This window comes from Euleptes europaea, chromosome 8 (genome assembly GCF_029931775.1).
Source record: "Euleptes europaea isolate rEulEur1 chromosome 8, rEulEur1.hap1, whole genome shotgun sequence".
NCBI classification, from domain to species: Eukaryota; Metazoa; Chordata; class Lepidosauria; order Squamata; family Sphaerodactylidae; genus Euleptes; species Euleptes europaea.
The window spans coordinates 42,679,190-42,794,159 of NC_079319.1; the positions used below are offsets into that span (position 1 = coordinate 42,679,190).

The 114,970-nt window shown below is 40.4% G+C and overlaps 3 protein-coding genes across 7 annotated transcripts; 2 read left to right on the forward strand and 1 right to left on the reverse strand.

The window, feature by feature from the left end:
- The first annotated feature begins 25,569 nt into the window (after positions 1-25,569).
- On the forward strand, positions 25,570-51,378 carry LOC130481571 (epidermal retinol dehydrogenase 2-like). The gene is made up of 6 exons (XM_056854289.1): positions 25,570-25,902; positions 27,051-27,182; positions 31,125-31,224; positions 33,167-33,311; positions 49,986-50,111; positions 51,285-51,378. Exons 1-6 carry the CDS (start codon positions 25,582-25,584, stop codon positions 51,376-51,378), a joined length of 918 nt encoding a protein of 305 aa, XP_056710267.1. The 5' UTR covers positions 25,570-25,581.
- Positions 51,379-62,217: 10,839 nt separating this feature from the next.
- CHCHD7 (coiled-coil-helix-coiled-coil-helix domain containing 7) lies at positions 62,218-66,322 on the reverse strand. The gene is made up of 3 exons (XM_056854293.1): positions 66,228-66,322; positions 64,699-64,797; positions 62,218-62,398 (listed from the first exon to the last, which is right to left on the reverse strand). The coding sequence occupies exons 1-3, from the start codon at positions 66,279-66,281 to the stop codon at positions 62,294-62,296; spliced, it is 258 nt and encodes an 85-aa protein (XP_056710271.1). The 5' UTR covers positions 66,282-66,322; the 3' UTR covers positions 62,218-62,293.
- Positions 66,323-70,580: 4,258 nt separating this feature from the next.
- Positions 70,581-105,029, forward strand: PLAG1 (PLAG1 zinc finger). 5 transcript variants are annotated; one of them, XM_056854282.1, is made up of 4 exons: positions 70,581-70,782; positions 96,833-96,995; positions 102,530-102,888; positions 103,405-105,029. In XM_056854282.1, the coding sequence occupies exons 3-4, from the start codon at positions 102,647-102,649 to the stop codon at positions 104,666-104,668; spliced, it is 1,506 nt and encodes a 501-aa protein (XP_056710260.1). In that variant the 5' UTR covers positions 70,581-70,782; positions 96,833-96,995; positions 102,530-102,646; the 3' UTR covers positions 104,669-105,029. The 5 variants fall into 5 exon arrangements, with proteins under 5 accessions (XP_056710260.1, XP_056710262.1, XP_056710263.1 ...); XM_056854284.1 differs by having other exon boundaries at positions 96,833-96,936; XM_056854285.1 differs by lacking the exon at positions 102,530-102,888.
- The last annotated feature ends 9,941 nt before the right edge of the window (positions 105,030-114,970 follow it).

Consider the following 114,970-nt stretch of genomic DNA (forward strand, 5'->3'; position numbering starts at 1 on the left):
GTCCTTCCTATTCATATAAAAATCACAATCATAATATCAATCATAAATATAACAAAATTAAGCAATAAATATCCCAATAAATATTTCAATAAAAGTTACTTACAAAAAGGCATCTTGCATCAGTTTTCTACATAGTTTTTAAATTGTAGGTTACATTATATATCCCACCAGGGGTAAAATTCCAATGTCAGTCCCACGTAGGGTAAGGAAGCTAAGTGTGGAGATATCATTGGGAGGATTTACTAGTTGCTAAATAGCTAACCGGTGTGAGGCAAACAAGTCAGCTGTATACATCAGGTGCTTGAGAGATGACCTCATATTTCTGTTCACTGCTGATATTAATTTCCCAGAATTTTTGTCGTGGCTTAATGCATGTTCAAGTATTAAGTTCACAGGACAAGCACACTCTCAACAGATACCATTTCTAGACACTTTGGTATACCACACTCAGAATGACCAATCGGCTGTAAGAATGTATAGAAAGTCTACTGACAGAAATGCACTTCTGCATTTCAATTCATTTCATCCCAAACACCTAAGACATAACTTGCCTTATGGGCAATTTGTAAGAATGAAACAAAACACCACATTACAGCGAGACTTTGAAGTAGCCGCGTCTTCTCTATCGACTACCTTAACCCATAGGGGCTATCCTCCTAAAGTAATAATGCAAGCTAGAAATAGGATCCAACATGTTGACAGACAGGATTTATTGTACAAGAATATAGACAAACCGTTGAAGGAACAAACACTTACCTTTGCCTTGCAGCACACACACCTATCTGGGCAAATTAGCTATGTCATCAAAAAACACTGGCATTTACTTAATGATATTCCAGGTTGCCAAAACCTTCCCAAGATAGGCTATAGGAAAACCTCTTCAATTAAAGATAGGCTTGTACATTCTGACATATTTGTTGAGTCCAACAGTGACAAGATTCGGGGACATTTTAAATGCCATAAATGTCTTGCTTGCAACTTTTGCTTGGAGGTCAAAGAATTTAAAAGAACCGACTCAGATTTTTCTTTTCAACTTCGGTCTTTTACCAATTGTGACACAAAATATTGTGTATATTGTCTTTTGTGCCCCTGTGGGGAGATTTACACCGGATCTAGTATTAGATCAATTAAAACCCGCATCCTTGAGCATAGATCCAGGATACGTGCACGCATAACATCAGCCCCGGTAGTAGAACATTTCATGCGTTTTGGGCACAGCGAGAACGACCTGCGCTATTTTGTGATTTGGCAATTAAAAGCTAGGAGATTTGACAAACAAGATAGAGAAAAATTACTTAGGCACAAGGAAGCTTATTTCATTCATTTATTGAACTCCATGGCCCCCTTTGGATTGAATTTGGAAAACGATCTATCATGCTTTCTTTGAATATAGGCTAGGTCCCTTTAAGAGAGAACGAAAGTTCATCTCTCAAGCACCTGATGTATACAGCTGACTTGTTTGCCTCACACCGGTTAGCTATTTAGCAACTAGTAAATCCTCCCAATGATATCTCTACACTTAGCTTCCTTACCCTACGTGGGACTGACATTGGAATTTTACCCCTGGTGGAATATATAATGTAACCTACAATTTAAAAACTATGTAGAAAACTGATGCAAGATGCCTTTTTGTAAGTAACTTTTATTGAAATATTTATTGGGATATTTATTGCTTAATTTTGTTATATTTATGATTGATATTATGATTGTGATTTTTATATGAATAGGAAGGACTGAAGAAGAATTATTAATTAGTCAAGAATTTGAAACGGCCGTATCCTCCATTGCTAGTGGCATCCACCTTACTACATGATTATTATCTACATAAGAAGATTTTTTGTATTCAGCCTTGGGACAATTGAGAATATATATATTTGTAAATTATTGTTGTAGGTCTTTTTGTATATATTGTCCTACATTGTATGTCATTGCACGTAGCTTGTTATAACGTTTTGCACGTTGTTTAATAGTAATTTCGCTCCTGTACTAATTTCCAAATCTTTTGATATATGTACAGTGGTGTCTAATTTTCTCCCCCAGTACCTGGAGGCTGGCAACCCTAACTATACCATACCATTCCACATCCCTTCTTTCAACACTACACTTGGCAATGCTGCAACTATCTGTTGTAACATAATTTGTTGTGCATTTAGTTATATGCTATGTAATTCCTCATTCAATGTATAAGTACACAGCTATTAGGCCAACAGTCAACCCAGCAATGTATCCTGTTAACTCAGTTGGAAGTCAGTACTATCTGTTCTACCAGCCAAGACTAATGATTATTATATCTCAAGGGGAAAACTGGGGCATTGGCATAAAACTGATGGGGGGGGGCTTCCTTGTGTTCCTACCTGTTGTGGTCACCGGTAACCCAAGTCAGGACAAAGCAGAGGCAGTCTAAGCCACTGAGTCTGTCTCATGCAGCTGCAAAGCTCGTGGATATCACTCCCCAGGACGTTTCAGTGTGGGTTCAGCCCCCATCCCCAAGTTTACTCTCATGGTTGCTGAAGCAATATGAGGAAAATCCATAGGGAAGTCATTCTTGTACATGCAGCATACTCATACCTCACCATCAAGGTCAACAGTGTTAACAGTTTTAGAACAGGCACAGAGTACGAGTTGTACTGTACAAGGTCATGACAGGAAAATTGTTATTGTCCTCAGATATGGGTCTGTATACCCCTGCAAAATAGCTGCAAATGAAAGGAATGGACCTTGACCACAATGCACTTTGACCATATGAACCGTATATAGCAATGACGAGGTGGAGTTACATAGGTGCATTTATCAAAAACAATGGAAATGATTCTGCACACTTTAAGAGTGATTTTACACTGTTCATTCTGACTATCGCTGCATTTACTTCACTGAATCAAGATAATGAGAAATAATATCCAAGAAGCCTGCTAGTATTATTTGCTGAAAGAAGGAGGACTGTCTGAAGGGTGCTCAGAAATAGTGCGTACAAATGCTTTAGTAACATGATGTATTCAGGCATTCACATAGTATTTCTTTATGTATACGGTAAGTACCATTTTGTATGCACAATGCCACTGTGTCTGGCAGAGCATGCATTTCTGGCAGAGCACGCATTTCTAGCTGAACACTGCAAAAGAATGGCAGGCACTGTTAACACAAAGAAGCCTGGACATCATGAAAATACTACAGCCTTTTTACACTGGCAGGAAAATGTAGTAAGACATGTCCATGTGTTACAAAACCAGGGCAATATATTCAAAGAAACGTCTAAAAATCTGCTGATCAGTGTATGAATGACAAGAGAAAACAGGAAATAACCAAAATGTATCAGGACAAATCACCTATAGTATGAAGAGTTTGTTTTTTAAAAAAAAAATGTATAGTAACCAATAACATCAGCTTGTGATCTACAATGAAAATGTTGAAACTAAGGATGTGGAAAACCAGTTCCAGAGCAAAAAGAGCACCTGTATGCAAATGAGCATTTAGGTGTAACTTGATTATAACTTTCGGTGTATCTTCAAAGTGCTGTTTAGTAGTAAATTACAGATAGAGTATACATGAACACATGAAGCTGCCTTATTCCGAATCAGACCCTTGGTCCATCAAAGTCAGTATTGTCTACTCAGATCGGCAGTGGCTCTCCAGGGTCTCAGCCAAAGGTCTTTCACATCACCTACTTGCCTATTTCCTTTAACTGGAGATGCCGGGGATTGAACCTGGGACCTTCTGCACGCCAAGCAGATGTTCTGCCACTGAGCCACAGCCCTCCCCGCCGCCTTATCATTACCAGACAGCAGATAGATTAAGTGGTAGTCATGAGAAGAAAAAGCAGTGTCCAACAAAATTAAACCTGGGGTTGGTGCTATTGTCAATTTTTTTCACACCAAAGGTGGCAAATATATTCCAGGGGCTATTCAGGTTTTTAACCTGAAAATTACCCCAATTATCCTCTTTGGTGTTGCCATCTGGATTACAGTCATCAATGAATCTATAGATCGTCCACTGCTTCAGTTCTTACGAAAACTCCTAAATGCCTCTCGATGTGTTGCTGGCGTTACTCTTCGTTCCGAGTTTGGCCAAATGTCACTTGAAGCTAGGGCGTGGTTGGCCACCTTTAAACTCCACCTTAAACTGTGCTTTAGCACTGAGGGGTTCCTAGCTTCTCTGAAGCATGACCCTTTCAAATCATCATGGCAAAAAACCTTAGATGAGAAACTGGCGCTGCTGGGCTTCTCGCAGGATATGTTATCAGATCTTGGGAAAACTGAAGCTTTTGCCAAAATTAAAAAGCGCATTAAAGAGCTCGATTATAACAGCACTACTTTCCGTGCTCGTCGCGTCTGTTCATCCCAGTTCTTCGGAATACCCCCTCCACGTGGTCTGCCTGCCTATACATATTATCTGACAACTCCTCGTCTCTGTAGAGCTTTTTGCTTGGCTAGATTGAATGCTAATCCTTCTATGGTAATGCAGGGCAGAATTCTGAATATACCATACTCAGACAGGATCTTCCCTTGCTCTTCTGGCTCTATTGACACATTAGCCCATGCCCTTTTGGAATGCCGCTTTTACGAGGAACTTCGATCGCACTATATTTCCCCCCTTTTAATATACAAATCCAATGCCTCTGTGACTGACACAATGCCTTTTTTACTAAGCGACAGGAGCCCCCAAGGCTACATTGTCAGTGGCAAGATTTGTTTCAGTCCTTATATCCCTCCAACACTAGATATATGCTGCTCAAGATCAATTGATCAAGGAGCTTCTAAGGGATAAAAGGATAAAAGGAAAGGTAGTCATGAGAACATACAGGATAGTGTAAAATCATTGGAGTAATCAAAGAAGATCTTATAGAAGTATATAAACCACAACTGAATAAAAAAATGGATAAGTGTTTTTGTCTTTGCCTTTCCACACAGGCAGACTCTCTGTTCAACTGGGGTTTTCAAAAATCTGCCAGTTAATTCATTGAGGCGTAAGGCATATTGTCTGGCCAAGAAGAAAAGTCTTCAAATAATTGGAATTGTTAAGAATTCAAGATAATCTGGGAGTTCTGGAAAAGATGGTGCGCTCTGTCCCTAGAAGGAGGGAGTGCATTTCCTTCTGGCATCACCACATAGTTCAAGATGGCCCCTTCGTTCTAAGTCCATGAGTGTCTTATTCATTACTAAAGGGAGGTCTGAGGGAAAACTTGTATAGGAAATCTATCAACTTGAAAGTCTTTCTTCTACTATCTTTGTCCAAGAGGACACAAAAGGGTCAAGCTCAGTCCATTTTAAAACATCAGGAAGAAAATCCTGATCTCATGGGAAAAAATCTAAATTTCACTACAGCTTTCCATGCTAAGAGGGAAATGGAGCCAAGGCCAGCCTCTAAGTATAAGTTTGAGTTTGAAATACAATTATTGCTGGAAAACCAGTGGCAAGACTATAAGTGTGAACCTGCATTCAAAGATACTGGACCCAAAGACAGACTATGAATTGTTGCGACTATAGCTGATTGCAAAGTGTAGCTCAGGTGTATATTTGAAGAATGCCTTTGGTAATTATGAGCTTATTGTGGCTCCATGCTGTCTCGTCACAGCTGTATGCTTACCTAAAAAAAGAGTGACCTTCTTGCTGTACAAAAGACGGGCCTAGCACTTGTTGATACCGGTGACACACAAAATGCAGTTGCAATATTTTATGGAATGGCATTGTTGCCTCTGTTTGTTCAAGTCTATTAGGGTTGCCAACCTCCAAGTACTAGCTGGAGATCTCCTGCTAGTACAACTGATCTCCAGCCAATAGAGATCAGTTCACCTGGAGAAAAGGGCTTGGACTCTATGACAATTGGACTCTATGGCATTGAAGTCCCTCACCTTCCCAAGTCCTGCCTTCCTCAGGCTCTGCCCCAAAAACCTCCCACCAGTGATGAAGAGGGACCTGGCAACCCTAACATCTATAAAGACCCACATCTCTGTAGCCATGCCCCTCCCACCAGAGAACAGCAGGTTGCTAGTCTCTTATTTGGCCACTGGGAAACTTTCCCCCCCTGTGCTGAGCTTTGGAAGGGGCAAGCCAGAGCCAGCATCAGCAGCTATACCTAGTAAGAAGGAAACCTGGAGGGGGAGGCAACCTGAGCCAGGGGGCAGCATCTAGTTCAATATATAAGAAGGTCTAGAAACTTCAAGGTTCTAAATAGGACTGGTCTGTAGCCCTTACTGGAAATTTTACACACAGTAGAATTGGAGAGAGTTATTTATCTATCCTCAGTATCAATACGGGGAATTAAAAAACGTACTCGTATATGCTCTGGATCTCCCTCTCAGTTAAAATCTGCCAAATAAATTAAGACAAAATTTATTCCTTAAAGGAGGACACTAGAGACTCAGTGGCTACATCTATAAATAACACACAGGGCTGGCTCAGAAGACCACAGGACCTTTAGGTAAGGCATGGAGGAGGGGGCAAGGCAAAACCACCCCTTGATACTATCTGAGAAATAATGAAAGGTGGAGGGTGCAGTAACCTGATTTGTGGAGAAGGGTTATATAATTTGTGCTTGTGGAGAAGGGTTATATAATTTGTGTTGGTGGTGTGTTTGCGGAGAAGGGTTATATAATTTGTTATTTCCCAATTGAACTGCGTGGTTCCAGATTAATTGCCCAAGGAAGATTACAGAGGTGGCTTTTTTAATAGAGTACAACTCTTGGTCAAAGATAGGACATTTTGGAGGACTTTAATTCATAAGGTCACCATGAGTCAGAAATGACTTGACAGCACTTAACCCACACACACACACACAACTCTTGGATCGCCTGATAACACATCCTATAAAGATCTCTTTGACTGATTACAATCCTTTTATGAATTCTGCAAGGGAATATGAGTTGTGTCGAGTAGGTACAACATCCCAATGTCACTGAAAAATGAAGCTTGTACTGAACTATCCGCAGGTGGTGTGGCAGTTGCCTACCATATTAAAGATAGCACTAGGATCAGGAGAGTACCTTTCTGAAAAGATTTCTGTCATGCATTCAGAAAAAAGCAGAGAGAATTGCCTATTTAGCACACAAGATTCTTGAAACATTTGGCAAACAACAGCAGCAAGTGTTGTGGCAAGAAGGATGACCGGCAACCACTAATGATTCAGTGCTCTACTTAGAAAGCACTTAATATTTATTTGTTTGTTCAATTTATAGCCTGCCCTTCCTGGCCGAAACCAGGCTCAGGGCAGGTAACAACCATAAAACCAACATATATTCAATATAAATATATCAACAAAATAATTAAAATAATAAAACCTGGTACAGCAATCTTCAGTTATTAAAACCGAAGATGGTGCATAATATCATAAAACACACACTGAGAGGCTGTAAGCAGACACACTGGAAACACACTGGAAAAGTGGTCGGATGTGAACAGGATGCAATTCAACAAGGATAAGTGCCGAATTTTACATCTGGGTATCAGAAATGAGGGACATGCATACTGGATGGGGGATACACCTTTGGGCAGCAGTGTGTGTGAACAAGGCGTTTGGGTACGGGTGGACCATAAGTTAAATATGAACAGCCAGTGTGGTGCAGTGACAAAAAAAAGTTAATGTGAACTTGGGGTGCATCAACAGAGGCATAACATCCAAATCGCAAGATGTCATAGTTCCGCTGTACACTGCATTGGTCAGGCCATACCACTGGAGGCCTCACTTCAAAAAGGATGTGGACAGAATTGAGCGGGTGCTGAGGAGAGCAATGAGAATGATCAGGGGCCTGGAGACCAAGCCCTATGAGGAAAGGTTGAGGGAGCTGGGCATATTTAGTCTGGAGAAGAGGAGGTTGAGTGGGGACATGATTGATCTCTTTAAGTATTTGTAGGGCTGTCACTTATAGGAGGGCAGGGAGCTGTTCCTGTTGGCAGCAGAGGATAGGACTCGCAATAATGGGTTTAAATTGCGGGTGGAAAGGTACCAGCTGAATATTAGGGGGAAATTTTTTACAGTAAGAGTTGTTCGACAGTAGAATCAGCTACCTAAGGAAATGGTGAGCTCCTCCTCACTGGCAGTCTTTAAGCAGAGGCTGGACAAACACTTGTCAGGGATGCTCTAGGCTGATCCTGCATTAAGCAGGGGGTTGGATTAGATGGCCTGTATGGCCCCTTCCAATTCTATTATTCTATTCTATGATTCTATAGCCCTCTATTCTGCATGTGCAGAATCAATGATGAAAAGAGGGAGGGGTAAGGAGCCTAGCACGGATAACACCTGCAGCTGCCCTCAGTTGTAGGTATGGTGGAAAAACTGTCTTACAGGCCAGGTGGAACTCTTTTAAGGCCCTGCAGGGCCCTGATGTTACCAGGCAGAACATTCCACCAGAGCTGAAAAAGCCCTGACTCTCGTCGAGGACAGCCACACACTCCTAGGGCCAGGGACCACCAACAAATTATTATCCGCTGAACGTATCATTCTTCAGGGGGGTGTACCAGGAAGCAGTCACCAAAGCAGTCACTTAAGAAGCAGTCACCAAAATGATTCTTCATGCTGTTGATTCATCTTCAGGAGGTTCTGTGCCAATTCACATTCACTCACCACATACTCACTTGACTTATCACTGCCGCTGGTCATAAGACAAACCAGATTCATCTTCGACCTGTTTATGATGATTTGGGGCTTTGATGGGTAGTTGCGCTAGAAGGTTTTCATGCCACTGGTGTTTTTCTTGATAAAACTTTCTTGTTGGAATGCTTTCCAGTAATTAGGTGGGAAAAAAGTATAAAAGCTTTTTCTAAATTTGCATGGACGAAACACTGTCAGATGCCACAACTGCTGCATTAGAACATTGTAAATTGTTCTTGCCCAGCTCTACAAAAACTAATGCTGGGGATGTCCAATAGGATTTGTTCCAGACAAAACTGGGAACTATAATGTTTAAATCAGCAATAATATGTAAATACATGACTGTTTGTAACATTTAAAAAAAATTATTAATGTAATTCTGGGTGTTGTGGGTTATATATTTTGTATGGTTTTAATATAAATATTGTTAAGGTCTGTGACTAGAACAATAAAATTGATTGATTGAGTCAGAGAAGATGCCTCCAACACAGCCAGCTTGTTGGCTTGTCATACTACAGGTGCATGTAGCTTTTACTATTATGTGCATGTTAAGTGCTGTCAAGTCACTTTCGACTTATGGCAACACTATGACTTAATAACCTCTAAAACATCCTATCATTAACAGCCTTGCTCAGGTCTTGCAAACTTTAAGGTGGTGGTTATGACCTTTAAAGCCTTACATGTTCTGGGACCTTGTATCTACAGGAATGCCTCTACAGGTATGTCCCCAGAGAATGTTAAGATCTTCAAACACTAATTTACGAGTGGTCCCCAGCCCAAGTGTCTGGCTGGCCTCAACCAGGGCCAGGGCTTTTTCTGCCCGGGCCCCTGTCTGGTGGAATAGTCTCTCTAATGAGACCAGGGCCCTGTGGGACCTTATGGAGTTCAGCAGGGCCTGCAAGACAGAACTATTCTGCCAGGCTTACAGTTGGGGCCAGCTACGGTTTCTGTATTAATGCCGGCCTCCCTACCCCACTCCACCCTGCCTGGAAAGCTTCCTCTCCATCTGCAGGCTCTGCATTTTATTTGAACTTAGAATAATAGAATCATAGAGTTGTAAGGGACCACCAGGGTCATCTAGTCCAACCTCCTGCACAATGCAGGAAATTCACAACTACCTCCCGCACACACACTCAGTGACTAGGGCTGCCAACTGCCAGGTAGTTGTGGAAAGTATAGTACGCACTCAATTGCTAATAATGTCTAAGAAAACAATAGTGAAACAATGTCAAGGTACAAAAATTCTTATTGTGCATCTATTTTAAACAAGACAAACATACATGTGAGTGCTAACAATATATACAGTGAACAAAGAAGCCTCAAAAACAGAGGACAAATTTAACAGGAATCAAATGTAACATGTACATAGGCAACAAGCTCTAAAGTTTCAAAAACGAGAGATAAACAAAGCTCCAAAGCGAGGAGCGCAGGGCAGCGTTGAAAGGCTGGAGTAGGCGTAGCTCCAAGCAAGAAAGGCGCAAGGCACGGAGCTGGAGTAGGCGAAGCGCCAAAAACAAGAGGAGTGGGGCATGGAAATGCCTTCCGGATAGTGGGCGTTTTCGCCCAAAGGTTTTGGCTTCTTCAGCCGGACTTCACCTAACAAGCAATCATTTGTGCTATTTTAGAACGATTTTATAACATGTATACAATATTTTACCGGCATTCAAACAATGTTTGTATAATATTTTAACTGTTAAAAAGTGGCAACATGAATTTTAAATTACCTTTGTAGTGAAACACTTTAAACTCAATGAGTTACAATCCAAGCATTCTCAATCTTTCTGGCGTCAATATCGACTGCTCATGCTGTTTCTCTAAGCAGAGGTGCTGGCCTATGACTAAAGCTGAGTTAAATCTACAAGCCAGCGAAATGTAGGGCAGGTGGAACAATCAAGCCCTTAAAGAGATAGTCTCAAATATAACATGAAAACTCAGATTCAGTGTTCAAGCCATTAGGGGTGAGGGAGTTGAACAGGTGTATAAACATTAATTATTTTTTGAGTAAGGTTTTTTGTATGTCATCAGTATTATAAGGGTGGCTGTTGTATACCCATATGACAAAAAAGATCATTCTCAGAATGCTTTTTTTTTTTTTTTTTTTTTTTGATGAAGTGGCTGACCAATGGTGCATCCAATGTTTTGGACCTGGCTTGTCCTCTTATCCCATGACTATGAAGTTTGCTTAGCATGCATTGGTGGGGGACTTTGTCAAAAGCCTTTTGGAATTCCAAATACACAATGTCCACAGGCTAATTCCTGTCCACATGCTTATTGACACTTTCAAAAAACTCTGAAAGGTTAGTGAGACAGGACCTACCTTTACAGAAGACATGTTGGGTTTTACCCTGCTATATGCTTGACAATTCTGTCTTTAATAATGCTTTCCATTAACCTGGAAGAGATGTTAAGCTAACTAGCCTGTAATATTGTCGAAGGCTTTCACGGTCAGAGTTCATTGGTTCTTGTAGGTTATCCGGGCTGTGTAACCGTGGTCTTGGAATTTTCTTTCCTGACGTTTCGCCAGCAACTGTGGCAGGCATCTTCAGAGTAGTAACACTGAAGGACAGTGAAGGAACATTTTTTTTATAAATGGGTGTATATTTATATGTTAGGAGTTCAGCAATTTGTCATTTGACTTCTTGAAGATCTCTAGCATGAATACCGTCTGGTCCCTGTGACTTGTTAGTTTGCAGTTTGTCTAGACATTCTAGGACTTCCTGCCTTGTTACCATTATTTCCCCCAGTTCTTCATTCTCCCCTCCCCAAAACCTCTGTTCAGGAGAAGGAATCTGCCCTATATCTTCAACAATGAAGAAGGATGCGAAGACAGATAAGAAGGGCCAACAGGAGACCAGAACATGCATGACAGCTGGCAGACAGCTGGCTGGCAGTCAGGAGCTGGCACCTAGGGAGGGTGAAGCCCACAGGATGAGCAGCCAAGACACCCCAGGCAGGAGATACGGAGGGCCCAATCTCCTTGCCTGAAGCAGTGGTGGCGGCAGCAACAGCCATAGGGAAGATCCTCCCAGGCAGAGGAAGGGTGGGGAGAGCAAGGGAGCAAGCTGGCAGGCTTTGGAAGGATCGAACCAGGGAAAGGGGAAGATAAAAGGAGGAAGTTGCCGAATGGCCGGAGAGGAAAGTGGCTGCAAGAGTCAGAGGTGTGCTGCCAGACTCTGCAGCCCAGGGAAAAGCAAGTCCCTCTGTTGGAGGAGACTAGCCCCATTCTGAGGCCAGGCAACCAACCCCGGACATGGCAGAGGGAAGGGGAACCGCTTGGGGCCAGGGGCTCCACCACATCCTGCTTTGGCACTTTCTGCTTTAACCTTTTTAAAAAATATTTTTTATTTAATAATTTTTTAAAAACATACAAACATAGCATCCTCAATCATCCACACATATACAGTGTAAACAATCTTTCAGGGAGTTGTTTTGAATTAATTATTCATGTCATACTGGACATTTGTTTAATCAATAATCTATCGAAATCCTTTATCCATGTTTCCACTACTTTTCAAGCTATCAATCGGAACAATACTAATGCTTGATACTTAATACAATTCATATTTCCCATTCTATACTTTATTTTTATTCTTCGTCAGCTGCTCTAAACTTGACTATTTCATACACACAATAAATCTAGTGCCTTTATATTGCTATTCTTTTATTTATTAATATGTTTAGATTGTATTTTGGCACTATGAATGCTCTGGTATTTTTCTTCAGCTTTATCTTGATTTTCAATATTAACAATTCATGATCTGTACCGAAGTCGGCTCCTGGTCTTGTTTTGGCCGAGAGAATAGAGCTTCTCCATCTTCTGCTTCCAATTATGTAATCTATTTGATTTCTATACTGGCCGTTTGGTGATGTCCATGTATACAATTGTCTATTTGGTTGCCTGAAACATGTGTTTGCAATGAACAAATTGTTGTCTTCACAGAATTCTATGAGTCATTCTCCTGCTTCATTCTGTGCTACTAGCCCAAATCTGCCAACAACTGGTAGTTTGACTGGTAGTTCCTTGAAATAACAGAAGTATTGCTCACGTACATATTTTTCTAAAAAACTTAATTTTCCATTCAATTGAACTCCTATTATCATTTTCTTCTCTGCCTCTTTTCTTGAGCAATGGTGCGTTAACCTTCATCAGTCATCATCTCAAGTCTTCTCTATTGCCTGCCAGTAATAAGATGTCATCTGCATATCTCAAATTGTTAATATTTGTTCCACCAATTTTCACTCCACCTTCATTTAAATCTAATTCAGCTTTCCTTATAATATGTTCTGCATATAAAGAGACAGGACGATAAAACACATCCCTGTCTGACACATTTGCCAGCTGAAAACCAGGCTGCACATCAAAACAATCATATGTTGTGGCACACTCATTTCTTTTGAAACCAACCATAACTTTTCATGATACACACAGAGCCAAAAGAGTTGCTGTAATCTATGAAACACAAGCTGATCTTCTGAAATTCTCTTGTATTCTCCAGTAACCACCGTAAAGTTGCAACATTTGCAATAAATTTGCCTGTTACTTTTCTGAATCCAGTTTGAACCTCTGGCCTTTCTTGTTCTATATATGGTAACAGTCTTTGTTGTAAAATGTTTAGCATCACTTTACTCACATGAGAAATTAATGTTATGGTCCAATAGTTGCTGCAGTCTTTTGGTTTTGGATTTTGCTATGGGCCAACATGGCTATCTGCTTTTTTTGCCTACATTGAAATCAGAGAATGAACAAGTCTGTTGATAGGTCTGTTAGCCTGTAGCAGCGGGGGGGGGGGGGGAAGTGTCACGGCACTTTAACAATAATCCCTTTTTCAGAAAGCCGCAGTACAATTTTGTTACCCTTTAAGTTTCCACAAGGCTCGAGTTTATTGTAGAAAAGAAGGGAGAGGAGAACTAGCTCGCTCAAACCCCTTAGGGGTGACAGAATGCTTGAGGGAGAGATTAGGAATGGTCAAAATCTTTCCCAGCTCCAAATCTCCAGTTTGTCTGCTCCTAAAGAGGCCAGACGCTGTCTTTTGGGCTTGTTGGATATTCACATTAGTTCACAGTGGGTGGCCGTGTTAGTCTGTCTGCAGTAGCAGAAAAGAGCAGTAGTAGAAAAGAGCAAGAGTCCAGTAGCACCTTAAAGACTAACAAAAATTTGTTAGTGTTTAAGGTGCTACTGGACTCTTGCTCTTTTCTACTACTTTTCTACTACTTTTCTACTTTTCTTTTCTATTAGAGTCTGGGTCAGGGCTTCTTAAACCTTTTCTACTTGCGTCCCCTTTTCGCCCAAGAAATGTTTACGCGACCCCGGGTATATAGGTCTATAACACAGGTATACAAATCAAACACTGAGTGAGAATAAATCATAAAGAAATTTTGTCGAAGGCTTTCAAGGTCAGAGTTCATTGGTTCTTGTAGGTTATCCGGGCTGTGTGACCGTGGCCTTGGTTTTTTCTTTCCTGACGTTTCGCCAGCAGCTGCTGGCGAAACGTCAGGAAAGAAAAGACCAAGGCCACGGTCACACAGCCCGGATAACCTACAAGAACCAATGAATAACCTACAGGAACCAATAAATACAAGAACCAAGAACCTACAACAAATACAAGAACCAATAAATACAAGAACCAACAATGGATCACCTACAAGAACCAATAAAGGAATTTATTTATTTTAAAACAATCCTTTGGCATACACCTCATTTTCTCGTGACCCCCACACTCAGTGACGCGGCCCACAGTTGAAGAAGCTTCGGTCTAGGTCACATCGCAAATCTATCAGGCCAGGCCAGTTCACCCCCCACCCCACCCACGGGGAATCAAGCAGCTGCTCGGGAAGAAAGCGAAGAGGACGGCACGCAGGAGGCGGCGCTGGCCGCGTCGTAGCCCCGTGCCATGTTGCCACGCTGGTGCCAACGCTGCACCCAGCGAAAAGGTCCTGGGAGGAGGCATGCACCCTCCCGCATTGGCGCCACTGCCGCCGGCTTCAAAGCCGTCTGCCTCCCTCGCGCTCAGGATCAGCCGGCTGCCCAGCCGCGCGCCCCGCGCCATCCCCCCGCCGGCTACGTTCTTTCAGGAACTGTTTGCTGCCTGTTTTCGCGAGCGCGCGCAGGGCGGGGCAGAGGCCGGCGCTGGGGGCGGCGCCTTTCCCGGCCACGTCCTCGGAGGAGCCGCGGCCCGGGCGGGCCCTTCCCGTGTCCGCGGCGGCTTGGGGGATCTTGCCTTTGCTGAGCTCCGGCCGCCTGCCGTCAGCGTGGAGCGGTCAGTGTAGGACAACAAGGGGGGGGGGGAATCCCCCCGGGGGGTGGATTTTAGGGTCGAGTGGAAATGGGGACCGCCGTTCAGCAAAGTGGGATGTCCTGTCGATGATGTACGGTCTGTAAAACTGTAGTTTGTGTTGTTGGGTTTTTTTTTGAGTTAGGGGGGTTCTGTTCTGAGCAACGGTGAAAGGGGGGGGAGCAAAAAAGGTGGAGGACCCCTGGTCTAGGAAGCGCGGACGCCCGGTGGGCGGGCGGAGAGGGCCGGCGTTGGCTGTTTCGCCTGGGGGGAAAGGACAGGCGCGGGCGAGCGGTGGCGATTTTCCGACAGCGGGCAGGTTTGGTCCCTGGAGCGCCGTCTCCAGCCCGCAGGCGCCGGTGGGGAATACAGCGCCGCTCCTGTTTGCTTGGCGTCGTCTCCCGAGACATGGGCGAAAACGCGCGCTCGCTTGAGCCGCCTTTCTTCCCTGTTCCAGCCGGGATCGAACGCGCGGACGTTCTTCCCTGTTCCAGCCAGGATCGAACGCACGAACGTTCTTGGATCGAACGCACGAACGTTCTTCCCTGTTCCAGCCAGGATCGAACGCACGAACGTTCTTGGATCGAACGCACGAACGTTCTTCCCTGTTCCAGCCAGGATTCAGCCAGGATCGAACGCACGTGCGTTCGATCCTGGCTGAATCCTGGCTGGAACAGGGAAGAACGTCCGTGCGTTCGGTCCTGGCTGAATCCTGGCTGGAACAGGGAAGAAAGGAGGCTCAGGCGACCGTGCGTTTTCACCCTTGCACGGCAAGTCCCTCGTGGGCTGCTGCGCTGTAAGTTTGGGGCTTCCAGTGGCTTTTCGCGAGCAGGCTTTGGGGCGGGTTTCAAACGAGCCGTGAGCCGCCTGGGAGGCCAGGCTGGGTCGGAGACCGGCGGAGGATTAATGCCAGATAAGCGCTCGAAGGAGCGGGGCGGTGCCGCCGTGGAGACCGCGGCGCGGAAGAAACTGGCCGGCGTCCAAAATAGCACTGGAAAATAATAGCGGTTGAAAATGGCTACTGACTCCTACGCGCGTCTTGGGGCAGCTGTTCCGATCGAGCGACGGGCGGATCCAGATGCTTTTAAGGAATTGTCTGAATTGAAAATGCAAAGTGTGACTAGGAGATAAATGTTATTGGAATCACTGGGGTTTACTTTTCAGGAAACGTGCCTGGGATCATACTTTTGAACTTCTCATCATACCTGGGAAGGGACGAAGTATTTAATTACTTTTTAAAGATCTTTATACTCCTTGGTTCTTGTAGGTTATCCGGGCTGTGTGACCGTGGTCTTGGTTTTTTCTTTCCTGACGTTTCGCCAGCAGCTGCTGGCGAAACGTCAGGAAAGAAAATACCAAGACCACGGTCACACAGCCCGGATAACCTACAAGAACCAATGAACTCTGACCGTGAAAGCCTTCGACAATATCTTTATACTCCGTTTTTGGACCCTGTGGGGACTTAAAGCAGCTTACAAAGTTTTATCCTCCCAACAACCCTGTAAGGTAGTTGGGCCTAGAGTTTTTGTTTGGCCCTGGGTGACGGGTGGAGCCATATGCCCCTTAACTGGGGTAATCTATAAATCTGGGGCAGGGCATTCAGAACTTGAGGAGGAAATGGAAGCCATTTGGCATTTTAGACAGCTCCTTCTCATCACCTGTGTATTTATTCTATTCATTTTGGTAAAATGTATATGCCTAATGTCAACTCAGATCACTGTCCCTAGCACTTCAACAACCAAACACGCTCAAGCAGGAGATTCTTCAGCATGCTAGTTTATTAAAGCAAAAAGACAGTTTTTCCAGAAATCGACTGCCCGAGGGCAAAGGAAGGGATCTAATGTAGCTAGGGTAGGTGTGATTCAATTGAAATAGTATTCTAGGCAACAAGCAAGAATCCAGCAAGAGACAGTGCAGCCGTGGCAATGTCCAGATAAGATGTTTCTCACAGACTTCAGACATAATACCAAAACAGCGTACACAGGGAAAGTAACCTTGAATAGTTGCCAAGCTTGCCCCTGGCCTGCAGTTACCAGACTTCAACTCAAACGTAGCAAAAGGCCTCACATAGCTGCAAGGGCCAGAGTTCATTGCACAGAACCTGTCATGGGAGCAAAGGCCTGGCACAGCCAGGCCTAGTTGAGTCATGCAAGTCAGGTGGTATCATCATCATCAAAATTTATTTCGATATAAGCTTAGCGCCAAAAAAATTAACAAATGGTTAAAATAAAAATAAAAGTAAATATAACAGAGCTTTCATATCCCACATGCCCACAGACAAAATTTAGCAATTTTGTAAGTTATCTCCTGGGAAGAGTCAGCAAGAAAAAAGGAGGCATAAAATTGTTCAGATATTTCCGGTATGGTTAACAAAGCTGGAGCTATATAGTGATGCCAAATACCATTATAAAATGGGCAGTACAGCAGAACATGTTCAATGGACTCTACTTCCCCAGTTTTACATGGACAGTCATTGAGAAAGCGGGACACAATGGTATCTGCCTTCCAGAAGGGCTGAGGGTAAAGCATTAAAATGCACCAGTGTAAAAATTCTCTGATATATGGGGATATCAGGGGACCTGAGATAATCAGCTGGTTGAAAATATTTGGTACACTACAGAATAACTGGATATTTCTGTATCTTTGCCCTGTAAAGCATGATCCCAAAGTTGCTATTTAATCATTTGGGGCCCAAAGCACAATTGAACTTGGTGGGAAAGGCCATGCTGCTGGAGTTTCCCTTCAACTGCTGTTAGCCAGGTTGAGCGGTATCTGGGCCCTCCTCTTAGCTTTTACTCACAGAAACTGAAGTCGGGAATGCTGTGGTTGCCTAGCAACAACCACTGAGGGAATCAACTTGTTAAAGCTACAGATGCTCCCTTTATCATTTTCAGGTTTTTAACCCCCCCCTTTTTTTTCTTTCACATTTTCTGTAAACCTGGGGTCCTTTTGAGGTTTGTAGAAAGATCTGTCTTGCCCATTCACAGCTCCAATCACCAGAATTAAGTATCCAAAGATTTTTGTCGACTTTGCTATTAGAATATAAGACAAATGGGGAACTGTGATACTCACAGGGGGGAATCCTTCCCCCCCCACTGCTGATTCCCCATACCCATTCCCCTCCTTACTGCTCAGTGGGGGAGGGGCTGGAGACTTAGGGGAGAGTCCCATATTCCCCCCACCCCATTGCCAAGCCTGGCACAGCTCCAGGCCCACTACCTACTATTAAGCCGAGCAGTTGGTGGCTACCGATGTCCTCCTCCACCACCACAGCTGGGCCTGGAGCAGCTCCATTCTGTTCTGATAAGTGCATTACCCAATACACAAAGGTATTGGGGGATTTAACCCTCCCCTATATATTTTATTGTTGATTTCAGAATTTTGCAAACATGGGGAGTCTCCCAAGTTAGAAGAAAAATCTGTTCAGCATTACTGTGGCCCTGATTCGTGGATTTAGGTTCCTGCAGATCTGGGGGGTGGGTCACACATCACTATTAGATATATAGATACCTAACAGTAAGGAACTGGCTGATGGCTATCTCCTTGAATCAATATCCACAATCTTTGCCTTGTATGCATGCACCACAGGTATATCTGTACAAATAATTTTGCCTTTTCTGGAGTGCAATTTTTATGTCCTAATTTGTGTAGCTAGTGGGGCATTTGGTGACAGTGCTGAGTGTGTGTATTCATGGACTAGATCTACGCGGCCCATCAGAAATCACTTTGAGTATATTAGCTTCACTGCTTATCCATAGCCAGGTCTGGAGAGCCAAATCACTTTCTGTGCATATTAACTGTAATTGGATTAAATTGGAAAGAATTAAACCATGTAACAATTAAGCACTGTTTTGGTCTCAGTGACTTATGCAAAAGAATCAAACATGCATCATGGCAGGGATATCAGTGAGAGTTAAGCTGCGAGCCTAAAATGCTTAAGATTGCTCTCTTAAATTGCTTATCTAGATGCCTTCTGCCCATTCTTTTAAAAATGAGAACTGACATAGTGTCTCTTCCAGTTCCACAGCAATTAAAGAATGTTAAGTAGGCAGTCTAAAAAAAATTTTTTGTTTGTACAAGGGAATGCTTTTTCTGAAAAGAAAGTGAGCTGCTGCTGGAAGTTGATGTATCTTGGCGTTGGTATGAATCATTTTCTCAATCACTAATAATATTCCACAGCAATGCAAGGATTAAGAAAAATTGAATAAAGGCTGGCACCTATTCAGTACTTCATTTAATTAGTAATTTAGGAAACATTATGAATATGAAGTTGAGCAATGCTGATGAAATACTGATCTGAGTTCGAATCCAAGTCACGGCTTCAAGGAATGAAAAAACAGTTTTATTGCAGTTGTGGCTCAGCCCACATTAACAAGCACAAAGACTGAGCCCCAATTGTACTGGGGCAACAACTTTTATTCCAGTTCTGAGTTAAGACGTGGCACATCAACATTCGGTGCCTGTATAGCTTATCTGGCAGTTTCACAGAGTCAGGAGCACAGGCTTCACCCAGTTCCCTTATTAAGTTCCCCTACTGTCTCAACACATGAAGCTGTCATATACTGAACCAGACCTTTTCCCTGCTGTCTCACAATATAAGACATGAATACATTTCCATAGTGACACGACATATTCAGTACTTCACAGTGGTTCTGGAGTTCCTGCAACTGCAATTCTGTGGTCAATATTTTCAGCTTTCATGCTGTTCAGCTGTCAGCAAAAGTACTTTACATTTCTGATGGTAAAGTGATTTTTTTTAAGTGATAGGGGGGCAGAGCCAGGGCTGGTGCTACAATTAGGCGAACTAAGCGGTCGCCTAGGGCACAGACCTCAGGGGGCGCAGAACTGGCCTGAGGGGCACTGTTTTAAACAGATTAGTGTCTTGCAAAAAAATGCAACTGAAAATTTATATTTTTACTTTAAGTACCACAACAGTGCTATGGAATATAATTAATTATAGCTTCTTATAAAAGGTTTTGTGCTTTTATTTTTTCTACAAGACATCTGTTTTTGAAAATTGGTTAGCAATTGGGGGGGGGGCACAAGTAGTTAGCCTTGCCTAGGGCGCCAAAATGACTGGCCCTGGATAGAGCCAGCATGGTGTAGTGGTCAGAGTCTCCGACTAAGATCTGGGAGCCTCAGGCTTGAATTTACATTCTGCCTTGGAAGTTTGCAGCGTGCCAATGGGCAATTTGGGCAATTTCTATACTTCACACAGGGTGGTTGTCACGATAAAATGGAGGAAAGGAGAATGATATTGTAAGTTGCTTTGGGTCCACAGCGGGAGAAAGGCAGGGTATGCATATTGAAATAAATTAACTGAGCTTCAACTAGGGAACAAGGAGTCTAATAGGGCCATACTGGACATGATGCCAGGAGGCCTGTGAGTGGATCTTCTGTTATTTTCAGATTTAACATGAGGGGTTGAGGAGGTAATACAGTTCAGGTCCAGGTGGAGAAAGCATGGTCAACTTTCCCTTCCATGCAGCTTTCCTGACCTAAAATGTGCATATGCATCCCTGGAAGTTTTCCCCAGATACAGACACCGTATGTGGCATGGGCTGGGCTGGGCTGGGGGTGGGGAGAGAGAGAGAGAGAGCTTGGAGTTAAAAGACATAGCCCAATCCAACCAGCTATGCACATTTAAGTCTCTAATGTCAAGAGTGATTCTTGAGTAGCTGCAGGTGCGGTGTTCCTCAAAAATTGCATGGACACCTGAGTAAATACATTCTTGGTGAGGTGCAGGAAAACAAAATAATGCAGAAGTCCAGTGGCACCTTAAAGACTAACAAAATTTATTCCAGCATGAGCTTTCATGAGTCAGAGCTCACTTCTTCAGATGCTTATGGGAAGGAATTTTTTTTGGACATTTTGTATAGAAAAAGAACATAAGGGGTGAGGAGAAAGAGGAAGAGAGTTGAAGCACAGAGAGGCTTGATGTGAATTAATCTTTCAGGGGTGGTTCCCAGTATAAGGGACTGAAGCAGATTTATTTATTATACATAATGGATGATGCGAGAAGCCAGAGGTTCCAAGGTATGGATAAACAGTGTGCAATGAACTAGCATAAATACGATGAATCAAGGAAGAAGCAATCTGAAGCGTAAGGAAAATTAGCTAGTGTTAGTCAAGGGTTACAAGGGTGGTTAAAACAAAGCCTCTAAAAAGTGGGCCCAGTTGGGCTATTAGCAATTATAGTGAGTAAGGAAATCCAAGTCTGTTTTGGCCAGGCTGAAAGATAGTGTTTAATTTCTTGATGCGTTCTAATTCAGCAAGTCTCTGTCCTGTGTATGATTTCTGTCTGCCATAAGGGGGGGGGGGTGCTTAACGCCTAACCCTAATTACTTTATATCCCAATCACAGCATGCTTTCCCTGTTATATGCTGCTTAAGCAGTTAAGGGAAGTTGTGTGTGTTATGTGCCATCAAGTTGCTTCCAACGTATGGTTACCCTTTGAATTAATTACTCCAAATAGTCCAGTAATTAACAGCCTTACTCAGGTTTTGCAATCAGAAAGCCATGGTTTCCTTTATTGAGTACCAAAATCCATCTCCTGTTGGGTCTTCCTCTTTTCCTGCTGCGTTCAACTTTTCCTAGCATTGTTGCCTTTTCCAGCGAGTCTTGCATTCTCATGATGTGACCAAAGTATAAATAGCCTCAGTTTAACCATGTTAGCTTCTAGGGAAAATTCAGGCTTGATGTGATCTAGAACTGACTTTTTGGCAGTCCCAAACTTTCCTCCAACACCACATTTCAAAGTAATCAAATTTCTTCCTGTCTGTTTTCTTCATTGTCCAACTTTCATACTCATACGTCATAACTGGGGAATACCATGTTATGAATTATCTTGATCTAGGTCTCCTGCAACACTTAAGAATCTTTTCTAGTTCCTTCATGGCTGTCCTTCCCAGTCTCAGTCTCCTTCTGATTTCTTGGTTTCAGTCTTCCTTGCGATCCCATGGGCAAAAGGCTCCTCGGGGAAAAGGTAAACCAGTAAAACACAGACAATTATTTCTTTGGGAAAACAAATGGCCACAGCTTTATTGATTACAACAGATGGAGAATTGGCGGAGCATAGGGACGGATCCAAGGATTAGGTGACCACCCTGTCATCAAGCTGGGCACTATTAAGTACTCCATCTCAAGACCCCTTATGGGGGTTCCCAATACAAGGAAAGCAGGCACGGAGGCACAACTTCCCCAATTTGGATCAGTCCCAATGCGAAAACCGCCTAAGCTGTGACAAAAAGAAGAAAATAACAAGCTGTAACAAAGGGAGGGTGTGTGGGATTCACTGCCGCCAGGCCACAAACAGGCTGGTGCCTGGGTGGCGTACCCATAAATAGGTGAGGGAAGGGGTGGGGGAGCGCATGCACTGTCGCCCCTGACACCCCATTCCTGTGCCAGCCCGGCTTGGTGATAGGCTGTGGGGCGGGGCAGAAGAAAGGAGGGCAAACCCCCAACACGTGGAGAGGCGAGAGCAGCGCTGCTCGCCCCACCCCACAGTGAGTCCTCCTTTCCCCCCCCCCCGGAACTGGGCCCAGGAGGATCGCAAGGCGCGACTAAGGTAAGTCTTAGTCGCTTTAATTTCGGTTGATGATTGAGCCAAGGAATAGAAAATTTTATCAATTTCAGTTTCTTGATCGTCAACCTCAATTGACAACCTTGATCGTCAACCTGAGGAATTGTGTAATTCCTGAGTAGTCATTACTTTTGTCTTCTTGATGTTCACCTGTAATCCTGTTTTAGCACTTTCTCCTTTAACCTTCATCAGTAAGGGAGGCACCAAGATGATTTCAGGCAAAGACATCTTTGCCTTTTTGACAGAGTTCTCTGGGCTGTGTTATCCCTGTGTCATGCTCACACTCCTTAATTAAGTTTGTTAGATCAAAGGAAGAGGCGGGATGGGGGAAAAAGAAGAGAGAACCTGTTGTAAGCATAAGGGAACTAGAGTGGGAATAAATTGCAACTCATTTAGAATTAATGAGACGCATTCTTGAGTATGTGTATCTTCAGTGGTTGGAAGTGGTGAATGGATTGACAATGTAAGTGTACTAGAGAAATATTAGCAAAGATTTGGCTGATTCTTTCAAAGTGATATATTAATTTCACTTTTTTCTCACTTTGTATTCTGGCTGGTGGTTAGGGTTGCCAGGTCCTCCCTCTCCTCTGGCGGGAAGTTTTTGGGGCAGAGGTAGGAAAAGATCATGTGGACGCGCCAACGCGATCTCATCACTTCCAGTTTACAACCGGAAGTGCTGCATCGCAAAGGGGCCTTTGCAATGCAGCACTTCTGGGTGTAAACGCATCGCAAGGGGCTGTTTACCACTCAAACTGGGAGTGGTTACCACTCAAACTGGCGCGGTGGGCAGGCGCGCGTGCCTGTGCTGCCCGTCGACCCTCAGCTGGTCCGTGGGCAGCCAAGTTGATTGGCAGGGGTTTGCCCACCACCACCTGGCACTTGGCAACCCTACTGGCAGTGCCTCTTGAATCAGTCCATTCTCCCTGTTTTTCTTCCATTCAGAACATGCCCCTTCCCTCTTCCTCTCTTCTGGGTCATGCTGCTGCAGCCTGCCACCCTTCTTTCCCTTGGCCAGCAGTTGTCTGAGGACCTTGTCTGCTTTTTTGTTCATTTTGTTTTGCCTTAACTTTTCTGTCTGCCTTATTCTCCAAGGGCTGAGCAATTCTACCAATGACAAGCATCAGGCCTTAGGAGCAGAGCAGGTCTACCAAGAAGAACCAGAATATTGACTCCTCATGTCTACCAAGGAGAACCAGAATATTGACTCCTCATGTTCTCTGTGACAGGCAAAAAGTCAAGATAAGCAATTCCAAAAGCTTTACAACATACAGTCTCATAGTGCATTACGGCATTTAAAACACCTCCGTTAAAATTGCTTGTATGTTAAGTTATTCAAACGTAGCTGTTTTACACAGTGGAAGCCCAAAACAACCCAGTGGTATGTAGCTTCTGCTCCTTAAATCTTATGTGAATTTGTTTCTACATTTCACATTATTGGCACTCATTTCCTTGGTTCCCTTCCTTCTCTTCCTGAGGCTTGCATTTTCTCCAAATACCTCGGTCTTGTGCTTAACTTGACCTTCTATGGCTCCTAGGACCTCTTCTTATTCAACCTGCCTGTCTTGCTGATGCAACCTCTTCCATCCCTAAAGTCACCGATTAGATGAGAGCATTGGTCCACAGTGATAATCCAAAATCAGCAGCTGTGTAATATCTTGTATCTAGACCAACCAAAATATTGCAAAGCATTTTACAAGGATTAAGAATGGGCCCATGGCATGCTGAGCAGCTGCATGCCAGACAATTTTGCACTACATACTGAGCAAGTTCTCTGCTTAAGGGACTGAGGTGAGCTTCTCCTGGGGTTCAGCTTGCTCCCAGCATGTCTGGACAAGTATCCCTCCACTTTCTTTGTTAGCACATCATTATCTTCATAAGTAGACACTGTTATTTTGGGGTACTTGGGCCCAGAAAGGTTACCCAGCCCTGATTTTAGAACATTTATGACATTCTAAAACATCATATTGGTTCAGGCACTTGGATCAAAAGCTACAGCCAAAACATTCTTAGCATATGTCAAGGAAGAGCTGTCTCTGAGTAAAATTACACCCACAATATTTTCTCTCTCTTTGCTCTCAGCTTAGAGAAACAGATGTCAATAGCTGATGGGAAACTCCCCACCACAGACGTCACCATCCAAAGGTACATGATAATTAGCTCAGTGGTTTCAGCTGGAATATAGATGGGAGGGAAGATTCACTCATCTTCCAGAAGGCTCTCACGTGTGGGGATTAGTTGAAAGAGGTCAGAAGATCAGTGGCCTAAGTTTTTTATAAATGTATTCTAATCTGCTTGGCCTCATCCCTCCCATTCCCTTATCCCTTATTTTCACTTGCTGTGCTGTGTTACATCTATCTGGATCATCCTGCTTGCTTTTGGACTGAATTTGCTAAAGCCTTAAGAACTTAAGATCTGTGCCGCAAGAACCATCTTCAGTAAGTGAACTCAGGAAGTCAGCTTTATTATTTTTGTGTGTTTGAACCCTTCACTGGAAGTATATTGTTTTTAAGTCCTTTGCTTTTATTTACTTCACAATAAACCCTATTTTAGGGTTATTGTGGCATTACTGTGAGTTCACTGGTACGAAAGCTTGGTTATGTTATCAACAGAGGGGCTTGTTCCGGGCTCTGAGGTTTGAGACGGGAACAGTTCTCTCAAGACAAGGCTGGGAAGCCTTGACAGCATATTATATAGATCAAAGCTTCTTAAATTGTCATGACCCCATATGGGGTCGCATAACAATGTGGGGGGTCACAAAAAATTAGGCAACAGTAAATGGTAAAATAATATGTATACCAAAGAATTGTTTTAAAATAAATTTCTTTATGATTTATTATCAGTAAACATTTGATTTGTATACCTATTTTATATACCTATATATCCGGGGTCGCGTAAAAATTTCTAGGGCGAAAAGGAGTCGCGAGTGGAAAAAGTTTAAGAAGCCCTGGTATAGATAAGATGATATGAGTTGCACAGTATTGCTTATCTTATACTGGTTTTTGTTAGCCAGTAGTGTATCAGGTTTGTATTTTAATTCACTTGGCTCTTTTAAGCCCTAAGTCTTTAAGCTTTATATTCATTGTTGCTATTTGATAATAACTCTCTTTGTCACTCTTTTCACAGCTGTTTGGAAAAATCGTTTGTAAGATGAACTTCTTCCTGGAAACCCTCCTTTTGATTGGGAAGCTACTGTATCTGACTCTGGAGTCTTTGTTTTTATTGTTTATCCCGGTGCGGAAGAAGAATGTTGCTGGTGAAATAGTGCTTATAACTGGATCTGGAAGTGGAATTGGGAGGCTTTTGGCTTTAAAATTTGCCAAGCTTGGAGCCACTTTGGTTCTGTGGGATATTAATCAAGAAGGAAACAAAGAGACAGCCAGATTGGTGAGAGAAAATGGAGGTGTGAGGGTGCATGACTACACGTGTGACTGCAGCAAGAAGCAGGAGATCTATAGAGTGGCAGATCAGGTAATTCTTGATTATAGGTGGTCTCTCATATTGCTCATCTAACTTGCCTAGTTTATTATCACTTTCAGGTATTCTACTACAGCATGTTCATAACTCTGGGGGTGAAAATGTAATAAGTACTGTTTCTACAAAGTTGTGCTTTGCTCAGTTGTAAGAAACCACCAGGTCAGTACAATGCTATCAGCCTTTTACTGATATCAGACATGAAAAAAATCAGTCTCTTGCATGACATGACTTAATGGTGCGATACTTCCTATAGCTTCTGGCTTGTTACCATTTGTCTGTTTTGGGCAGCGTCTCACGTGCGGTTGCCTCCCTAAAATTCACCAAACTGGCATGTAAATACCGAAAGCAAAGACATTACAAATACAGATGCAACTACAGCTGCCTTCAGGGCTGTGCTCAGGTGACTTTTTTGGATAGGGAATGGGCTTGACCATTTGATATCATCCATGCTTTTGCACTTGGATTTTTTTTAGCCATCCGTGTGATAATGGTCTGAAATAGCATTTCATTGTTTTTTTTTAATAGAAAGCTCACACTAAGCCCTCCCATGATAAGTGATCCCTCTGTAATGAGCTGTACAAAACTATTAGTCATGTTGATTGCTATGACCGTCAGGAATTTCTATGTCCTTGCCAGAAACATAGGTTGTGTATGTGGAGATGCACAGTGTAATGGTGTTTACAGGTCAAGAATGGGATAGCGTGTAGAAGAGCATTGTTTGGGGAAGTTGTGGTAAGCATAACTTATTCTGGCCTTATTTACTCAAATTGTTGTAGTCCTTCCTGTCACATGCAGTTTTACATTAAGCACCTTACCAGTTCTGAACATAATCCGTATGGAAAACATGCTAATAGCAAAGCAACACGCCAGAGATCCTGCAAAATGACATTATTCAGTACATCTCAATAAAATATCCTCACTTTGTCCTGTATGAGGTACCAATTCAAATTTTGTTTTATCCACAGTGTGTGCAAATGTGTGTATTAAAAAGAGCTATTTCCCCCCTTGGCTGTATGCTATCAAATTCAGTGACAAACTGATTATGGAGATAATGGCTGCACTTCTGAACTGTATAATTCTGCTAATAATAATTCTGTCACAGACCAGGATGTACTGACTCTGCTTATTTGTTTTTGAAACAGGTTAAAAAGGAAGTTGGTGATGTTGGTATCCTAATTAACAATGCTGGAATTGTAACTGGGAAGAGATTCCTTGACTGTCCGGACTCGCTGATAGAGAAAACTATGGAAGTTAACGCAATGGCAAACATCTGGGTAAAAGACATATGATAACCTTTGAATCTGAGTTGGTTTTTGAGTAGTAGAGCACCATAGTACTTGTCTATTAGTAAGGTTAATTTCATCTTTATTTATTTGTTCTAGTATTTTATATGTGCCATACCGCTATCAGGCAATTCAGTTCAAAGGTCTTCCAGGAGAGAAATGTCTTTTATTTGTCTGTAAAGTTTATAAAGATAGTACCCAAGGGGAGGGGTTTTTCCACAGTTTGGGGGCAACAATTGATCTCTAAACTCAGACAGATTGACACTAGGGAGGCATGAAGACTCACTGGTGTTTAGCTCACAATCTGTTTGATTAATCAGATCCTCCATCATCTGAGATTTAGCTTCTGATCTTCTGAGGAAGCATTGCTGTGTCCCTGTGTTGCTGCAACACAGGGCCATTGGGGGTGGGAATCAAGGGATCAACTTGGGGGCGGCTTCTAATCCACCACTGCCACCCTATTCCTATGTCTTAGTCTGGCTGGAATACCATGAAGTTTGAGATCACAAGCATCTGATCTCTAACTTCTTGGTGTTTTAAGCCTTGCACAGATACAATGATTGGGGGGGGGTAGATTGGAAGCCCCCCCCCAGCTGAGGTCAGACTTCTGATCCACACCCCTCCACCAATCCTATGTCTGTGCAAGGCAGAAACACAGTGAAGCTAGAGATCAGAAGCTTGTGATCTCGGACTTCACTGTCTCTTATTTGCCTAGGCATAGCTATTTGTCCAAGGGATGTGTATAGATCAGAAGCCCACTTTCAGCTATTATTTCCCCATTCCTGCCTGAGCTGAGAGGAGCTTCTGATCCATGCAGAAAAATAGTTGTGTCTAGGCAAGGTTGAGAGACAGTGAAGTTAGACTTCAGAAACCTCTGATGTCTAACTTCCCTGTGTCCCAGCCAGCTCGAGTCACAGCAATGTGGGGGAGGGGATCAGAAGCCCACTACTAGCTGATCCCCAGATCTGTTAAAGTCACCCCCCCACACACACCAACAGCAAATTTCCAGGGCTGAGAGATCAGGAGCCGATTCTCGCCGATCCGAACGTATGTCATCTAGCAAGGCTGGGACAGAGCAAAGTTTCCACGAGGGGGGGGGATCAGAAGTTAGCCTCCAGCTTATCACTGATTCTTCTGAGAGTCTGCTTCTGAATAGTCCTGTTCAGCAGCAGTTCACTTTGTTCTGCCGGAACTAAACAAAACTATGTTCAGGTCACTGTCTGATCACGAGCATCAAATATGGTATGTTGTTAAACAGCCGTTGAACAGGATGACTGCAAAGTTCACATGCTAGATTTTACAATGGCTGTCTCCCAGCATCCTTAACAAATCATCAGGGCTAGGTAACTTTCAGAGAGAGTTCTCAAAGAATAGAAATGTGAAATTACTGGAAAAAAACAAATATATTCATGATCAAGTTAACTCATGCCATAGTATTCCCCATTACTATGTATGGGTGTGAAAATTGGACAATGAAGAAAGCTGACAGGAAGCTAATTCCTTTGAAATGTGGTGTTGAAGGAGAGTTTTACGGATACTTGGACACCCAAAAAGACAAATCAATGGGATCTCGATCAAATCAAGCCTGAACTTTCCCTAGAAGTTAAAATGACTAAACGGAGGCTATTTCATTGTGGGCAGATTATGAAAAGACAAGAGTCATTGGAAAAGACATTAATGAGAGGAAAAGTTGAAGGCAGGAGGAAAAGAGGAAGACCCAGCATGAGATGGGTCAACTCAGTAAAGGAAGCCCTCAGTCGACGAGACCTGAGCAAGGCTGTTGATAGGACATTTTGGAGGATATTAATTCATAGGGTCATCGTAAGTCAGAAGCGACTTGACAGCACAACACACACATATTCAACATCATTGAAAACTCCTTTCCTTTCCAGAAAATGTTTTGGGGGCGGAGCCTGAGGAAGGCAGGGTTTGGGGAGGGACTTCAATGCCATAGAGTCCAATTGCCAACACGGCCATTTTCTCCAGGTGAACTGATCTATCGGCTGGAGATCAGTTGTAATAGCAAGATGTCTCCAGCTAGTACCTGGAGGTTGGCAACCCTAGCTGAGGGCCTTACACTTAAAAGGTTTACTAGGAATTGCTGAGTAAGTTTCCAGTGGAGAAATGATGAAGTGAGAGATGTGTGATAATCGGGCATGCTGTACTTCATAAGACTACTTTAAAAGTGCTTGTTTTTGTAAGAGCAAAAGATTGTTGTTAAAAATGTTTTTGTTAGTTTCTACCACTCAGAAGTAGAAAGTGGACTCTAGGTGAGTACTATTTGTAAAGGATGATAGAAAAGTTCTCAGAAGAATTATTTCTTTTAAGAACTTCAGGGCACTGTCGCTGGTGCTGGTTTTGCAGTAAAAAATGAAATCCTTGATTAGAGTCTGCAGCAGAGGTCTGGAAATGGACAAGAGCTCATGCCTGCAGTTTTTTGTGATGGTGCCCTCCAGTGGACATTTATAATATTAAAGAAAAGCTAGAAAATAGAGAGGTGGAGTACGCCTCTTCAAAAACATGTACTTACTGTGTATGTGCTTCAGAAAATAAGGATGGGGAATAAAAAAATACTATGGTGAATCATAGTAACAAATGTTTGCAATCTTTCTCAATAATCCTATACCAGAGCATCCGTATCGCTTCCGGGTAAACCCAAAAGTGATGCGCGCGCAGCAGGTGAACACATTGCCTCCCGGCCCTCAGCTGGTCGGCGGGCAGCCCGGTGGATGGGCGGGATTTTACCCGCCACCACTGGGCACTTGGCAACCCTACACATGACCAATAGTGTTGATCGGACCAACTAACACTTGCCAAGTAGCTAGCACTATCCCCTGAGATCATGTAAACATAAATCACTTCTGTTTATAACCTTTTTTTTTTATTATTTCTTGTGAAAATGTTTTTCTAATGGCTGCTAGTTCACTTGCATTCCAGTGTTATTAGACTCTAACAAAACAGTTCCTGGGCTGGAGTTGGCCTTTCCAGGACTAATCGTACATGAACTTGATGATTCGGAATGATTTCCTGTTGCCCAATCAGATGCTTGTCCTCCCACAGTGGCAGTAAAGAAGTCACTGGTGAGGCTGCAGTCGCTCTAGCCTCCCCAGCCCCATAGATTGTTGGCCTGCTGCTGTTGTCATTAACACATATGAACAGTGGTTCTAATGAGAGAGAAAATATGTCACTTTGTAATATAGTAATACTTTGGGGAAATTATATGTAACCATTTCATATAAAAATACTTCACCTCAGGGTGAATTTGATTTAAATCAGTAAGACTAGATTTAAATCATGGTTTTCCACTTAAAGATTTGTGGAGTATTCTGTTCAAATGATTTCACTTTCATTTTACTGCTTGCCCCTCCCTCCTCACACTTAGCTCTTTGTGCAGATTTATTCCACTCCAAACAATCTTCTATTCATTATACTTACTGAAATTTAGCACTTAAGAGGTAAGGGGTTGATTTTGTGTATATAGATTTGCAAAGGAACAATGAGATTAAGCTCTTTTTCTCAGTTGTATAGGTTTATTTTATAACATTTTTGCTGTGAAAAAGAAGCATGCTATCTCTGCAGACAAATTCACAGTTTTGAGAACTCGTTTTGGACTATAATGTATCTTAAATAGAAAACTATCTTTAGATAGATTTTCCCTCAGAACTCATTTAAAAAAAAAAAAAAAGATTTTTATCCACCCTGCTTCACCCACATTACTTTGTCAAATCATTACAAATTCTGTATAAGTGGTATTAGCAGAGTTTGAGAGAAAGTGGTTAACTTATGGCCTGGTGCATTCATAGCTGATGTGTGATTTTGCAGGGGGCTTTATAGCTTTCGTCTTAATTGTCTTGACCATTACAGTAGTGTGCATCCTCTCACATGTTTATTTGTAACCATGTGCTTGCTTGCTTCTGTGTTTTTTCTTCATAGACTTGCAAAGCATTTCTTCCAGCAATGATGGCAGCTAATCATGGGCACTTAGTAACTATTGCTAGTGCAGCTGGTATGTTTGGAATCCCTGGATTGACAGGTTAGTACACAGAAGATGTGTCTTTAGGTTGCTCGTAAGCACTTCTGAAAAAGCCTAGTAATGCTGGAAACTGTTACAGTTCTAAGATGGGGCTAAATGTGATAGTAATAGACTTCCTAGTTAATATTTCTTGGGGAATCCTGCATGATTATAACAATAACCTGTTAAATAATTATCTAATGGCATGGTTAGGTGCCAGGCAAGAACTAGAAGTTTCCCCCTGCTTTATGGAAGCATGTAAAACAATTAGGGAAAACATAATAAATTAAACTAATAGATAGATTTTAAATGGACAGACTGAAATGGAGGATACCAGGGTATTGGTGCAAATGGTTTCACTATACTATCCCTGCAAACTCTAGTATGTTACAAGCACACACTGAAAGAGCAGTTTGAAGGCGATTCGTTTCGGCATTGTACTCTGTCATCTTGCTTTGGCAAAAATTGAAAATTGAAGATTAAGGAGGTGAAAGTTTAATCTGACTACAGAAAACTTAAAGGCTGTGGGCCAGTCTCCTATTGACAAGACGGACAGCGTAATTCCTGAGTGGAATGGCTGCGCTGGTTATAGGAGGCGGTGCGGCTGTGCTGCCTCCAAAGGAGGTTCCCCCCCACCACCACCACTGGGACCGAAACCTCCTCCCGGCAGGAAAAATCTGTGCAACCCTTCATAGGGTTGCATGGGAGATACGCCACCTAAAAGGTGCTAAGGTTATTTTGGCGTATCTCGCCCAAATAAAAAAGGGGCGTTCCTGGTGAGAAAGGGCTTTGGAGGCCACCTAAAGGCGGCTCCTCCCCTAGCCAAGCACTGGAATGCCCTCCCGGGGACAATGCATGGAAGTGCACTGTCTGGACACCCAGGGAGGATGACTTCCGGACCTCCCCGGCAGCGTCCAGGCCGCTTTGCGCGGTGCAGGCCCCTTTTTCACTTCCTGAGCTCTTTTGGAGAAAGAAGATGTTGTTGGCATCTTTTGCTCTGAGCTCTTTTGGGGAAAGAGCTCAGGAATGTGCTGTGAATCCAACTATTCAGGGATTTATCTGTAGACTAATGAGAATTAGCAATTTTGTTTTCGAGAAAATAAGTTAAATCGAGAAAATCAAGTTAAAAGTGGCTTCATATACTACAAATAAGCATTGCCAAATGTGTGTGAAATCGCTTGTACAGTTGCCAGGTGAGCAATGCCCAAAGAGGGTCTTGTATAAGAAAGTCTACCAGGATGACGACAACATCTTCAGCTTTCATTTCTGACTTCATCTCCTGGTCAAAGGAATTCCATAACTGGGGGCAGCATCTGAAAAGGCCCTGTCACCAGTCCCTGCCAACCCTAACTTAGACTAGGCAGGTTTCTGTAGGAAGGTCTTATTCACTGTTCCCATGGCTTGGGCAGAAGAAAAAGGTTCTTCAGTACTGGATATTACATACAAGCATTGCCAACTTAATTGCACACATAGCTGGCAGCGCTTAGTTGTTACATCTGAAGCTATTCTCAGTTAATGGAAGCGGCTTCTTTAGCTGTTGTTCTGATAGGCTGCCCTCCTGTGGCATAGTGGGTTGGGAGTGTCTTGCATTTACAGTACTTCCACACAGAGCTTTCTTTTAGAGGAAAGTCTGCACCTGTTTTATTTCAGTGTGGTCCTGTTTTAAAGTCTTTTTTTCTATTTAGCAGGCAGTAAAACATTGTCTAGGGCTTGGGCCAAGAAGGCCTCTGTTGAGCCACAAATTTTATTGGGTGGGCTTGGGACAAGTCGCACTCCATATTACTTTCCAGTGTGTAAAAAGCTCTGATCGCACAGCACTGTTGAAAAGATTAAACAAACAAGGATGGTTATGGCACTGTGGGCATGCTTACAAGCAGACAATAATGAACTTGACATCCAGTCTCTAATATCCTGCTGTATACAAGTTATTATGCTACTAAAATGCTTCCTTCTCATTTTACAGATTACTGTGCAAGTAAATTTGCAGCTGTTGGCTTCCTTGAGTCTTTAGGAGCGGAGATAAGCTACTTGGGGAAGACTGGTGTTAAAGCCACAGTTGTCTGCCCGTTTTACATTTCCACAGGGATGTTTGAAGGCTGTAAAACAAAGTGAGTTAACTGTGACCTGTTTCTGTATATATAAGAGAACTAAATAATTTTAAGCATATCATTGAGGAAACTATTAAAAAGAAGATCTCTCTTTAAAAGGAGAAAGATAAAGGTAGCCCCTGTGCAAGCACCGGGTCATTACTGATCCATGGAGTGACGTCACATCACGGCATTTACTAGGCAGACTTTGTTTATGGGGTGGTTTGCCATTGTTATTTTGTAATCCTGCCTCCTGTGCCTCAGTCATATTTACAAATAAATCATCATGCCTCTCAATAACAAACTCACATTTGTATCGCTATTAAAATAAAGACTGGGTCATGTTTGTTTAAAACACATTGAGTGGGATGTCTGTCAATGGATAACCCCAAGGATTGCAGTGAGGTCACCGAAAACCCTTTTTTTTGGGGGGGGGGATAATCAAAAATAATTTGGGGGGCATATTGCTAAAACATTAAGACAGACGATAAAAATGTTGTTAAATACATTAGTAGACTGAAACCAATCAAGGAAATGGTCGACTGATAAACAAGCAAAGAGGAGAAAGAATTACTAAAGGAGGATAGGGAGATGGTGGTTCCTTGCATTCAGCTTCACCTCCAAATATGTGTCAGGTTCCACTGGGGTCAGGTCTGAGTCCAGGGCTGTCTCATCCTCCAACTCCAGGGCTGTTAGGCAAGTGTCCCAGGATAGAGCCTCAGGATAGAGCAAGAGGAGGGAGTTTCTTTTCACCCAATTTCCACGCTCTGCCAATTACCTATTCCCACCTGCTATGGAATGGGTCTGGCTCTTCCAGGCTGTTCCTGGGCACGCCGTTTAAATGCTTCCCCAAGGGAGGGCCAACCCTGGGCTCAGCCAGTCCTACTGTCGCGGTTCGGGCCGTTAAGTGCCTACACTCTTAGAATGTTCCATTTACTGAGAAATGGAGTTATCTTATTCAGCGAGACACCACTAGACCGGAATCAACTGTTCCTAGAAACTTGTTATTGCTTCTAGGACATCTCTTGAATACGCCAGTAAATTTATAATAATGGACAAGAGTAGAAGTATATATAAAAAACACATTTATTTACATTATACAATATATGCTTTTCGGTTGCAAAGCCTTAAAATATCATATAAGGATAGACATTATTAGTCTTAAACATGTTTATGTAGCAAGTAATCATTCACATTCTCTATGCCTCCATAAAGGAGTATTTTAGTCAGAATATACTCATAAAGTATCCTTAGTGCAATGCACCTTCATTCAGAATATAAGGTTACAGAAATCCTGTCAAAATATGGTTAATTCTTTGGAGAAAGATTTGGTTAGAAACATCCTAACTTAAATCATTCAAAACATCATAACATTTCTGTACAGAAGACACACTATACCTTGCTGTGCCATCTGTGTATGTGCATTGTGCATATCTCACAGAGTACAGAGAATCTCCTTTCCCTTCTCTGGTCTCTTGCTCTGAGGAGGTTCAGAAGTCCCTCTGTTAAGTAGAGGACGTTCTGACACAATCCCAGAGGTCTAGCTATTATCCCTGTATTCAGGATGCTTCTTAGCATTGGTAAGCCAAATAGGCTTAGTTTGTAAGAATCCATAAATCTGATGGACTCTCAGAGTTCCAATACCTGGAAAGATCACTGCACTTAGATTCCCATTCAAAGAATAGGAACTCTAAGGGTCTCTATCCTCTTCTAGGAATAGAGCAGTCTCACAAGAAGACTGTAAGTAAGATATGTTGAAATATCCAGATCTTGATATTTCAAGATATCTGAGAACTTCTGTCCACGCAAGGATCAGAGTTTCAATGTTTTACATCTCAAGCCTTTTGAGATGGAGGTGCTATGCCAGACAGCTGCAGTCTGCCAGCCATAGAACTCTAAAATGCAAGCTGGACTGTGGCTGGTATTTATACTATTTCTAGACCCATTAAGAGTGAAGATTATTTCTTTCCCCTCAGGAACTTTTCTTCCTTAGCCCTTGAAAGGATAATTTTATTCCCTTTCGTATCCAAAACCAGGAGCTTTGGTGGTTTCTTTTCCTGTCTTCTGATATCTTATTGCCCAAATATGGACATCCTTTCCTTTCAGTCCTCTGTGCCTAAAGTATAAATCCTTATTTCTGAGTTTCATGATCAAGTTACATATTTAATTTCTATACCATCCTCTTCGTTAGGACTATACGCATTAAATGAGACTACTTAGAAACCTGTAGCACAACGTTTAACTATATAACTCATGAAACACAATTATAGCTGACATTGTCACTTTACAAACTGTTTTGTTTACATTAGTTTAGCAGGTTTATATTCTGCTGCCTTCTCTGCTGCATTCTCTGCTGCAAGATTACAGTAGAGCAAGGAAGCATATTATCCTTATGTTGAGAGAATTATTTTTAAGCACACTTCCAACTATTAATGCACTCTTAGTAGATTAAGATTCTGACATCTGGCAGCTAAGGCTTTTACGCTGCCCCTTCAAGGGCAAGCCAGAGTAACTTTAGTAGTTAGCTTTGATTAGAGCTAACCTTGAACTAGCCTGTCAGCATGACACAGAGTTGCCTGTCAGCATGATACAGACTTTCAGTATACAGTACACAAACCTCTGTATTTGTATGATGTGTTTAAGCTCTATATGGAATTAATTCTGCACATGTTCATAAAATACCATGATCATGTCAGAGACTGCTACACCCTCTCCTATGAACATTTGCAGCATTTATTCCCGCAAAATATTCAACATGTCACAGAAATACAAAAACACAACTTAGGTACATTCATTAAGTTGTAGAGTCTTTCAATTTTCTTGGATCTGTCATTCCAATTTTTTTGAATCCTCCATTTCTTATCTGTTCTCACCCTTAGTTAAAGGGTCCAAGACAGTAAAAGAACTTAATTTTGTATAAAGCTTCTCTGCATATTCTAGAGAAGTACTGAAACCAAGTATTGAATACAGCAGTATTCTACCTCATTTTATACATTTAAGAATATGAGATGGGAATCCATGAGCATAGCATGCCTCATGAATCCCCCCCATGCTCATGGAATACCATAGAATCAATCACCAAAATTAAGTAGTAGTGAGAAACAGTATCACCATTACATAACAATACAAATCAAACTGTTATACAGCAGAGCCATTACATGTAGGCTATTACAAAATAACAATGAAGTACAATGAAGGAGATGCCTTTACATAAGTCTTCATGCCATAATATAATGTCTTCTTGAATCAGTTGTCTTCAAACATTTGCATACGTAAATCCATAGTTCTTCCTACCTCAGTGGAGGAAAGTATTTAAAAACAATCTGTTAATCATAATTCCAAAGCATTTAACAGTAGCTTTATTTTTCAAACCAGTGTTAAAGCTTAACTAAGCTCATAACTGCAACTGCAATCATATAGTCCTTTAGTGTCACTTCTCTGAAAACACCAAGACCAGGGTCATATAGCCCATATAATTTACAAGAACTTTGACCATGAAAATCCTCGACAATATATAGTTTAAGCATTCTATGCTTGATACATACAAATTGTGGCATATATGCATTCCTTTTAGCAATGGTTATAATTGCATTGGAAACCTCAGTTTCATAAAAGCTTATTCAGTGAACGAGAGAGAGTAGAGAGTTACATATATCTTATCTGGAGCTGTTGGCTCTGAGCCCAGACACAGCTCTCTTCATTTTTTCTAAAGTCAAGCCTCGGCACAGGAAAAAAGTGGTCGTTTTAAAATGTACTGTAAATGATAGAACGCTCGTTCATTCTCAAAAAAGGTTAATCTCATGTAGATCGAGATGAGCCCTCAAGTTATGTATGATTTTGTAGGGTTGTATTAAACCCATTCCAGAATTGGTCTTTTTGGCTTTTGGATTAAAAGCATGGCCAAACGTTTGTCTCAAACAAATTGGAGTTGCAAGGTTAACATTGCAACATCTACAAAAATATGTTCTGGGTTCTTCCCTTCAGATTGACATCCAAAGTGCCAGAAACTATGTTTTCTGGTCATCTCATTGTGAGAACCCACAATTAAATTGGAGCAGAATGTTGGACTGCTATGTGGGCCCATATCTTTCAACATGAGTATTAATGCAGAATTAGCTAATTCTAAGAGATCATTAAAATCATTTAACACAAACTCTTACATGTCACTGTCACTGTGTGTCAGTTGTGTCATTATGTAATCTTGCATTCTATGACACAAGTAAACATGACATCCTTACAGTTATAGTTCAATTCTGTATAATACTAATACATTCTGAATTGTAGCAAACATGAATAATATATTTATAATATACTCACACACCCATAAATCTTAAGACCTGCTCACTGCGGAGACCAGAAACTTGTGTCTCCCTTAGTGGGCAGCACTCATTATGGGTGAACAATTTATGTTTGTAAAATGTAAATGTGAGAAGCGTTCACATTCTTAATATACAAGTATAGGCAATACCTCACATTACATTGTATATTTATTACATTTAATTAGGCATATAGTCAATTATGCCATACATTCCCTGTGGGAAACATATCATTTTTACCTCCAATTACCTGGTGCCATGAAATACTCTAGGAAATATCCTTGTTTACACCCTTGGCGTAATCTTTTTGTATTCAGCTTTCAAAACTCTAGACCATATTATTTCCATCTCTGGATACATATCTTTACTTGCTTGTAGTCATATTTTGCTGAACTTTGAGCTTTTCTCAGCTATGTTAGCCAGCATATGAACATTAGTATATAGAAATCTATACAGTCTTGTGTGACTATTTCTTCTTATCACCAAAGCTTCTTTGGAGCATAAACCTACAACTTTGTTGTGGTTTTCTATGATCTTCCACTTTAAGTTTATCTTCAAGATTACAGTTTCTTTTTTTCTGTATCATTTTGTAAAAAATATTATTTTCATTCTGGTCATCATAATACAATTCTTCTTGTTGTGCTGTTTAGTCTTGGATAATCATCCGCAATGAACTCTTTTGTGGGCCATTCACGAAGTTTTCTCCAAGAGGAATAACACAAAAAAGAGTCTCAATGTCCCGTTTACATAGCTACATATCTTGGACTTCCCAAACTGAAGTCCCTCTCCTTAGGATAGAATGAGGTTAAAGCTTCCAGCTTCTCTTGTATATGGAGCTTCCATAATACAGACTCACTGATCTTTAATTCTTTTTCCAATGGCATTGGAATATACTGTAATATACTGAAGCATAATTATTTCTTGCTTCTTTATCATAAAGCAGTTATGCTAGTCTTGCATTTTCTTCTTGGATGCAAAGTATATAAAAAAGTTCACTGTACCTTTATCAAGGCTGTCTTCAATCCTTTGTTGAATGACAAATATGGTTGATATGGTTGTTTCTTCCATATTTCTTCTGACATGAATATTGATTCATCACATTTATGGTATCATCAGTTCCTCCAGCCCATATAAGTTTGCATTTTAGACAGTCTCTGAGGAGTTTGCCTCAAACTCATAAAGGTCTATTATGAGAGTCCTTATCTCAAAAGGTCCTCTATGCAGGGGTTTTGACTTGCTGCAATCCGATGTACACCTACTGGGTGGTATCCCAAAACATCAATTGCTCACAAGCTTAGAAGTATTCTTGCTTCTGAGTATATAAATGGGTTGGATGGATAAACAGTTGTTTTCACGCATAACATATATCACATCATTTTTCAGACATCAATACCTGCTTCTGATGGTTAGTATGGATAACCAGTATCAAGTCACCAAGCAGGGGTAGGTTCCAGATCAGAGTTAGTCACTTATTCTGGGGGGTGACTTTTCCTGCCAACTCAATCAGAGACTCATCAGGTTAGTCTCTGTATATTCTCTTTTTCAGCTGCACATCTCATGTAGCAGATGGATTCCAGTGCAGTTCAGATACAGTAGGCCTTAGACATCTGTCCGTTGTTTATAGCTGTGGAGTAAATACAGTTTTTACTTACTTCTTTAACAATGATCCCTTTGGGCTGTGTTCCATCATATTATGTTCCACTATGTGGTTTTCATAACTCTTCAAAATATTCTCTTCAGATCATTGTTCAATTATTTTCTTCAAACATATATGGTCCATTATTTTCAGATGACCTCAGGGTGGTGATGGCATTTCACCAAATTCTTCTTTCACATCTGCTGGAAAGTAAGATCTAGAACACTTGTACTTTCTGAAAAGTATAACATATACTTATATAAAATATCTTCATGTTTCTGAACATTATCATTGGTCTGAGTAACATCAGCTGAACCTTATCCAAATTCCTAGACACCAAGATTCCTTTTACTCTATTTGGAGATAAAAACGAAATATTTTTACAATGAATCATTGTATATTTTCTTTCAATCATATTTATAATGCATGATATTTACTTAGTAATTACACATTGGGGAACAAATAGGAGTTCAATCATACTACATGTCATTCTGTCCTTTTTTCGCTCCACTTACCCACTACTTAGGGTGTGACAAACGCTCCTGTATTTATGATCATAATTGCCCAGGTTTCAGTTTGTCTATCCAGCAGACAACTGTTTGTCCTTAGTACAATAATCTCATAATAGCATAATGAGGAACAGAAAAGTGAGTAGCAGACATCCCTTCAACCACCTGAACACTCGTGGGTTTAAGAACCAAGTAAAGAAACATACATTCCATTTCATTAATATTCATTTGTATTCATCATGTCTTACATTCTCTTATATAAGTACATGTTGCAGAAATTCCAGATATTTTCTAATCTGGCATATAGCATTGTATGTGTACCTTAGTACTTCAATTCAACATATCAATACATTTAAAACCTTATGTACCTTAGTACAATCATCAATACATCTTAATGTATCTTAATATATCTGACTACATATCATACAGTTATCACATAGAGTTGCTTACTTGCTCAGCCACCTGTAGGCTGTTATTGAAAAGGCTAGTACATTATAGTAGCCTTCATTTCTCTATAAGTACTTAGAGAAATGCCCATTGGTTTAGTTGTGCCCTGGCTCAATGTACAGTATACAAAGGGCAGTAGATTGCAAAGTAATGTTACCTTTACCTTCACCTTATGAAGTCAGTCAATTCCTGACTGTGGTATTGTCATTGTAGTCACTTCTATAAGCTTTGCAAATATATAGAGCCAAAATCTCCTAAGCCGTGCTTTAGGATCCTGCAGGAATAAATACCAATGGTTTAAATTGTGTGCTTGCAAAACACTCTGAATTCGAACCCACGTCTGGATTCAAACCCTTTGCTCTGTCCTGCCGCGGTCGCCAACTGTCGCGGTTCGGGCCGTTAAGTGCCTACACTCTTAGAATGTTCCATTTACTGAGAAATGGAGTTATCTTATTCAGCGAGACACCACTAGACCGGAATCAACTGTTCCTAGAAACTTGTTATTGCTTCTAGGACATCTCTTGAATACGCCAGTAAATTTATAATAATGGACAAGAGTAGAAGTATATATAAAAAACACATTTATTTACATTATACAATATATGCTTTTCGGTTGCAAAGCCTTAAAATATCATATAAGGATAGACATTATTAGTCTTAAACATGTTTATGTAGCAAGTAATCATTCACATTCTCTATGCCTCCATAAAGGAGTATTTTAGTCAGAATATACTCATAAAGTATCCTTAGTGCAATGCACCTTCATTCAGAATATAAGGTTACAGAAATCCTGTCAAAATATGGTTAATTCTTTGGAGAAAGATTTGGTTAGAAACATCCTAACTTAAATCATTCAAAACATCATAACATTTCTGTACAGAAGACACACTATACCTTGCTGTGCCATCTGTGTATGTGCATTGTGCATATCTCACAGAGTACAGAGAATCTCCTTTCCCTTCTCTGGTCTCTTGCTCTGAGGAGGTTCAGAAGTCCCTCTGTTAAGTAGAGGACGTTCTGACACAATCCCAGAGGTCTAGCTATTATCCCTGTATTCAGGATGCTTCTTAGCATTGGTAAGCCAAATAGGCTTAGTTTGTAAGAATCCATAAATCTGATGGACTCTCAGAGTTCCAATACCTGGAAAGATCACTGCACTTAGATTCCCATTCAAAGAATAGGAACTCTAAGGGTCTCTATCCTCTTCTAGGAATAGAGCAGTCTCACAAGAAGACTGTAAGTAAGATATGTTGAAATATCCAGATCTTGATATTTCAAGATATCTGAGAACTTCTGTCCACGCAAGGATCAGAGTTTCAATGTTTTACATCTCAAGCCTTTTGAGATGGAGGTGCTATGCCAGACAGCTGCAGTCTGCCAGCCATAGAACTCTAAAATGCAAGCTGGACTGTGGCTGGTATTTATACTATTTCTAGACCCATTAAGAGTGAAGATTATTTCTTTCCCCTCAGGAACTTTTCTTCCTTAGCCCTTGAAAGGATAATTTTATTCCCTTTCGTATCCAAAACTAGGAGCTTTGGTGGTTTCTTTTCCTGTCTTCTGATATCTTATTGCCCAAATATGGACATCCTTTCCTTTCAGTCCTCTGTGCCTAAAGTATAAATCCTTATTTCTGAGTTTCATGATCAAGTTACATATTTAATTTCTATACCATCCTCTTCGTTAGGACTATACGCATTAAATGAGACTACTTAGAAACCTGTAGCACAACGTTTAACTATATAACTCATGAAACACAATTATAGCTGACATTGTCACTTTACAAACTGTTTTGTTTACATTAGTTTAGCAGGTTTATATTCTGCTGCCTTCTCTGCTGCATTCTCTGCTGCAAGATTACAGTAGAGCAAGGAAGCATATTATCCTTATGTTGAGAGAATTATTTTTAAGCACACTTCCAACTATTAATGCACTCTTAGTAGATTAAGATTCTGACATCTGGCAGCTAAGGCTTTTACGCTGCCCCTTCAAGGGCAAGCCAGAGTAACTTTAGTAGTTAGCTTTGATTAGAGCTAACCTTGAACTAGCCTGTCAGCATGACACAGAGTTGCCTGTCAGCATGACACAGACTTTCAGTATACAGTACACAAACCTCTGTATTTGTATGATGTGTTTAAGCTCTATATGGAATTAATTCTGCACATGTTCATAAAATACCATGATCATGTCAGAGACTGCTACACTCCCTCCTCAATCTAACCCTAAGGAGTGACAGGGCCCCAGGGGCCATGTATACTTGCCTTAGATTGGTGAGGTCACTGGCCCTTCCCCCTAGAAGCCAGAGTGGTGTAGTCATTAAGAGCGGTGATTTGGAGCAGTGGACTCTGATCTGGAGAACCGGGTTTAATTCCCCACTCCTTCTTTAAAGAGCTGGCTGCCCCACCCAGCCTCCTCTAAGAAAGTCAGTGCTGCCTGTTCTCCCTGCCCCTTTGTCAGAGCTCCCCTGAGTCTCAGAGACAGGGTCATCTCTGGTAGGAACTTGGTGGGTTGGCTTCTAGTGTGGAGCATGTCACTGAGAGCTAGCTGGGCTCCTTCAAGTTGGCTGACTCCTGTGTAGACTCTGTCAAGGCCATGCCCTGCTTCAACCTGGTAGGTAATTTCCCCAGCCTTGGGACTTGCTGGCTCAGCATGCCTTTGGTGAGGCTTGCAGTCCCCTTGGGTAAGTGCAGGGGCGGAGGCACTGACCCAGGACAATATGCATGAAAGATGGCGAGACTTCCGGTGGTGCCGTTGGAGAGAGCACTCCATTTCCCCAGGTTGTCCTGGGAGAAATCCAAGTTTGCGTTGTTTTTGGGGGTACATAGATACCCCAATCCGACCCTTGCAAGTGGGTTGGAAAGCAGGAACTCCCTGCAGCCCGCAAACGCGGTTCGACCTCCTAGGTACTCTGAGGGGGCTTTTTTAAGCCCCTCGGAGTCCTAGACGCCGGTCCTGCGAGGGCACTAGGGAAGGACATCGCCAAAACGCAACTTTGGCAGCAAGCTCTACCCTCCACCGCCTTAATACCAACATAAGGACTACATAAAGAAAAGAACCTCACCTCTTGACACCCAAGTGAGTACAAAAGAACTCTTCGTCTACTTACTAGAAATTTGAACAGACGGGAGGCTGATAAGAATATTTCTGGGACCCCCACCCCTCCATAATCCGAACTGAAAAAGTTTGATCTGAGTTAGTCATCGGGATTAGCGACAGGAGCCTTATCGGATCGATCAGCCTAAACCATAACAAAGAGTCGGAAGGATACCTTTTAGACTGACAAGAATTATCACCAATGAGAGGTCCGAAGGAAGGGGAGGGTGATTTCTCTTCCTGATTTTCCGGCGAATTCCTGCCACGTTTGCAGTAAGGGAGTGCCTGGAACGGAAGACTCTCTATAACACCCTCTCTATCATTGGAACTAAAACAACAGGAAGTAGCCGCGGGACTGAATATCCGTCGCACTCGAGTTACTTTCAAATCATTCCTGAAGGAATAACCATCGAGAAGAGGCGATAGAAGGTCTGCAGCACTAGTAACTTCCTGTTTACTTCCTGATTAATCCGATCTAGAGCGACCGAAAAAACTCACTGGTATTTTAAAACTTTAAAATGCAATTTTAAAGCCAATTTCGACTCTTTTCAACCCGAAAAAATTACTAGGCTGATCTTTGAACTATCATCCTTTAACCAGCACCTTAAAGGCCCTGTCGGTGGACATGTATTTTACCAGCTTTTTTTGAATGTAAATGTCTCGACCCCGCTCTGGCTCACTACATAGCCCTGCCTATACTAAATTAAGGGACTCTTTACAAACCTCGACCATGGAAAAAAAGTTACAGGATATGCTAACTAAACAAACTGAGGCAACAAATAAACAGTTTGAACAGATGTCTGCACAGATGGCACAGTTGACTTCTATGATGACAAATCTTGGTCAAGCATCCCAAGCTATTAATCAGAAGTTGGATGTGGTCACTGGAGACTTGAAAGAAGTAAAAACTCAAATGACTGTTATGAAGACAGATATGCAAGCGATGGATGTATCAATTAAGAAAGTGATGGATGAGCACAAGGACACAAAGAAAAAATTAACAAGCCAAGAAAAACAGATTGAAACAATACAAGCGGATCAGATGGCGGCAAAAAATCAAATGGCAATGATGGAGATGAGAGTGAAAGAGACCAACCTTCGTATACGCAATTTTCCAGATATGATGGGAGATAATAAAGAATCTGCAATACCAAATTTGGCCTACTTATTTCAGATAGATGAACAAGAATTAAAACAAGCCATTAATAGAATATACAGGATACCACTACCTGCTAGAATGAGAAGATCTAAGCCAAGAGATTTGATGATAGTGTTCTATGACACCAGAGTTAAAGACAAGATTATGAAGATTCATTATGAAAATCCAGTATCAGCAGGAGACTCCTCTCTTATACTATTGAAGGATATTCCAAGGCATCTACTTTCACAGAGGAATAACTACAAAGATTTTGTGTCTATACTGAAAGCTAATGGCATCAAATATCGTTGGATTATGCCACAAGGTTTGGCTTTCACCTATAAGGAAGTGAAAACGACAATTCTATCCCAAGCAGATGTGGGGAAATTTTTGAGAAAATATAAAATGGACCTTAAAGAATTACCTGGAGAGAAGGAGGAAGAAGAAGAGGAAGAAGAAGAAGTACAGGGTGCAGAAGGTGGTACTAAACTATAGACTTTTTATTTTGCTAAAAAATACTACATTATGGCAAAAGCAATTTCTTGGAATGTAAATGGACTGAATGAGAAAACTAAAAGGGCCAGAATCTTCAAATATCTACAGAAATATAAATACTCCCTAATTTGCCTACAAGAAACCCATATAGCTTCAAAGCATAAAAAATACTTGGAGAAACAGATGCTTGGACAAGCATTTATTGCTTCTGCTAAAACTAAAACAAAGGGAGTGGTAATCTATGCCCACCCCAGTCTCTGTCCAGAACTAGTATATAAAGACAATGAAGGAAGAATTGTAATTATCAGAACTAAAATATTGGGACAAAGGACAATAGTGGTTGGAATCTATGCACCCAATGAAGGGAAAAAATCCTTCTATGAAAAATTACATGACCTGATAACCCAGTACGCACAAGACCAAATTTTACTGATGGGCGACTTCAATGGAATTATTCTCCCATCTCTGGACAAAAAATCAAAAGCAAAAGATATCAATGATGGATGCTTGCCTAAAACTTTCTTTGCCATGGCTTCAGAATTAGAATTACAAGACATTTGGAGAACAATGAATACAACAGCTAAAGAATACACCTTTTATTCAGCAAGACATGATTCACACTCCAGAATCGATATGATATGGGCCAGTAAATCAATTTTCACGCAACTACGTAAAATTCATATTTTACCTAGAACTTTTTCTGATCACAATCCTGTTACCTTTGATTGGAACAATAAACAAGCATTTAGATGGCGAATGAACGATAAACTTTTAAAAGACAATAAGATACAAAAGGAATTACAGGTTTTAATGAAAGACTTTTTTGAAATTAACCTTAATGGGGAAACTTCTTTAAATACAGTTTGGGACGCATTCAAAGCTGTTCTGAGAGGTTTTATGATACAGAAACACTCGGCCTGGAAGAAGACTCAATTGCAATTTACAAACAACATACTCTGGAATTTACAAAATTTGGAGCAGAAATTGGTAATGGTAACACAGGAAGAGGAGAGAAGAGAAATTCAAATACAGATTTCTGCATCTAAACACCAATTAAATTTGGTAATAATGGAGGAAATGAATAAAAATCTGAAACTTGCTAAACAAAAGTATTTTGAATATGCAAATAAACCAGGAAAATTTTTAGCAACACAACTGAAGGACTCATTTCAAAAGAAGATTATAACAAAAATCCAAACTGCTAAAGGACCAGTTTATTCAACTTCAGAAATTCAGAAAGAATTTGTTTCATTTTACTCTAAGTTATATCAGAAAGAAAATACTCCAAAACAGAAAATAGACAAATTTCTAAACTCAATACAGATGAAAGCTTTGTCAATGACCCAGAGAGAATGTATTGAAGCTCCAGTAACAAGGGAAGAAATACAAGAAGCAATACTGAGACAGAAAACGGATAAAACACCTGGACCAGATGGAATTACTGCACTATTTTATAGAACTTTTAGTGACAATTTAGTTGGATTTTTTGGTTCACTTTACAATGCAATTTTGGACGAGGGAACATCCCCGGAGACTTGGTCACACGCATTTATATCACTGATACCCAAAGAAGGAAGAGATCCAGAAAAAACATCTAATTACAGACCTATATCGCTCTTAAATGTGGATTACAAAATTTTTGCTTCGGTTTTGGCATGTAGGATAAAGCAATTTATTAAGGATCTTATACATGAGGACCAAGCAGGTTTTATACCAGGAAGGCAAATAAAAGACAATGTAAGAATTTTACTAGATTCACTGGAATATTATGACCATAATATTCAACAAACTGCGGCTTTTGTATTTTTGGATGCAGAAAAAGCCTTTGATATGGTCTCTTGGAACTTTTTGAAACGGATTTTGGATAAATTGAATTTTGGAGATCGTTTTCAGAAAGGTATATCGGCTATTTATACCTCCCAACAAGCTAAAATTTTGGTTAATGAATCAATGTCAGATAACTTCCAAATCACGAAAGGGACTAGACAGGGATGTCCCTTGTCTCCACTTTTATTTTTGTTGGTGTTGGAACCGCTATGTGTGAAACTAAGAAGTATGGAGGACATCCGCGGGCTAAGAATTAAAAAACATGAATTTAAGTTGAGAGCATTCGCGGATGACCTACTGCTAATTTTGGAAAACCCAACACAGTCAATGAATATACTTCAGGAGACATTGGATGATTTTGGAAAAGTATCAGGCTTTAAAGTGAATCAAGAAAAAACAAAGATAATATTTAAAAATTTATCGGAAATACAACAACAGGAATTTATATCATATACTGGCTGGGAGAAAGCTAACAAAGTTAAATACCTGGGAATTTGGATCACTGCAAAGAATAAAGATCTGTTAACCAACAATTACCTCAAGTTATGGGGTAAGATTAAAACTGATATGATTATATGGTCAAACAAAAAATTGTCATTAATGGGACGTATCTCAACGATCCAAATGAATGTCTTACCGAGGATGCTCTTCTTATTCCAAAATTTACCAATAATATCACAAACAAAATATTTTGAAACTTGGAGGAAAGACATTTCAAACTTCATCTGGCAAGGAAAAAAACCAAGGACTGCTTATAAATACTTGGTGGATCTAAAAACTAGAGGAGGTTTAGCACTGCCTAACTTTCAACTCTATGCTGAAGCGGTAGCTTTAGTATGGCTAAAAGACTGGATGAATTTGTCAAATGTACGTTTGCTAGACTTGGAAGGTTATAATAACTTAAGTGGATGGCATGGTTATTTGTGGTATGATAAAATTAAATTACAAGCAACATTCCGTAATCATATAATCAGGTCCTCTCTACTTCGTATTTGGATGAGATATAAACACATTTTGGAACCAGAAACACCGATGTGGATATCGCCCCAAGAAATGCTAACTTTGCGCCCACTTAGACCAGACAAATTTATTACTTATCAAGATCTAACTAATTGGGAAGGAAAGAAATGCTCACTAAAAGACTTTCAACTGCTTAAGGATGATTTACAATGGCTTCAATATTACCAAATCAAATCAGTTTTTGTACAAGACGCAAAAAAAGGTTTCTCTAAAGAAAAATCTCCTTTTCAAAGGATTCTACTAGACAATAATACAAAGCTGATTTCTAAAATGTATAATCTCCTTTTAACAATATATTGTGAGCAGGACACGATTAAACCAACTATGATCGATTGGGCTCAAAATGTGGGACATGATATTGTTTTAAATAAATGGGAAAGATTATGGTCTAAAGATTTAAAAGGAATAAAAGCACAGTCAGTGCGAGAAAACATCTATAAAATGATGTATAGATGGTATTTAACACCCAAGAAAATTGCAAAGATTTATAAAACGATGTCCCCTACTTGTTGGAAATGTAACAAAGAAATTGGTTCCTTTTATCACATGTGGTGGACCTGTGACAAAGCCAAAGACTTCTGGGACATGATTTATAATGAATTGAGATTAATACTACAAAAGAATATATCCAAAACACCAGAAATGATGTTATTGAGTATGATTCCAGACGACTTAGCAACACAAAGAACCTTTTTGATATATGCCACAACAGCTGCGAGACTGCTTTATGCAGCGAAATGGAAAGGGCTAGAAACTCCAGAGAAAAAAGACTGGATTGTTAAAATGTTTGAAGTGGCAGAAATGGCAAAACTCACAGCTATTCTAAATGAAGAAAATGACGTTCGGTTTTTGGGGGAATGGGGGGCGTGGATGCATTATTGTGAATATGAGTTAAAATTGGGAAGAATGGAAGAATATTTTCTAATCTGATCCAGAGGATTATTTTTGATTTTTTTTATATTGAATAAGCATAATTATATTTACTAACAGATTATGGTTTTTTATATATGGTATTGATATTTTATCAAGATTAGATTACCTATGACGGGAGGAACTTTTTATTAAGAGGCAGATAGAGGTGATGGGGAAGTCAAAAAATTTTCCATTTCTTTTTTTTCTTTTTTCTTTTCTCTTATTATATGATATGGAATTATAACAACTTTAGGTTAGAATTGAAATTCGATATTGTTATAGATGTTGTTTAATGCAATGGAAAATTTCTATCATAAAACCCAATAAAATTTATATTAAAAAAAAAAAAATATGCATGAAAGATGGCTACAGTACACACACGGTCTGGACAGCCCTCACACAAGAGTTGTTAAAGAACTTACCATATTTTTCCGTTTATAAGATGCCCCCATGTATAAGACAACCCCTATTTTTTTAACCAAAATTTTGGGGGAAAAGGGGTCATCTTATACAGGGGGGCATCTTGGAAAAATACGGGCAGAGAAGAGAGCGGGGACCTGGGGAGGCCGGTCGCCAGCCAGCCAGGGCAACCGGGCTCTTCCTTCCACTCTTTTCCCCGACTGCCAGCTGACAGGCAGGGGAAAAGGTGGGGGGAAGCACCGGGTTGCCCTGGCCTGCCTCCGCTCTTTCCCCCGACTGACAGTCGAGAGAAATAGCGGAGGCCAGCTTGGGCGACCGGGCTCTTCCCGCCAGCTTCAGCTCTTTCCCGACTGCCAGCTCACAGGCAGGGGGAAGTGGGGGGGGAAAGAGCCCTGTCACCCTGGCCGCTACTATTTTGGTTACTGAACCCAGCTTTGCAGGGGAGGACGGGATATAAGTTTAATAAAATAAATGCGTAAGAGTCCAAGGATCTCCAGTGGCAGACTGGTAAAACCCTTTCTCTGCCTGAAACACCAGAGGTCCATGGGCAGTCAATTGACATTACTCAGCTAAGTGGGGTAATGATCTGACTTGGTGTAAGACGGTTCACACAGCTTACTTCTGCTAGTGAGGATCTCTGGATCATGGATATGGCATGGGGGTAGTTGAGGGAGAGTTGGGGATGGGGGTGAAATGAATACGTAAGCAATTGACAGCATTGCTAATTTGGGAACAGTACAAGGATGGTAATGCTGGTATTTTTGCCTGTGTTTTTTCTGGCATGTCTAACAAGTCCTTGCCATGGTGCTCTTCTTGAGAGGAAGGGGTTCAGTCTTCCAGTTTCTACTTATTGTTCCATTATTCTTGGTTATCTTTTTCCAGGTTGCCACACTTGTTGCCTATTATAAAGCCAGAATATGCAGTGGAGAAAATTGTGACTGGTGTCCTGCAAGAGGAATTCTGTGTTATCTTTCCACGAGCCGTATCCTTTTCACTTCTACTGAAATAGTAAGACCAACTTTCTCTTCTTTACATTCATTTCCTGTGCTGCTGTCTTGCTTCAAGCCTACGCTAAGAGGCCTAATGGCACAACCAAACCCAGCAATATTTTAATGTCACCTATGAGTCAGAATATAATCAAGAGATGAAGCCTAAGATTTTCTGTGACATTGCAAAGGCATGAACCTCTTGCTGCAAAACGTTGCGCTATATCATGTAGCAAAGGGATTTGAGTAGGATCTGCTAAATTGTAGACTAATTACTACTTTGCACAAACCTTTTTCTGCATACAACTTTTCCGCAAGACAAAGCTTTGAGAGACTAAAGCAGTACATTATTCTTATCCCTCCCATTGCCTAAGAAACTCTGTTGACAGTCACACTACTCTCTCCCCCCCCCCCAGTCCATTTTCTTCACAACAGTCCTGAGAGGCAGAACAGACTGAGAATGACTGGCCCAAGGTTAGTTTGTAGTCCTCAGAGATTTGGACCTGAATATCCTCAGCTTGACATCCCAGCACTACAGCATGCTGGCTTTGAAGTTTAAAGGAAACCTATGTACAGTTCTGACCCTAGAAGCTAAAATGACTAAACTGAGGCTATCATATTTTGGTCACATTATGAGAAGACAAGAGTCACTAGAAAAGACAGTCATGCTAGGAAAAATTGAGGGCAGCAGGAAAAGAGGAAGACCTAACAAGAGATGGATTGACTCAATAAAGGAAGCCACAGCCCTCAATTTGCAAGATCTGAGCAAGGCTGTCAAAGATAGGATATTTTGGAGGACATTGATTCATAGGTTCGCCATGAGTCGGAAGCAACTTGACAGCACTTAACACACATGCAGTTCTGAGGGGAAACTAGCTCATAAATATGATTTCTTGCCCTATTGCATGTGATGGGTGTTAGGTCCTCAGTAAACTTGGTATGATCATCTTCCTGGCATGGCTCTGCCCACAGATCACAGAGAAGGGCAGGTACAACTTAAGGTGCAGAAAAACCTCGAATGAGTCAAGGTTGTTTTGGATCCGCAGAAGACAAGAAAGTGGCCAAAACTGTGAAGGTTTGAGAAGCGGGATAGTGCAGAGAGATGAAGAATATCGCAATGCAACTTTTGGAAATCCTAGGTTGTGTGCTGACTTTCATGGAACTAACATCTTCTCTTTTCCATTCCTCTTTCTAGTCTGCTGCCTATAAAAATGAGTGTTGTCATCGCAGGCTATACTGGAGTGTTCAGTATTATGGATACTTTCGTAGGCCGGGGAAAGAAGAAGTAAATACCATAAATTTCTGAAATCTGCACCGAAAAAAAATCTAATTTTTTCTTCAGGAATATGTATCTGTGTTTCAGTACCTGTATGGAACTCCATATTGCCAGATTTTTTTTTCCTTAGTAAACCTGTATGCATAATGAATTCAGGGATAAGTTGGATCATGTTTAGTCTTACACTGGTGGAGGTGTATGACTGACCTTCATTACAAGTGTCTTCAGAATATCTTGACATTTAGCTTGTATAAATTATGTATGCATATATTTTGCGTGTATGTATACATATACACACACACTTCATTGCACTAAAATCACTGAAGAAGAGTTGGTTTTTATATGCTGACTTTCTCTACCACTTAAGGGAGACTCAAACTGGCTTACAATCACCTTCCCCTCCCAACAACAGGACACCCTATGAGGTAGGTGGGGCTGAGAGAGTGGGACTTGCCCAAGGTCACCCAGCTGGCTTCATGTATAGGAGTGGGGAAACAAATCCAGTTCACCAGATTAGCCTCTGCCGCTCATGTGGAGGAGTGGGGAATCAAACCCGGTTCTCCAGATCACAGTCCACTGCTCCAAACCACCACTCTTAACCACTACACCACACTGGCTCTCAACGTTTTTGAGAACACACTCATGAGAACAAATGTCTTTTATATGTTTGTAGGCTTTTCTGTGTGTATCTTTTTTACATATACATTAAACAGTGAATCTTTTTTTAAAAAATACATATGACTTCAGGCAACAGCTAACACATGACAGAGATGATAGTGTTAACCACTGCCACCTAGAGAGTGTTATGGCATAACAAGATTTTGTCCTAATATATGAATAAACGATGTAAAGCCGGGAACCCCAATCCTGTTAAGCCCATGGGCGCTTCTGAAATTGTGAGAGCTGGGAGTCGGTGCCGCCACAAAACGGCTACAGTCACAGAATGTTGAGTAGTCACAAGCCAAGCATTCTCCTGTGATGGAGGTGACTGCTTCTGAATAGTTGATCCCTGAGTTCTTCTGAAACACCAGCAAAGTGGAGGAAGGCCAGGAGGATGCTTTGTTGAAGAAGCACCAAAAAACTGATTGGCAAGCACCATAGTTCCCCTAGTTGCTATACTGGAGACCACTGAATGTAAACTAATAGTAAAATGCCATTCTTTCAAAACCGTTTTGAAACAGTAAGACTCTAAATAAATAAAGCATTTCAGTAACGCTTATTAAATGTATTGTACTTGTGTTGATGGTATTCCCAGAGAGGTCTGGTAAACAGACTTACATCTAAGTAAAACCTAGGCCAAATGTACTGTTTACTACTACTTCTGCAACATGTATTGTTACTTAATGTTCATAATAATGTTTGGCCTATGGCTAAGGTAGACCTGACTGTATAAAACCTGCATTTTGTCTTGCTTTTCCCAGTGTGATGTTACAGAATGAAACAGTGACCCCATAGATGTAGCCAGTTAGGTATGCCTCAAAGCTGGCTGAAGCTATTTTATGGGATGAAAAATATATTACTTAATTTGCCAGCAACTAACACTCTTGAAATGTGGAGTGACAGTTCAGACCCTGCATAGCTGAGATGTACTGGACATAAAACTGGATTTTGTATCTTGCTGTTTCTGCTTGAATCAGGCATTCTGTGGTGGCTAATATTTTTTACAACACTCTCTTTTGGTGAACTGCAAGGGTGTAATTCTGTGTGCACTTACCTAGGAGAAAGGCTCACCAAATACAATGGACATTGTTTCTAAATAAATACGCACAGGCACAAGCTTTTAAAAGTATGTCCCCCTTTAAACTGCAGAGCTTGCTTCTGAAATGCTTGGTGCTATCACCTTCTTTCTAAGAAAATTTAGCATATTCTAACACAGTATCAGCTGTTCATATTACTGGAGTGATCTATGAGTCAGGTAATTTACTCTAGCCTATTATGAACATCTTCTGCTTTCTGTTCTGGAGCATAAAGAAAAATATGCAGATCCACTTATGGCTTAGACGTGGAGATTGTACCCCTTCTCATAGTCATCACCTGAGATGTTTCCGCATATCCTTTTCATTTGGAGATTAGACATTCAGTCCCCTATCCGGTATACCATATATTAGTAACAAATACTTTATTTGCTTTATTTTCAGTGGGGAGGGGAGGGAAGAGTCTGGTTTGTGCTTAGGTAGCTGGTCTCACCATCTTGATATGTTAATATCCAAAGACAGGAGTAAATGTTCAACAAACGCTGCGGTTTTGAAGTAGCCTTTTGAAAAGAGTTTCCTATTTCTATCCAAAACAATTAATTGAAAGACACTACTCCAAATAAAACTTAAGTAGGAAAATCATCTTCCTGATCAGTTTTATATCATTAGCAAAGGAGTGTATTATAGCTAGGGGGCTAAAAATTTACTTTTTAGGATTGGCCTTACAATAAACAAAGTTTTACAAGTACATTGCTGTGTTCCATGATTTTACATGGTTCAGAGTTGAAACAATGATTTATTTATACTTTACTGGAAGATTTGCTTAAGATAAGCAGTATGGATTTTATTAAATGCAAGGCCAAAGAAAAAGCCTGGTTTTCTAGCATTAATGTATTCTGTGTTTCTTTGTAATTTGCACATTTTTTCCATCTATGCCACACAGCATAAATCAGTGCTGAAGCAGGTGAACTGGCAGGCATCTTTTTGAGGGGGAGGGGGAGAGATTTGGGTTTTCTTTTATTTTTGGATTTTAAATGTTTTTAACTATTATTGTAAGCTGCCTTGAACTACACGGACAAGTGGGATATAAATGTTTTAAAACATAATAAAACCAAGACAGCTGTGAAACAATTTATTGAACAGTATCAGGAATGGATTTCTGAATGCATCTGATGAATGGAGTTGCCAGTTCTCTTGGAACAAGGTTCCTGTACCTTTGAAAGCTGCATAGACAGAACAGAGAATAAGAGGCCGAGCTGCCCATGTGACAGCATACCTGGGATCAATACAACTGTGCTGGTCAAACAGTCTTTTAAGCAGATCACAGTACAGGACCAGGGCAGAACAAGAGAGTTGGCTACTCATCAGCAGAGCAGTGCTATAAGCAACTCAGAAAAAGAATAATCATAAAATACCAAAAACAACACGAAAGGTCAATATAAAAGCCCTTCATAAACTGCTTACTATTTGAAACATGATGGAACAATTTTTTATATACAGTGAGGGAAAAAAGTATTTGATCCCCTGCTAAATTTGCCCGTTTGCCCTCTGATGAAGAAATGACCAGTCCATAATTTTAATGGTAGGTTTATTGTAGCTGTGAGAGACAGAATACCAACAGGAAAAACCCCAGAAACCCAGAAGACAAAAGTCAGAGATTGATGTGCATTATAATGAGTGAAATAAGTATTTGATCCCCTATCAACCAGCCAGATTAGGGTTAGGGTTAGGGTTCTGCTGTCGACAGAAGCAATCAATCCATCAGATTCCAAACTAGCCACCATGACCAGGAGCTGTCCAAGGATGTCAGGGACAAGATTGTAGACCTGCACAAGGCTGGACTGGGCTATAAGACTTGCCAAGCAGCTTGGTGAGAAGGTGACAACCCTAACCCTAACTCTCAACCTCCCTGGGGCTCCATGCAAGATCTCATCTCGTGGAGTTGCAATGATCATGAGAACGGTGATGAAGCAGCCCAGAACTACATGGGGGGAACTTGTCAATGATCTCAGGGCAGCTGGGACCATAGGCACCATGAAAACAGTTGGTAACACACTACGCCGTGAAGGACTGAGATTTTGCAGAGCCCGCAAGATCCCTTTGCTCAAGACAGCACATGTACAGGCCCGTCTGCAGTTTGCCAATGCACATCTGAATGACCCAGAGGAGAAATGGGTGAAAGTGTTGTGGTCAGATTTAAACGTAGCTTTAAACGTTTTTAACCATAAGTAGCCGTATCCCGTTTGGGAACGTTACATTGTAAACTTGTCTGAGCAACTGTGTGAATTGGATATCCTTATATTGGAATCTTTAAAGCAAGAAAAACGTGGTTGCTACTTATGCCCCTAAAAGGGTTTTCATGAAGAAAAGAAATGTTGAAGCTATAAGAGCTGATATTGAACATAATAATCAATTTACTTGGAAAATTAAACGGGACTGAGGAAGAATTCAATGAATTGAAACGATCATATCCCTGTTTATCCTTCTTCAACTGAAGACTTCAACCTCGGAGTGATTGTAACTGTACTTGTAATTTACTCACTTGTAAATTCTATTGGCTTTGTGGCTATTTGTTACTTTAATACACTTTTGTTATGACTCGCAGTTAGAAGCATTTGTCTGTACTTCTTTCCAAACCCTAGGTATAGGTACAGAGGTGTTTATTTGGATTGCTTACTACCTGGCAGTTGGCAACCTTAATCCAAGGTGATGATATAGTTCATTGAGATTAGGGTTGCCAGGTCCCTCTTCTCGACCGATGGGAGGCTTTTGGGGCAGAGACTGAGGGCGGGGTTTGGGGAGGGGAGGGACTTCAATGCCATAGAGTCCAATTGCCAAAGCGGCCATTTTCTCCAGGTGAACAGATCTCGATCAGCTGGAGATCAGTTGTAATAGCAGGAGATCCCCAGCTAGTACCTGGAGGTTGGCAACCCTAATTGAGATAGTTCCATGCTTTGGTAGAAGACATTTTTAGTGGCCCAATTCCTAGGACTTTAACAGAAGTCTGCAACAGAAATCTACTGGGCGTGGTGAAGAAAATTCACGTGATAAATACTTATCTTTAAGTACTTTACCATTAAAGGCACAGGGCTATAAACAGGACCCAAAAACCTACACTTAAATCAGGAACTCTCTGAGAACCTTTGGCCTCAGAGTTTTCTTTTTTTTTCTCAGCTCATCCAATGACTTTGGCAAATATTTCTTTTAGTCCATTCTCTCTTCTTAGAGGCACAGTCTTCAAACCACTTCCTTTGTAGAGCCTCTACAATTCTGGCAAAGTGGCAGTGTCACAGTAGTGATTTGAATGTTGCAACTAAATAGTGTAACTTCATAAAACATTTAATTTAGAAAAATAAACTGATTTCATCTTGAGAAAGTCAGTCTCTCTTACAAGCTTTACCTCTTCTCAGAAGGTTACTTTTTCTAGGACCTCAGATAAAGGGAGTATCTGAACTTTGCAAATACCTCCAATTTACTCAATGCATGCTTCTGCTTTTCAGAGAAAATCAAAGCTCCCTCTTAATGAGAACCATGTGATTGGCAACAAAAGGAAGCATTGTTCCAGCTTCAGTAACCAGGAAATGATGGAAGAACCAGAAGAATGTATATATGTTCAGAAGTCCAATGCTGAACTTTGCATTCCACAGTATCCGCCTCTCACCCCATAATATATCTTTCTTGTCTGGAGCATGGTAATCATAAGCAACTACTGATACCACCAAGATGGGAGAAAGTTGTGTCCGCTATTTGATTAAAAAAATTAACTTTTCACTTTGGTTTCTTACTATAGAAACCAAAACAGGAAAATCTACTATAGGTATAAGCAGGATAGTACTTGAAATCTGGGAAATCTGAGAAGAAACACAGAGTTTACGTAAGACTACTAATTCAGTTGATACAATTTTCAAGAAGATGGCGAAAGTCAAATATCTGTCTATATGGAGATAATGCTAACATGTGGAACGAACCCAGATAAACTGGGCCTAATTCTGAGTTTACTTTGCAATTACAGATTTCACAGAAACTAAAATATGTAGTCTATGCATTAGTTTTGCTTCTTGTTTGTGGAGATACAGCAACCTGTTCTTACCTACACAAAATATCATGTTTAATTTGGCACTTAGCTGAGGTTTGATCTAGAAATATTAAAGTCCAAACATTAGCTTTCTGTATACAAAACTAAAACGCTGAACCAACAGGCCTCATTCATTGCGGACACATGGCAGGGCCGCAAGAGTGGTGAAGCAGGTTCACCACATGGCCAGCACCTAGGGTTGCCAGGTCCCTCTTCACCCCGGAAGAATGTTTTTGGGGTGGAGTCTGAGGAGGGCGGGGTTTGGGAGGGGAGGGACTTCAATGCCATAGAGTCTAATTGCCAAAGCGGCCATTTTCTCCAGGTGAACTTATCTCTATCGGTTAGAGATCAGTTGTAATAGCAGGAGATCTCCAGCTAGTACCTGGAGGTTGGCAGCCCTATCAGCAGCACCCCTTTTAAAGGAAAAAATCACAAGGATGAGATATTTGCAGAATTGGACCACTTTCATATTGGAAGGGAGAGGAACATACCTGCTCTACTGTATCAGGACTTCCACTGCCCTAGTTGTCTGTCTGAACGAAGCCAAACAGCAACATCAGCAATGTCAGTGTCATTATCAAGACATAATGCAGTAGAATACAGATACTGGCAATTTCGTGGATTTTATACTCATGGCTTCCATTTTCCCCACTGTTATGGGCAGCAAAACCTTTGATGTTTTTTCACTCCACAAATTATACCAGATCAGTCCCTGAATCAAAAGCAGTTAACTATCTCATGCTCTTTCCTTATGGTGAAGTTTATTTTCCATAAGTTAGCTCGTTCTCTTTTCCAGCTAATTTCTTCTGGGAAAAGAGAGAATATCAAGGAGAAACTGCTTTCAGCTACCATGGTGCAGGGGTTAAGATTGTTGGACTAGTAGCTGTGAGAACTGAGTTTGAATCCTCACGCATGCCACGGAAGCTCGTCAGGTGACGCTGGGCCAGTCACATTCTCTCAGACTCAGCATAACCTACCTCACAGGGTGAGGATAAAATGGAGGAGAGGAGAATGATGTAAACCACTTTGGGTCTGCATTGGGGAGAAAAGTGGAGTACAAATGAATTAAATATAAATGAATCAAATAAATACTAGCTGTAGAATCCAATTACTCTTGCTCAATCTTATTCCACCCTAATGCTTTCTTCATTTAATTTCTCAAATAACTTACAAAACAGTTTCCACATAACATAGGTACTCATAGTGACCAGTGGACATGAGTGAACTGATGAGAAGTTTTGGTGCTTTTGATAGCACTCCCTTCCCCAAAAAACAGAGAGAAACAGTTTATCCTGGGCAGTGGAGCCAGTGGGTAAATAAAAGGCTTTTAAATTGGTGGTATTATAGCTCTCAGAATGTGAACTTTTTAAAGAAGTGCCGGGAAAATCAATGTCAGCTTTCATTTTCACCCCATTATAGAACCCCAAACTCCACTCACCTTCTATAGAAAATTTATTCCCCACTCAAGAGACCCAAAACAGCTTAAAATAGTACAGAAAACATGATTTAAAAAGTAAAGTTTAAGTAAAGCAAACAAAAAACTAGCTGTATCTTGGGCTGCTCCTAGATCCAAAGTGTTAGCACATCCAAGGCCATAGGAGACAACCTAGGAACTAAGAAGCCTCTGGCCACGCCCCGACTTTATACCAGGAGACAGGAAAAAGCAAGCAAAAGCATAGCTCACATGTTAGAGCTGGCATCAGTGTGGCTCCCAGCCCGTCCTTCCTGACATTGGTTTAGGGGGGATTTTTCAAGATCAGTATGGTCCTTGATATGGTTGAATAGGGTTGACCCAAAGTTGAATTGATTTATGTCACCTGGAGATGTTGTAATAGCGGGAGATCTCCAGCCACCACCTGGAGTTTGGTGACCCTAATTTAAGCATAAATCAATTGTATGATGTATGAAGAAGTACTTGCTTTCATGCCTATCACTTCCACTAGATGATCAGCAGTTCTATTATTATGAGACAGGAAACATTTATCTAGTCACTTTGCATCCTATTTTATTAAAACAATCTCCTTGACCTCTACTTTGGCTGTGATATTGTGCAGTACCAATGAAGCTACGTTGCCTCAATGTTCCCTAATCTTATGTTTCACAGATTACAGCAAAGCTTTTGACTGTTTGGAGCATGAAAAGTTATGGTTGCTTTTAAAAGAAATTGTGCTACAACATCTGAATGTTTTGATGCTCAACCTGTATTCTGGCTAGTTAGGACAGAATATGGAGAAACAGAATGGTTTTCAATTGACAAAAGATGTCAGACAAGGCTGTGTTTTATCTCCCTGTCTCTTCAATCTACATGCAGAACATATTATAAGGAAAACTGGATTAGATTTAGATGAAAGTGGAGTGAAAATTGGTGGAACATTAATAATTTGATGTGAGCAAATGGGTTGCCAATCTCCCGGACTGGTCATGGCAACCCCAGCAGATGCGTGCCTCCGCCTTTCCAGATATAGCGGCAAGCCTGAGTCGCTGCGGAAAGGGCTTCTCGTCATCCCATGAAACCGGCAGTCAAAGAACAGCCAGGGCAACCCCTCCAGTGAACTAGAGGGAATCCATTGTCCTGTGTGCCCCGTTCCAGCAGAAGCCATCTCGCAGGTAGCTGTCAAGCACGTAGTTTTCGTCAACACCCCCCCTCTCCCCGCCACATCTGCATGATTAATAGCCCATCAGAGAACATTGCGATACCAACGAAGAATCGCTTCTCCGGCTATGCAAAGTGATGCGCCCCAGACACAGCTATGTGCGCCTTTGTTCACGATCGTTAATCCCATCTGCAAGCAACTCCCGGTCCTCCCAGAATTGCGCAAATCAATGGAAATAAGGAGTTTTCTCAATTGCCCCCTCGCCTCACCTCGGCAGCCAACCATTAGTCTTTTTGTCCTTTTGTTTTACATGGGAACCACGAAGGGGCAATCCAATCACCCCGCCCCCGGAGAAAGGTATAACTGGGGTTCCCGCAGTCCATATCTTACCTTAGGTCTTCCCCTGGCATACTCGCCGTCACTCTGTTGGTTTGGGTTTTGCGCAGCCTGACCATGCTTCCCTCCCGTTTCGCTGGTCGAATCTCGGGAACCCCCCCTTCCTCACCCAACTTTCATAGTATTTTAGCCCACGGAACCCAGGACAACTCCGCTTCAGGACAAGTGCAGTATTTCCCATCATCGAAAGGCCTACCACACTAGCAGACGTCTCTATACTTCTCTCTTTGATTCCTAGGCTCTGTATGTTGGTGTGTACATGATATTTGAGTGCTTGTGCACATATTATTAATAAGTAAATCCTTGAAACTAAATCCATTGACTCTGCTTTATTCTTTGAATCACTGTTTGGACTCCTGTAGACACAGGTTAGATCCTGCAGGTTATGCCCATAGCCTATTGATTCGCTATTCCCCAAATAAATATCATAACCGAGCAATTTAGCTAACATTGAGATATCCTGAAGAAGGTTAAAGCAGGATTGCAGCTGAACATCAAGAAGACAAAATTAATTACTGGGGAATTACACAACTTTAAGGTCGATGATGAAGAAATTGAAATTGCTACACATTTTCTATTGGCTCCATCATCAACCAAAAGGGAGACTGCAACCAAGAAATCAGAAGGAAATTGAGACTTGGAAGGGCAGCCATGAAAGAGCTAGAAAAGATTCTTAAGTATAAGGATGTGTTGATGGCAAGATCAAGTTAATTCATGACATAATATTCCCCATTACTATGTATGGGTGTGTAAGTTGGATAATGAAGAAAGCTGACAGGAAGAAAAGTGAGTCATTTGAAAGGTGGTGTTGGAGGAAAGTTTTATGGATACAGTGGACTGTCAAAGAGTAATAAGTGGATTCTAGATCAAATCAAGCCTGAACTCTCCCTATAAGCAAAACTGTCCAAACAGAGGTTATCGTATTTTGGTCACATTATGAGAAGACAAGTCATGGGAAAAGACCATAATGCTAGAAAAAGTTGAAGGCAGCAGGAAAAGATGACGACCCAAGATGAGATGGACTGACTCTATAAAGGAAACCACGGCCCTCAGTTTGCAAGACCTGAGCAAGGCTGTTAACGATAGGATGTTTTGGAGGATATTGATTCATAGGGTCGCCATGAGTCAGAAGTGACTTGACAGCACTTTAACACACACTTCAGCCAGTCGTAACTTATTCAGTACATTTTAGAGTTCGTATAAGGGCAGTTGATATATCTTTATACTCTAATCTAGAATGCAGGCATGAATGAAGCATTGGGCAGATTCAATCAGAAAATCCAGTTTGATAGTAGTATCTTCCCTACTACCCTAATAGAAGTTACATGACACACAGTGCTGGATACACACACAGGTGTCTGTATAAAAGGGAGGTCTTGTACCTTGTGCCACTGTTGTGCAAGAAGAGCAAAATAAAATCAAAAGATGGAGTTAGATTCAATCCCCTCCAAAGTTATCTTGAGGATCACGGGAGCATGGAAACTAGGATACTAGAGCACTACTCCAAAGCCTCTACTATTGTTTGCAGTGCAGAAAAACAGCAGCTATTCCCCTTCATTTCAAATGTCCTCTGAACTGAGCCCACAACTGTCCCACAGACAACATACAGATAAAAGGGCAGTAGTGGTTAAATACTAAGAGCTCCTCATCGACTCCTATACATTTGCCAAATAATTCTCTTGGCTTACACGGCTATTGCCTAGGTGAGGACCTAGCTTCATGGTTGTGTGTGTGAACATCCAATGCTATGAAGAGTTATTTCGGTCAAAAGCCATTGCTTTCAACAGGATTACAGGTGAACTTTGTTCTCGTCTACAGCCATTGGTGGAGAGAGTATGTAAAAATTGCTAACAACTTCCCAACACTAAGAATAAAAAAAGTAAGCATTGTTACAGAAAGGTCAGAATTTATTACTAAGTTTCTCCAACATGCAATGAATCTCTTCATTTTGATAGAGCCAAAGTTTCACATTTCTGCTTCAGCTGCCATATAAACAGCCTGTAGAGGCAACAGCCTAAATTACAGTTCAGAGGAATAGTATATAGGAGAATTTAGGAATATAACAGCAAAACCGTTTGTCCCTCTATAATGGTAGTTTTCAATATTCCTTCCAGAACATCTTATTTACAGTAAAACCACTGTACATCTTAAACCAGTAACACTGGTTTATCAATATGGTGTTATTCCTGTAGATTCCAGGATTTTTGTTCTTTCTTCCGCTGTAGGCATAGCTGGCTTTATTCCATCCTTTCGTCTCTGTATCATGATCCCATTCTAGAAATACAAGAATTGGTATGTTAATACCAATTTAAATTCATTTCATTTTTAGGAAAATAAATTTTAAAATGCTTTAATTATCAGACTCCCAGATTGCATTTGCTAGCAGGAAGAAAATCACTTTGCTAAAAAACAACAACCCACTGAGCTGGAACATTTGAGCTAATTCAGAATAGAAGCCACTGGGGTGGTTCGGACATAGCACAAAATCATGCTTGATTTCAAGTGTGTTTAGTGAAAGCATGAATCAACTCAGAGATGATCAGTGAAAATCCTGCCTTCAACACTGTCACTATTCCTTCTGCCTCCTGATGGATACCCAGCTGCTATCCTAGCTTGCCTCATAAGCCGTTCACATATTACAATGAATGCATATATGTATGCGTATTCGAAAGAAAGAACCAACAGACACTCACTTTCCTAATGAAACCAGGGACTTGTTTATCACTGACCAGTGACAATAGAATGATGGGGAAATTCAAGGCCACTTTCAGAATGACAGTCAGACACCAAGTCACCCCTGCATTCCCATTCAAAGCTCGGCAAAAATTTGGCAAGGCTTTCATACTAACCCCTTGAATGTTATGTTCTTATGAACGCAGATGCTTTAGGCTGCTCCTGCATTCATCAGGGGGTTGGACTAGATGGCCTGTATGGCCCCTTCCAACTCTATGATTCCATGAAAATAAACTACCGCGGCCAATTTCAGTGCAAACCACACATGAAAACCAAAACACTCATCCCAAGTATCCTGTCTCTGCTCTATAGAGCACAATAGGCTTTCAGCAGACAGTGGATCTCACCCCCTCCCCTAGTCATACTCATTTGCCCTGGCATGTTTCCGTCTCCATGCATCATTATGTGTCTGCCACATACCTAGAGTACAAACAAGGTGCTTATGTAAACTGCTATGTTGCTGGAGCACAGGCATTCAAGATAGACAAGGCTCCACTTCTTATTTCCCTTACAGATGCATCGAAAGAACCTGGCAAGTTGTTGTGTCTTAAAGAGTCAAAAAAATGTGCAAAGCAACAGAGGTTACAAGGCGTTTATCTAACAACTTGTAACTACTCCAAAATTATACAAAACAATAGTAACAAAGGTTCAAAGAAACTGTGAGACATGTATTACAGTATACATATAATGAGCAAAATCAGAAAACAAAAGTGTCCCGTTTCGATATCCTTCTTCATTCAGACTGTAACCTTGGAATCCAACAACATACAAATATAACTGATACAAATATCACACAATAATTACATATAACTAGTTTATAAAAAGGAGATAGATTGTTATATAAACACCTTGTAACCTCTGTTGCTTTGCACATTTTTTTCTATCTTCTATCAGAGGTTTCTCCCCCTTCTTTTTTCTGTGTCTTTAAGAAAGTCAGGATGAAGAGACAAGTCTGTTGCTAGGCAAACTTGGAACTGAAGGCAGGGACAAGCTTGATTCCAGTGAGAGCTAGATAAGAGTAGTTTCATTTTGAGCCACTCTTGCCACGCCACTCAGAAGCGCTGATAGGAAACAAACAAGGATTAAACCAAGATACCATTCTCTATGTAACACAAAACCATGGTTTAGAGTGACCACAGTTGATAAACCAGCTCTATACCTAACTTTAGATTCCAGTCTGCACCCTAAAATTTAGATGAATTAGCTATGATTTGTTTAATTAGACCGTAGTTACATGTTATTATTACTATATTTTTATTAATTGGACTTCTACACAGCCCTTTCCCAACCAAGGTTGGGCTCAGGGGGGCTAACAACCAATAAAATGCATACAGTTTAAAAAAGACACACCATACAACATATAGGTAAACATTAAAATTTCCAGCATTAACATCAAAATTCCAAGCAACGCCCCTACTAATGATCGGAGGACAGACAAGAAGGACAACAAGGAGGAGGCAGAGGAACGGAAAAGGGAAAGGAAGGGCAGGGGGAACAGCTAAAATGGAGCCATCACTGTCCTCAACCATAGGCCTGGTGGAACACCTCAGTCTTGCAGGCCCTGCGAAACTGAGCCAGGTCCTGAAAAACCTGATTTAGTTCCACAATCCCACTGGATAGAATCCTGTCTGCATATCTGGCAAATATACATACCCATACTGGTTTAATTAGCTTGTTGGTATACACTGAAGATGACTATTACGTTAGTTTTTAAAATGTTTTTCTATCTTGTAGTGTCAAAAGTGTAGCCATCACGATCTTGAAAGTTCAGATATGAACACCACACATATGCAAGATCATCCCAGCACAATTAATGGGGAACATTTCTCAAGCATACCTACCCAAAATTTTCTGCAGCTTTTGTATTTTAAAAAATGGCTGGTACACATATCCTTATTGTAGTTATTATTCTCCATACATTTTCTAGAAGCATCTGTTTCCTTCAAAATGACAAGAAGTTACAGTTGAAGAGACAACAGGGACCAAAGATCTAATTTTATTTCACTATTCATACTTTAAATTTCACTATCAGTTTTCAGAAATGCTGTACACACTGAGTGAAATACTGCTGAACACCAAGATTGCAATCCCAAGCACATGTAGCAAAAAGCATAGTGTGCTACGCTCACTGGGATATTTGTCTGAGTAAACATCCTGGGTTTAGGCTGCACATGAAGAGCTTGCTGAGATGGGACTCCAACGTGTTTTGCAGTTTTTAAGATTTAGGTAGCAAGTTCGGTCATCTAAATTACAGTCACCATTACACATGCAGCAGACAGGTCTTTCTGCAGTTACTTTCCTAACTTAAAAAACCTGAAACATCATCCATGATCAGGATATGTTCCATGCATTAACTGGAACATACTACTTTTTCCCCCTTCATGGAAGAATGGGCTATTGGTATGAAATATAAACTTATTCACCAAACAGATCACCCTGACAGTGTATACAAAAAAGTCTAAGAGTTTCATATTTTTTGCTAGATTGTACTAAAGTGTCTTAGGCTAAATGAGCTGTAATTTAATGCCCTCCTGTTCCTCTGAAATCACATAAAATGGGATTTTAGAAACACATCACATCTCCAGCTGAATGTATATTTAGATTCTCTACTGTATTTGAAAGGAATGGAGGGAAATTTGAGTTAAGGAGTCCACATCATTGTTTTTGAAAACGCCAACAAACTTCTTAACCATTGTACAGGAATAAATGCAAACAGGTGCCTGCCTGTTGGCTCATAAACGAAAACATTTTATCGATTTGCAAAATTAAAGATTTGTATAAAGTATTGCATCTATCATAACAAGCTGATGTATTAAACAAGTCAAAATGATAAATACTGTATTATGTCCCAAACACAATAAAAAGTGAAATTTCATACAGGTTAACAGATACAGCTGTATAAACAGAGAGGATTCAATTCTCAGTATCTCAACTTTTCTAAAGTACATTAAAAAAAACTGGGCCAGTTGCTTCAGTTAAATACAACTAATCCTACTTGATACTAAACAATTTGATGATTTAATATTTTCAGCTAAAATTCCAATATATATCCTCTTGAGAGACAACCAATATGACTTAAACAGCACAAAACACCTGGATCATTATTTATGATTATGTCCTTTGTACTCCAAATGGTTGACCTCCTCGTAAACTTTGAAACAGCACTATCAAAGAAAAATGCAAATGCCTGATTACTTGCAGGTTAATAGCAGGATAAACTTAGCTGCAAGCATTAAGCTACAGCTTCCTTTTGACAATACATCACGTGAACACTTGCAGAAACATTTGTTTCAAAGAGAAAAAAAGCTTACTGAATATAGCAAAGAGACCTGAAAAGTTATTATCAGTACTATAAATTTCAGTTTCTTACCAATACACAGGGATTGGTATCATCATCTCGAAGTCGTTGTTGTTTTCTGGACATGAAGGTGTATTTTTTCAAAATAAAGACAGCAACTAGAAGAAGGTGGCTTTGACAGTTTCCTAACAAAAACACCATCCATTTTAGTTAGAATGTAACAAGTTGATTTCCTACTGAAATATATATGGAAAGTAGTGAACGTTTATAAATCACACACATGCCTTCAGCTCTACTAATAAGTTTAGCATTTAATACTGTCACAAGATTCCTAACTTAGAATTTTCATGAATGAAACAGACTTTGGGGAGTAAGCCACTTCACCCCATTGCATAACTAGCTACCTTTAGTCTATCCACCTGTGATACTGATTCCAGGCATATCACTCCCACCTACGAATGTAAAAGACTGGATAATTCAGGGAAGAAAACACTCCTGCCATTTTTTCAAGACTTGAAATTAAGAAAACTGAAGAAACCTCTTATGAAATAGTTTTTCTTTCAAAAAATTTAGTTAAATATTTTAAACCACAGCTTTTAAAAGCATGTTAGACAGCCTACTCAGACTAGTAAAAAATGGAAACATGGAAATGGAGCCCTCTGAGTTTTCTAATAATGGGGACAGAATCGGTTTTCCCTTGGAACTCAAATTGGTTCTGCTGACTGAAGGGCTTAGTTAGAAGCATTAAACTGAAGGTCCTGTCTTCCCTTTTCCCTCTGAGAGGCCTATTAATGTAAATTTGAAGGATACTTACATGCAATCCTTTTGCTCCTCTTTCTGGGTGCAAGTGACACACTTGTAAAGAGCAACAACAGAAGATCATTACAGGAAAGATCAGTTCTTGTCCCAGCAAGAAACTCTGCAACATGACAGAGGGAAGAGGGTAGCCTTCTACGTGCATTGGGACCAACATGATCAGGATCAGAAATGGCAGACTTGCCGTTTTCTTATGATGTACAACCAGTATAAGATAGTCTTCAGACAAGAAGACTGTTCATGCGCAATTTAAAATACATATTGTTTTAACACACGACGGGCTAAAGTAGAACAGGAAAAACATTTCAAATTCCGAGATGTTCACATTCTGTACTTCCACGATCAAGAACCTAGCGTTCTCCCTCTCATTTCAGAGTATCATCCTTATGTATATTGCTTAATTTGCTTTACACTGTTCATAAAATATATAAACACTTGCATAAAGCTGAATGCTTTAAAATACAAATATTAGTAAGAAACTACAATACTTAATTTTAAGATGTTCAAGTAACCATATAGGTTTAATAACAGTTTGGATCAAGCTCTTTGTTTAGCATTACTAGATCTATAGCACAATCCAAAGCAGATTTACACCCTTCTGCATTCAGAGAAGTGGGCTTAGAATGGTGTAACTGTATTTATGATCGCACCACAAGTCTCATAGCTAAGGAGACTCCATATTTTGATAACTGATACTCCATGGGTGGGTTTTTTTTTCAATTAAAGAATGTACATGGCTCACTACCAAATCTTGATATTCCCTTTAGAGCAATGGTTTTATTTAGTGAAATGTGTAAGTCTACAAATGTGGGATCAAATCCAAACACCTGTCTAGAGTGCTTACCCATGTTAAAATTTGATTTCTTAAAATACCCATTAATAGTAACGTGCAGACAACAAGTTTTCTCACAACCACTGGCCCCAGGCTGTTTTTTTTTTTCTGTTTAGAACTACCAGAATATTTCCTGCTGCCTTCACCTGTGAAAATGTTTTTGGCAGTAATTAAGTATGTCAGCAGTGGTAGAAGCTTTGAAACCTACAAGGCTGTTTTTGTGTACTAAGTAAACTCTGACATGAAAGTTTAGGCTGCTTGCACAGGGACAGCCTTCACCCATGGGAATACCACTGCATTTACCTGTTCTCAAGATGTACAAGGGGGAAAGGCTAGTCATGTAGCCTGCAAGAAACATTTCAGCGATAGAAAGCATTTAAGTAGAGCAAAGAAAATAAACGGTTTCATTTCCCACCATGGGAAATGGTGGAATGACACTGTGTGTCACATATAAGCACCATTTACTAGCAATTTAGAATCCATTCCTTGGCACTAATAAATTATGATTCCTCACAAAGTAGTAGGGCTTTTGTTACCTACTTCTCTCAGACTTCCTGCTGCAGATTCTGACAGTAACAGCTCCAAGTTTTTTCTCCCTACTAATAGGTAAAGGTCCCCTGTGCAAGCACCAGCATTCCTGACCCATGGGGTGACGTCACATCCCGACATTTACTAAGCAGACTTTGTTTATGGGGTGGCTTGCCAGGGCCTTCCCCAGTCATCTTCCCTTTACCCCCAGCAACCTGGGTATTCATTTTACCGACCTCGGAAGGATGGAAGGCTGAGTCAACCTTGAGTCGGCTACCTGAAACAAACTACTCTACATTTAAAGTCTGCTCCTATCATAATTGAGTGGAAAAGCTGAAATATATGGGACTGGATCCAACCAGCTTTTCACCTGCTGAAAATTTGAGAATGGGGTCCCCTTTGACCACCTAAAAGGCTAAGCTGGGGATTGTGGATCTGCATGAACAAAAGCAAAGTGGTACAGGGACTAAAGAAAGGAGATAAATTAAGTGACACTGAGAGGGAAAGATTGCTGGATCAAACCAAACTACCAATATATAACTACCTCCCCCTTTAGGTTTCCAAACCTAGTAACCCCCCAATATATTTTATTGTTTAGAGGGAGCTGTCTTAACATGTAACAGCTAAATACCAGATCGAAAGGGAGAATTTAAACACAGACTCAGTTGTTTCCTGGAAGTGAAAGGTCACACAGAGCCTCAGGAAAGAATTATTTACACTGACAGGAAGAGCTCCAAACTTGTAGTGTGCAGCCAGCCACTACATTCTGTCAAAGTTTCGCGTTAATCTTGTTGCATACAGCACTTACTAATTAGTCGTGGCCACCTGTTGCTCCATAAGGACAGCCCCTTTAGACCAGAGGGTCTAATTCAGCAATGCGTGTCCAAGAGTGGCCAGGCAGATGTTCCTGGGAAGCCCACAGGGAGACCAACAGCCCCTCCAAATGCCGGATAAGCTGCATTCCCTGTAACTCACGAAAGCAACTTGGAGATAAGAGGTGTTTAGGCAAGAGGAATGGAGAAGGAGCTTCCCGCTTGCCACCTGCGATCTAAAGGCCCCCTCCCCACTCCAGCTTCAATCCAGACTGGGTGGTAGATTGAAGCGTCTTCTGGAGCGCTGCGAATTCCGCCATGCTCTGAGCATTCGTGCAAATAAAGCCAACTGGGGCCAGGACCATTTACGCACGGGAGGTTTTGCCTGGGATCTGCCGCTCTCTAGATGCCCCCTTTCCCCATCCAAATTCTCAAAGCTCAAAAATAAACCCCCCCCCCGCAGTTTTGAGAACGCAGATGGGGGGGGGGGAACGTGCCTCTAGAGAGCGGCAAAACTTCCCCTGCACCAATGCCCCCCGAGTCCCCAACACGCAGGGAAAGCCGCCTCGCGGCGAGTCAGACCCTTGATCCGTGTCTCGCTCGGTATCGTCTTCTCCGGCAGGCCACCCGAGTTCCTCCTCGCACTCCAGAGGCCAGGGCTCCCCACGCTTGCAAAGCCTCAGCGAGGGGCGCCCAGCCGGGAAGGGCAAGAGGAGGAGGAGGAGGAGGAAGTCCGGACTGAATTCCAGGAGAACAGCCACTTGACCGCCTGCCGGCGCCTCACAGGCCCACGACGACTGCCAACCCGCCTAACCCCAGAAGAGGCCTAAGCGCTGCCCCTTCGACCTCCCCTCCGCTCTTGGGCCTCTCTCGAGACCGAGGCTAAGCGCCTTCCCGACCCCGCCTTGTGCCCGAAGGAGCTGTTCATTCGAAGGGAGAGGGGGAGGGGGAAAGCACCCGTGTTAACTGTCGCCGCTTAAGGGACATCGCTAACAACGACCCTAGCTAAGCTGTGGGACCGGCGCCACAACGGCTCCGCGCGAGCCGAACAGCTCCCGGGCGCGACTTCCCGGGAGGCGACACTCACCTCAACGACCGCGAAACCAACGGACTCGCTACCCGTTTCCAATTCGAAAGACGTCAACGGCTTGGGCAGCTGCCTTATAAGCGGCGCAGCCTACCCCGGCTATAGGCCCCGCAACCTGACAGAAACGGACAGGGCCCGCGCCCAATCGGTCCCGCCCGAGCGCTCGGAGTGACAGCCGCGAGGGTGCGCGGCGCCGGCCTATCCGCGCCGGGGCCCTCCCCCGCCTCCCTCGAGCGGCGCCTCCTCCGACCAACCGGAGCGGCCGCCAGGGCCGGAGGCGCCGCCGCCTGGGCGAGGCCTGGGCGCTGAGTGACAGGGGGAGGTGTCCAACCCGCGGCGCGTGTGGGCGGCTGGCCGTGTGGGCGCGGCGTGTGCGGCAGGCTGAGCTGCACCGCAGCGCATACACTACAATGGCTGCTGGAAAGAGGGGAAAGCAAACAATTTCCAGGCCCGCCGCGTCCAGCCCGAAATATGGGGAAAAAATTGCAGAAAAATCGGAGAACCCTGTAAAAGGCGGGAAGAGGGCGCTGAGGGGATGCTGAGGCTCCCGCGGTGAGTCTGCCGTGGGTTTGGGGGTCAGGCGCCGGGGTTCAGCAGGGAAATATTAGGGTTATTTAAATGCTGGAGGGGGGGGGAGGAGGAGGAGGGGGGGACTGAAAAGAGCGGCGCGGCGGCGAGGGGGAAAAAAAGTTTGCGCGGCTCCATCTCCCTCCCTCCCGCCTCTTCTCGTGGGGGGTCCCCAAAAGCGAAGGGGGAGAGGCGCCCTAAAAATAAGGCGCACTTTCCCTCAGCTCTTGGGCTGGAGTTTTTCCCTCTCTTCTCTCTCCCTCTCTTCTCCACCCCCCCTCCTCCTCCTCCTTCTTGAGAGGGCTGCGCGGAGAGGGTCTTCTCTCGCCCACTTCCCCCTCGTGGAGCGGACGGGAAGGCTCGGGGGTAACTTTGCGAAAAGCCCCCCCTTTTTGTGTTTTGCCCCCTTCCCACCTTCCACTCTCCCTGTGTGTGTGTCTCTCTCTCCCCCCCCCTTCCCTCCCCTCAGCGCCTGTGCTCTGTGAGTCTAGTGACAGCGGCGGTAGCAGCCAGAAGGGAGCGGAAGACATTAGAGCTTGCGGCGCCCCAAAAAGCGAGAGAAAATTAATATAAATTCACCCGAAGCGCCAAACCGGCCGCATTTTGCCCAGAAACGTGCCGGGGGGTGGCACCCTCCGGGGTGGGCGCCGGGGACCCCGTGGGCGAACGCTTATGGGGGGATCTGGAGTCGCTTTGGGGGCACGCAGCGCCCTGCTCGCTCTTTTTTATTGGACAAAAGTTTTCCCCTTCTTCTTCTCTCTCTCTCTCGCTCCCCTTTCTTCCCCCACCCCGTAAAGAAACGAAATCGCCTGCTTTTCTGGCTCCCGCCGGCTCGCGAGCCTTTCTCTGCTCGCCGTGTGTGGGTTTTGGGACGTGAAGGCGAGCGGGGTCGGAGGGTGGGCTGCGTTGCCGTGGGGCGGGCGGGCGGGGGGAGGTTCGTTAACCGAAAGCAGGAGAGATCCGGAGAGAGAGAGAGCAGGGACAGCTTGTTGTCAGTATCATAAACAACCAAAATGGAGGGAGAACTGAGGCATGTAACAAAATAAAAAATAGCCCCAAAAATCCGCAAAATTGCCCCAAATCAAATCCGCCCCCCCAGTTTTTCCCTAGGAGGTCGGGCTCGGCCCCGCGTCCCCTTGGGTCGGGTTTTGGGTCTCCCAGAGACCAAGGAGTTAATATTGATGCCTATTTTTGTTGTTGATGACTGCTTTGGCAAGGCAAAAGCCCTTTTGCAGCTCGCTCCCGACAATGCGAGAACGTGAAAAAACCCTTTTCTCCCTTGAATGGTGGCGGGAGGTGGGAATGCACGGGCTACACAACTTTGGGGCAACGTGGAGCAATTGCAAAGAAGATGAATGCTGCGTTTGCCGCTTTGAACTTTACTTTCATGTCTTTTGTTTGTGTGTGTGTGGAGGGGGGGTGGGCAGATGGAAGAAGGGGGAGGTGGCGGGAAATGTAATACCTAGGTATTGCTTTCCCCCGGGTTCTAATTCGGATGTGTAAAGCAAAAGAGTAAGTCTTCCGGTTTATGAAGTACTTTTCGCTGCCTATAGATCCCAAGGTTATTTCTGTTTTCTGACTCTGAAGTGCATTCTTTAGAATAGCATGGGCTTGAAGTAACGTGCCATAGATATTTTTTTAAGTGCATTGTCATGAGGTCACCAGTTCTCCCCTAGAACTGGTGACTTTCCCTGGAGTGGTTATTTCACTTGTTTGACTTCTATGAGTAATGTGGTCTCAAGTGTTCTCGTTTTATTTATAAAAATGATGCCTTGTCTTGCATCACATTGAAGTTGGTAAGAAAGTGCTTCTGATGCTGGTTTCCACGTGGAATCAGCGACAGAGCAGGGTAGTTTAAAGAGACAGCTCCTCTTTTCTTCTGGCTAGCATCACCTATGCAGAATCTCTAGCTAAATCAAACCAATGGTCTTGGATTTATAAAAGTGTGAAGATGAAGGCAAGTCAGTTGCCACACTAAATGGTGTTGTTTAAAACCAGTGGGGCTGCTAAATGTAAATAGTCATTGGGCTTTCCCCCTTTGCCTGAGATATTAAATATGTTTGAATTCAAGATTTCTTTTCTATTGGGGCAGTGTGTTTCAAAACTCTTTTGGAGTTTGTGTTCTTTGAGTTTTAATTAAAGTGTTATGTCTAGAAATTGATAGGAAGGAGGTGTGAGCAGAAATGAAAGTAGCCACGTGCTATCTAATATTAAACTTTACTATTGTCCTGTTAGTTCTGAATTTCATAAAGCAATTTGTAGCTCCTGTAGTATAATTTTGAGAAGTTTGGAAGCATGGGTAAGTGCATAGTTTCTGTTTGAATGTCTTCAATCCTATAGATTTGCATTTTAACTGATAACTATTTTAAACCTGGGAATTTTAAAATAAAAGGTCTGAGTACAACATAGTAAGCAGTTTGTCTTTAGTCTGCCAGTCTTGGAGTATTTAAATATCTGGGCAGCCATGCATAGTTACAACATCCCTTGATTTGGCTTTGGTAAAATATGATTTAGAATGAAAGCATACTTGCTATAGATATGTGTCTTATGTTTGTTGATTGGCACCAGGTTGTTTTGTTTTGCGGTCAACTTCTGAAAGATATCCATTATAGCTTGTGTTGTGACATAAAACTGTCTATTTATTCTTGGTCTACATGTTTGTTGAAATGTTTCTAGAGAGTATTGTGCTACTTTAAGAATGCTATCGGATCTCATGCTCCTCATGCACAATTACATTTTAATTAAAGTCATTTGTTTTAAAGTCAGCACCTAGATTGAAATCTAAATCAGTCTCAAATAGCAGGTAGTTTGAAGGATGGACTGTATTTTGAGAGGAACATCATCAGCTGTACTTACTTTTTGTTTTATGTACCAAAAAATCCAGTGTGCTTGCAGCCTGATTCTGTAAATTCCACAGAGACTAGTGGGACTTACATTTCAAGGTTGGATAGGACTGCATCCTTACTACATTGTGATCATATGTTTACCTGCACCTTCCTTAGAAATGAGTTGTATAGTTGTGTAGAATGCTATTGAAGCTTCTGAGTTTTGCAAGAAAACATCAAGTTTTCCAGTGACTTGCTTTTTTAACTCATATCATTTCATTAGGAGAGAGGTTTTCTATTAATACAATAGAATTATATGCAATTTTTTTGCTAAAGTCTTCTTCACCTTCATCATAAGGCTTTTTTATACTTTAACTTAAATGATGACAACCTGAAAGCTAACAGAAACTTAGAAATGGCTAATATGTGCCATATGTTTTAAGTATTTTACTTGAATAACTAGTGCTTGTAGAGATGTAATTTTCATCAACCAGTTAAAGATACTTCATTCAGGATTGTAAATTGGAATCAAACCTATAGTCTTCTATTCCTATTCTAAATTCATCTGATACAGTACAGAGATTGTGACACAAAATTTCTAAACACAGTACAATATGTGTGGCATAAATTGCTGAATCCCTCAGAGTATCACATTAAGTCCAGTGGCCTTTTATAGGAAGCAGTTTAAAGCCATTTTGAAGACCTGTATAGCTGCATTACTTGTACTTGAGGATCCAGTATTATATCAGTTGTGTCTCGTGAATATCATGGTAAATATATCTTAAGAGGGAGTGCATTTTCCTGAAAAGGGTATACTAGATTACATTCTCACTCTTTTATGATAGTTCTGCATGTATGGAATCGCTTTAAAAATCTTAGTGGTTTACTGTATTAAGAGGTGATGAACTAATAACTGTTGTAATCAACAAAGAAGGTTTTGTTTTATATATTTAAAATGTTGTTGATAATAGCTTGAACACTTTCTAATCTACCAAGTTAATTTCGGACTGTTAGTAAAGACGATCTCTGAGAGCATTCAGTGATCCAAGCTATTGTGAATTTGTATAGCTTTTTAAAATTGCTCCTAACAATGTTCTAGAAACTTATATAGATTCTAGATAAGTTCCATTAATGACAAAATCCACAACTGACAAGCAAAAACTTTGTTTCAGTCTTATTGAATTACTGTAAGATGTTAAACTAGTTTAACTAAACAAAACCTGTATAGCTTTAACATCTTTCACCTTTATTTAAAGCTTACGTTTGGTGTGTGTAGAACTTAATTAATAGTAATCTTACCAGTAAATATTTTTTGTCAAAATGGTGTCCTTACAACTCCACAATGTTACTATGTTAGCATTGATGCTTGAAGTGGCTGTCTTAAAGTCTTTAATGCATTGACTTAAATTCATCTGCTTGATTCATGTTCTAAATTGGTCTTGCACTATAGTGTTAGAAGGGTACCTTGGAATGTATAATACATCTTTATCTTTATTTTGAGACTTGAATGTTTTTCTGAGAGAATTCTCAAATAAATTGCTTTTTTTGTAAAAAGCCTAGGTTTTCTGGTCATAGTACTCAAAGCTTTCCTGAGGTGAACTGTAATAAAGCAAGATCTGAAGATATAACAATATGCTTCTGAAAGCACATGTGCAAATTTGTTGTATTTGATAGATGGGTTTAATATGTTGTTGACTAGATTTAACCAATTACAAAAAAAATATTTAAAATCATTCAAATATGACAGCAGTGTATATTTTGTGCTGATCTGACATAAAAATGCATGTTTGAAATCTAACAAATGATTGAAGACTGCCGCACTAAGCAGATAAAATATCTGTGTAACAGAATATCTGTATTTAGAAGAAAACATGCAATTAAGGTCTAGTGCTTGATTTATAAATGGTGTAGCTTTATAGATAGAACATGTCTCATTTGAGAGACAAGTGCTGTTTTCTCATGTGTCTGTAATTTTGTTGTCTGGTGAGCACCAGAAACTATTTTGTTTTTAAAAACATAACTGTTGTTTGAGATGTTGTGTGGCTATCACTGTGTAGCAATACAACTACTAGGCAACTGCAATCGTAGGTACAATGTGGGATTTGTTTGCTCCTACACATAATTGATAAGAATCTTCAGTTTTATCTATCCATCCTCATCCTGTCAGTTTTTCTAATGTACGGTATAGTTAACATAACTTGTGAAATTTCATACTAATCTAAAATTGTGTGCTCATGGGTTCCTTTTATCAATAGAGTTGTTAGTCTTTATTGCCTCTGTTCTCTAAAAATTACCGTAGAATTGTTGTTGAGGGTATTGTAAGCTAATTAAATAGAGATGAATTTTGTGTAAATACAGAAGGCTGTGTCTCTTAAAACAAATTTAAATGAATTCACATTTTTAAAACTATATGTTCTGAACTTTGATAAATAATGTATATGCATTATGCTGCATGTATATATGCACCTTCTGTCAGCTGTACAATTCTACTGACAAGTCCAGACATAAAGATGTTACTGAGGATAGATATACCTAGCATAATCCGAGAGAAGAGAAGAATCTGTGAATCAGCACCATTACTTTATATCTGTTTATAAAATGAATGTTTTCTGAGAATTCTCAGAATGGTAATTCAAAATTAATAAATTGTGAAGTTGAGGCTGAGAAGCAGGAAACAGTGAAGGATAATTAAGAAACATAGTTTAAGGAAAATTAGGTGTATCACCAGATGTGTCACTTAGTGGAGAATATCTCTTGAAATCAGATTTGAAAGTGTTTAATAGGAACGTATACTTCAGGGTTTGGAGAATTTGACTACAGTATGTCTACATACTGTACTATTTGTTACTAAAGTATGCCCTTTTGGATAAAACTAGTTATTTTATGTAATTTTATTGTGCTAAAATATAGAATGCCCCCTCCATTTTTAGATTGAAGCCATAATTTGAAAGGGATGGATACAGGCTAATTAAACCATAGTTTCATTATAGTACTTAACACATGAGCATTACTTGCCTGTGCATGAGAGCTTAGCTACAGCTTGAAAGAAACGTTAAGATAAATATGAACAAAACAATTTGAAACGCTCAAAGGCTAAGCTTTTTTGTCAGTCAAACAGATATGGTTAACGTTGATTTCTTGTTGGAAGACTGTGCAACTAACACAAGTTTAATTGCTGTCCTCTAGGGGACTCTAAGAAACTGTGAACAACTCTGGCATGGCTTGCTTGTAGAAAATGCTCGCTTAGTTGGATCTGTTTTATTCAGACAAATAACTTATGAACTTGCTTTGGTCAGTTTAAAAAGAAAATTGCTAAGTGAATCTGTTCTTGTAATTACAGCGAAGAAATTTAACAGTAGTTAATGCAGCCTTTAATGTTAAAGGACACTGCAATTTTTATCACTTGCCCTATTTCTAATTCTCAGAGTGGGCAACAGAATTGCTTTATCATCATAATTCTCACCTGTTGCTTTTGCTTCTCTTGTTTTGATATTGTTATAACCTCCCATGTTTATGCTATATAAATTTACAAAAAAAATTAAAGGTAATATTTGTATTATATGGGGCTTCAAATATAGAGGGTGTATGTTTTGAGGTATCCCCAGAGTATGGTTCTGTTCATATTTATTGAATTCTGAATAAATGATGTAGTTTTTGCAGAGTTAATTGTGTTCTAATACATGATACTCTTTAGTTATTACTTCTTGCTTTGCTCTGTTTAGGTCTTCTTCCCCCTGCCCTTTTTTGGGTCTTATTTCACCTATAGGGGAAGTGAATATCTGCCACTTCTTACTGAAGTGAGTTCAGCTCTCTTCTTAGAATTTTTGTTTTCAGGATCTATAGTTTGCTTAAGATTTTAAAAAAATACAAAAGGCAGAGCCAATAAGGTGCAGATTAAACAATGAGTATAATAAGGAAATGTTTTCAATAAGGCACAGTGTATCGCCTTCTAGTGAGATATACACAGAGGATCTAAAACAAAACAGGAGTCCAGTAGCACTTCAAGGATGCTTAGGAGTCTTATTCCATCAGGCCCTTGGAAAACAGCCAACAGAATGGAAATCACCACTTACAAAAAGTTCATTATTATGCAAGATGTTATGTCCAAATTATTAATTTATGCTTTAGTTTTTCAAATTCTGACAAAACTGTATTCTTTTATCTAGAACAGTATTAACATTGTGCACAGGCACTGAATAATCAAACATTTCTGTGCACGGGGTACTGAATTATCAAACATTTTTGAAACACCTGATTTTATCAGACATATGAATCACAGCTGTCCTTCAACAGGTATGGAAATTGTGTCAGGCAAAAAGGAGAATAGTTTAGTATTCACTTAATAAGTCGATACCCATTACTTATACAATGCTTATATCCAAGCCCTGTAAAACACATACCTCAGCAAGAAATTAAAGGAATCTGAAAACCATTGCATCCCTTCTAAGAGCTTAAACATGTCTGATACGCTTGTAGACATATGTTGTAATTTCATATCAGTCCAGGTGTTAGATAAACGAGTAACCAGTCAAGTATACATACAACCTTTTCCATTCTAGTGGAAGTAACCTGCTTGCATCTCATGAATCCAGGCACTACTCTGAATTTCAGCTTTTTAATATCAGCACTTCTTAGAAAACCTTTATACAAGGATTTACATGTGGTTTGTCTTATAAAGCCTACACCCCTTCATGCTACAGATGTGTTTGGTAGCATTAAATAGGCAAACAGTGTGCAAAACAGTGCTGTCTGAATTGTTATGTGTGAGAAATTAAATTAGTACTAACTAATATTCAGATCACGGTAATTGTTGTTCCTGCCTGGAATGCAAGTATTGGTGTGTTTGGCTCTGACTTATCTTAAAGTTATACTTTAGTCACAGAAAGCCTGTGAAGGCTTTCTGTAATCGCCATGTGGCTAGTAATTTTTCATTTTGTTTATTTTAAAAATGTATTTGCCCCTACTGCCTCTAAAGAAGCAGCTTCCAAAAAACAGTAAAAGTGCAATAATATAAACCAATAAAATAAAAAAACAGACAACCACAATCAAATAGGTATAACTCAACTCCCAGAATCAACCTCCAACCATATCTAGCCTTGAAACCCAGCTGCAACAAATCAGTAGACCTCAGAAAAATAAAACTACCATAGCTGATGGTAGGATTTCATCAACAATAGAACTTAATAATAATATTTAATTTCCAAAGGTGTTGCATAGCTTCTAAAGCCTTACCAGTAATGGTACCCAATGCACCATCCTTCCAAAGGGTAGGTGCTGCCACCGAGAAGGCTGTAGATCTTATGGGGGCCACATGTGCTTCTGAAAGGAGAATATCTCTGACAGGATGTATTGGAGCAAAATAAAACAGAAGTCCAGAGGCACCTTTAAAACTAACAATATTTATTTCAATATGTGAGTTACCACTCACTTTTTCAGAAATGTATGAAAATCAAATCCTTCTAATGGGGCAGGTTATGGAGGGGGGTAGGAAGTTAAGGCAGGTATAGGTTCACTGTGTGGGAGAAAAGGAGGCAAATGAGATACTGGATAAACCTAATTTGGTGAGCAGGGTTATGTAGGTACAGGTGGATCTTCAAGTAGGTGGGACGTAGGTCATGAAGAGCTTTAAAAGTTAAGGTAAGCACCTAAGTTAAATATAGAAAAGATAAGCAGCCAATGCAACTGTTGTAAAACTCGTGTTATGTATGCATAGGACTCTACCCAAGCCACATTTTGTATAAGCTGAAGTTTCCAAGTTACTATAAATGGTAGCCCCACAGAGAATATATTGCAGTAATCACATCAGGAGTTTACTAAAGTGTCGACGGAGTCAAGAAGAGAGAGCTTTCATATTGGATATAAATGATGGCAAGCATGCCTATTTGAATACAGCCTTTTTTCACTGAAAACTCAAGGTATTTCCATAGTGATATTTCTGTTTGTGTGGCACTGCATACAGGAACATCTAGACTTGATTAAGTACAGTATTCTCTAACAGTAGTCTCACACGTATGGGGGGTGTTATATGAGTTCTGCACAGTGTATAAATATCGGACGGCTGTTCTGGTACAACCGTTTTAATATGCAGTAAATTGCAGTTCTGCAGTCAGAAGCCAGCATTAATTCCTACCTAATCACCACCTTGTTTCACATAAACAGAATATACATGGATGAGATTGGCCCTCTTCTAATATATCTACTGAAAATGATAGCTATAGAGTCAGAATCATGGCCGATTACATTCCACAAGACTTGATATTAGCCCTATTACTTTTTAATACCAATTTAGGATAATACAAATTGACAAGGATATTTGGGTATATGGAACCTTCTTTAATAATCCATAAAAAGAGAGTAGTTTCAACATCCTATGAGCTGATTTACATTGCAGACTAACATACTGTTGGTACCTGATAAAACAGCTGCTAAAATAAAGGCCAGGATTAATATAATCCACAAATGAGTATGTGCCAATTGGTGAGCAGATGCTTAAGCTTTTAGAACAGCTCTTCCTCTTCTGCTGCTTGAATATGAATAAGCAAAAAATGTACATCTGAAGCTTTCCGGTAGTAGCAAATTCTAAAAGTTGTTCTATGTCTTGATTTTTAAGTATGCAAAAACTGTACAGGTCAGCACTGGACTTCTTATAGTGGCACCACTGAAGAACAGTCTCTGTCATCTGGGAAGCTCCTGACAGCTGGCTTTCCATCTCTAGGTTAAATACATCTTTAACAGAAAGTATTTCCTGATGGGAGATGTCTCATCTTCTTTTAATATTTGCAGAATTTTACCTGACAATTAATGCTACTCCTGGCTATTTAGGAGCCAGCATGGTGTGGTGGTTAAGAGCGGCGGACTCTAATCTGGTGAACTGGGTTGGTTTCCCCACTCCTACACATGAAGCCAGCTGGGTGATCTTGGGCTGGTCACAGCTCTCTTAGAGCTCTCTCAGCCCCATCTACCTCATAGGGTATCTGTTGTGGGGAGGGGAAGGTGATTGTAAGCCAGTTTGATTCTTCCTTAAGTGGTAGAGAAAGTCAGCATATAAAATCTAACTGTTTCTCTTCCCCAGCCCCCTAGCAGTGTCAATTCCTCCACATGCAGCACCAGGCCTTTTTAATTGGCAATTTAATATTGTTATAACTATATTTTTAATCAGGTTTTCCAGCTGAATTCCCAGCTTTCATCTAAAAAAAAGTCTCTAGCCCTTCATTGCAGAATTATGCTTTCCCCCTTATATCTCTACAACAAAAGGTGCTAGAAACTTTTTTTTTATGAAAGCTGGGAATTCAGAGAACCTGTTACACATATTGTCATAATTTTATATCACTATGATATTCAGTTGCTTATTTGAAAAAAAAATTGGTGGGGGAGAAATAGCTGCTGTGGGGAAAATGGTTGGCAAATGGGGAAAGACTCAGAAAAACCTTTGGAACAAAGCAGGTTTGAGAAAGATTGGGGGGAAGCCTCAGGAGGTCACAAATGTACCAGGGTGCTGTGGGGGAGCAGGAAAAAAACAAGCCTGCTTTCCAACAACATCAACCCTAGAGCAAATAATTCCTGTGGAAATGGCTCGGTTCAGCAGTTAAAGCTACTGCAAATGTCACAGCAGTGTACGCTGGTGATAGAGGTAAGAAAGCAGTGGATTTGAAAAAAAAAAGGAACCATGCAGACTAGCTGCTTGGCATAGCTCATTGCCCTGTTGGGTTTTCACTGAAGCCATTCCAATAGGGTTCTCAAAAGTACTTTGTAGCCATACTGGGCCAAAATCGGAATCCAAAAAACAAACCACAGTCCATAATAAAATCTTTATTAGGACCAGTTACAGTGACACACAAGCTTTTAAGTTCACCAGAACTCTTCCTCAGGCTAGGCGTTACAAAATAAAAAGGGGATGGAATAGAAAAAGATATTCCAGGCCCTGATTTTTAAAGGCCTTCTCTCATGGCATTTCTGTGCTGAATGCCAAGCTAGTAGATATACATTCGTGCCTTTGATGTAGGGTGCACTATAGTTCTTCTGAGCTTGCGAGGGAGGGGGGGACATTGCTATTCTTCCATTGGAATTACAAAGGCCAGCCACTTCAGCAAAGATGATGGTAGAGCTTCAATTATCAGAAGGGATACTAGAGAGGGCTGATACTTTATTCTTCAGTTGATAAAGTATCATACTGCTAGGAACCAAGTTCATGTTGGACAAGTTCCAGAGCAACAATATTTGCTGCCGGCCTCAGATTTTGAGGGTGAAACCCTTCATTGCACTTACCTGATTTGGACACAAAAAAACACAGTAGTACAGCCAGTCTCATGTAGCTTGGTCCAGTTTGTCTTCAGGATATGGTGGAAGAACTGTAGTGCAAGAGCTGGTTGCTACAATGCTACTAGAACAGGCAACATAACTCTAGGAAGAGTAAGTACTAAGGCACAGCCCTTCCATATCTCCCCCCTCCCTCCAAAGAAGCCAATGAATCTCAGTGTTCCTTTTTTAAGTGCAAAATTTGTCTTGGCCAGAGTTTCCAGTCAAGGCCAGCAGGGAGCAGCAAAACCATCCTGGCCAGCTAAAGCAGCAAGGAAAATATCACAGTCTATGAAAGCCCAGTCTACTATCACCCATGTATACAAACTTAGATGGGATTATTTTCATTGATTTGGAGGCCTGAAAATTATTTACAGATAAGGACGAAGTAGAAATAACTGAAGAGCAACACTTTGTGTGCACTATGGATGCCTTTTTTTCTTTAGAAAGGCTTCCATTGTTAAGGCAATGAAAATGTTTAGAACTCTCTGATCCATCTGAGGATGATACTCCGTCTAAGGCTCTCAAAACTCCCACATGTGCCAAAGAGGTTTTTTCCTAAAAGTAAACTAGCAGGTCATTTTTTTGTGTTCCAGGTGTTTTTCAAGGTAGAATGGTCCTTACCTTTGCCCACATGTTTAACATTGACCATTCAAAAACGTTATACCCTCTTTTTGGGAAAGCATGAAAACTCTGCAGATTCACCTAGTAGTGGCACTGGTATCAGGAGCAGTAGTCCTGAAAGATGGAGAAGGTTCATTGAGGGAGAAAATGGATCCCAAAAGTAAACTTGCACTGCAGAAGCAACACTTGTTGTCATTTCAGCCCTCATGTCCCAAGCCTAAATGATATTGGTGTACAAGTTGCTGAATGGTGGTTCAGTGGAAAGTAGAGGAGCTGTATTCATAGGCTAGAACAAGCATTTACTTTTATGGTGATTGCTCGTTTGGATTCAATGAAGTATGCTTCTAGAGCCACCATAATCTGTGGCTTAAATACTGGGCTTATCTTATCTGGTTACATCTTTCTTCTTGAGGAGTAAAGTATTTGGAAGTAATGGATGCCAAAGAAGGAATACGTGGCTATGCATGGAATAAGAAGTTATTAAGAACAATACATATGCAAGATGGAAGACAAGTTGTGGGAGATGATTTGCTAAGAATATGGTTTCAATGAAGAAATAGAATAAGTCCCTCAATTTCACCATCAACATCTCCAGGAGATGCTTATACTGATAGTAACACACTGCTGTAAATGGGCTATTTAACTTATGAGAACATGATGGATAAACTAGGGAATATTAAAACTTGGGAAACAATTGAAGAAGGAAACATCTCGTTGTTGTTATGTCATCAAATGGCTGCAAAATGGAGAGAACGAATAAAAAAGAAATGGATATTTAAGAAAGAAGACAACTTTTGAACAATTAATTACAGGAGATTTACGACAGACTGTTATTACAATACGATACCGAAACAGGAAGTTAAGGATTGTATGATAAAACGGATTCAAAACTTTGGAGAAAGTATACACATGAGTAAATGGGAGAATCTTTGGATTAAAGAAATAAAGTTTACTGAATGTCAAATATGAAGAGAAAACTAGTATAAAATGTTTTTAGATGGTACATCACACCTAAAGATATAGCAAAAGCCAACAAAGACTGTAATAGGAAATGTTGGAAATGTGATACTACAGATGCAACATTTTATCGTATGTGATGGACATGTAAGAAAGCAAGGAAATATTGAATAATGATACATGACGAAATGCAAAAGATTAAAAAAATTAAGTTTGTGATACTCAGAAATTATGTTAATAAATATTTTACCAAGCAATATTTCAAAAACAATTAACTATTTAACTATATGGTGACAGTGGCAAGAGTGGTATATGCAGCAAAATGGAAAGGAAATGCCCAGATTTAGATGAATGGATAAATTACTTCCAGCCTCCAGGAAGTATGGGAGGAAGTACTCAAACATATCAGGATATCACCCTCAGTCTCACACAGAAGGAACTTTTCTTGGATATGTCCAGTGTCCTGATCTGTCTCCATGTTGTGATAATTCAGTCACACTGGAGACTTCCCGTTCCTGTTCCAGAACAGGTTACCAGTTCTAAGCTTTACTATTCAGTTTAGTTTCCACGCTTACAATATCTACCAAAGTGGTACTTGCATTGGTAACCATTCCTAGGACATAGGGCACTCCCGTACACCTTCACCTGGATGACCTCCTCATGAGATCACTTTTCAGGAACAAGACAAAGACATCAATGATTGAAGGACCATGGATGCTTAATAAATCAGAAGAAAAGTTTCTTAACACTGTTATAATAGATTCAGTATCTTGGGCCAGTCTAGTTCCTTCTACCTCCAGAAAGGAAGGAGAAACTGAGGAGGACTGTCTCTCTGGTATGATACTCCAAGACCACAAACCTGATATTCTGCACACCACTACAAGGTTTGATTTCTTGCATGGATCCTGTACCATAGGCAAGAGCATTGCAGTGGACTCTGTCAGTATGACATAGCAAACAAAAAACCACCTATGGTTACAGACCTCCTCTAACCTCATATACTCACCTGTTCAAGGGAAAAAATTTTTGGATCGGGGCGTAATGTTTTATTATGGCCAGTTTTTTAGGCTGGAGAGCACACTGCAAGTATGTATACACTCAGGACTGCTGGGATCAATTAGAGAGTAAACAAAGTATCAGCTGGCTAGAGCTGTGGGTAACTCATCCAACTTTCCTACAATTCCAGTGTACTGTCCATCACCTCCATGCGTGCATACTTATGGATGATGTTATGGCAAGGGTACGTATCAGCTAGACAACAATCTTGATTATGTCTGTGGAAAGTATCACTGTTCCAGGCATACTTGGATCAAGTGGTTTTTGCAAGTGGTTATGGCATCATAGTGAAGCCTCTTATGGTTCATTGCTTTCATTTATGAAGACAGCTTGTTCTTCAGGCTCTAACTCAGCATCCATTAAAGCCTCTACATGAGGTACCTCCACAATTTCTGACCCTGAGGGTTCTCTTCCTCAGAGCATTGCCCCTGCTAGGAGGGTTCAGAATTGAGGAACCTTATCGGCATACTTTTCATAAAGACAACATCAGGTTAAGAATAGACTTGCTATCCATCATTAAGTAAATGTTTCTGGGAATTTATTCACATTTAATATGATTCTCAAGGAAAGAAAGTTTCAGCACAAGTGTTCAGAGCTGTCCAAATCTTGCACACAAAAGCCACAGTTGAAGGTGTTTCCAAGTAAGCAACATGGACACATGCTTAAATCTTTGTAATGTGTTATACAGATTCTGACCTCACCCTTCCTTTAAAGTTTTTCTATAAAGTCCTTTTGTTGGCTAGTTGATTCTTCTCTGGAAGTATCTGAACTGCTGATGCGGACGAGAGTGCTTCTTGCCAGCAGTCAAATGAAGTTGTGTATCTCTTGTCTCCTGTCCTAATGGGAGGAAGCGCCCATCTGTTAAGGACGCCCTTTATATTTCCAAGTAGAGAAAACAATCACAGTATTCTGTTTTCTGCACATGGGAATATTTTTGTATAATACTGAAAGCTTAAATGCTGTTAGCTTGAATTTCTAAGCTTTTTTTTAAAAAAGTTTTTTTTAATTGCTAAAGGAAGTTGTGACTTCACTATCAATAATATACCTTGCTGTAACGTTTAGTGGTTTGGGCACTCAAATAATGCTCCAAATGTGGACATTAGAGTGTTAAATTCAAAATAATGTTTGTGACAATTATCGGGCTGTCTCTGTTTGTCTTTTTTGAAACCAAGAAACAGTTTCAACACTTCATATCAAGCACAGTCCTGTGAATTCCTGGATTTTTAAAAACTTCACCTATTATGAAATTCCCATATTAGTTGTAATAATGTGGCTTTTGCTTTTCATATCTTTAAACAGTTGGAAACTGGCTTTGTAAAGCAGAACTTTCAGAAGACTGTCCTTAGATACTAGACCCTTTATTATAATAATGGTAGGCTGCTTTATTGCTTCAGTTGTGGCTTGGGATCTGTCCCAGCAACCACCTAAAATAAGATGGGGTAATCTGTACCTTTTAATCAAATGAAGAACTAGGAACCAGGAACTGATTTCAGTTTTTACTTCAAATAGCATTAATGCTAGCCATTGGTAATACCATGAAATGGAACAGCTATAAAACACCCTCAATTTTATTATTTTGTTGCAAGAATCTTCTTCAGAAATTCATAATGACTTTTTCTCTAGGCTTTTCTGTAGCCCAATAACAAAAGATGCTGCTTAAAGCAGCACTGATGGTTAGAAGATGCTTGCTTAAATTAGAATTGATGGGTTTTGATGGATGGCAGCGATTAGGTATTGGGTTCAGCCTTCTCTCCTGCATGAGTGGTGACTAAAGGGTGAAGTGAAGGAGTGAGTGAAGGAAATACAAGTCTGAATCTTGCTACTCACTGGCAAGAAGCTGCTGGGGTGGTTTTTTGGGGAGCAAGACAAGTTTAGGGTGCTTTTTCTTTGAAAATATATAGTGTGAGTACCATAGCTTTCCAGCAGTCCTCACGTGGCAATATCTTCTAAAAGGCTGCCCCTGCAGCTTTTTATTGCTAAATAAATAAAATGTCGGTTTAGGCATTTATTTATTTATTTACGATGATCCCCGCCCCACTCTCCAGGGATCCAAAGTGGGTTACAGAATTTTCCACGCTATGTTAACAACATGTTAACATGTCAACAATCCGAACACACACACACAAATCCTGGATGGGTCAGGACTGAGTTCACAAGGCTGGCTATCGTTGGCTCCAATACTGTAAGCTGAGGGTCCTTCAGTTCCCACTTTTGGACATGCCCACCTCTTAGACTCTGTAAGAAGGCATACAGATTTCCTGAGGACTTCCATTCAGAGCTTTTGGACAGGAACTTCTAACAGGGAAGTTGCTCTTTGAATTGGTGCAAGACACTAAGAAGGGAGAGATGAGCTTGGGAGTTCAGAGAGAGGGTATAGGAGAGTACCACCAAAATTAGAGTCCCCCCCCCAAAAAGGACACAGATGTACCATGTCAGCAAGGAAGGCAGTGTATCACATTTTTCTCCTAGCTACAGAAATTCTGCACAAATTTATGCAAGCACCCTGTTTCAATCCTAAAATTCCTTTAAACACAGAAACCCGTTATAAAGGTAGAAAGCTAGTAGGGGAGTCGGGACTATCCAGTATTCTGTATTGTTTTGTCTGGCATGCCCCCAACAGTGGTTTTTGGCCCTCTTTCTAATGTTGTTTGTTTATGTTTTTAATTGATTTTAATTGCATTTTAATTTTTTAATTTTTTTAAATGTTTGCTGCCTTGTGGGCCCTGATTGGATGGAAAGGGAGCATAAAATGTTTTAAATAAATAGGTGCCGGGAGATGGTAATGAGATGGATGAGGGCCAGTAAATTGAATATCAGTCCAGACAAGACTGAGGTGCTGGTGTTCAAGCTGCTTGGGGAATGCAGAGTCAGCCTCATCCAGAGCAGGTTTGTTGCTTGGGGTACTACTGTAGCACTTCTTATCAGGTCTGGCTGATTCACCAGCTATGGCCATTCCTTGAAAAACATGTTCTGGCCATAGTGATCCATGCTCTGATCTCATCCAAAAACATTACTGTAATGCACTCTGTATGAGGCTACCTTTGAAAATGGTTCCGAAACCAGGATATTTTCAGGAGTATGTTACAGGTATCATATCACCCCTATGCTGACACTGGTTATCCACCTGTTTCTGGGCACAATTCAAAGTGCTAGTTCTTACCTTTAAGACCCTAAAGGGTTTAGGGCCCAGGGTACCTGAAGGACTGACTCCTCCCAATACTATTCTAGCCACCAGTTAAGATCTGCCTCTCAAGGCCTGCTTTCTGTCAAGCAAGTGGCCAACTAGACACGGGGCATTTTCTGTGGTGGCATCTCACCTTTGGAATGCCCTTGAGGCTTGCCTGGCACCTGCTTTACTTTCTTTTGAGACCCTGGGCCAAAACTAATCTTTTTACCTAGGCTTTTAATTAAGAGTTCTATCTTATTGGCTTTTTAATGGTCTGCTTCTGTTTTATGGATAGTTTTTATGCTGCTTGCTTTTAACGGCATGTTTTTAGATATTTTGATGTGATTTAATTATAAGTCCCCTTGAGCAATACTCTGAAGAGGCGGCATAGCTGATAAATTGTGCAGCTAGGCAGTGTTTTCCCAGACCACTCTTTAGTTGTGCAGAGACATGTACGTTCAAAGGAGCAACCGCATGATTTTAAATAAGTGAGAAAAGAAGGGGTTCCATTACTGTTGCTATGATTAATTAACTTCTCAACATAATAAAATGCTATATAATATTAATAAATCTAGGGAAACAATAAACCTTAAACTGACCTTGATGTAGGCCTTTTGTATAGGGTTGACTTGCATAGTTTTGCATTCAGTGTTACAGTATTCTGAAGTTTCTGTTTATTCACACTAACAAAACATCCTCCAAAATTCCCTCATTGGCGACAGTATGAATTTTAAATATCAGAATGCCTGTTTGATGCTTCCTTGAATTGATGGCACCAAGAAAGAAACCCATGCCACTGTAACCAGTTCACACCTAGATATTTTCTGAGTCTCACAGTACGTAACATTTTTGTATAAAGGTTGAAAACGTTTCAGTTCATGTCAGAGGCAGCTTGCTTTCACACCCACCCACAGAGTTTGGCTGAGCACTGCAGCATGGAAGAAGTAATCTGCAGTGCACAGCAATAGTGTCCTCTCCCAAAAGGCTGGTCACAGTCTTCTCCAGTGGTTTTCTCTAAAAGAGGAAGCAGGCCTCCAGTCCAATTCCTGCCTGATGCTTCCCAAGTCCAGTCCTCGAAGAAGGCAGAGTCCAGGAAGCTCAAGCAGACATCCCCAAATGTATGTATAAATCCTCCCAGATAATGGCATTAGTTCATGTGCTTATTCTGGTTCTAGGGGAGCCAGTGAATATGTCAGCAGAGGAGATTTTTTCCCCCACACCTTTACTCTGAACTGGGAACTTGATGGGAGAGGGGCTTATTCTGGTTCATGTTTCAGTTGGTTATGTTCTGCTTCAAAAAACAAACATGAAGATTTGTTCTTGTGTCAAGTTCAGCTTCTTGCTTTGCTGAAACAGGCAAGGCTAGTTACTGTTATTATTTGCCTCATTCACCTTTCTCGTTGACACTCAAGAGAATTACAGAATTAGAAAAAAATGCAAGAATGGCACATATAATATAGACAACAAATAATGCAGTAAAACTTGATTACAAAACTAGAGGACAATGAAATAAAAACAGTATAATACAAATATAGGAAGACCTTATTAACACCTGTCTTCTCAGAACCGTTACAGGTATTGCAGTTCAGGACACAAGCCAACAGAAATTTCTGTTCCAACTTGGGATGCAGGGCAATACAGGTAAACATAGTTTTACCACACAAATAAACAGGAAAAACAATTTAATGTCTCCAAGTTTTACTTCAGCCAATGTCTCCCATATCTCCCCTGCAGCATGAGTTAACTCATGATTGGCTTAACAGCCCTTCTTCAGCAGCTGCTAGCAGTGTCTCCCACACAGGGGCACAAAGTAAGTATGTTCTGTATAAAAAAGGGAGGGGACTGTAGCCCAAGAAACACCATATACAGGTAAGCTTCTATCAGCCGTTGGTAAAGACCACAGTGAGCACAGCCACCTTTGTGGGTGAGCACCATTCACTCCAACCATTGTTGCTACTAGCCAAATCCTCATGACACTTTTGTTTTTTTCTTGCAGGATTACAGCCTGGCCACATGGAGAATCATAAATTGCAGGCAGAATTCCATTGCTATTCCCTCCAGGGGAGAAGTAAGTATTATTTCAGGCTACATATGAAAGTGAGGGAACCTCCAAGGGAAGAGGGAGATGAGGTATGAGAGCTGGAAGAGTGCTTTGGTAGTACCGCTTTCTCATTCATTTGATCATTACTATCAGTTGAGGGTCTGAGCCTAGATGCTCTTTCTTGCAGCTGCTTGCTGTTACTTATTACTGTCCCTGTGTCTCCCTTGACTGTTCGCAGGCAACCTTCCAACTGGTGCAGAGGCAAGGATTTTCCCACTTCCAGTGCAATGCAGAACATGAGCAAGGCTTACAACAAGACCAGCAGTTGCAGTTACCATTGTGCATCCAGGTGTTCCTCTGCAGGGTTGCCACCTTTCTTGTCGTTGCAGGGTTCCTGTACCCTTGCATGCTGCTTTATGGGCAGGTGTCCAGTAAAGCCAGTCCTAATATGCAGCAATAATGAAAGCTCTGCTTCTTGTCCTCTTGTTTGTCAAACAGTTTTCAAAGCACAGGAGCACTGCCAAAACAAGTAGACTGGCAACCCTTTTAATATGTCTTTCTTACAGAATTCCATTCATAATACTGTTTAATAAAAGTTTGGACTGTTTTACAGCTGAATCTGTGTGCTAATGATGATTGGCAGATAAGGTTCCTTAGAGAACTAGTGTTGTATAGTGGTTAGAGTGTTAGACTGTGACTAAGGAAACCTGGGTTCAAATCCCCTGCTCTGCCATGAAGCTCACTGGGAGGCTTTGTGACAGTCACTTTCTCTTAGCCTAAACAATCTCACAAGGTTGTTACGATGAACTATGTATGCCTCCCTGAGCCCCCTCCCCACCTCTCCTTATTACTTACCTTTGCTTTCTTGAGGATGAAAAATTCTTGCTAGAAGGGAAACCTAGAAGATATTCCGGTGTCCTGCAACTGGACATCACAATCATCCTGATCACTGCTGGTGTGATTAGCCTTCTTGATATGAAGAGGGACGAGTGGGATAATAAGCAACAAGAAGAGATTATCACATCCTAATGAACACAGGAGGGGGCTAGATGGAAGGGGATGGAGAAAAGCTAGTTTTATAAGTGGCCCATCCCCACTAGTTTTGACTGCATTTCCCTGGCCCCCTGTGTGCTGATAGCATGTCACTGATGGGTGATCATGTCCAGGGTTTGAACCTGGGACTTCAGGTGGTGCTAGGCCTGTCATGTTCCAGTACTACAGGTTTCTATATTTAGCCTTAGTGTATATGGTAAGATTTCATCACCTGGGCCAGGGGAAGATTCCATTTGCCCCATACCTTCTCTTGTGGCTGTGTGGCTACAAAGTTGCTCTGTGGTTCTCTTCTTAATTTGTTCCCTGGTTCTGTGGCTGGTGAAGAGGCAGGGCTTACCCAGTCATAAATTTTTCTTTAATATGTATACGTGTGTGTAGATAGATAGATATAGATATAGCTTTATTTATGAGCAGGGCAACAGTGCTTCTAAAACTTGGAGGTGCTACAAATTCTGCCAACCCTAACAAGCCTCTCAGCTCCTCCTGTCTGCTGCATCCCAACTCAGCCCACATAAGCTACTTTTATCATCCTGATAGCTAAATAGAAGCTCCATGATCAGAGATGATATGCCTCCAAGTACCAGGTGCTGAGACAAACTACAGGGGAAAGCCATCGCCCTTCTAGTTGAGAGCTCCCAGTGACTGGCCACTGTTGAAAAGGAAGGCTGTTCCTTCTCTCTTGTGTAGCAATACCAAATTTACTGTCATCTCCTCAAAATTTTCTTTTTACATGCCCATATCCTATTCTGTTTCCTATTCAGCTGCCTTTAGCCCAAGCAGGCAGCCTAGTGCAAACACTTCTTCAGCCTGGTAAATAATTGTATAAAATGTTTTAAATGGGCAGCTGTTGGCCAGTCAGCTGTGGTCTACTGAGGCATTCTACCTCAGTCATTCTTCTTGTTTCCACTACAGCACAGCAACATTGACACCTGCGTGGTGCTCAGCCATCTTTAGGGAACAGACACAGAATAAACCCTTCAAATCCTCCTCATACTCCTGTATTGGCGCAGTGGTGTATTTTTGCAGGAGATTTGCATGTGTGTTTAATTTGCTGTTGAAATGTTCATAACGATCATGTGTGACAATATATTGAACATATAAGTGTTCATGTAATTAATGTCTGAGGCTTATTAAATAAAATCTCATTCATTATTTTAATCTTTCTTCCTGCCCCCTAATATGATCAGTTTCAACATGATGACATGTTCATTTTTTCCCATTAAGTTAATGTGGAAACATGACTTATTCTTGCTGCAGTAATATATTATATCATTTCTTGCTAGGGAATGGTATCTCCTTCCTAAAGGTGAGCAAGAATATTGTAGAACCCAACACTAATTGAATTATTCCTCCTAAAAGCAAACTTGATAGCTCCATGCCTATTAGCAAGAAAGTGAAATGAGGCGACCTATAGACAAGGTACGGCTGTTGTTATTATTTTTCCCATGTATGTGGAAAAATAATAGTTTATAGGCAATACTTAAAAAAAAAAAAACACCAAGTTGTCCTCAAACTCCAAAAGAAGAATTCAGCATTCTTATTGCCCTTCAGGAGTCAATGCATGTCCAGGATCAGATTGAAGGGAGGGCATGTAAAACTGGGGGTTGGTATGGGGACTAGCTTTATTGAGCTCCAAACAGCATCAGGGCTGGGATTTTAGTGTCAAAGGATACACATTCTAATATTCTCCCTTCCAGTTCAGGATGCCTTAAGACTTCAGACCACTTTGAAGCTAAGCATCCTGGCAAGATTACAGAAGTATTTTTCCTTTGATACTTTGGGGTTCCATGCCCAAGGACTTTTTAAAATGTGGGGGAAAGAGCATCCATAGCATGGTGTAGTGGTTAAAAGCAGTTGGAGCGGTGGAGTCTGATCTGGAGAACATGAGTGGCGGAGGCTAATCTGGTGAACTGGATGTGTTTCCCCACTCCTACACACGAAGCCAGCTGGGTGACCTTGGGCAAGTCACATTCTCTCAGCTTCACCTACCTCACAGGGTGTCTGTTGTGGGGAGGGGAAGGGAAGGTGATTGTAAGGTGGTTTGAGTCTCCCTTAAGTGGTAGAGAAAGTCGGCATATAAAAACCAACTCTTCTTCTTCTACTGTATCCAGGAATAAGGAGTAAAATTGTGAGTGGGGAATGTACAACATAAGACAACATGCAACAATTTCCCCTCCCTCAAGCCCTTTTATTCTGTTCAAGGATAGAGAGGTAAAAATGTGTGCATATGTGTCCTGCACTGTATCACGTAGTTTAAGGGTTAGATGAGCAGCTGCTTGCTCACTGTGGCCATGAACCTCAGTAGAGCACTAAAGAAAAAATTGTACTACAATGCTAGCCTGTTAAAGTTCATGGCTAGGTGAGCAGGAAGCTATTCATCTAGCCCCAGAACTCAAGTCTAACAATATTGCTATAGACTGGGAGGAGAATTCCCTGATTATTTATTTTACCCCCTTCCTCCCTGTGATTGGAGCACTCAATTTGTCTTCGTTATCTTTCTTGATCATATTCCAAAATTTTAAAGCTACCAAACAGGTCGGCCACTTTATGGAAATAAGTACTACTTTGTGGCACTTCCGGCATAAAGACCATTTGTGCCCATTATCAGATTCAGTTTCTTAGGTATGATATACCATCTGTTCATTTACTTAAAACTTTAAATTGGCACATGAGAAAAAATTGTGATGTTTCCAACTATAATTCCGTATGTCAAAAGCAATAGATTTCCCAAAATGCCATCCTTAGTTGACCACAGTTATTTACTTATTTATTCTGCTTCTAAGTCCTTTATGTGCCCTGGTTTGATTGTTGGCTTAACAGTTTGTCTTCATATGTATGAAAAATGTGTTCTTTCCACAATTTGGAGAAGCCAATCTAACTAAAATCTAGATTATTAGGATTAAAAAACTTGAGTTGTTGAATATTGTGGCTATATTGTTGGTATTTGGTTTATTTTTTGTAGTTTTAAGATGGTTTGGGTGGAGTTATGCCATCTGTGTTTCATTAATTGCCTTGAAGCATCTCTAAAGGTATAAAGTGGAGGATTCATATTACTCTTGCAGCTAGTACTGGTGATAGAGCTTTATTCTCATGCCCAGACACCCACTTTCCATAGCTTTCTTCAATCAACATTATGTGGTCCTAGACTGAATAATTTAGTGTTAATAGCAAAATTGTTTCTAGTTAACTGTATTTTGAAAGAAACTACGAGCCCCGTGGCTACTTTTAGTTTCCTGTTTTTAAAAAGTTTCTTTTTTGTATGAGGATTCATAGAGTAAAATTATGTGTGTTTACTGTGCTACACTATTACCACTTTTGCTACACAACCAAGGCTGGGGGATGACCAGTCTACATTGTATGTCCCCCCAGCCTTGGTTGTCAAAAGCAATAGTTTTCATGAGGTGTTCTGTTTGCAGTGTGACATTTGTTGAAACCTGTCTATTAAAAAAATTCTCTGGATCATATATCAGGTAAAAGGCTCTGATATAACCCTGTTTTAAGAATATAGTCCGATCTAGTCATCTTTTGATATCTAGTCATCTTTTTTATTGTAGTAGTAGAGGGAAAGGGTTCATTATTGGCTCAGCTGGAGCAATGTAGCCTCAGCTACTGTCACACAAAGGCCTTGAGCAGTGGTTTTCATTTTGTGGGCTGGGATTACAACTCTCTCACACATGGTTCCTGAGGCCAGGGGTGGGGGGGAACAGGATGATCTGAGAGCGGAGGCTCTGGGAATCTCAATGGTAGAAATGGGTTTGCTGCTGCTTATGTTGCAAATTTATGCTACTGCATATTGTGGGGAGGGGCCACGGCTCAGTGATAGAGCATCTTCTTGGCATCTCCAAATAAAAGTATCAAGTAAGTAGGTGATGTGAAAGACCTCTGCCTGAGATCCTGGAGACCTGCTGCCAGTCTGAGTAGACAATTCTGACCTTGATGGGCAAGGGACTGCTTCAGTATAAAGCAGTTTCATGTGTTCAAATAGATCCTATTTCTCAATAATTCTATCTCCAATATATCTAATTCTCAACATGGTCCCATCTGTGGATACTTAAATGTGGAGACCAGGGACAAACAGACAAGCCCCAGCATTGCAGGAAAATCAGAAATCTAAAACAAAACAAAATATGGGAGGTTAAAACCCCCTGAAACGATAAAAGGAACATCTGGAGCATTCAGAAATGGATGCCCAAAAGCAGGGCCCTTTCCAGGGAGGACTCATTGGGACCAGCAACCACTGGGTGACTTGCTACAATGCAGTTGGCATGACTCATTCAGGCCTGGCTGCTTGCTGTTATTCAACAGCAGCCACCCCACAACAGCCAATGCGGCATAGTGGTTCGATTTCTGGACTGTCTGGGAAACCCAGGTTCAAACGCCACACACACTCAGCCTAACCTACCTCACAAGGTTGTTATGAGGATAAAATGGAGGAGAGGAAAATGATGTAAATTGCCTTGAGTCTCCCTTATGGAGAAAAGCAGAATATAAATGAAGTAAATAATAAACATAGCTGAAGATGGGGGAAGGGCACATAAAAGGTAAGTTGTTGGGTAGGTGTAAAGAGAGAAGGAAGGAAGCCCGGAAAGGTGAAGATATGCAGGCTGGAAGTGAATCCTGAATAGTATAGCACGTTTAGAAATGGATCCTGCTTCAAGAGTGTGAGAACCACAGGTTTATGATATGTGGGTTATAAGATCAATATACTGAAAAATGTTCATAACTATCAGCTCTATATGTTGTGCTATAGAAGTGATTTTTTTTTTACTGAAGAGATATTCAAAGGCATGTCTCAAATGTCCAAAGAAATTATCACGCTTATCACAGCTATCTGGCACATTCACAATAAACATTGCTTTTTATGTGGTGTAATGGTTAAAATTTGGCTTTGACCAGGAACAGCTGGGTTCAAATTTCCACAAGTGCTGAATCTTGTGGGATTACTTTAGGCCACTCATTCTCTCTTAGCCTAACTTACCTCACAAAGTTGCTGTGAGAATAAAAATGAAGAAGAGAACCATGTAGACTGCTCTCAGCTGCTTGAGGAAGGGTGGGAGAAATAAATGCGCTAAATACTTCAGACTGAAATTGTTTTCTGTCTACCTTTCAAATTCTGATTTAGTGTAAAAGCCAAAAAATGTTGCATTGGTTCAAACACCATCTTGCAATGATACACAATTCACACTTCAGAGACATGCTTTGAGAGCCACACTACACGTTCCATGCAAAAATAAGTAACCCCATAGCTTTCTTTATATGGGAGACCCCTTTGGGGAACGGAATAAATGGAACTGGAGAAGGTAGGGTGTAATGTTTCTCTCTTTCCCTGCTTCAAGTCATGTTGGGAATCAAATGTATGTTTGCTCTCACCACTTTCTTTGGTTAACCATTCTGTTTGCTTATGTGAGTTAATTAACAATGATGGTAAACTATTCTTAATAGACAAGTATTTCCTCTGTTGTGCTGAGTGCTCACTATATCTTCCACATGCAGAAGACTGGAAACCAGTGAGAGAGGGGTAACTGGGCAAATAAGAGGGAGGCCAGTGAAAACTGGAAACAGGTTATTTGTTGTTATCTGGTATTCGCCTTCCTAGCTCTCAGACAGTGGAATCATATCCCAGAATATTATTCTGGGCACATCCAGGTAACCAGACTATATGTATATCTACTTACTGGTGCAAGTAATCTGATGAAGATTGCATCTCTGAATGAGCCCAGAGGAAGAGAGTGGACTATCAAACAACGCTGTTTGCATCAATAGGGAAGAATTATTTGCCTTTCTCCCCTCTACTTGCTTACCGGCTTCTAGTCCTTTTTTGTGCACAGCTGTTAACACCCTTTTCTTTGCATGTATAGGATGCATGTAGAGGATCCAAGTGATAGCAATTGTTCTTGTTATCCATGCTTAGTTTAGCAAATGTTAAACTGTAAATAGTTAGAGCATGGGGTTTTCTCTCTCTTGGCAACTAGCCAAATATTTTCACTAATGTGTAGCCCCTTCTGCTTTGTTTTTCAGATCAGCAAAAATGGGAAGTTCTGGATTTTGGTTTGCGCCTAGACATGTCAATGGAACTGGTTAAGACCAAAATCTGAAGGTTTTTCTGCATTATCCGTCACCAGGTGTGCACTGAGCAGAGGCTACCATAAATCTGTTTTGAGTATGAACACCTTTTAAAATGGTATAAAATATATAAAAGTATTGTTCTATAATGTAGAATTGAATAGTCTGTGAAGTTATTCATTCATTTTATAGTTGTACAGAAAGAACAAATGTCAGTAACTGAAAATGTACTGAACTGGAAATAGGCATTGTTACTCAATTTTTTTTCAGCTGGTCTTTGAGAATTGTAATATTTGAGCATCGCTGTTTTAAAAAAACTGTCTACATTGCTCAGCCTGTACATCCACAGAAGATAAGTCTGCCTTGATATTAAAAAAAAAAGATTAGTTCTACATTGAGGTAGGAGTAGCAGAAAAAGATTAAAATGGCCAGGATCCAGAGGACTGTGTGTAATATTCCATGTGCACACCTAGGTTTTTCCAGTAATCCTTTTTTAATACAGCCCCTTGCACTCACTGTTCAGGTCATGCCACTATCACATCTAATTAGGGCCTGAGGGAAGCCTTACACAATTATCATAACAGGTTTTTTTGTTTTGTTTTTTCATTTGCTTCATAGTTAAATAAGCTAGTTGGAGATGTAAAAGTTAGCAACAGTTGATGGGAACCTGAGAAGTGTAAGCAGAGACCCACTTGTGGAACACATCTTTCCTGCTGCCTCCTTCAACCAACTTGAAAAGCTGTTCTTTGGAAGACCCTTGAGAAATTATTTATTAAAATATTTATGGTCCACTTTTGCTGTTGGCTCAATGTGGGGGCATAGCATGACATATGGGAGGGCCACAGGTGGAGGGGGAATCCCCAGAATTCATGCACAAAAAGCCCATCGTACACAACTGATTGGATCCAACTTAATGGTTTTTGAGGCTATCAAAACATTGTAGATCCTTCATATTAACTAGTTTTGCCTCAGAACAGAAAGGTCAGCTACAAGAACCCTACGGTTCTTCTAAGGGCTTGTGCATAATGTAATTTGCTCAGCATCCTAAGGGTGAATATTGAGATGCTAATTCTCAAAGCACTTGTGCTCCATGATAAAGCAAAATAGAACTTCAGTTAACTTTAGATGGTCACTTCTTTTTTGTTTTGTTTGTTTAAGGCCTGAGGATGAGTTAAGAAATGGAGGCAATATAAACATCATGCAGCTTTAAAATTATATGCTTTCTTTCCTAATCTGTGAAGCATTTTTGTAAACTTCTCTTGCATTTGATTTTTCTCTCTCTCTGCTAACTCACAGTTTTACATTGCACACACTTTTAGTGACCCATAATAAATCTTGGGGCAAGATTGGTTTTTGAGTGCTGCTTCTTAATTCCCACTTTTTGTCATATTTTTTTCATTACCTAGACAGGCATGATTGGCAGCAGTAACCAAGATAGTAAATTAGGAATTAAATCTACTGTTTTTTATTTAAATTTGCTTGAGATTGCTTGCATTGCTAATTAAGGAGGAAATTAATAGTTGGAAGAGATTCAGAATACTTTCTAGACTGTCAGTTTATAGACCAGCAAACATTCAGAAGTTACTTATTTGTTGTAGGAGATCCCACAATAAATATATCAGAAGATACCCCTTCCAGACATTATACTTCTCTGTACAATATTCAATCATGATTGTTGTAATTAGGAAATTGCAGATATTGCTTCTCCCACACCTCAGGTAACATCAGTTACAGTTGTATGCTGTTGGAAATGTGGTTAAATGAAGTCTACAGGCATGTATTAAATCATGTCACATATTACAAGAGATTGGCAACACGACCACCCTTGTTTTGCTGTTCTATGAACGTATAAATTCATAGCAGTATGTTGAGTTTGAGTAGATAATAACGCAGTTTTATTGCCTAACCATGGGGATGCCTCACAGATTCACAAGCTCTGGCTTTCCCTCATACAGGCATCCATCCATTTAATTTTGGGGTTCGCTGTGGTTAGCATTATGGCTGCATCAGTTCCTTTGTTAATCATACTTAATGCTAAATGGCTGTTTTAAACCTGTTTTATAATGATCACAAATTGTGTCATGGTATTAATTGTGGTTAACAAAATAGCAGCTGAAGACTGGAAGGGTTGGTATGTCCACCAATGCAGACGTAAGTGCACATGAAGCTACAGGGCATTGCTGATTGGGTAAACCAGGAATAGGCAGCCCCCAGCTTACAGGCTGACAGCAGCAGAACAGGCTGTTTTGCTTGGGGCCCAAGGCCAGACCTCTGCCCAAGCCACCAAGGCCAGTGGTGCCGGAGAAGGCAATAGATATGGATTATGCCTGTCATCTGTAAAGCCTAAGAGGTTGAGAGAAATAAAACAAAATTAGAAAATAAAAAAATATTTATTCGGTGTGTACCAAATGATAATTAAAAACACAAAAGGTCTGAAAAATAGGCTTAATTAAAATAACTGCAGACCTAAGTCTTGCTAAGGTAAAAAAAAAACATATCATACAAAGCTAATGAAACATAAACATATTTTTATGCCTGTCATCACCTCTCAGACCTGTATAGCCATCCACTAAATCCAAGCTGGCTGCATCTCTGGGGCTTCGCTTGTTGCAAGCATGTCTAGCGAAGAACTTTAATCTCCCATTCACCCTTTTTGTTTGCTGACATACCAACATCTTCACAAGCAGACATCCATTTTTTGGTACTTGGGCCAAAAAAGGTTGGGAACCCCTGGCCTAATCCATGATCAGGCTAAGCATTCTCCTGTTATATATAACTGAAAAATGGGTTACATGAGCATTCCCGTGTTTCATTCATACAAGTGATGCTACCCCCTTTCCCTACAACTCTTTCAAGAACTTTTAGGTTTAATTTTTTCTAACAGAATGTATATTCCCTTCCTCCAGTGATGAAATTGCTTTGCTAATTTATTCCCCCAAAGCCCTACAAGCTTCCAACTCAGCAAGGTTATTTGCTGATTTGCATAAAGGCTAAAATTTACTGGGGCAAGCTTTGAATTGATTGTCTGGATGAGCACTTAAGGTTTATGCAGATAGATAGAGCAGGTGCAGATAGCAAATGGGAACCTGGAATTTGATACCTACAGAGGGCTGTACTAAAAATATTTAATCAGTGGATAAAACTATATCAGGATGATAACTGCTGCTTTTCTCAAGGCAGGCAAGAAGAATAAGTATTAACCTTATTCATCTTAACTTACATGTTAATTATCCAGTTCATCTAGAAAACAGTTGGCATATGGGGAGATACAAATATTTTTATTGACAGGGGTAGAATTGACAGGGAAAACAAGAAACTTTGGGGCTATAGTTGAAGGGTCTTATAAATCCTATACACTTTCCCCCAGAAAATAGGTCTTGTTTTATTGTCTTTTGGTGACTGGCCTTAAGACAATATCAATTTTTTTAAGTTAATTTGCCAAATTATGTGTTGGGATTGCAACCAGGTGTTCATGAGACCACAGGATTTGTTTCAAAAGATCTTTACAGAATTTGGAGTAATCATTCTGTTAAGAAAAACTGAAAACTGCCTATCCTAAATTCTGTGATGGTACATTTTGTGCTTATGTCTGTCTTCTCTCTTAATGCCAATCTAGCTTCCAACTGTTCTAGATGTTTTCTTCATAGTTTTTCACTATGTTTATCTATAAACCCAAATGTTAATATTTGAAATACTGAAGTGCCTCTTGAGGTAGAAGACTGCATAGTAGTTATAGTTAGGGGTGTGCAAAAAAGAAAATCCGGTAAAATTCAGGTTTGGGTTTATTGGGCCTGGATTTTTTCAGGAAACCCAAAATAAGCTGAATTCCCATACCGGTAAATATGGGAATCCGGTTTATTTTCAGGTTTCAAAAAAATTTGGCCCTGGGGAGGCATGTTTGAGGTAGAGCCCACAAAATTGCAGGGTAGCTTGCAGGGACTCTCCTTGGAAGAATCCCCAAGTTTGGTGAAGATTGGGTTGGGGGGGTCCGAAGTTATGGGGTCTGGAAGAGGTCACCCCCTCCTGCCTCCATACACAAGCAGGACGGTTAGAGTCAGATTCTCTATTCGTTCGCTAACGCTTGTCTAGGGAGGATGGAGGGGCAATCAGCCTTTCAATCAGTTACTTCCGCAGGATTGCCTCAATATACTTCCTGTGAAAGTAGGCTGATTGAAAGTTCCCACCAGTAAATTCTATGGGGATTTTTTGCGAAGCTCCTGTAGGAGCATTTTTGGGGTTAGAGGTCCCAAATTTTCAGGGTAGCTTTCAGGGACTTTCCTTGCACGAACCCCAAAGTTTGGTGAATATTGGGTTGGGGGTCCGGTGTTATGGGCTCTGAAGAAGTCACCCTCTCCCTCCTCCATAAACAAGCATTAGCCAATTAGAGAATAAACAGAGAATCTGACTCTTACTGTCCTGCTTGTGTATGGAGGTGGGAGGGGGCAACCTCTTCCAGACCCCATAACTTCAGACCCCCCAACCAAATCTTCACCAAACTTAAGGGTTCTTGCAAGGAGAGTCCCTGCAAGCTACCCTGCAAGTTTGGGGGCTCTACCTCGAAAAATGCCCCCCAGGAGCTTCGCAAAACCTGGGGAGATTAAAAAAAAAGCCAGAAAATTACCCGTGTTTTTTTTCGGGAATGGTGAATTCTGCTTTGGCTTTCCCCCAGGTTTTGGAATTCAGTAAACCAGAACCCGAAATTTACCAAAATGGCTTTTTTCAGCTTTTTATCGGTTCGAGTTTATTGATATGCACAGCCCTAGTTATAGTGTTTAGGAGCTAGATCATAATTTCCAGATAATGCTTGGGAATAAGCACTTTAAACAGTCTGAATCATCCTTTAATGGTTTCCTAGCAAGCAGTAGGGCCATTTACATATTGTGGGGGAAAATGGTACAGCCCAATGAGGAATGCACTGTTTAAGAGTGCAGCTAAAGGATTTGCACATGTGACCGTCTGCCCATATTTTTTAAAAAAACCCTGCATATAAAAAACTAGGATGTCAAAGAAGGCGTGAGATAAGACTAGAAACATTATTCCTGATTTTCTGCCTTCCACAGACAAGAAGAACTTGTGTGTATGGGAGAATTCAAATATGCAGTTCTCTCAGATGCATGCTGTGCTATACCATGAGACTTTGAGTGCTGTACCATGACACTTTCTGATTGTATAATGTAGCATTCATTTTCAATACTACGTACAGTGTTTCAAGCTACAGTCCTTCCAAATTCCACAGGTTTTTTTTCCATTGAGCAAGATGTATAATTTCAAATTTTATCTGACAGAGTCATGGCTCACACTTTTAGCCAAGCCACATCAGCTGTAGAACAGGTCCTTTGAAAACTATTGAAACGATATTCTGCTAAAATATATACACAGCCAGTTTAGTTTTTAATAAGATCCTGAAAAGTTGCTGTATTAGCTCAAGAACCTGACAGAAAATTGAAAGGTGTACTTTTAGGGCACGTGTGGATCTGTCCAATCTGAGCAGTGAATTTTGAGCTGTGATAAACAGCTTAAAAGAGCCTAAATATATTACATTAGACCAGCTGAACCTAATTTTATTTAAGCTTTAATCAAAAGCATCACATAGCAAATAAACTTCAAAATTAAGTGTAGTTACAAATAGTTGTTTCTTATTTTTTTTTCCAGTCCCCTTTTGCTTTCTTTAACGACCACATGAAACTTGAGAAGCCATCTAAAGCTAAATCATTTAGTGGAGTTGGGCAATTCCCAAGTGTCCAACAAGAAGGCCTGGCTTAGGCTGCGATGGCCACTGTCATTCCTGGTGATTTGTCAGAAGTAAGAGATACCCAGAAAGTCCCTTCAGGGAAACGTAAGCGTGGTGAATCCAAACCAAGAAAAAACTTTCCTTGCCAACTGTGTGACAAGGCCTTTAACAGTGTTGAGAAATTAAAAGTTCACTCATACTCTCACACAGGAGAGAGGCCCTACAAGTGCACACAACAAGACTGCACCAAGGCCTTTGTTTCTAAGTACAAATTACTAAGGTATTAAACTCTATTTATCTTTCAGATTATATTATAGTTTGTTGGCCATTTTAAGCCTTGTAAACGTATATATCTCTGTACACGTCAGTTGATTTTCAGGAAGTTAATATGGACATCAGATCATAGAATTATAAATTACAGTGCATAGTTTTATATGCTAATGTCTTTGAGTTTTTTGTTTGTGTGTTACGTTCAAAGAAGCAAGTTTAAAGTTTTTCATTTGTATAAACTTGTTCCAAAGAAGTGTGTGGAATGCGCATTTTCATTATGGACATAAATGAAATATTCACACTTAACCAATATCTTATTAAATTAACATCAAATTTTCAAACTAAAATGTCATTTGAAATGAAGCTGTTTCTGATTTATTATATTTAGGTATGACATTCAGTATCTGTAGTGACATGTTTCCTCTAAATATACTGTTGAAAATTTTTTAGCTTAGCATTTACTGTTAAAATTGAACATGAGTACATTTTGATCAAAATTACTTACAGAATATATCTGTGTTTAAAGGCATATGGCAACTCATTCTCCTGAGAAAACCCACAAGTGTAATTATTGTGAGAAAATGTTTCATCGAAAAGATCATCTAAAGAATCACCTACACACGCATAATCCTAATAAAGAGGCCTTTAAGTGTGAAGAATGTGGAAAGAACTACAACACAAAGCTTGGGTTTAAGCGTCACCTGGCTTTGCATGCCGCAACAAGTGGTGATCTCACCTGTAAAGTATGTTTGCAGACATTTGAAAGCACAGGGGTGCTGCTGGAGCATCTAAAAACTCATGCAGGCAAATCATCAGGTGGAGTGAAGGAGAAAAAGCACCAGTGTGAACATTGTGATCGTCGGTTTTATACCCGAAAGGATGTTCGAAGACACATGGTAGTACACACTGGAAGAAAGGACTTCCTGTGTCAATATTGCGCACAGAGATTTGGCCGGAAGGATCACCTAACACGGCATATGAAGAAAAGTCACAACCAAGAACTTCTGAAGGTCAAAACAGAGCCAATGGACCTTCTAGACCCATTTACTTGCAATGTTTCTGTGCCTATAAAGGATGAGCTGCTTCCAGTGATGTCTTTATCTTCCAGTGAGCTGACATCAAAGCCATTTACAAACACCTTGCAATTAAACCTTTACAACACTCAAATTCAGTCAATGCAGAGCTCAGCTTCTGCTCACCAAATGATTGCCACATCATTACCATTAGGAATGCCTTGTCCAATAGATATGGAGTCTGTCCACCCTTCTCACCAGCTTTCTCTAAAATATCCACTCAGTTCTACCTCATATACAGTTTCTATGACTGATAAAGAGCAACCATTGAAAGGGGAAATTGAAAGTTACTTAATGGAACTGCAAAGTGGTATGCCTTCTTCATCCCAAGATTCTCAAGCATCTTCATCTAAATTAGGGTTGGATCCCCACGTGGGGCCTCTAGATGATGGATCTGGGGATGTTTCCCTTTCCAAAAGTTCTGTTTCCATTAGTGAACCTCTAAGCACCCCATCACTGGACTTCTCTCAGTTGTTCAATTTTATACCAGTCAATGGACCTCCTTTTAATCCTTCTATTTCTGTGGGAAATCTTGGAATGAGTTACACACAAGAGGAGGCACATTCTTCTTTAACTCAGCTGCCTCCACAAGCACAAGATCCACAAGACCCTAGTAATAATATAGGTCTTGGATCTTTACATTCATTGTCAGCAGCATTCACAAGCAGTCTAAACACAACCACAACCCTACCACGTTTTCATCAAGCTTTCCAATAGGATGAAAACCAGCCTTGCGACTGTTTATTTGTAGAAATGCCTTAGACGACTTTTATTAATGTAGTGCCTACTATGTCATTGTAAATCTACTTTTGTACAGTATCAATCGCATTAAGCCAGTATGAAATTCAAATTGACTTTTAAAATACTTTGAATGTGTTGGTTCATGGATGTTTACTTGTGCTTTTTTTAAGTCTATCAATTTTCACTGCCAATAGACCCATGCTTTTAAAAATAGAACCATTCCCACTAAATGTATGTATCCCTTGTTTAAATTTGCATTAAGAATAGATAATTCTGTGTCTGTCAATAAGTGGTGGCTATTTTAATAACAACAAATAGCAACAAAACATTGGTTTAAAAAAAACAGAAAAACCTCTGCTTTATTCATGGTCAGAAATGTTTTAAGTAAAATTTTAACTCTTGTAAGACAATTGTGCAGCATATACATGTAGGTATATACATGTAGATAGCAAAAAGTCTGGACCTATCATTTTTGCAAAAAATAGCTTAAAGTGTTAAAAGGAAGAAATATGACTTAAGTGCAATTAAAGTAGTAAAAATGTGATTTGGTAAGAATAATGTTCCTGATTGGCAAGTTTAAGTTCAAAAAGAGGCAAAATTAAGAGCTGCCTTTGAAACAGAACTATTTTGTCTTGACTAAACACATTTGATTATTATTTTATAGAATACATTATTCTTCACCTTAAATAATGATTTTCCCAACTGAGTCTCAAAGATGTGGTCAAGTCTAGCCAGAAAGTGTTGTTCCTATCTTGTTCATTTGATTTTCTTGCAGTTAGAAAATGAATGTAAATTTGCAAATCCATTTTTCCATATTTTCATTGGAGCAGATCTCTTGAGTTGTGTATCTGGTGTGTAATGTCACCTTAAGTAACAACTTAGATGGTAATCACACTTAATACACCTGGGTATTTGGTTAGTGATTTTTCTCACTGCCAAGAATTAAAAACAGGACTCTTAGGAGTGAAGTAAAAGCATATTGCTTACGCCACTTTTATCTAAAATACCAGGGTATTTAGGAAAGTAACGACAAAATGACTACTCATGCTGTGTATGTCAAATTGCTGTTTCTTTTCAAAAGACCCTTTTATGTTCCTTACCCCTGATAACCAAAAGAGGGAAAAACTGTGATATGTCTGTCCAAAATGTAGTTTTGCTGTAACTTGGTAACATTCTATTCTTGTCACTTTTAGGAGGAATTTTAAAAATGCATAAATATCTCCCATCATTTGCATGAATGAATATAAGTTTTTAAGTGGTTAAAATAAATATACTTCACAAAAACAAAACAAAAGTTGCTCCCATGTAAGGGGCTTTGGCTCCCAATATTTGTATCATAGTTCCTACTTTTTTACTGTAGGAACAATATGCAGGTGTGATTTTACTATTTTATACTGATATGTATTTAAATTTTATTACTGAATAGTAACTTTTTTATGTTTGTGTTCCAAAGGCATTAAAATAAGGATGTATTAATAAGGAAAATACCTTTTCAAAATTCTGCAAGCTGCTCCAATATGCTGTGAGAATACTTTCTCAAAGTAGACATTAGCTCTGCTGCATGATTGCTTGCTTTAGTTTCTATGAAACATATTGCTTAAATATATCTTTAGTGGAATGATTTGTTCAATATTGCTTTCCAGCATTTTAGCACCATAATTTTAAGGGGGGAAACCAGATGTCAGAAGAAAATTGGAAATAATACAAAGCTACTTCATGATTCAAATGGCAAAAATGAAGTAGAAATTTCCTTTAGGGTCTTTCTCTCGAGGGGGGGAGAAGTTTTATTTCTTCAAAGGAATCAAATTTCATGAGGAAAATTAAACATCCTTATTTGCTTTTTGTAATGTTGAATGTATTCAACACTTTACAGAATGAGCACTTGGGGACTGGCCTTCATCATCCCATTTACCAGTCACTTAAAACAGTTGTATAATTCACTTAGAAACGCCATTGGACAAGTATTGAAAAATGCATTTCACTGAGTTGAACTAGTTTTAACCGTTCCAGTTCTAATAGAGGCATACCACTACATTGCTTATGGTATTTGACAGGGAATGGTATGTACGAAGCATGTTACAACAATGTTATCTTTTCAGTGTTAGTTGCTGGTTAACTTGATTTTTTTTAAAAAAAAAAAACTAAACTAGTTTTGCCAGTACTCTTTAGTACTTCTAAAAAGGCTCCATATTGTTATGGCAGCTCGTTCAGGTTGTCAGGCGGGATTAATTCGAGACGAGTGCACTTCAAATTAGTAGTCGGGACCTCAAGACAAGATATTGAACCTCATTCAGTTAGTACTTCAGCAGTTGGCTACACCTTGTGTATGCACCACTGAAGTAGGATGTATGTGTATGTGGAGTCAGTTTGACAGTGTAGGCAATATTTACACATTAGTGCTTTATGGCTATCGTGTAGGCAGTCATTAGTGGCAGCTTCAAAATGTCAGTTTTAAAGCCTGTTTTATAGTTACCGGGTTGATTCTTAAGGGTGGAAAGTGGTGTGTGCTGGCTGATCATGCACCACATTTTTTTTGCAACTTCTAAATTTCTGCTATGGATTTTAAAAATATTATATTATATATATATTATATATATATATATAATTTGCTTGTGTTTTATTAGTAGTGAATTGTGGAATAGAGTGATTTATTCATTTGGCAGTAGAGGTTTTCAGAAACCATATACTGACTAAAACATGAGCCAGACCTGATTGCTTTATTAAGCTAATAATGAATGTTAAGAGTACATATTTTCAGGATCTTTTGCCTAGTGAGCTCTATATGTATTGTAGGCCAATGTTGTTGTTGTTGTTGAGGAGAAGTGTGTGCCTGTGTGTGTGTGTGTGTGTGTGTGTTAAACTAAAGCTCGATCAATTTCTGTGTTACACATAATACAAGATATAGCACTTTCAAAAGAGAACCTAAACCTTATAAAAGAGAATTTCTTACAGGTTATGCTTTCTATTATAAAATCTTTTATTATAATTGTTCAAGTGCCATTAGATGACATATGTGGGCCTTTAATATAATGCTTTGGGTACAAAATGGTAAACAATGTAATATTAAACAGGTACATCTTGCAGTGTTTTCGTATCAATTTGCTATATTGCACAGAACCAGTGTGTCTTTTTAAAGGGTTTTAGAGTGGACTTTTCCTAGGTTTACATATTTCCAATTATGCTGTTTTTCTACTGCCATTTTTAATACAAGTCCAGAAATCAACAATTGTTAAATGTACACTCAAGAGTCTTAGAGTTTGCAGTTGTATGCCCACTAATGCTAGGTAAGTCCCATGTGTTTCAGTGGGAATTACAAATGTCACTTAGGCACAGGAGTTCAGCCTTACAGCCCATTCCTATGCATGTTTACTCAGAAGTCACACTGAATTCAATGGGACTTATCCCAACTGAGTGTGCATAGGATTGCAATTTTCAGAATGTTTGATATGCAGTATTTTAAAGATTTGATGTCCTACCATAATTATGCTGCTGTTGGAATTCAACGCAGGGTTGGTCCTGTGCCTGTTAGCATAAAGAGAAGGATTAAGCTCTTAATTATTTGTCTCATACACTGGTTTAGCAGCTAAAAATCATGTGCCTCTTAGTAATGCAACCTAAACATTATACTTATTTGCTATGAAATATATTGTGTAGGTCCAGCTGCCTATCTGCATCCTGTCAGTATCCAGTACAAAGCCACCTATTTGACATTACAGAAGAAGACCATGTGGAGTGATGTCATAGTAATCGAAAAGTGTATTATACAGTCCCTTAACCCTTATAAAATAAGGGTGGTGTTGTATTGAAGGCCATGTTTTTTATGTTATTTAATCCTAACATTGACACAGAACTGTTGCTAATTGCATGCAAACACTTTTCAGTATAAGCTTCAGTGGTACAGTTGAACCAGAATGAATGTTTATCTTCTCAGAAACACTCCTGCAGAATCATTATAGTGGATCATGCTGCTAATGTAACTTGGGATACAACTCCTCTCATGGTGCTACAGACCTCCCTGTCTCATTCAAACTGATGTATTTTTATCCATAGAGAAAGGCCTATACTAGATTTATAGATGTATGATATATTTTTATACTGTGACTTAATTTGTCATTAATGAATTTTTTGTACACCACCATGTATTCATATGCACTTGTAGTACAAAAAAACACAAAAAAACAAACACTTGGACATGCAAATTTATACCCAGATAAGCCTATTATTCTCAAAACTAGAAAATGGTAAATGAAAAGGGGGCTTTTAATATAGTGTGAAGTGAAGAGCATGCTTGTTTCTAAGAGCCCTTTGAATACTGACAGACTGGGAAACATTGTAAAAACAAAGACACCTAAACCTTACTGGGATTGCTGAAATTATATTTGTAGATAGTGAAAAATGTTTGGACTTGTGTGCTAAAATGTTTAATGACACAGATTTTGAGTCAAAAATAGAAAAAATGCATTCCAGACTGAATTTGTGTATTACTATCCTCGATATGGGAAATTGAGTTGCTTATCATGTATATGTACTTTAAAATGTATTCACAAACTACTGTTGTATTTGTATAAAATATAGACAAAAGATTGCATATATTTTTTTGTGTATAAGCTCTGTAAAATAGCTATCACATTATGAACCTGCAGCAGAAATTCATTTTAAACACTCATATCCAAAGAAACAGACTATTTATTTTCCACATACCCTGATAAAAATATAACTTGCTGCTATTAAACAATAGTGCTGCAGCTTCTTGTGGCCTACAGTGTTATGTTTGCTGTACAGAAATATGTGAACTCCACAAAATATCAATAAAACTACAGAATGGTTTTAGTTAAATACAGAATATGTCTGGAATTACATGTGGCTTGTATTACAAAAAAGGCTGTGAACAGCATACACTATACTCATATATTCTAACCTGATTTATGGGTGCAATTAATTGGAAATCTTTGGCCTAAATTTGGACCTCATCGAGGTGCTGTTTTGGGACTTTTTAACTACAAGTAGGTGATTCTAGAACTGGGGGTTCCCAGTGTGGTACCCATGGGCACCATGATGTCTGCTAACATCTTTCTGGGTGTCCACCAAGTGATTTTAGAAAGTGGACGGCGGTTTTGCCCAGCAGGGCTTCTGATTCACTTTTGGAGATTTGATTGGCTGTGTAGATTTTTTAAAATAGTTTTGACAGCAGCTGCCACTACACCACAAGGATTTTCACTGTGCAACCAGTGGTAAGTTGGTTGTAAGCAAGGAAATTCTTTTAAACAATATGTTCATTTTAAAAGGCATTCTGTTAAGCAAAGCTTCTGCTTGAAATGTTGAAGTTACTATTACTTACGCATAACTTCACTCCCTGACCTTTTGTGGTTGCCCCCCAACAGCCATTTCTAATTGGCTCGGCCACCTGTGGCAGCCATTTTCTGGTTGTCCCGACCACCTTGTGTCAGAATTCCAAAATTGTGTGCAGTCTGGAAAAGGTTGGGGACCCTAGAATATAGACATGAATCCAGTAAAACTCTGTGAAATATGTGAGCCTGGTCCTATTACTCTCATTTCCAGTCCTAACATGTTGTCTTTCACCACTTTCCTAACTGCTTTAATTGAGCTACCTGTGCTAAAGGTAACTTGATTTCCCAACATTAATAGAGGCACTTTGAAAGACCAAGGTCTGACTCACTGTAACAATGAAGGCGTATATAATAACACCAAAATGCAAACAAGCACCACACTCTATGCACTGTTATAAAGAACGCCATATATATCAAAGACAATGTGACACAATTTGCCAGCATGGTGGTTAGGAGCGGTGGACTCTAATCTGGAGAACCGGTTTGATTCCCCACTCCACACGAGCGGTGGACGCTGCTCTGGTGAACCGGGTTGGTTTTCCCATTCCTCCGCATTAAGTCACCTGGGTGACCTTGGGCTAGTCACAGCTCTTTTAGAGCTCTCTCAGCCCCACCTACCTCACAGGGTGTCTGTTATGGGGAGGGGAAGGGAAGGTGATTGTAAACCGGTTTGATTCTTCCTTAAGTGGTAGAGAAATTCGGCTTATAAAAACCAGCTCTTCTTCTGTCTTTGGGATATATGTCATTCTTTATAATAGTGTACACAATGTGGTACTTGTTCGCATTTTGGATTTTGGTTGCTACGTCAATATAAGGACCTTCAATGGGTAATACAGATTGAGTATCCCTTATCAGGAAATCCCATATAAAAATGATTTAAAATCCAAAACTTTTTGACTGCCCACAAAGGGTAATAAAATGGCACATGTCCAGGCTGATCATGCCCACGGCAGATTCCCTACGATGCTCCACAGGCAAAAAATTATTTAAAATATTGCATAAAATTACTTTCAGGCTAAGTATATAAGGTGTAGATAAAACAAATGATTTCCTTGTTTAGCCTTGGGTCCTATCCCCAAGATATCTCATTGTATTCCAAAATACGGAACATTACAGGTCCCAAGCATTTTGGATAAGAGATACTCAACCTGTAATTGTATTTGAAAAATTAAAAATAGTTGTTGAAGGCTTTCACGGTCAGAGTTCATGGGTTCTTGTAGGTTATCCGGGCTGTGTAACCGAGACCAAGACCACGGTTACACAGCCCGGATAACCTACAAGAACCAATAAAAAATAGCTGTTTTGTGTTTCTTATCAAAGTATATTTGTAATGGCCCTTGTTGTTTACCCTTTCCCTTGTTATTCTTTTTTCTACTCTAAATCATTAAGTGGCTCCCCCCTCCCAACAAAAATAAAGGAAGATGAATAAATGGTGGGTGAGGAAACTCACAGATTAAACATGAGTTTGGGACCACTTGGAGGGAAAGGCTGCTTCAAGTGAGATAATAGCCTTAGGAGGAGGTTAAACCTTTTTTCCACCACTTGTCCTTCACTAAAAAGGTAAAGGTCCCCTGTGCAAGCACCGGGTCATTCCTGACCCATGGGGTGACGTCACATCCCGACATTTCCAAGGCAGACTTTGTTTGCGGGGTGGTTTGCCAGTGCCTTCCCCAGTCATCTTCCCTTTACCCCCAGCAAGCTGGGTACTCATTTGACCGACCTCGGAAGGATGGAAGGCTGAGTCAACCTTGAAGCGGCTACCTGAAACCGACTTCCGTTGGGATCGAACTCAGGTCGTGAGCAGAGCTTTGGACTGCAGTACTGCAGCTTAACATTCTGCGCCACGGGGCTCTTACTACACATTGGAGCTGCCGTACTGTATCACTTTGGTCTATCAAAGGTAATATTGTCTAACAAGGCAGGAGCCTTCCAGGGTCTCTAGTACAGGGCTTTCACATCACCTTTCACATTAACTGGAGATGCTGGGGATTGAACCTAGGACCACTGAGCCTCAGTTACACCTTGTTTGTATATATCACATAGTTGGAAATAGAATGAATGTATCTTGTAGAAGTAAGTTGTGGTTCAATAATTTTAGGCTGAGGTTGAGTGGACATAATAAAAGTAAAGGAATGCTATTTAAATAAAAAAGCTAGATTGGCAGTGAGTTGTATACTTTAAGGAGCCCCTTCCATATAGTTTCTGAGGAAACTCTGTATAATGGGTTGCCATGAAGGCTGGAGAACAATGTCCTATCCCTTTAATAGATAGGATGTTATTTTATCAGGTGATAGTGTTTACCTCCATGCCATAAAAAACCTTATACTGCCAGTTTCCACACATAAAGGCTTTATTAAAGGGCAGAACATTTTTTCTCAAGGCCTGTTGGCAATCCTATTTGTATCTTGCAAAGGATTCTTGGACATATTCCAAGATGCCATTGAGAGGGTGTCACCTGCGTGTGCAAACTTGATGTGCTCACCTGATGTTCCCAGATTTAGATTGTAGTGAAAGACCAGTAATGGCAGGTAAGTGGTTTTTCAAGGAAATTGTCTTCTATTACTGATTTGCTTTTACCTTGACAAATGACTGCCACGTTTTCAAGGAATCCTAGCACACCACTTAAAACTGGTTAATCTTAAACGGAACAACTACATGATTTATTTTATTTTTTATGTATTTTCAAATTTGTAGCCCGCTCTCCCCAGCCAGCCGGCTTAGGGCAGGTAACACCATTTAAAACCCAACTATCCCATGATAGTAACAATAAAAGCAAACTTTAAAAACCCTAATCAACGATGGCACACAAATCCCGCTCTGCTGTAAGAGCCACTCAGGCAGACGCCCCTCAACATAAGAAGAGGCGGGGAGGATGGGGGAGACCTATAAAGATGGTACTCACAGCTGTCCTCATGAGGGAATCAAATATGATTCATGGTATTTACCACATGTGTTTCTTCCTTCATTAACGCTTTAATTGATGGGATAAAATACATTTTGCTCTGAGCCTACACCTTTCTCAGGTGCATGGACTCTTCCATTGACGCTAGTTATACTTGTGTCCTTGAAACATGGAACAAAATGGCAGGCTTTAAAGCCACATAAACAGTTTCATTGAAGACTGCTGCTGTTTGTGGACCAGTACATCAGTATACACTCAGAATAGCCTCTTGAAAGCCAGCATGGTGTAGTGGTTAAGAGCAGTGGTTTGGAATGGTGGACTCTGATCTGGAGAACCAGGTTTGATTCACCATTCCTCCACATGAGCGATGGAAGCTAATCCGGTGAACTGAATTTGTTTCCCCACTCCTACACACGAAGCCAGCTGGGTGACCTCGGGCAAGTTACAGCTCTGTTAGAGCTCTCTCAGCCTCACCTACCTCACAGGGTGTTTGTTGTGGGGAAGGGAAGGTGATTCTAAGCCGGGTTGAGTCTCCCTTAAATGGTAGAGAAAGTCGGCATATAAAAACCAATTATTCTTCTGAATAAACATTCAATTTATTCATGCAAGGGAAGGATCAAAAGGGGGTCGAAACTGGCCCTGAACATTAGAGTCCACCTTTACAGCTTTCACTGATTACAGAGCATGAACAAAACACTAGTGATTGCACTCTTTGTGTGAGTGTGTGTGTGGGGGGGAAGAGTTACCTTTTCCAAAAACCAAGGACAAGATACAAGAGACTATTTCTTTCTCAAAATATTCCTTTATGGTCTTGAGCTCTCTAAACTCAGGGGGTTACCGCACTTGTATTCCCAGCGATGTATTAAGAGTTTGAAAATGTTATAAAAAATACTGTTCGAACTTTCTATGTATTCCCACCGATGTATTAAGAGTTTGAAAACGTTATAAAAAATACTGTTCGCACTTTGTTTGGCCCCTTTAGCTGTGAAGACGTCTTGCAACCATTTATAAGCCGTGGTATCCAAAAACCCTTTTAAAGCGATGTTTTTTATAACATTTTCAAACTCTTAATATGTGGCTGGGAATACAAAGTGCAGTAACCCCCTCAATGGAAGGGAGAGGATTTGGGGGTTGTGAGATGGTGAGAGATGAGGACCAAAATTTCCAAAGGGAAGATCGTTGACTTATGGTGTTCTGAATGCGAAACAAGTCTAAACATGATTCTGATGCTGGAATATTAGAAGCCTAATTCTTTTTCTTACAAAATTGTTCAAACTACGACAGTTAGTTTTAGTAAACATTCATATTAGTAAACATTCATATCAAGGGAAATACAAGGTTGCCCCCTTGTGTAGATACATCATATTACTTCATTTTGACACTATTCAGCAGACATCGACAAGTACAGTTTATTGTGCTAAGTACCATTAATAATCATCAGTATCTGCTACAGCATTTGAAAACCTTTCACTTGTCCATGATTCTTCCACTACAATAAAAGAAGGGGGGACAAATGTTTTTAATTATTCTTTATGTGAACTGCAGCTAATACAATAAAAGATTATCATTTCACATGAATAGTGTTTATACTAATTTTATAGTAACCTTCCCCATAATTATAAGATTGTAATAGTTTAACAGCCATCTCATTCATACATGTGGCATACTTATGCTCTGACATATTACTATATGTATTCTGTAACATCTGGGACAGGTTTTTTCTATACAAATTTTTCTGCCACCAAGAAGTGTTGAATTGAATCTAGATCATTCCAACATTTTCTAGAATACAACCTAACATTAATACCTTAGAATCTGGAAGTAGATATCAAGTTATATTGTAGAATCTCTGCAAAATAGCTGTTTAATTCTTGTTCAACCAATCGTATTTATATAAGTTCTTTTCAGTTCACAGCTTTCCAGCCTTTATTCTGCCTGACCGCTGTTTTTCCTGTGGTCAGGATGTGGTATGATATTATCTGGATAAAACTTAATAATAAAACTATTTCATACAGAAACAAGTATGCT

What these genes read in the sequence shown, in the direction of transcription:
- LOC130481571 (XM_056854289.1), top strand. Translation starts at nt 25,582, where the DNA reads ATGAACTTCTTCCTGGAAACCCTCCTTTTGATTGGGAAGCTACTGTAT. An exon ending in TCTATAGAGTGGCAGATCAG is followed by an intron (nt 25,903 to 27,050) that starts GTAATTCTTGAT and finishes TTTTTGAAACAG; the next exon opens with GTTAAAAAGGAAGTTGGTGA. An exon ending in TTTTCACTTCTACTGAAATA is followed by an intron (nt 50,112 to 51,284) that starts GTAAGACCAACT and finishes TCCTCTTTCTAG; the next exon opens with TCTGCTGCCTATAAAAATGA.
- CHCHD7 (XM_056854293.1), bottom strand. Translation starts at nt 66,281, where the DNA reads ATGTCCAGAAAACAACAACGACTTCGAGATGATGATACCAATCCCTGT. An exon ending in ATACCAATCCCTGTGTATTG is followed by an intron (nt 64,798 to 66,227) that starts GTAAGAAACTGA and finishes GTCATTTTGAAG; the next exon opens with GAAACAGATGCTTCTAGAAA. An exon ending in AAAGCTGCAGAAAATTTTGG is followed by an intron (nt 62,399 to 64,698) that starts GTAGGTATGCTT and finishes TTGTATTTCTAG; the next exon opens with AATGGGATCATGATACAGAG.
- PLAG1 (XM_056854282.1), top strand. Translation starts at nt 102,647, where the DNA reads ATGGCCACTGTCATTCCTGGTGATTTGTCAGAAGTAAGAGATACCCAG. An exon ending in TCTAAGTACAAATTACTAAG is followed by an intron (nt 102,889 to 103,404) that starts GTATTAAACTCT and finishes CTGTGTTTAAAG; the next exon opens with GCATATGGCAACTCATTCTC.